The 144,179-nt window shown below is 44.8% G+C and overlaps 1 protein-coding gene across 1 annotated transcript; it reads right to left on the bottom strand.

The window, feature by feature from the left end:
• Nucleotides 1-39,481: 39,481 nt before the first annotated feature.
• LOC120928959 (vomeronasal type-2 receptor 26-like) lies at nucleotides 39,482-87,597 on the bottom strand. Its single transcript, XM_040340140.1, has 5 exons — nucleotides 87,534-87,597; nucleotides 85,426-85,685; nucleotides 66,062-66,295; nucleotides 54,135-54,258; nucleotides 39,482-40,518 (listed from the first exon to the last, which is right to left on the bottom strand). The coding sequence occupies exons 1-5, from the start codon at nucleotides 87,595-87,597 to the stop codon at nucleotides 39,626-39,628; spliced, it is 1,575 nt and encodes a 524-aa protein (XP_040196074.1). The 3' UTR covers nucleotides 39,482-39,625.
• Nucleotides 87,598-144,179: the final 56,582 nt, after the last annotated feature.

The raw sequence follows: 144,179 nt of genomic DNA, 5'->3' as shown, positions 1-144,179 counted from the left end.
CACTGATGTGATGGAGAAACTGTGGAGGGGGCAGGGGGGGGGCCTGAGCACAAAACATCACCCCATGAAGGTTCCGGACTAGTATGGGATGCCAAGAGCGGGTGACGTCATCAGAGTGCGACTCAACTCACAGGCTGTGAAAGAAGTTTTGCTAATACGTGAATGAGACAGCATGTGAAATATGATAAACAGAGGCTGGGGCCAATAACAATAATACTTAGCTTGAGCCCATATATGTGGGGCCGGAAAAACAAATCGTGCTATCGCCGGAGGAGAAGATGCGTCGATACACACCAGATAGGGGGGGCCGCCTGCCTGACTCCTGTATGAGACCACCGCCCACCGCAGAGAGTGGAGCGAACCCCCAAACCTTAAGGAGGGAGGAAGCGACTCCCGCTCTGCTGCATGCTGATGGAAGAGACCTCCCACGATGCAGCCATCAGCCGCGAGAGCGTGCGACTCCTGGAGCACCTGTCTCAGCTCTGACGTCACACCCGGAAGTAGCGTGTGGGGAGCTCTCCAGCCCGTAGATGCCCGATACAGACCCGATGGAGGTGGCCGCCCGCCTGTGGGGCCACCCGACTGACTCCTGAACCCTGTAAATAAAAGGTAAATACGGAGTCCCCTCATGGAGCCTTGCGTCCTTCTGACAGAGACGAAAAACCAGAAGTGACGTCAGACGGGTCGTACTGGAAGTGACAGGCATAGCACACAAGAAAATCGTCGCCCAGAAGGAGGAAGGAGGGCGGGTTTAAATACCTCCTGACTCCTCCTACAAATACAGGCTGACCTGCGGTCAGCCTTTCACATGTGGATAAGTATAAAGCAGGGTTAGGTTATAAAAAAATATCCCAAGCTTTGAACATCTCACAGAGCTCTGTTCAATCCATCATCTGAAAATACATGGGTCCAGATTCACAGACAGCGGCGCACATTTATGCCGCAGTAGCGTTTCTCCTTTACGCTATGCCGACACAGCATGGAATTCACAAAGCACTTCCTCCCAAAACTGTGCTGGGTTTTCTAGGCGTAGGTGGAAGTGGGCGTGACCCCATGCAAATGATGGGCCGAGCGCCAGGCAGATACGTATAACGAACGGCGCATGCGCCATCCCGTGGACGTATCTCAGTGCGCATGCTCACAATCACGTCGGAACAACTGCCTAAGATACGCCTAGTCATATTCACATCCAACGTAAATTACGTAAAATACGTGGGCTTGAGTTCCCTGGTGCAGAGCTTTCCATGTCTGCTGCTGAGTTACACATGCTTTATGGGGCTTAACTTTACGCCAGATGTACAACTTACGCGCACTGCGTCAGGCGCATGTACGATCGTGAATCGGTGTATCTCCCTCATTTGCATATTTGAATAGAAAATCCATGGGAGAGCCACATGCATCCAGCGTAAATATGCGCCCACTCTACGCCGGCGTAGGCAAGTTACGTCGGTGGAATGAAGCCTGTTTTTAGGCGTATCTTAGTTTTGTGGGCCCGGCGCACAGATACGACAGCGCATATTTGCACGTACGCGGCGTATCTTGAGATACGTCGGCGCAAGTGCTTTGTGAATCCGGGCTAAAGAGTATGGCACAACTGCAAACCTACCAAGACATGGCTGTCCACCTAAACTGACAGGCCGGGCAAGAAGAGCATTCATCAGAGAAGCAGCCAAGCCAAGAGGCCCATGGGGGAGCTGCAGAGATCCACAGCTCAGGTGGGAGAATCTGTCCACAGGACAACTATAATGCTGCGTACACACGATCGGTTTGTCTGATGAAAACGGTCTGATGGACCATTTCCATCAGACTAACCGATCGTGTGTGGGCCCCATCGGTTTTTTAGATTATAATTCTTTTTTTATTTTAAAACAAATCAGTACAACACATATATATATATAAAAAAAAAATACATAACAGAACATTATTACAAAACAACAGTCACAGTCCATCTTATTATTATACATCCCCTTTAACCTTGTTGTCAAAATCAAACATATATCTCCTTCTTACGTATCTCTCCCCTTCCCAAACATCCCTGAGAGAGAAAGAAGAAGAAAGAGAGAAAAAAATAAAATAAAAAAAAACCCACCCTCTCCTCCGACCCTTCTCCATATTCCTGTGGTTTCTCATTAAATCCCACATATACCCAATCCAAGTTCCCGGGCTCCTTCTATACCATTCAGCCATATCCCCCTTAACCTTCCCCCCTGTGGTCCATATAGGACTTCCAGGGAGTCCAAGTTCTTAAATATTTTTCCCTTTTATATTGTGTTGTCAGGACTAACTCTTCTAATTTGCTTATTTCCCTAACTTTACATATCCACATCTCCGCTGTTGGTGGAACTGGTGACTTCCACCTCTTCGTTATACAGGCCTTAGCGGCATCTAATAGATGGCATATAATCATTTCCCTATAGGCTTTTTCTGGTATTTGGTTTAAATGCAGAAGATAGAATTCCGGATCTTCCGGAATCTCATAATCTGAGCAAAACTGTAAAGCACTTTTAATCTCTGCCCAAAAACTCCTTAGCATTGGGCACTCCCAGAATATATGTAGCATCGTTCCTTTGCTTCCCTGGCACCTCCAGCATTTATCTGATACCTCTGCAAACATTTTGCTTAACTTTTCTGGTGTCCTATACCATCTTGTGAAGATCTTATAGTTTGTCTCTTGTATTCTCACACATATTGATGTTTCGTGTGTTCGCCTGTATATGCATTGTCGCTGTTCCGAACTGAAGGACTTCTCCAATTCCCTTTCCCATTCCTGAACGCACCTCAGAGGGCAACCTCCTGATCGTACTAATAACTCATAGCTTATTGAAAGACTATGTAGTAATGTTCCTTGTTCGTTACATATTTTCTCGAATTTCATGAGTGGTCTTTCAAAGCTCTCTGGATTTGGCAAAGTGTTCAGGAAGTGAACTATCTGAAGTGCATTCCAGAATTTCAAACGGAATACATTTCCTATTTCCATCAGTTCCGCTATGGTTACCCATCTTCCCATGTGGATATAACTTGCTACTTGTATACACTCTCTTTTTCTCAACTGCCGGAATGCTCCGTCTTCGTATCCCGATGGGAAGAGGGGGTTACCTATCACTGGGTATAGTGGGGAGGTCCTGGGCTCGATGCCCATCATAGGTAGTGCTGCTGCACAGATCCTCACCGTGTTACCCACTATTGGATTTTTATTCATTTCTTTAGGGAGTGAGGCAAACCACCACGGTGCTCTTTCTAGAGGTGTTTTGAATGGCGCCTGTTCGATTTGTACCCATAGCTTCGTATCTGAATGCCTATTCCAGTCTATTAGCCTGTTCAGATGTGTTGCGTAATAATATTTCCTTATATCTGGGACTCCCAGTCCTCCCTGCTGCTTAGTGCTCATTAGTTGTTTCCTATGTATCCGGGGGTTCTTATGTGCCCATATGAACTTAAAGATCACTCTCTGACACTGTTTAAAATACTTTGATGGAATATGTATTGGTAATGTTTGTAATAAATACAAGATTTTCGGGAGTATGTTCATCTTAATAATATTGCAGCGTCCTAGCCAGCTATGAAAACCCTGGTTCCACTTATCCAATAAGATCTTTACTTTCTGTAAGAGGGGTGGGAAGTTCAGCTCAAAGATCTTCTCCACCTTCCCTGCTAATTGTATACCAAGGTATGTCAGAGCATTGTCAGTCCATTTAAACTTAAATTTTTGTTTTAGATAGTTTATCGCTATATGTGGGACGTTTACCCCCATCGCTTCCGATTTATTAAAATTGATACGTAGGTTCGATAAAGATCCGTATCTCTCAAATTCCTTCATTAATTCTGGAATTGTATCCAACGGGTTTGTAAGACTGAACAACATATCATCTGCATAGGCTGTAATTTTACAGTGGTTCTTCCCTATTTGTATGCCTGAAATATTAGAGTTTGCTCGTAGCGTACACAAAAAGGGCTCTAGTGACAGGGCAAATAGAAGTGGAGACAGAGGGCAGCCCTGTCTTGTCCCATTTGAGATTGTGAGGGGCTTGGACAGAATTCCGTTGGCCCGTACCTGGGCTGTTAAGCCTGAATACATGGAGAATATCCACTGTATTATTTTGTTCCCAAAGCCGCCGTATTTTAGGACTGCCCTCATGTAACTCCACCTCACCCTGTCAAAGGCCTTCTCTGCGTCCGTATTGAGAAATACGCATTGCGTCTGTGTTGAGTTGGCTAACTGCACCAGGTTAATTGCCTTGATTGTGTTGTCTCGTGCTTCCCTGGGACAAATCCCACCTGGCCCAGGTTTATTAAGTCTGGGATATGTTGTTGTATCCTGTTTGCTAAGACCTTGGCAAAAATCTTCACGTCCGAATTTAATAACGAAATTGGTCGGTAGCTTCCACAGAGGGCTGGGTCTTTCCCCTCTTTTGGTATCACCGAGATATATGCTAGCAGGGTATCTTTGGCTAAACTGGCCGATGTCCCTAAGGCATTAAATAGTTTAACCATATATCCTGATATCGAGGGAAACAGAATTTTATAATATTGACCTGTAAAACCATCGGGTCCTGGGGCGTTCCCCCTTTTCATTATGCTTACTGCTACTTTAATTTCCTCCTTGGTTATAACGTCATCTAATTTCTGTCTATCCTCTTCTTATAGTCTTGGTATTGCAGATTCTGTTAGATACAAATCAATTTGTTCTCTAGTCGGGGGCTTGCTCTGTATATTGTAAAGAGAGTTATAGTATTCCTGGAACTCCTTCGTTATATCATTTGGTTTTGTAACCCTGTGTTTCTTGGGTGAGTTAATATGTGGAATATAGTTACTCAGCTTCTGTTCTCTTAGTAGCCTCGCCAGTCTTTTCCCACACTTATTCCCTGACTCGTATTCAGCCTTTTTGCATCTCTGCATTGCCGCTTTTACTTTATAGTACAGGAGATCTGTGATTTCAGTTCTTTTACTAGCTAGTTCTTTCTCTACATTTGTTGACCATGTTTGCTTATGTTTGCCTTCCAAGATGGCTAGCTCCTTTAATAGCCTGTTTAACTTTTCAGTACGTTTCCTTTTGATCCTAGATCCATGTTTAATTAACACACCTCTAATAATCACCTTGTGTGCTTCCCATATAATTCCAGGGTCGCACTCTGGTGTGTCATTAGAATTGAAATAAAACCTCAATTCTTTAATTACATCTTCTAGGACCTCCTTATCTTCCAACAGGCTTTCATTTAGTCTCCACTGGTTTGGTCTGGACTGTCTTAAATCTTTTAACTCAAATACCAGGAAGATCGGGGCATGGTCCGACCATGTAATTGATCCAATTTTAGTCGACTGTACAGAGTGTAATTGGGCATGTGGAATGAGGAAAAGATCTATCCGGGAGTATATTTTATGTGGAGCAGAGTAGAACGTGTAGTCTCTTTCTTTATTGTGTAGCAGCCTCCATATATCAATCAGTTGACTTTTATACAGAGTTTGCATAATATGATTTCTCACACTGAAAGATGTGGATGACTTTCCCGATGAGGTATCCTCTTTGGGATCTAAGGGAATATTCAGGTCTCCTCCCATAATCAAATGTCCTTCTGTGAATTCTAATAGGCGTTTAATTGTTTTGTCTAGGAAGGTTCCTTGATGTTCGTTTGGGACATACACTGTGGCAAATGTTACCCCTATTCCTCCTATTTTACCCTTCACGAATAAATATCTCCCTTTCGGATCTCTCATGGAGTCTACATATGTCCATTGGATTCTCCCTGCTATCAGAATAGACACCCCCCTTGACTTTGCCTCTTGATTTGTCGCATGGTATGCTATTGGGTATTTCCTATTCTTTAATGTCGGAGTTTTGTCTTCTCTAAAATGTGTTTCCTGTATATACGCAACGTCAATACCTAATCGTTGTAGGTCATGCAGGAGGATTCTCCTTTTTTCGGGTAAGTTCAACCCCTTTGCATTTATTGATAGTACATTTAATTTCTCCATCTATCTTCCTATATTCCCTGTATCAGTTTAGAGCATAAACCTAGAGGGCAGACAATTAACGAGGGGGGGGGGGTGGGATTGGTAAAAGTGGGTGAAAAGAACATAACAGAAAAAAAAACAAAAAAAATAAAATAAAAAAAAGGGACAAAAAAAAAAAGAGAAAAAAAAAAAAAAAAGGAGATATTCTCCTTTCCTAATATTAGCTATCCTGCTAATAAAGAGTGGAAGCACTCACCGTATTAACGGTATTTGAGCGTCAACCTATGTTTGGGGGGCGTGCTCCATAGGTGGCCTTCCGTTGTGCCAGTCTCTTTCCTCCCTTTCCTTCTCCTTTCTTTTTAAATGTAATGCTTACACAAAAAAGATATGAGAGAGTATCCCACTTATAGGGACACCTTCAGTAGAATAGGGTAGAGAGAGAGAAATACAGGGAGCACAAACAAACAAACAAAAAAAAAAAAACACGAGCTCTAAGCTCCGGGTCTCCCCATGATTCCCATATTTTCCTTCCAATTCTCCCAAAAAAAAAAAATTGAAGAAAAGAGAAAATTCCCTTTGCCCCCTGGCTTCTCACGTTCCTTCATTCTGTCAATTGTGGGGGGCCAAGTGTGACTCCTATCACCAAGTCCTTTTCCCTTCTCTTCTGCTCGTTCCCCCTCTCCATAAGAGAAAGGGAAGGAGAACCCATCGGTTTTTTATCCATCGGTTAAAAACCTAGGAACTTGTTTTAAAATGATCTGATGGTTAACTAACCGATAGGAAAAAAACAATCGTCTGTAGGCACGTCCATCGGTTAAAAACCCACGCATGCTCAGACAAAATTAGGGGACGGGAGCGCTCGTTCTGGTAAAACTAGCGTTCGTTATGGAGATAGCACATCCATCACGCTGTAACAGACAGAAAAGCGCAAAACTTATTTTACTAACACGAAATCAGCTAAAGCAGCCCCAAGGGTGGCGCCATTGGATTTGACCTTCCCCTTTATAGTGCCATCGTACGTAGTTTACGTGACCGCATTCTGACACGATCGTTTTTTTAACCGATGGTGTGTAGGCACGACTGATCATCAGTCAGCTTCATCGGGTAACTGATGAAATCCATCGGTCCGTTTTCACCAGATGGACCGATCGTGTGTACAGGGCATTAGTCGTGCTCTCCACAAATCTTCCCTTCATGGAAGAGTGGCAAGAAGAAAGCCATTGTTGAAAGAAAGCTATAAGAAGTGCCATTTGCAGTTTGCAAGAAGCCATGTCGGGGACACAGCAAACATGAGGAAGTCAAAAGTCTGGTCAAATGAGACCAAAGTTGAACCTTTTGGCCTAAAACCAAAACGCTATGTGTGGCAAAAAAACTAACACTGCACATCACCCTGAACGCACCATCGCCACCGTGAAACATGGTGGTGGCAGCATCGTGTTGTGGGGATGCTTTTCTTCAGCAGGGACAGGGAAGCTGGTCAGAGTTGATGGGAAGTTGGATGGAGCCAAATACAGGACAATCTTAGAAGAAAACCTGTTCGAGTCTGGAAAAGACTTGAGACCTGGGGGGAGATTCACCTTCCAGCAGGACAACGACCCTAAAAATACAGGCAGAGCTACAATGGAATGGTTTAGATGAAAGCATATTCATGTGTTAGAATGGCCCAGTCACAGTCCAGACCTAAATCTAATAGAGAATCTGTGGCAAGACTTGAAAAATTGCTGATCACAGACGCTCTCCATCCAATCTGACAGAGCTTGAGATATTTTGCAAAGAAGAATGGGCAGAAATGTCCCTCTCTAGATGTGCAAAGCTGGTAGAGACATCCCCAAAAAGACTTGCAGCTGTAATTGCAGTGAAAGGTGGTGCTACGAAGTATTGACTCCGGGGGGCACCATACAAATGTACCCCCCACACTTTTCACATATTTTATTTGTAAAAAATGTTGTAAACCATTTATCATTTTCCTTCCACTTCACAATTATGTGACACTTTGTGTTGGTCTATCACATAAAATCCTAATAAAATACATTTACATTCTGGGTTGTAACATGACAATATGTGGAACATTTCAAGGGGTATTAATACTTTTTAAAAGCACTGTATGTGTATACAGGATGGATCAGAGATTACGACATGTAACATGAAATGAGATTGAAAAGCACACTACAAAGTAAAGACTGCTGTCATGGATAAACAAATGATTCCGGGAATAACTGAAGGAACATGAGAAACAAAGCATACTATTCTAAAAACAAAAGAGAACAGCGCTGAATGCCCAAAATATTATGTATAAAGTGAATAGCAGCTGTCACAATACCCTATGACAAGGCATACATACAAATAAACACACAAGTACAGCGCTTAATAAATTACATGCATACAATATGAGTGTAATATAGTGCAAAATAATGTCCATACTAAAAATGCAAACAAAAAAGCAAGCATTTAACACTTTCCCCCAAAACTTTCTCCCCCTCTAGAGGATTTTTTTGTTAAATGTTTTAACACGTTAAAATTTGAATTTTTGGTTAAAAAATTACCAAAAACACTTTAAACATAATGGGCCAGATTCAGAAAGTATGGCTTAAGTTTCGGCGGGCGTAGCGCATCTCATATACGCTACGCCGCCGTAACTTAGAGAGGCGAGTACCGTATTCACAAAGAACTTGCACCCTAAGTTACGGTGGCGTTGCGTAAATGGGCCGGCGTAAGCCCCGGGTAAATTCAAAGTAGGCTGGTAGGGGGCGTGTTATATGGAACTGAATCGTGACCCCACGTAAATGACGTGCCTAACCAACGGCGCATGCGTGCGCATGCTCAGTATCACGTCAAATTTTCTCCCTAAGTTAGGCCGGCTCAATGCTTAGTCGACGTGAATGTAACCTACGCCCATCCCCATTCACATACGACTTACGCAAACAATGTAAAATACGACGCTGTTCCGACGTTTCCGACGTCCATACCTTAACATTACTTAACCCTGCTTTAAGAGAGGTAAAGTTACGCCGGACCGATGCCTTACGTAAACGGCGTAGTTAAATCCGACAGGCGCAAGTACGTTTCTGAATCTGGTGTATCTACCTCATTTGCATATTCAATGCGGAAATATACAGAAGCGCTCCTAGCCGCCAGCGTAAATATGCACCCAAGATACGATGGCGTAGGAGACTTACGTCAGTCGTATCTTGGCCGAATTCAAGCGCAACTGATTCTAAGAATCAGTCGCATAGATACGACGGCGCTCATTTGGACATACGACGGCGTATCTGGAGATACGCCGTTGTATGTCCTTTCTGAATCCGGGCCAATATATTTTCCAAAAGCAGAGGACTTGTAGAACAAACATCAGTGTATTCTGACAGTGGAGGGTCCCACGATCACAATATAATGTCTCAGTGGGGAAGATTCCTCCATCTACCTGGCTGGGGAAAAAAAAAATCATTCATTGACAGTAGTAAAGTGATCACTTTACAGCAAAAAAAAAAGTAACACATCAGAGAAGTGTTGGGTGATGAAGGTTATGAGGAGAAGTGTTGGAGTGTTGAAGGTTAGGAGAAGTGTTGGGTGTTGAAGGTTAGGAGGAGAGTGTTGAGTAATGAAGGTTAGGAGGAGACGTTTTGGGTGATGAAGGTTAAGGAGGAGAAGTGTTAGGTGATGAAGGTTAGGAGAAGTGTTGGGTGATGAAGGTTAGGAGAAGTGTTGGGTGATGAAGGTTAGGAGGAGAAGTGTTTTGGTGTTGAAGGTTAGGAGGAGAAGTGTTGTGTGATGAAGGTTAGGAGGAGAAGTTTTGGGTGATGAAGGTTAGGAGGAGAAGTGTTGGGTGATGAAGGTTAGGAGAAGTGTTGGGTGTTGAAGGTTAGGAGGAGAAAAGTTGGGTGATGAAGGTTAGGAGTGGAAGTGTTGGGTGATGAAGGTTAGGAGAAGTGTTGGGTGATGAAGGTTAGGAGGAGAAGTGATGGGGATGAAGGTTAGGAGGAGAAGTGTTGGGTGATGAAGGTTAGGAGGAGAAGTGTTGGGTGATGAAGGTTAGGAGGAGAAGTTTTGGAGTGTTGAAGGTTAGGAGGAGAAGTTTTGGAGTGTTGAAGGTTAGGAGGAGAAGTGTTGGGTGCTGAAGGTTAGGAGGAAAAATGTTGGAGTGTTGAAGGGTAGGAGGAGAAGTGTTGGGGGATGAAGGTTAGGAGGAGAAGTTTTGGAGTGTTAAAGGTTAGGAGGAGAAGTTTTGGAGTGTTAAAGGTTAGGAGGAGAAGTTTTGGAGTGTTGAAGGTTAGGAGGAGAAGTTTTGGAGTGTTGAAGGTTAGGAGGAGAAGTGTTGGGGGATGAAGGTTAGGAGGAGAAGTGTTGGGTGCTGAAGGTTAGGAGGAGAAGTTTTGGAGTGTTGAAGGTTAGGAGGAGAAGTTTTGGAGTGTTGAAGGTTAGGAGGAGAAGTGTTGGGGGATGAAGGTTAGAAGGAAAAGTGTTGGGGATGAAGGTTATGAGGAGAAGTGTTGGGGGATGAAGGTTAGGAGGAGAAGTGTTGGGGGATGAAGGTTAGGAGGAAAAGTGTTGGGTGATGAAGCTTAGGAGGAAAAGTGTTGGGGGATGAAGGTTAGGAGGAGAAGTGTTGGGGGATGAAGGTTAGGAGGAAAAGTGTTGGGTGATGAAGCTTAGGAGTAAAAGTGTTGGAGTGTTGAAGGTTAGGAGGAGAAGTGTTGGGTGATGAAGGTTAGGAGGAGAAGTTTTGGAGTGTTGAAGATTAGGAGGAGAAGTTTTGAAGTGTTAAAGGTTAGGAGGAGAAGTGTTGGGGGATGAAGGTTAGGAGGAAAAGTGTTGGGGATGAAGGTTAGGAGGAGAAGTGTTGGGGGATGAAGGTTAGGAGGAAAAGTGTTGGGTGATGAAGCTTAGGAGGAAAAGTGTTGGGGGATGAAGGTTAGGAGGAGAAGTGTTGGGGGATGAAGGTTAGGAGGAAAAGTGTTGGGTGATGAAGGTTAGGAGTAAAAGTGTTGGAGTGTTGAAGGTTAGGAGGAGAAGTGTTGGGTGATGAAGGTTAGGAGGAGAAGTTTTGGAGTGTTGAAGATTAGGAGGAGAAGTTTTGGAGTGTTAAAGGTTAGGAGGAGAAGTTTTAGAGTGTTGAAGGTTAGGAGGAGAAGTTTTGGAGTATTGAAGGTTAGGAGGAGAAGTGTTGGGGGATGAAGGTTAGGAGGAGAAGTGTTGGGTGCTGAAGGTTAGGAGGAGAAGTTTTGGAGTGTTGAAGGTTAGGAGGAGAAATTTTGGAGTGTTGAAGGTTAGGAGGAGAAGTGTTGGGTGCTGAAGGTTAGGAGGAGAAGTTTTGGAGTGTTGAAGGTTAGGAGGAGAAGTGTTGGGGGTTGAAGGTTAGGAGGAAAAGTGTTGGGGATGAAGGTTAGGAGGAGAAGTTTTGGGGGATGAAGGTTAGGAGGAGAAGTGTTGGGGGATGAAGGTTAGGAGGAAAAGTGTTGGGTGATGAAGCTTAGGAGGAAAAGTGTTAGGTGATGAAGGTTAGGAGGAAACGTGTTGGAGTGTTGAAGGTTAGGAGGAGAAGTGTTGGGTGATGAAGGTTAGGAGGAGAAGTGTTGAAGGTTAGGAGGAGAAGTGTTGGGTGATGAAGGTTAGGAGGAGAAGTTTTGGGGTGTTGAAGGTTAGGAGGAGAAGTGTTGGGTGATGAAGGTTAGGAGGAGAAGTTTTGGAGTGTTGAAGGTTAGGAGGAGAAGTTTTGGAGTGTTGAAGGTGAGGAGGAGAAGTGTTGGGTGATGAAGGTTAGGAGGAGAAGTGTTGGGTGATGAAGGTTAGGAGGAGGAGTTTTGGAGTGTTGAAGATTTGGAGGAGAAGTGTAATAAACAACAAAATGATTGGAAGAAATACATGTGATGGAAATATTATGAGAATGTATAGAATGAATATAAAATGTATATACTGTACATTGTCTACTCATTTACAGTGAGGGGAAAAAAGTATTTGATCGGCAGCTGATTTTGATCAGTCAATAATTTCACTCATTAAAATGCAAATCAATTTATAACATTTTTGAATGATTTTTTTCTGGATATTTTTGTTGTTATTCTGTCTCTTAGGCCCCATACACACGAGAGGATTTATCCGCAGATACGGTCCAGCGGACCGTATCCGCGGATAAATCCTCTCAAAGATTTCAGAGGATTTCTATGCGATGGCGTGTACACACCATCGCATTGAAATCCGCGCTGAAATCCTCTGCCGATGACGTGTCGCGCCGTCGCCGCTATTATGACGCGGCGACGGGCGCGACGCTGTCATATAAGGAATTCCACGCATGCGTCAAATCATTACGACGCGTGCGGGGAATCCCTTTGGACGGATGGATCCGGTAAGTCTGTACAGACGAGCGGATCCATCCGTTGGAATGGATTCCAGCAGATGGATTTGTTGAGCATGTCAGCAAATATCCATCTGCTGGAAATCCATCCCAGGGGAGATTTATCTGCGGATAAATATCCCACGGAGTGTACACACCATAGAATCTATCCGCTGAAACCCGTTTGCACGGATTTATCTGCGGATAGATTCTATGGTGTGTATGGGGCCTCACTGTCTATGATTTAACTCATTAAAATGCAAATCAATTTTTAACATTTTTTAATATACGTTTTTCTGAATATTGTTGTTATTCTGTCTCTTAGTGTTAAATTAAACCGACCATTAAAATAATAGACTGACCATTTCTTTGTCAGTGGGAAAACGTACAAAATCAGCCGGCGATCAAATACTTTTTTCCCCTCACTCTAAATGAGTAGACAATATATATACATGTTATATTCATTCTATACATTCTTATAATATTTCCATCACATGTATTTGTTCCAGTCATTTTGTAAAGTCCTATTTGTTGTTCTTTGTCATCCTGATCACTTTTGCTCTCTTCCTAGAAAGTAAGTTACATACCTGTATGTCTTTTTTTCAGCAGAATACAGATGTTCTTGTTTTGTCCTCACAGTGATCACTCCTCCAATAATCAAATCTCCATCCTGAAAATATTGGAATTCATCAAATACATCAGTAAAATGAAGGGCAGAAGCCGGACTCTGCATTCCCGATCTCCAGAGGGTCATACATTGCAGGATCACGCAGAGCTGGATAATGAAGGCATATGATACAGCCATCGCTCTGATCACTGGGTTCTTCTTTAATTAGAGTCTATAAGTCTTCATTGTGACACAGACCTCTGCAGCATGTGTGTCACAATACAATGAGATGGCTTCTCTCTCCTCCTTTTTATACAGTTCAGTACCATACATCTCTCATCGTTCTCAATATACTCACATCATCTTCTATCTACTTTTAGATATTTGTGCAGATAGTTTATTTGTGAGTGGTTACGTTTAATCCTCTATTATTCATTGTATTTTAGCAACTCTAAACCAGGACACAGAATTTCTTTAAAATAAACTCTATTCAGCAAGGATCGGTGCTGAATATTCTGTATGAGAATAAATCATTCAATCAAAATACACAGATAGTATCAGATAATATCATAATGATTCTTCTACTTACAATATCAATGCATATAACTGTTCTATGAGACTGTTTTATTATATTAAAGTGACCCTGTAAACTAAGCAAGGCCTGTAAAAGAAGCACATTGTTACTTACCTTTTTGTTGGCCTTCAAATGTGTGAATATCTGCTTCTCCATGTCATCTGTATTTTTACTCATAATAAAGCAATGGCTTTGTGTTTTTTTCTTTTCCTAAAGTCATTCTACTTGGGCTCTCTCTAGAATGGTGGGATTAGATCCACCGGAATTTTCCCCTTGTATTCAAAAAGTGTGACACATCTCCCTTGAAACTTCCTACTATAGTTCCTGCTGTTGCCGGCATTCTAACACTTCTCCTAACCATCAACGCTCCAACACTTCTCCTAACCATCAACGCTCCAACACTTCTCCTCCTAACCTTCATCACCCAACACTTCTCCTCCTAACCTTCAACACTCCAACACTTCTCCTCCTAACCTTCATCACCCAACACTTCTCCTCCAAACCTTCAGCACTCCAACACTTCTCCTAACCATCAACACTCCAACACTTCTCCTAACCATCAACGCTCCAACACTTCTCCTAACCATCAACGTTTCAACACTTCTCCTCCTAACCTTCAACACTCCAACACTTCTCCTAACTTTCATCACCCAACACTTCTCCTCCTAACCTTCAACACTCCAACACTTCTCCTCCTAACCTTCAGCACTCCAACACTTCTCCTAACCATAAACGTTTCAACACTTCTCCTCCTAACCTTCAACACTCCAACACTTCTCCTAACCTTCATCACCCAACACTTCTCCTCCTAACCTTCAGCACTCCAACACTTCTCCTCCTAACCATCAATGCTCCAACACTTCTCCTAACCATCAACGCTCCAACACTTCTCCTCCTAACCTTCAACACTCCAACACTTCTCCTCCTAACCTTCATCACCCAACACTTCTCCTAACCTTCAGCACTCCAACACGTCTTCTCCTAACCTTCAACACTCCAACACTTTTCCTCCTAGCCTTCATCACCCCAACACTTCTCCTCCCAGCCTTCATCACCCCAACACTTCTCCTAACCTTCAGCACTCCAACACTTCTCCTCCTACCCTCCAGCACTCCAACACTTCTCCTCCTAACCTTCATCACTCCAACACTTCTCCTATCCTTCAGCACTCCAACACTTCTCCTCCTACCCTTCAACACTTCTCCTCCTAGCCTTTATCACCCAACACTTCTCCGCCTATCCTTCAACACTCCAACACTTCTCCTCCCAACCTTCAATACTCCAACACTTCTCCCCCTAGCCTTCATCACCCAACACTTCTCCTCCTATCCTTCAACACTCCAACACTTCTCCAAACTTTCAACACTCCAACACTTCTCCTCCTAACCTTCATCACCCAACACTTCTCCTCCTAACCTTCATCACCCAGCGCTTCTCCTCCTAACCTTCATCGCCCAACATTTCTCCTCCTAAACTTCTTTACCCAACACTTCTCCTCCTAAACTTCATCACCTAACACTTCTCCTCCTAACCCTTAGCACTTCTCTTCCTAACGTTCTGCACCCTCTGGAATGGTGGGAGTAGATCCACCACAATGTTCCCCTTGTATTGAAAAGGGGTGACACATCTCCCTTGAAACTTCCCACTATAGTTTCTGCTTTTGCCAGCATTCCAACACTTATCCTCCTAATCTTCAACACTCCAACACTTCTCCTCCTAACCTTCAACACTCCAACACTTCTCCTCCTAACCTTCAACATTCCAACATTTCTCCTCCTAGCCTTCATCCCCCAACATTTCTCCTCCTATCCTTCAACACTCCAACACTTCTCCGCCTAACCTTCAACACTCCAACACTTCTCCTAACCTTCATCACCCAACACTTCTCCTCCTAACCTTCAGCACTCCAACACTTCTCCTCCTAACCATCAATGCTCCAACACTTCTCCTAACCATCAACGCTCCAACACTTCTCCTCCTAACCTTCAACACTCCAACACTTCTCCTCCTAACCTTCATCACCCAACACTTCTCCTAACCTTCAGCACTCCAACACGTCTTCTCCTAACCTTCAACACTCCAACACTTTTCCTCCTAGCCTTCATCACCCCAACACTTCTCCTCCCAGCCTTCATCACCCCAACACTTCTCCTAACCTTCAGCACTCCAACACTTCTCCTCCTTCCCTCCAGCACTCCAACACTTCTCCTCCTAACCTTCATCACTCCAACACTTCTCCTATCCTTCAGCACTCCAACACTTCTCCTCCTACCCTTCAACACTTCTCCTCCTAGCCTTTATCACCCAACACTTCTCCTCCTATCCTTCAACACTCCAACACTTCTCCAAACTTTCAACACTCCAACACTTCTCCTCCTAACCTTCATCACCCAACACTTCTCCTCCTAGCCTTCATCACCCAGCGCTTCTCCTCCTAACCTTCATCGCCCAACATTTCTCCTCCTAAACTTCTTTACCCAACACTTCTCCTCCTAAACTTCATCACCTAACACTTCTCCTCCTAACCCTTAGCACTTCTCTTCCTAACGTTCTGCACCCTCTGGAATGGTGGGAGTAGATCCACCACAATGTTCCCCTTGTATTGAAAAGGGGTGACACATCTCCCTTGAAACTTCCCACTATAGTTTCTGCTTTTGCCAGCATTCCAACACTTATCCTCCTAATCTTCAACACTCCAACACTTCTCCTCCTAACCTTCAACACTCCAACACTTCTCCTCCTAACCTTCAACATTTCAACACTTCTCCTCCTAGCCTTCATCCCCCAACACTTCTCCTCCTATCCTTCAACACTCCAACACTTCTCCGCCTAACCTTCAACACTCCAACACTTCTCCTAACCTTCATCACCCAACACTTCTCCTCCTAACCTTCAGCACTCCAACACTTCTCCTCCTAACCATCAATGCTCCAACACTTCTCCTAACCATCAACGCTCCAACACTTCTCCTCCTAACCTTCAACACTCCAACACTTCTCCTCCTAACCTTCATCACCCAACACTTCTCCTAACCTTCAGCACTCCAACACGTCTTCTCCTAACCTTCAACACTCCAACACTTTTCCTCCTAGCCTTCATCACCCCAACACTTCTCCTCCCAGCCTTCATCACCCCAACACTTCTCCTAACCTTCAGCACTCCAACACTTCTCCTCCTACCCTCCAGCACTCCAACACTTCTCCTCCTAACCTTCATCACTCCAACACTTCTCCTATCCTTCAGCACTCCAACACTTCTCCTCCTACCCTTCAACACTTCTCCTCCTAGCCTTTATCACCCAACACTTCTCCGCCTATCCTTCAACACTCCAACACTTCTCCTCCCAACCTTCAATACTCCAACACTTCTCCCCCTAGCCTTCATCACCCAACACTTCTCCTCCTATCCTTCAACACTCCAACACTTCTCCAAACTTTCAACACTCCAACACTTCTCCTCCTAACCTTCATCACCCAACACTTCTCCTCCTAACCTTCATCACCCAGCGCTTCTCCTCCTAACCTTCATCGCCCAACATTTCTCCTCCTAAACTTCTTTACCCAACACTTCTCCTCCTAAACTTCATCACCTAACACTTCTCCTCCTAACCCTTAGCACTTCTCTTCCTAACGTTCTGCACCCTCTGGAATGGTGGGAGTAGATCCACCACAATGTTCCCCTTGTATTGAAAAGGGGTGACACATCTCCCTTGAAACTTCCCACTATAGTTTCTGCTTTTGCCAGCATTCCAACACTTATCCTCCTAATCTTCAACACTCCAACACTTCTCCTCCTAACCTTCAACACTCCAACACTTCTCCTCCTAACCTTCAACATTCCAACACTTCTCCTCCTAGCCTTCATCCCCCAACACTTCTCCTCCTATCCTTCAACACTCCAACACTTCTCCGCCTAACCTTCATCACCCAACACTTGTCCTCCAAACCTTCATCACCCAACAATTTTCCTCCTAACCTTCATCACCCAACATTTCTCCTCCTAACCTTCTCTTCCTAACTTTCAGCACCCCAACATTCCTACTACCTTATGGCCTTCTACATACTGATAAAGGACAAGGAATGTTGGCCTTCCATACATACATTATTTGATGTATTGGAATAGGTAGGAACACAAGGAATTGTCTGCAGTCAGCTTTAGCTGCACACTGTGGCCAGTATACAGTACACTGACTTAATATACTTTCCCAAGTGAAAGAACCCCTTCATTATTTAAACACAAACCACACATATAGAACCCAGGATAACATGAGTAACATGAAATGCTGAGTCTGGTGTGGTGGTACTGGGAGTCTGGTTAGGGCAAACCAGACTGGGGTTTTCATTCACCCTGTGCCTCTAATACACACAGGGTAACTTACACATAAGAGGGGCCTGAGGAACTGGAAAATGGGTTGCCAGAGCTCTCTAAGGTAAGCTGGGTTCCATGAGTCCCCCATGAAAAGTTACTCCCCATCACAGAAGGTGTAAAGGAGAATCCTAAAAATTCCCAAAGAAAGGTCACTCCACTGAATGTGATAGAGTGGGGGTTAACAGTTGGGGGGCTTACCGAACAATTATGACCTCATTTAAGGTGGTCAGTATGGGCCTTAGTATTATGTTGGGGCATCAGTTGTAGCTGCCTTTCTAATGTGGAAATGAATGGACCCTCTATACCAGTGATGGCGAACCTTGGCACCCCAGGTGTTTTGGAACTACATTTCCCATGATGCTCGTGGACTCTGCAGTATAGTTGAGCATCGTGGGAAATGTAGTTTCAAAACATCTGGGGTGCCACTGCTCTATACACTCCTGTCAGCTGCAAGAGAATAGCCGTCTCCAGCCTAATCTCAAGCACAGTCCGCTGGTATTACTCGTCACATTTAAGGTATAGATGGAATAAAACAATAGACCATAGAGTAATCCCGTATTTAACCGAATATTTAATAGAAAGTCTTAAGGCCCATACACACGGTCGGACTTTTTGCCTACAAACTTCAAAATGAGCAAGTTTTCAAAATAGTCCGACCGTGTGTACGCTCCATCGGACAAACTTTTTCGGGTTTCATCGGACAAAAGTTTCGGTCTGCAAACGGACAAACTTTACATCAACAAGAGTCCGATGGTGCCTAGTCTGATCGTGTGTACAGCAAGCAATCAGACTTTTGTACAAAGTACAAACTTGCATGCTCAGAAGCAAAGACCAGCTTGAAGCATTCTGTCTGGTGAAACTAGCGTTCGTATTTGAAAAAGCACATTCGTGACGCGGCAAGTTCTGAAATCAAGAAAAGCAGCGCACATTCTCTTCTTCTTTATAATGTGATAATACTAAAAGCTGCTTTGCTGGTGATACTGATGGAGTCAAAACAAATGTCTTTACTTTGGATTAGTGTATTTTGGTTATATGAATCAGACATATTTCTATATTTTTTTGTGGGTCAAGTTAGCACAACCCCATTGTGCAACATGTCTGCTTGACGAACGGACGTAAAATTGCACGAAACTGAAAATCGCGAATGCACACAGACGAAACCTCTACTAACTCTCGATTAGCAAAAGGAGCCCAAAGGGTGACGCCGGGGAATTGAACTTCCTCTTTTAAACTCTCGTCAGTATGTTGAAAGGTCACTATGTTCGTGTTTGTTGCCGAAAAAGTCTGAGCGTGTGTATGCTATGGGTGTGACCGGACAACTCCCTTCGGACAAAAATCCAAGGGGAAGTTTGTTTGATGTCCGATCGTGTGTACAGGCTTTACACTTACAAGTAGATGTAAACAGTTCCAGTTGCCAATACCCAAAATGGTTGTGATGGGCCACGCATTCAGACTGATTTCTGTTGGAAATATTTTTGTGGAACTTTTAAGGTCTTTCAATATACTTTCAAAGATAAGGCTTATGTTGTCATGTCATAGTATGACAAAAAACCTTTGTAAATAAAATCTAATACATACACCATTGTTCAACACATCTTTTCACCATACTTAACCCTTTCATGACTAAGCCAATTTCTGACATTTGGTGTTTACAAGTTAATTTTATTTTTTGCTTGAAAATTACTTAGAACAGCCAAACATTATATATATATATTTTTAGCAGAGAATCTAGAGAATAAAATGGCGATTGTTGCAATATTTAATGTCACACAGTATTTGTGCAGCGGTGCTTTAAACACAACTTTTGGGGAAAAATACACTTTCATGAATTTAAAAAATATGACAAAGTAAAGTTAGCCCAATTTTTTTTTATAATGTGAAAGATGAATTTACGCCAAGTAAATAGATACCAAACATGTCACGCATTATAATTGCACGCACTAGTGGAATGGAGACAAACTACGATACCTAAAAATCTGAATAGGCGACTCTTTAATTTTTTTTACGGTTACCAGGTTAGAGTTACAGAGAAGGTCTATGGCTAGAATTATTTCTCTCGCTCTGACGATCGTGGCGATACATCACATGTGTGATTTGAAAACCGTTTACATATGCGGGCGCAACTTCCGTATGCGTTTTCTTTGCCGCGTGAGCTCGCAGGGACAGGGGAGCTTTAAAAAACAAAAACATCTTATTTATTTTATTTATTTTTGTAATATAAAATTGTGTTTTAACAAAAAAAAATGATCACTTTTATTGCTTTCACAAGCAATGTAAACATCCCTTGTGACAGTAATAGGTGGTGACAGGTACACTTTATGGAGGGATCAGGGGTCTAAAAGACCCCCGATTCCTCCTTTGCACTTCAAAGAATTCAGATTTCTGAAAACGGTGATTCTGAATACTGTGTATCTTTTTAAAACTGGTGCTATTGGCAGCCGAGTAACCCGGAAGTGACGTCATGACGTTGCTTCCGTGTTTACTTAGTTTCAGTCTCTCGCTAAGCACTGGGGGCAACGGATCGTGCATTGGGTCTCCCGGAGGGATGGGAGGCCCGATAAGAGTGGCAGAGGTGGCGGAAGGGGGGGGATGTCACCTCCCGCTCCTCCAGGATAACAATCGATCGGTTGTTATCCCTGGAAAGCCAATCGCCGGCTCTACAAAATGATACCGGGATGATGCCTGCAGCTGCGGGCATTATTCCGGTATAACCCCCGAAAGCCGAGGTCGCATATGTGCGTAAGCTTGATGAGAAAGGGGTAAAAATTCGTAAATTTGGTATTGTTTGATTCCAGACAAATTAAATAAGTTACATATATAAAGGTCAATCCCTGCACTAACAATGAACAATACACCTTCTAACACTAGGATGATGGAAACTAACACCATCAAGTGCTAACAATGCACAAGTGCAATATTAAAGGGGTCGTAAAGGATTTTTTCCCCCCTAAATTGCTTCCTTTGCCTTAGTGCAGTCCTCCTTCACTTACCTCATCTTTCGAATTTTGCTTTTAAATGTCCTTATTTCTTCTGAGAAATTCTCACTTCCTGTACTTCTGTCTGTAACTCCACACAGTAATGCAAGGCTTTCTCCCTGGTGTGGAGAAAGCCTCTTGAGGGGGCAGGGGGCGAGCAAGAGTGTCAGCATGCCCACTAACACACATCTCCTTTCTCTATCTGCAAAGTAGAGAGCGTCCTGACTCTCCTGCTCTCCCCCTCCCCCTCAAGAGGCTTTCTCCACACCAGGGAGAAAGCCTCGCATTACTGTGTGGAGTTACAGACAGAAGAACAGGAAGTGAGGATTTCTCAGAAGAAATAAGGACATTTAAAAGCAAAATGGAAGGATGAGGTAAGTGAAGGAGGACTGCACTAAGGTAAAGGAAGCTATGTATTTCCTTTATAACCCCTTTAATTTCCCAAAAATTATACAAAACTAATGTAACAGGTGCCCGGCCGCTACAGTTACTGCTGAATCATTAGGTTCATATTGAAATGTGATTGAAAAAGCTAGTAGAGTTGGCGCCTGCCTAGCAAATCCTTATAGTGTGAGTGTAAACATGAAAATGCTTTCCAAGTGCGTGCTCTGAAATAACCATAAATATGTAAAAATTAATGAATATAAATTAGCAATAATGAGAGATTAAATTAAAGGGGTTGTAAAGACAAAAAAAATGTCCTCTTAAATTAAAGTCTGACAGTAGCTGATAAAGTAAAAAGTAATGTTTTGCATTATAACTAGTTTGATACCTGTTGAAATCGAGCTGTTTTATTCACCTCCAGCACTCCTGAATCGTTATTCTCACTGACTTCCTGGTTTGCGGTGCGCATTCATTCTTGCTACATCATGGCCTAATGGGAACTACAGTTCCCATTAGGCTTAGCCTCCATGCCTGTGAGGGATAAGAGAGCATCTTCACGTAGGGCTGTAGTCATAGGGAGGGGGTGAGCACATTCTGCTTTCCACCATGCAAAACGGCTCAGATGCTGGTGGAAAGCAAGAAGAGGAGAGACAGGAAATGGCATTTTTAAACCTGGATTACTGTACAGTAGGTCAAAAGGAAAAACGAGGTAAGTGATATTTAAATGCTCTAGCTTACAGCAATCAATTGATCTAATAAAAAATGAACCTTTAGTGATCCTTTACATACAAAAGTGCACATGAATGAAGGTATGAGTAAAAATGGAATTCTAGTGAAGGATATATCTGTATAAAATTATTAATACAATGTAGATTAAAATGCAGGAATAAAAAATAAAAATAGAGTAAATAGAGGAAAGGTAAATGTATATATGTTGCAATGGGAATGATTAATTGTTTTATTCCCTGTTAATAAATCCCTGGGAGATGGATTGAAGGAAATATAGGAGCCCTATTAGAAATTGGTCAGGAAGCAATTTAAGTCCAAATCTATGTTCATACCCGAAGGTTGCAGGGTATGAAGCTCAAAGATCCGGCGACTGTATCAGTCTTCGGTCTGCAAAACTTTACCAAAGATGGCCGCCGTCCATAGACATCCATGCAAACAGGGCTTCGGTCTCATAAATCACATGGAAAATGGCGGCCGTAGCGCAGGATGCAATGTTAGGATAAATAGGAAGTGAGAGTGACGGTCTGGGCGCTCCAGATGACGTCGGATGACGAACCCGTTCGAGCAAACAGACGGCTGTCACTACACACTTCCGAAAAACTGTCTTTTATATCGCTTGTTTAATCTGCCTAAATTGTGAGTACCTAGTTTTATCAATAAAGGCAAAATGTTTTTTAAATGGTATTACACTTTTGGGATTCCTCTCTTTTGTATATGAGCTAACATTGGAAACCTCAGCAGCAACCCAGGGGGACGAGAAAGTGCCAGAGTTCCCGCACAGGGCATACACTGTGAAAGCGTTTAACCCCAAGAGGGGTGGAGGATCTGGTGAGTGCGGGCCACATAAGAGCACCGCAGGAGGGGTCACTGTGTGGAACATCAACAGCATTGAATTTGGCATTAAGCACTTTTTACTATGCAACATCCAGCACTCCTTTAAAGGGAACACAGTTGCACATGGACTGTTTTTACTCATAGCATCATTTACATGCACTTTTGTATTTAATCTCTCATTACTTACTCTTTATTTTTATTGCTCATTTATATTCATAAATTTTTCCATATTTATGGTTATTTCAGAGCACGCATTTGGAAAGGATTTTCTTGTTTACACTCACACTATGAGGATTTGCTAGGCAGGCGCCAACTCTACTAGCTTTTTCAATTACATTCATTATCCCACCTAGGTGGGATAAATATGTAGAGGCAGCCACCTAAACAATTCCCTTTTAACTAGGGATGCACCGATATATCGGTGGCCAAAACATATCGGCCGAAAACAGCTGTTTTGGGGACATGCCGAAACAGCTTTAAAATTGCCGATAGGACTAGTGGCTGCAGAGCGGTAAAACACACACTGAAACTGTCTCCGCTCTGCTCGCACACAGCCCTGCCCGCTCCTAACCACGCTGTGATAAACAGAATGCCGTTCTAATGCTGAGATGTGCTCTGTCTATCACAGCGTGGGGTTAGGAGGAGGCGGGGCTGTGTGCGAGCAGCGTGGAGACGGGAGGCGGTGATTTGCTTTTCTTTCCAGCAGCCTTTCTGACCTCCCCGTCCCCTCCACATACCTCCCTCCGGCTGACTATATCTTCGGGACTCTGTCCCCCCCCCCCCCCTCCTCCTCCCTCCGGCTGACTATATCTTCGGGACTCTGTCCCCCCTCCTCCTTCCCCCCGGCTGCCTTGTCTGGCTTATGTTCCTGACGCCAATCCACTCCTGAGGTGACAGGGTTAATAAAGAGAACCTGTCACCTTCAATTGTGTAAAAAAAAAAAGAAATAATAATTAAATGAATAAAATAAGTAATTAAAAAGTAAAGAATAAGAAAAATAATATTAAAAATAAGAAAATTATACAAAAAAAAAGTAAAAAGACAAGCTTTCAAAAAAAAAAATGATAAAGTAATAACAAAAAAAAAGAAACAAGAGGTGGCAATTGGGGGCACAGTGAGGCGGCATTTGGGGGCACAGTGAGGCGGCAATTGGGGGCACAGTGAGGTGGCAATTGGGGGCACAGTGAGTGTATGTTTTAGCATACAATTGTTTAAAAAGAAAAGTAATTTTCGGTTTCGGCCTGACATTTTTTTTATTTCGGTTTCGTTTTGGTTCGTTTTGGTTCTGAAATTTCCATTTCGGTGCACCTCTACTTTTAACCTATTCACCCATTTTATATTTGAACTATACATACAGGGTTTTTTCTATCTCTGTTTCTATATATATATATATTTTTCGCTGGACATATATTTACATTTCTGGTTCTGTTGCGAGGATTCATCCAACTACTTTTATATGGAATGTAAACATTGCTCTGGTCCATAGGTGGTGTACAAGTGTGAGAGCTGAAGTGTTTAAAAAGATAAAAGCAAGATATTTGGCCCTGTAGGAAAATTCCACAAAAAAAACATCTATATATTAGAATATTTTGCCCTATAGATGCATTGCATGAGAAAAACACCCATATACTGTATATTACATAACCTTTCTTCACAAGTCCATTATTTATAGTATTTATTGTAGTCATTATTATTATTTATATTTTATTGAATAGTACATTTTATCTTTAATTATTATATGCAGGTTCTTAATATTTTACAGGTTAATAACAATTACATTATTTTGTATATTTGTATGTGAATGTTACATCAAATATATACTGAATATCTAGCAAAAGAAACTACTACACGCTATAACTTTTATTTCTTTCGGCATTGCTGATACTGCAAAGCAGTCCTTATGTTAAACATTATTTGATATCTTCTCCAGAGAACAGAGTTTATTCTATTGGATGAAAGTTTAGACTTTTGTAATTCTTTGTATATTTTAATATCACTGTTGTGTTGGATTCCCCTGATAGGTGATATTCTGGAGGATGGTTACCATGTGATGACAATGTTTCCAGCATTGTAGAGAATAGTAAAGCCGGTGACGTCATTCTCCATTATTAGAGTGATTGTAAACCTTCTGTGTGCCGTTCTCCCGGGACTTCTGACACCTGAGCTGAGCGCTGAATAGAGACACCACATGACCGGCACATGATTACAGTGGTGGGACCGATCCATTCACAATAGAACAAAAGAACAATTAAGTCATCAAAGAACAACAAACCTGATATTTTATTGGATGAAAGTTTCTGCCGGATTCCCCCAGGAAACAAACGCTGAATTTACCGATCACCATCTGCTTTCCAATACAGACTGTCATCATACAAGTCTTACTATGTCTCTTTCACTTTAACTATTCATTTAGTTTTGATGACTAGTAATAGGATAGAAATGAATAAATAAAATAATAGTAAAAGCAATGTTATTATTATTTTATAACTAGCATTATGCAAAGTATTGATACAATTGTACAGCGATGTTTAATATATAAATTGCAACCCTAGTTTGCTATTAATGTTTACCATCCAATTATCCAATCCTGTAAGGTGCGGTACATAATTCAGATCAACACTTCACTTAAGATGAATTAATTACAAAAATAAATACATTAATAAATAAAATAATGTGACTGGCTTTCTGTGTAGTAAATTGTGCATGTAATAAGCTAAATGACATGTCAGAAAAAAATCCTGTACACTGATACAAATTTGAATTAGGCGGGCTTGCGCCGGCCGATTTACGCTACGCCGCCGCAACTTACGGAGCAAGTGCTTTGAGAATACAGCACTTGCCCGTCTAAGTTGCGGAGGCGTAACGTAAAGCGGATACGTTACGCCCGCACAAAATTACGCCGCTGGACGAGAATCTGGCCCGTGGTGTCCATGACTCTCTGACTCCCAGCAATTCTCAATTTTTTCCAACATCAGTGAAGTCTATGGGAGGTAAATGTTGAAATTAAATTCTTGCTATTTTTTTAAGGCTAATGCCGCGTACACACGACCGTTTTTCGGGGTCTAAAAAATGAAGTTTTTTTTTAACGTCATTAAAAACGATCGTGTGTGGCAGAGCATTTTTCACGATCTAAAAAATGGGCAAATTTGTTTTCAAACATGCTCTATTTTTTCACAATGTTTTCAACGTTGTCGTTTTTAAGGTTGTAAAAAAATGGTCGTGTGTGGGATTTAACGACGTGAAAAAAAAAACGTGCATGCTTAGAAGCAAGTTATGAGACGGGAGCGCTCGTTCTGGTAAAACTACCATTCGTAATGGAGTAAGCACATTCATCACGCTGTAACAGACAGAATAGCGCAAATCGTCTTTTACTAACACGGAATCAGCTACAGCAGCCCCAAGGGTGGCGCCATCTGAATGGAACTTCCCCTTTATAGTGCCGTCGTACATGTTCTACGTCACCGCGCTTTGCTAGAGCATTTTTTTTTCATGATCATGTGTAGGTAAGGCCGTTTTAATGATTGGGTTGAAAAAAACTTTGGCCCAGATTCAGGTAGAATCGCGCAATATTTGCGTGGGCAAAGAGCAAACATTTTTCTCTGCGCCCACGCAAATATTGCGCTTTGCCCGCGATTCACGGAGCAGTTGCTCCGTAAATTGCGCGGGCGATATGCTAAATAGCCCTGCGTAAGGGCGTCTAATGTAAATGATCCCGCCGGGGGCGGGATTAATTTAAATTAGGCGCGCTCCCGCGCCGAGTGAACAGCGCATGCTCCGTCGGGAAACTTTCCCGACGTGCATTGCGGCAAATGACGTCGCAAGGACGTCATTTGCTTCTAAGTGAACGTGAATGGCGTCCAGCGCCATTCACGGTTCACTTACGTAAACGACGTAAAATTTGAACGTCGCGAGCGGGAAGCGCAGCTATACTTTAGCATTGGTTGCGCCTGCTATTAGCAGGAGCAGCCTTATGCTAAAGTGGCCGTACGGAAACTCCGTACCTTGCGTGCGCAGGGCCCGCGCAACTTTTGTGAATCGGTGGTAGTATGCAATTTGCATACTATACGCCGATCACAAAGGCCGCGCCCCCTAGCGGCCAACGCAAGAATGCAGCCTGGGATGTGAAGGCATAAGGAGGCTTATGTCTGTCACATCATAGGCTGCAGTCGGTGTAACGAGGTTCCTGAATCAGGAGCGGAGCAAGTAAGCCCTTGCGCCGCGCAACCTATGGTTGCGCGGGCGCAAGTGCTTCTTGAATCTGGGCATTTGTTTTTTCTAGACTCTTAAAAAGGTAATTTTTTAGAACATGAAAAACGGTCATGTGTACGCAGAATTAAAGACAGGCTATTGTCAAAAAGATCTCCATTAACCACTTAAGGACCGCCTCCTGCACATTAACGTCGGCAGAATGGCACGGCTGGGCACAAGCACATACATGTACGTCCTGTACTAGTACCCAGCCCTGGGTCGCGGGCGTGGGTCGTGGACCCGCGGCCCCGATCGCCGCTGGAGTCCTGCGATCGGTCCCCGGAGCTGAGGAACGGGGAGAGCTGTGTGTAAACACATCTTCCCTGTTCTTCACTTTGGCAGCGTCATCGATCGTGTGATCCCTTTTATAGAGATACACAATCGATGACGTCACACCTACAGCCACACCCCCCTACAGTTGTAAACACACATGAGGTCACACATAACCCCATCACCGCCCCCTTGTGGTTAACTCCCAAACTGCAATTGTCATTTTCACAGTAAACAATGCATTTTAAATGCATTTTTTGCTGTGAAAATGACAATGGTCCCAAAAATGTGTCAACATTGTCCGAAGTGTCCGCCATATTGTCGCAGTCACGAAAAAAATCACTGATCACCACCATTAGTAGTAAAAAAAATAAATAAATAAAAATGCAATAAAACTATCCCCAATTTTGTAAACACTATAAATTTTGCGCAAACCAACCGATAAATGCTTATTGCGATTTTTTTTACCAAAAATAGGTAGAAGAATACGTATCAGCCTAAACTGAGGGAAAAAATATGTTTTTATATATTTTTGGGGGATATTTATTATAGCAAAAAGTAAAAAATATTGCATTTTTTTTCAAAATTGTCGCTCTATTTTTATTAATAGCGCAAAAAATAAAAACCGCAGAGGTGATCAAATACCACCAAAAGAAAGCTCTATTTGTGGGAAAAAAAGGACGCCAATTTTGTTTGGGAGCCACGCCATATGACCTTGCAATTGTCTGTTAAAGCGACGCAGTGCCGAATCGCAAAACCTGGCCGGGTCCTTTACCTGCCTAAAGGTCCGGGTCTTAAGTGGTTAAGGTACATGTACCCACAATGCCTACCACTGCCAGTGCCACCAAGGATGCCTATCAGTGCCATCTACCAGTGCTGCATACCAGTGCCCATCAGTGCCACCTAACAGTGCCCAGAAGTGCCGCCTATCAGTGCCACGTATCAGTGCCCATCAGTGCAGCCCATCAGTGTCGGCTATCAATGCCCATCAGTGCCGCCTATCAGTGCCCATGAGTGCCACCTATCAGTGCCCAGAAGTGCCGCCTATCAGTGCCACGTATCAGTGCCCATAAGTGCAGCCTTTCAGTGCCCATCAGTGTCGCCTATCAATGCCCATCAGTGCCACCTATCAGTGCCCATCAGTGCCACCTATCAGTGCCCATCAGTGCCACCTATCAATGGCAATCATCAGTGCCACCTAATTGGTGCCGCCTCATCAGTGCTTGTCAGTGCCACCTTATTAGTGCCCATCAGTTAAAGAGAAAACGTACTTTTTTACAAAATTTTTTTAACAGAAACAAACAAAAAAAGTTTTTTTTTCATTTGTTTACCAACAAAAATAAAAACCGCAGAGGTGATGAAATACCACCAAAAGAAAGCTCTATTGTGGGAACAAAATGATAAAAATTATGTTTGGGTACAGTGTAGCACAGGGCTCAAAATTTCAAGTCCTGAGCTACTAGCCAGGCCTCAAGAGTTACTCGCCACCAGTTGCCCCACCTAATTCATACACTGCCCTGCGCCTAATTGCACCTGTAAACACGCCCTTTGTAGATTATCTCATGGAATGACAGAGGGCCAGATTCACAAAGCACTTACGCCGACGTATCTAGAGATGCGGGGCGTAATTAAAAAATGTGCCGCGCGTATCTTTGCACCGTATCCTCAAAACGAAATACGCCTGAAAACCAGATTTTTCCGTCCAACGTAAAACGATTACACCGGCGCATCTTGAAGCGCAAAATACGCTAGACACACCATTGGTTTTCTATGCTAATATGCAAATGAGGGAGATAGGGCGATCCACAAAAGTACACTTGTGCGGCGTAGATTACGCCCTGTGCGCATCTGCTAGTTTCATGGCGGAATATTACACCTTATAAAAGCTGCCCTAACTATACACCAGCCGTGTAAATGTCAGCTAAAGCAACACCGTTAGGGAAGAGCTGAGCACACACACTTGCAGGACAACAATCTGTATGCCAACATGCCAGGGGCATCCATGCTCATAGCTATATTAGTGACTTTAGTAACCGAGGGTACCCCCTCTTCTGAGGGAACAGCAGCCAGGAGACGCCTCGCAGAATGCATCTTTGCACAGTAAACACACACATTAATCATGGCACAATGAGAATGCATGCATGCACACCCACTGTGGTCCCTAGCACAGACACATCACATCCTCATCGAATTGGATTAGACCCAAGTACCCCCCACGGTACTAGGGAGCAGCAACGACACGCCACGGCTCCAATTATGTCACTGTGCATTCATACACCATTCACATGGACCTGGGATCACTTCTCCCTGGTCCTGGGGATCTCTACTCCACCAAAACTGAGGGTGACACCCTTTTTTCATCAGGAATGTCACCCCCACATTCATACATCATTCACACACATAAACCAAATCATAATCACAGTATAATTAAAAAAATAATAAAAATAACAAATAAAAAGTGCAACCAAAATTAACGGCGGCGGCGTGAGCTACGCCTGGGCTGGCCACGGGCACGGCCACGGCCAACCAGGGGAGACTCATGGGGGAGGGAGCAGGGGAAGGAGGAGCCTCCCCTGGTGACTGTCCTCCTTCTGGCCTGCCCTCCAAGGCCACGTCTATCCTGGTCAGACCCACAGTGAGGGCAGTCGTATTGGCCTGGACAGCCTGGGTGTTTGCGTGGACAACCTGGGTCAGGGCACTCACCTCCAGGGACACGCCTGCTGTGGCGGTCTGCAGGTCACAAATGCATGTTATGACCGCCAAGGAGTTTGTGCCCACATCATTGACCGAGTCCTTAATTGAGCCCAGGCTGTCCTCCATCTGGGCCAAAGTCCGGGTGACCTGACCCAGATTTTGGGTCTGCCGGGCCTGGTCCCTCCGCAGATTGGCAGGCAGAACCTCGGCCACCCCCCTGGTCTTCTGGGTAGCCTTCCTTCCTGCAGCTGAGGCTTGTGGTCTGGGAGGAGGGGAGAGAGAGACCCTTATGGGGGGAGCCCTGTTGAGGGAGGAGTGGGAGGGGCTACCCCTGATGGAGGCCTGACTGCTGCCAGCCACAGGGGTAGCCTCAGGGGTAGCCTCAGGGGAAACCACATCCAAAGTCAAAAGGATTTCCCTGGCAAGGTCCATCCGATCATTCCCATCCTCCCCCCCTCATCCTCCCCCCCCCTCAACCTCCTCAGATTCGTGCGCACATGCGCAGTACGGCTGGCCCTTCATTTGCATGGGGTCACGGCTCATTTCAATGGAGCACGCCCACTTCCTTCCCACTTGCAATAACCCTCTCTTACGCCTTAGGCCCCATACTCACGAGCAAACATGTCTGCTGAAACTGGCCCGCAGGCCAGTTTCAGCAGACATGTTTGGTCGTGTGTGGGCGCGAGCGGGCCGAATTCCAGCAAACATTTGCCCGCCGGGCCTTTTCCCAGCAGACAAATATTCCTGGACTTGTTTTAAAACAGTCCGCTGGAATTCTGCCCGCTCGGACATGTACGGTCGTCAGTACAGACCTACCGTACATGTCCAGGCGCCCGCCGTCCCTCGCATGCGTCGAATGACTTCGACGCATGCGTGGAAGCATTTTAAAGGCGGGCCGCCCACGTCGCCGCGTCATTGTCGCGGCGACACCGCGTCATCGACGCGGCGACACCGCGGACACGCCCCGCGTATTGTTTACGCGCGGACTTCTGTACGATGGTGTGTACAACCATCGTACAGAAGCCCTCTGGCAGACATGTATGGTGGAAACGGTCCGAGGGACCGCTTTCACCATACATGTTTGTCCGTGTGTACCCGGCCTAAGTATTTACATTACGCGGGCGCACATTTGGGCGCAAATGCTCTGTGGATACGGCACTTACGTCACAAAATTGAGCTGCCTTAACTTAACTGACATACGTTAGGACAAACTAAATTTGCGCCGCTCTACGTGAATCTGGCCCATAGTTTTTTGCAGAATCAAGTTACAAAATTAAATATTACCAACAACAACTTTAACAAAATGGGACAGGGCACTGGGGGCAGACCAGAGGGACAGGGCACTGGGGGCAGACCAGAGGGACAGGGCACTGGGGGCAGACCAGAGGGACAGGGCACTAGAACTGGGTCTCTTCCCCATTCTCTTGCTGTCTCCTCTGTAACTCCCATCCATCCTCTCTCTCTCCCATTCATCTCATCATCAGGAGCCTGTGTGTGCGGCTCCACGCTTGCATGTCCCCACTTCCCCCTTTTATTCAGGCTGGCAGAGAGGAGAGGAGCTGCGGGAGGGAGTACAATCCAGCGCTGAGATCCACACAACTGCACAGCCATTGACACCATAGCACAGCGCACACTGACAGGGCACAGCACACATTGAGACCAGCCTGTTCACAGTGCTCATGCTAAACTGTTGGACACTTACATAGAGCACAAGGAGAAGAAAACTGCACAAACTAGAAGGCTGCCGCTCTCATGTCAGGGCAACTTTCAGTGAGCGCTGCACCGGAGTGGTAATTTTTGCAATCCTCCACCTCACTCATTACTTTCTGCTCTCCAGCAACATTGGTCGGGGCCCGGGGGAGGCTCAGAGAGGTCATACTGTTAGGTCCCATGGCTTAATGAGAATTGTAAGGAGAGCACCTGTGTACTGCTCTGCCTGTGCGCGGCTCAACAGACTACTTTTCCCGAGCATGCACCTTTCCTCTTCGGCCGCCAATCTCATCGGGACTCTAAGGCCCCGTACACACGATAGAATCTATCCGCAGATAAATCCCATCGAATGGGTTTCTGCGGATAGATTCTATGGTGTGTACACTCCGGCGGATATTTATCCGCGGATATTTCCGAATTCCAGCAGATAAATATTTGTCGACATGCACAGAATATCTATCTGCTGGAATCGGATCCCACGGATGGATCCGCTCGTCTGTACAGACTCACCGGATCCATCCGTCCAAAGGGATTCCCCGCACGCGTCGTAATGATTTGACGCATGCGTGGAATTCCTTATATGACAGCGTCGCGCCCGTCGCCGCGTCATAATAGCGGCGACGGCGCGACACGTCATCGCCAGAGGATTTCAGCGCGGATTTCAATGCAATGGTGTGTACACGCCATCGCATAGAAATCTGCTGAAATCCTCGAGAGGATTTATCCGTGGATACGGTCCGCTGGACCGTATCTGCGGATAAATCCTCTCGTGTGTATGGGGCCTAAGTGTAGGCACAGATTGGAGGGAGATTGGTCATGCAGCCCTGTCATCACTCGCCCCCAGCTTAAATCCACTCGCCAAATGCTAGTAGGTGAGTGGAAATTTTGAGGGCTGGTGTAGCATGACCGTGCAATTGTCATTTAAACAGCGACAGCGCTGAAAGCTGAAAATTTGCTTGGGCAGGAAGGGGGGTAAGTGCCCGGTATTGAAGTGGTTAAAGGGAATTTGATCAGTTTGCACATTCTTTGGCACTTTTATTGTGGTAGGAGTTTATAAATGTTACAATGTTTCACACTTTATTATTTGCACATTTAATATGTTTTGTGTAATAGTTATTAAATTTATTTGAGTAATTTTGATTTATAATGTATAATAATGTGGGGATTTATTTATATATATTTTTTGTTTTTATGTAGAGCTGTTTTTAGTGTGCATGATTTGAATACTTAACCCCTTAGCACCGATGCCTCCTGGCCCTTTATGACGCGGCGTGGCTTGAGACCTTCTGACCACCGTGATTGGCTGTCACAGCGGTCATGTGGTCTGAAAACTCTTGATCGGGAGCTTTCGGTGAGGTGACGGTAACTGTGCCAGGAGCATGCAGTGCATGCGTTCTTGGCGCAGGTGTATTGCCAGCAAATATGCAGCCCCTCTGCGCTAAGGACCAGGTGCAGAGAGGACACATATTTGCGTACGGCCGGCGCCAAGGGGTTAAAGGAAGAGACTGGGGTGTTACTTATCTTTTAGCTTTTTCTTTGACACATCTGTCTAAAAGATCTTGGAGATGGAAGAAATAGCATATTATGGGGCCCTTATGAGTAAGAACATTAATTTCAAAACATATGAAAGTGATATTTAAGGCAAAAAGAAAAATAACAAACATGCCATGCTCCTGGCCACTTACTGCTTTCGGGTGCCCCCAGAGCAAGCAGGTTGCAATTGGGGCACCCAAGTAGACACATTCCCAAGCCTCTGGTCTGCATGTCTATTCAGACACGGAGCCGTGGCTCATCCCTGCCCCTCTCTCTCCTCATTATCTTACTGACCGTGATCGACAGCAGCGGGAGCCTTTAGAACCACTTCAAGCTAACATAATTCTAATATTTGATGTCTTGTTCAGAATAAAACCTCTGATTGATCAATGAGCACCTGGAACCTGTTTTTACCTTTGGAAGTTTTAATATCAGGATCTAGTAAGGTTGGGGTATGAGTGATGTCTTGTGGAAACAGTTTTCAAAGAAATTTATACAGGAGATTTTTTTTATTAGGTCCTATAAATAAAATACCCTTTAACCACTTAAGCCCCAGACCATTTGGCTGGCCAAAGACCGGGCCACTTTTTGCGATTCGGCACTGCGTCACTTTAATTGACAATTGCGCGTGGCCAACAAACAAAATTGGCGTCCTTTTTTCCCCACAAATAGAGCTTTCTTTTGGTGGTATTTGATCACCTCTGCGGTTTTTATTTTTTGCCCTATAAACAAAAAAAAGAGCGAGAATTTTGTAAAAATTCTATATTTTTTACTTTTTGCTATAATAAATATCCTCCTCAAAAAACGATTAAAAAAAATGCAAAAAGTGTTTATTGATTGGTTTGCGCAAAAGTTATAGGGCCGGATTCAGAAAGGACTTACGATGACGTATCTCCAGATATGCCGTCGTAAGTCCAAATGTGCGCCGTCATATCTATACGCGTATTCTGGAAATCAGATACGCCTGAATTTTGCCAAGATACGACCAACGTAAGTCTCCTACGCTGTCGTATCTTGGGTGCATATTTACGCTGGCCGCAAGGGGCGCTTCCGTAGATTTAATATGCAAATATCAAATATGCATATATCAAATATGCAAATGACCAAGATACGCCGAATCACGAACGTACTTGCGCCCGTCGCATTAAGCTATGCCGTTTACGTAAGGCGCACGTCCGGCGTAAAGTTACCCCTGCTATATGAGGCGCAAGTAATGCAAAGGTATAGACGTCGGAAACGTCGGAACAGCCGTCGTATTTTACGTTGTTTACGTAAGTCGTACGTGAATGAGGCTGGGCGTAGGTTACTATCACGTCGCATGAATGGACCGGGCGTATCTTAGGGAGTAAATCCGACGTGATTCTGAGCATGTGCACGCATGCGCCGTTCGGCCATGCATTTACATGGGGTCACGCTTCATTATAATACAACACGCCCACTGCCTTGCTACTTTGAATTACGCGGGCTTACGCCGGCCCATTTATGTTACGCCGGCGTACATATGGGAGCAAGTGCTTTGTAAATACTGTACTTGCCTCTCAATGTTACGACGGCATAGCGCATATGAGATGCGCTACGCCTATCTAAAGATGCGCCGATCTCTCTGAATCTGGATCATAGCGTCTATAAAATAGGGGACAGTTTTATGGAATTTTTATTAATATTTTCTTTTACTAGAAATGGCGGCGATCTTTACCCGGACTGCAACATTATTGCTGACACATAAGACACTTGTGATGCTATTTTGGGACCATTCACATTTATACAGCGATGAGTGCTATAAAAATGCACTGTTTACTGTGTAAATGTGACTGTCAGGGAAGGGGTTAACCTCTAGGGGACAGGAAGGGGTTAAGTGTGTCCTAGGGAGTGATTTTAACTGTTAGGGGGCATGGCTACGAGTGATATGCCACTGATCACTAGGGACGAGCTTCGAGTTCGAGTCAAACTCATGTTCGATGCGAACATTGGCTGTTCGCCTGTTCGGCGAACAGCGAACAATTCGCGGCAAATTCGAAAAGCCGCGGAACACCCTGTAAAAGTCTATGGGAGGATTCTAAAGTGATAATTTTAAAGGCTTATATGCAAGTTATTGTCATAAAAAAGTGTTTGGGGACATCTATCAATGCCCAAATTTTATTTTATTTTTTCCGGGAGCAGTGATTTTTATAATGCTTAAAGTGAAACAATAAAAGTGAAATATTCCTTTAAATTTCATACCTGGGGGGGGGTGTATAGTATGCCTGTAAAGTAGCGCGTGTTTCCCGTGATTAGAACTGTTCTTGCACAAACTGTAATTTCTGAAGGAAAAAAAAGTAATTTAAAAGTACTTGTGGCTATAATGAATTGTCGGCTCCTGGCAATTCAGAGAAAAGTCATTGAAAGTCATTGATTAAAAAAATAAAAATGCGTGGGGGTCCCCCCAAATTAAATTACCAGGCCCTTCAGGTCAGGTATAGATATTAAGGGGAACCCTGCATCAAATAAAAAAAAATGATGTGGGGTTCCCCACAAATATCCATACCAGACCCTTCAGGTTTGGTATGGATTTTAAGGGGAACTCTGCACCAAATAAAAAAAAAATGGCGTGGAGTTCCCCCCAAAAATCCATACGAGACTCTTTATCCGAGCATGCAACCTGGCAGGCCGCAGGAAAAGAGGGGGGACGAGAGAGCCCCTCCTCCTGAACCGTACCAGGCCACATGCCTTCAACATGGGGAGGATGTTTTGGGGGTCTGTGACCCCTCAAAGCACCATGTCCCCATGTTGATGGGGACAAGGGCCTTATCCCCACAACCCTTGCCCGGTGGTTGTGGGGGTCTGCGGGGGGCTTATCAGAATCTGGAAGACCTTTTTAACAAAGGGGACCCTCAGATCCCCGCCCCCTATGTGAATTGGTAATGGGGTACATAGTACCCCTACCATTTCACAAAGAAAGTGTAAAAAATTGTAAAAAAACACACAGACACCGTTGGGATAAGTCCTTTATTAAAAAAAAAAGATTCCAGCGGTGGTAATCCACTCTCGGTCTCCACTCCAACACTGTCAGTACCCTGCGATGAATGCTCTCCTCTCCGGGGTCCTACAATGGATGATCTCCTCTCCATCCAGGTCCAGCGCAGTGCATCCTGTCTCCACCAGGGACACCCCGGCAATATCGTCGCCACAGCCTGACAAGTCTTATGTAGCTGAGGACGGGACCACCCGTCACGTGACCCCATCCCCTTCTGACGCAAGGGGAAATCCGGGCTTACCCAGTGAAGTGACAGGTGACCCCGCCCCCTCTGATGCAACGGGAAACCTGCATTACATAAGAGGGGGCGGGGTCACCCATCACATCACATAAGACCTGTCAGGCAGCCGCAATGTTATTCCTGGGGTGTCTCCGGTGGAGACAGGATGCTGTTACTCGCTGCACTGAACATCTCATCGCTGGAGCCTGGACCTGGAGAGGAGACCATCCCTCGCTGGAGCCTGGAGATCATCATCACAGGATACCGACAGCGTTGGAGTGGAGACCGAGACTGGATTACCACCACTGGAATCTTTTTTTTTATTTATTTCTTATTTTTATAATTTTTTACACTTTCTTTGTGAGATGGTAGGGGTACAATGTACCCCATAACCAATTCACATAGGGGGGGGCGGGATCTGAGACCCCCACAACCACTGGGCAAGGGTTGTGGGGATGAGGCCCTTGTCCCCATCAACATGGGGACATGGTGCTTTGAGGGGTCACAGACCCCCAAAGAATCCCCCCCATGTTGAGGGCATGTGGCCTGGTACGGTTCAGGAGGGGGGGCGCTCTCTCGTCTCCCCCTCTTTTCCTGTGGCCTGCCAGTTTGCATGCTCGGATAAAGGGTCTGGTATGGATTTTTTGGGGGAACTCCACACCATTTTTTTTTTAAATTGGTGTGGAGTTCCCCTTAAAACCCATACCAGACCTGAAGGGTCTGTTATAGACATATGGGGGGAACCCCCACGTAATTTTTTTTAAATTTGACCCAGGGTTTCCCTAAATATCTATACCAGACCCGAAGGGCCTGGTAATTAAATTTGGGGAGACCCCCACGCATTTTTTTTTATTAATGTCTTTCAATAACTTTTCTCTGTATTGCCGGGAGCGGACAATTCATTATAGCCGCGAGTACTTTTAAATGACTTTTTTTCCTTCAGAAATGACATTTTGTGCAGGGACAGTTTTAAGCATGGGAAACAAGCGCTACTTTACAGGCATACTATACACACCCTAGGTAGAAAATTTAAAGGAATATTTCACTTTTATTGTTTCACTTTAAGCATTATTAAAATCACTGCTCCCGAAAAAACTGCTGTTTTTAAAACTTTTTTTGCATTGATACATGTCCCCTGGGGCAAGACCCGGGTCCCCAAACACCTTTTATGACAATAACTTGCATATAAGCCTTTAAAATTAGCACTTTAGATTTTTCATGTTCGAGTCCCATAGACCTTAACGGTGTTTGAATGTTCGATCTAATTTATTACCTGTTCACATGTTCTGATACGAACCAAACTGGGGGGGTTTTCAGCTAATCCCTACTGATCACTGCTCCCGATGAGAGGGAGCAGACATCAGTGACATGTCACTAGGCAGAACGGGGAGATGCTGTGTTTACACTGGTATCTCCCCCTTCTTCAGCTCTGTGACCCGATCGTGGGACACCGGCGGACATCGAGTCCCGCGGCACAGTCACGGAGCTCGCAGAGGTGCGCGCACGCCCTGATGGCAGCAAATTCAAACTGACATAAATATATGTTGATTTGCCTGTTGGTGCCATTCTGCCAACCTAAATGTACAGGACCCGGTCCTTAACCGGGTAAAATGAAGTCGACTTACGCCTTAAAATGTGAACTTACATGTTCTCATCAACTTTAAATAATATTACATATTAATGAATGAATTTAGAATACACCAACAAAATGTGTTTAATAATTTAGACAGAATCATCTACATACAATATAATTAAAGTCACCCTAAAATAATTACATTCCAATCAGCTTATAAAAGATCTTTCTGGAAGGTGGTGAGTGAAATATTCCCTCTCTCGAATAGTGATTGGTGTCTCTGGTATCTGACAGTTTAGGATGTTTTGGATACTTAGGAGAGATAAGTATTAAGGCCCAGATTCTCAAAGGAGATATGACGGCGTATCTCCAGATACACCGTCGTATCTCTGAGGCCTTGTACACACGACCGAACATGTCCGCTGAAACTGGTTTCCGCGGACATGTCCGACCGTGTGTAGGGTCTAGCGGACATTTTCCGGCCGAGCGGACAGGTTTCCAGAGGACAAAAGTTTTTTTAGCATGCTAAGAAACTTGTCCGCTGGAAAGCTGTCCGTCGGACATGTCCGGTGGTTAGTATGACTCATCGGACATGTCCGCTGGTTATGACGTATAACCAGCGGCCCGAAATCCCACGCATGCGTCGAATTGATTCGACGCATGCGTGGAAACATTGAACTTCCGCGTCAGAGAACGTCGGTGTCGTATACGTCACTGCGTTCTCTGTCCGCGGGGATTTTGGTCTGATGGTGTGTACACACATCAGACCAAAACCTCCCAGCAGACATGTCCGATGAAATCGGTCCACGGTCAGGCTGTGTGTACAAGGCCTGAGTCTGAGCCGTCGTATCTATGCGCCTGATTCTTAGAATCAGTTACGCATAGATTTGTATTAGATCCGACCGGCGTAAGTCTCTTACACCGTCGGATCTTAACTGCATATTTACGCTGCCCACGTGTACGCTGATTTACGCCTAGAAATATGTAAATCAGCTAGATACGCGAATTCACGAACGTACGCCCGGCCGACGCAGTAAAGATACGCCATTTACGTTAGGCTTTTCCCAGCATAAAGTTACCCCTGCTATATGAGGCGTAGATGCGGCGTACCAATGTATGGACGTCGTTCCCGCGTCTAATTTTGTAAATTTTACGTTGTTTGCGCAAGTCGTTCGCGAATAGGGCTGGGCGTCATTTACGTTCACGTCGAAAGCAATGGCTTCTTGCGGGTTAATTTGGAGCATGCGCACTGGGATACTTTCATGGACGGCGCATGCGCTGTTCGTAAAAAGCGTCATTTACGTGGGGTCACATAAAATTTACATAACACACGCCCACATCTACGACATTTGAATTAGGCGGGCTTACGCCGGCCTATTTACGCTACGCCGCCGCAACTTTCGTTTGAGAATACGGCACTTGCCTGTAAAAGTTGCGGAGGCGTAACCTAAATAGGATACGTTACGCCCGCACAAAGATACGCCGCTGTACGTGAATCTGGGCCTAAATGTCCAAATTTAACAGTGTTCATTCTCAATACACTAGCAAAGTATGAAAAATAACAATACTAGAGATAATGGTATAACTATTGGTAACCCAGTGTTGCTCCATACATATTAGCGGATAACTATTTTTTTATTCAGGTCAGGTCTGAACAGAATTATGTAACATTTTGGGAAAAATATACAGCCAAGAAGTCCAATACTTGAGGTTATTATTGCAAAAACCTCCACAGCCACCATGTATTTCCCTCTGGTGCTCAGATAGGCCGGGATCATGGCAATCCAGACACTGCAGAACACCAGCATGCTGAAGGTGATGTACTTGGCCTCATTAAAACTGTCTGGTAATGTCCTGGCTAAAAAGGCGATAATGAAACTCACAGCTGCCAGAAGCCCCATATATCCCAGGACAGAGTAGAAGCCGATAACTGAACCCTCATTACACTGAATGATGATCTTCCCCTGATAAGAGTGAGTGTCTCGATCCTGGAATGGTGGAGAAATGGACAACCAAGTGACACAGATTATGACTTGAACCAGTGAGAACACAGCAAATATATAATTGGGCAGCTTGGCTCCCATCCATTTCCTCCAGGGACTCCCAGGTTTGGTGGCTTTAAAAGCAATACACACCATGATACTTTTGGCAAGTAGAGAAGAGACGGCAACTGAAAAGATGACACCAAAAGAGGTGACACGCAGCATGCAGGTCACATCTACTGGATGGCCGAGGAACAAGAAGACACAGAGGAAGCTCAGCATGATGGAGACCAGGAGAAGATAGCTCAGGTCCCGGTTATTGGCTTTAACAATGGGGGTGTCCCGGTAATGTATAAATATCCCCAATATTAAACCAGTCAGAACACAACAGAGGATGGAGAGAGATGAAAATACTGCAACAATGGGATCATCAGTGTAGGAGAGAAATTCCATCACTCTTGGAACACAACGATCCTTCTTCTCATTTGGCCATTCTTCATCAGGACATTTCATGCAGTTTTCACTGTCTGTAAGAACAATACAAAGACAATGAACATCGGGGTCAGAGCTTCTGAGAAAAATTATCTTGTGTTGCATCACAGCTAAGAACAGAATTTCCATCAAAGCTGTCAGAGAAAGAAATTTTAATAAATACAATATAAATATAAATATTATATAAACTTAACAGCTTGCCGGACGTATCACTTACTTGTTTGGTGGCAAGGCGGTTCTGCTGTGCTGAATAACGTACTAGATATGTAATCTGAGCTCCCAAGAAGGGATCACAGATCACATACTTCAAAATTTCAGTTGCTTCTAACATCTGATTATGGGAACAGAAACCACAATTACTGTTAGAATTTAGTTTCTTCAATAAAATATGTCCATCCTGCCTCTTTGAGTTTTTTTTAATTGCTACAGACAAAAGCAAACATTTATTTGACCCCCATTGATAACTAGAACAATGAATGAACATTTACGCCCCGAGTCTCAGTGATTTTTGTTTTGTGTTCGATTCCTTATTTGCATAAATTAGTTTAGTTAAATTTGTTGAATCCGTTTTCGGAATTAGTTTTGTTTATTTGTATTCAAATCAATTTTAATATTTAAAATTAAAATAGTTTTAAAATTTAAAAATTAGAATTTGAAACGTATTTGAATTCCAATAGTTTTAAAATTTGAATAGTTTTCCATTTTTCAAAGAGAATAAAATAGAATAGAAAATAAAGGAATAGGGGGGGCGCATGCGCGGGGTCTAGCAGCACGGACATGCCGCGCTAGAGCTCCGCTCCGTGAGGGGATAATACCGCGGACATTAACAGAAAAACAGAGCCGCAAACGACCGGGACTAAGAGGACATCACCCCAGGAGGTGAGGGGACAATTTATTTGAAAAATGGTGTTGGGGGGCGCCAGGACCAAGGCTAAAACAAGCCCCAGCAGCGCAGCCCAGCACACTAAGGGCTCAGGCAAAAAAGCGCCAAACACCTCAGCCACCTCAGATCTCCACACAGCAGGGAATGGCAAAAAACATACAGCCAAGCTGATGAAGCCAGCTGTTTCCCAGAGACCATTAAGCTCAGACAGTGAAAATTAGGAACTTTCTGACACCTCACAGGCTGCTGCATCAAGCGCAGCTGTCCCCTCAGAGCTTATTCAGCAATTTGAGAGGATGCTGAACAAAGCACTAAAGCGCACCTCAGATCAAATAACCTCAAGCCTCACCAAAGAAATAAGGGACCTGGGTAGCCGCACAGAGACCCTGGAGGCAAAGATGGATGAAATAGAAATTTATGCGCAAGACTGCCAATCCGAAATAGACACACTCAAGGAGGAGAACCTGGTACTTCAAAACAAATTAGAAGATTTTGAGAACCGCGCAAGGAGATCAAACTTAAGGTTTAGGGGAATCCCTGAGACAGTCCTAGATCTTCCAGGCACAACATTGGCAATATGCCAGGAACTATTGCCGGGAATGGCAGTGGAGAGGCTGGAATTTGACAGAGTCCACAGGGCACTAGCCCCAAAGAAAGCGGAGGGACCTCCCAGGGACATTATAGTAAAATTCCATTATTATAGGACAAAAGAGCAAGTCCTTGAAGCAGCCAGGGAGAAGAGTAGCCTAACCTTCCAGGGGCACAACTACCAGATTTTCGCCGATATTTCACAGCTGACAATCACCAAACGGCGTGCAATGAAACCTCTCTTGATAGAACTTCAACAACACCAAATCAAATACCAATGGGGATTTCCATTTTCTCTACGGTTCACGTATCAGGGTTCCAAAATGGTATGCAGATCACCTGATCAGTTGAATCAAGCCCTAATTGATTTCAAGCTTATTGACCGTTCCACCGCTAACAATTCCTCCCGCAGAAGATCAGCATCGGCATCTTCCCACAATGAACCTATTCAACCTGAGAAAAACAACGGAATTCAGCATACCAACAAACAAGGCAGATTTGTGCCCCAACCCCAAGACCATGAGGACACCATGGACTGACCATCTTCCAGAAGTATTTCTACATTTACTTCTCCTCCTAACCACAAAGGTTCCTTTTAGGAAGAGACAATCAATTTGCTTGGACTGGAAGTCTGGCGATTTTTGATCTTTGATTTTAATTCCTATTTCTATCTTTTACTCTTTTCCATTATAGCTTCTCTTCCTCCCTCCCTTCATTTTTTTTCTCTTCTCCCCCCCCCCTCGCCTTCGGGCGGGGGGGGGGGAATACAACAGTGCCAGCCTTTTGCTCTTTGGGGCCTTCCTAGTCCACTATTATCATATCAATCTTCCTCTCCCCCAGTACCCTATAAGCTCACTTTCTACCTCTCATTTTTACCACCCAAATTCACACTGCCTCTTCTTACCACCCCTTGTTACCTCCACACAAGGAATGTCCAGTTCATTAGCATGCTCCTACATGCAAAACCCACACCACTATACAGTATATCATATATATCCCCAGTATGATCTGTGATACACACCTCCCTTGCAGGTATCATATAAGGGTGGCTGGAACACTATAGATGTGTATCAAGATAGTGCACAATCCCAAACATCTTAGATGTCCAGCCTAGTATCGGGTATCAGGCACCATTCAACACATTGCTATAACCGCACTGCCATACCCCCTCCCAGCTTATTGATTTTGGTAGCTTAAATTCAGGACTCCAGCGAACCTGACGCTAGCAACCATAGAGGAAAACTCCCTCAACACCCCAAGACAATTCTATATCTTATGATACCACCACCGTCAGCATTATATGTAGGATATTATACACAACATTCTTGCTACTTGTACTATAATAACCCCCCCCCCTCCTACCACTGGCTTGCACAAAAGAGTGCAAGACAATAACAATGCCCTGTTCAAAATTTAGTTATAACCAGACAAAGTAAATAACACCTCATGTGGTGTTTAGCTGATTACACTAAAAGCGGTCCATCACCGCACGGAAACTACATGCGCCCCACTATGATCTCCTCGGGTCCCCGCAGTATTAAGCGGGAAATCGACGGGATCCCTTTTCCCCCTGGCAGGAGAATTTCTCCCCTGCCATGGGTATACAAATTGTACTTTATTAGTTCAATGTTGATTGTTCATTTGCTAACTTGTTTTGTGTTTCTCCCCCTTTTCAAGGTCGCTTATTCCGGACCCCCCCCCTCCCCTCTTTTTCCCAAGTCTGCAGGGACTGGGCTGGCCAGCTGCTCCATGAATCATTATGGTAAAACAGGCAGAAAGGTAAAGCTACCATGGCACCATTGAATTTATTGTCTCTAAATGTACAGGGCCTAAATGTACCACAGAAACGAACCAAGGCTTTTAGGACATTTCAAGCCAAAAGGGCCCACATTGTTTGCCTCCAGGAAACCCACTTCACCACTAACTCAACGCCTAAATATTTCAGCCCCTCTTACCCACAAGTCTATACAGCATCTGCCTCAGTCAAAAAAAGTGGAACCCTAATTGCATTCCATCGCACCACACCCTTCACGCTAATATCTGAAATAAAAGATCCAGAAGGTAGATACCTTATTTTAACAGGCCAAATAATGGATTCTGAAATCACGGTAGTATCTTATTACGCCCCTAATCTCAATCCATTACCCTTTTTGTCTCATCTCTTCCATATAATTTATTTGCACAAAAAGGGAACTCTCTTCATTTGCGGAGATTCCAACCAAGTCCTTCTCCCATTCTTAGATAAAACCCCCTACACACCACCTAAACATCAGGCCAAATGGACCCTCCCCAATCTACTATCCAAATACAACTTGATAGACACATGGAGAGAAGCCAACCCCACGAAGCAAAATTATACATATTTTTCAAACCCACACCAATCATTCAGTCAAATAGATCATATTTTTGTGACTATTGGTATGGCTCCGGAAATACTACACTCATAACAGAGCTAGGCACAAATTCTATAAACACGCGAACAAACCAGGAGCATACTTAGCCAGGGCGCTAAACTCACTCAATAAGACTTTTAAGCCTATAAAACTAAAAATAGCTAACAATGTGGTTTCTAGCAATCCACTCAAAATTGTGCAAAAATTTAGTTCACATCTAAAAACACTGTATGCGGAAACCAATACATTCAACGAAACGGAAGCAGACTCCTTCTTCTCACAAATTAATCTCCCACATCTGAGCCAATCACAAAAATTACAATTAGAAGAGCCAATCACGCAAGAAGATGTATCCTCTGCCATTCAGGAACTCAAAGTAAACAAAAGGCCTGATGGGTTCTCAGCACAATATTTCAAAAGTTTTAGTGAAATACTCTCTCCTAGACTGGCAGAGGCCTTCAATAATCTACTAGAACAAAAAACTTTCAGACCAGAATCACTTCTAGCAACGATTTGTATGATCCCCAAACCGCATTCAGACGACACACTTTGCACTAATCATCGACCGATCTCCATGCTAAACACGGACATAAAACTACTAGGCAAAATATTAGTTACCCGCCTCAACAAACTCATTGGCAGCCTGATCCACCGGGACCAGGTAGGCTTTATGCCCTCCAGACAAGCAGGTGACAATGTTCGCAGAGCATGTCTGCTAGCGCATATAGCAAAACAAAGGGGCATTCCGGCGTGTTTCCTTTCTCTGGACATCAAACAAGCTTTTGACTCTATCTCCTGGTCGTATTTACGCTACACCCTTCAGAAATGGGGCTTTGGCCCAAATTTTATCAAATGGATTATGGAACTTTACAATAAACCTAAAGCTTATGTTAAATACGCAGGTTATAAGTCGGACACCTTTGATGTCGGAAGAGGGACACGGCAGGGATGCCCATTGTCCCCACTTTTATTTGCCCTACTCATAGAGCCGCTTGCCCAAAAAATCAGATCGGATCCCACTATTTTAGGCATCGAGATAGGAGGCTATAAACACAAGTTATGTTTGTTTGTGGATGACATCCTTTTATTTATTGCTTCCCCACAAGTAACATGCCCAAATCTCATCCCATTGCTCAATAGATTTGCAACATTTTCAGGTCTAGTTATAAACCCTAAAAAATGCTTAGCAATGAACATATCCCTCTCAAGAATAGAATTAAACGCTGCCAAAATAGGTCTCCCATTCGGATGGAACGATAAAAGCATCCCATACCTAGGAACCCACTTAACGGCTGATACTTCTGACCTATTCTCACACAACTACCCTCACCTCCTTAAACAAATAACAACTTTATTAAACTCCTGGTCTCAACTCCCACTGTCCTGGCTTGGAAGAATCAATGCAGTTAAGATGACGATACTCCCAAAGTTACTATATCTCTTCAGAGTACTCCCTGTCCCATTAACGACATACTTTCTGAGAATTACACAGAAAAGAATATCGACCCTTATCTGGGGTTCCTCTAGGCCTAGAATAAAAGCGCAAATTCTGCACCTCCCCAAAACACATGGAGGGTTAGGGTACCCGAACTTTGCAAACTATTACAGAGCAGCGCAAATCTCGACCCTTGCCAAATATCACGCAAAAAAGGAAACACCACTCTGGGTAGCGATAGAGGTGGCTGAATGTGACCCCGTCCCACTGGCTAACTTACTATAGATCTCCCCAAGCTACGCAAAAATGTCTGCAACCCCATTACTAAACATTCTCTCTCATTATGGGACAGATTCAAAACAAAATTCCTACTGCAGTCCCCCCTTAATCCATTGCTGTCATTTTACAAAAACCCAGCATTCTATCCAGCATGGATCTTCCCAAACACGTTCAAGGAATGGGTAAAAAGAGACTGTATATATGTTTATAAATTTCTAGACTCATCAGGCATCATGCCCTTCCCGTCAGTGTGCAAAAAATATGGTATTCCCCAATCAGAACTGTTCAGGTATCTCCAAATTAAAAACGTGGAATCACTCATGACCCCCTTGGCACTGAAGAACCTGATGTCTCCTTTTGAGAGAATTTGCAAGGAAAATCCGCTTGAACGTGGTACAATATCGATTATATATTTGCAGACAATAACTCAAACTAATATTGCTAAACTTCCATATGTCCAGAAATGGGAAGCTGACCTAAACCTCGAACTTAATGCCTCTGACTGGAACCAAATATGGCAAAACACTAAGTCAGCCTCCTCCAATATAACAGCATTGGAAACGAACTATAAGGTATTAACTAGATGGTACCTGGTACCTGACAGAATAGCCAAATATGTACCGAGCTACTCTGGACAATGCTATAGAGGTTGCACTACTGCGGGTACATATTTTCATACATGGTGGACGTGTCCAAAAGCACAGTTGTTCTGGAAAAAGATTTTCGAGGCAGCGAGTATCTTGACCGAATTGAAAATCCCTCCAGACCCTAAATTGGCCCTACTAAATTTAAAACCTGTCAATTTATCACGCACTCAATTCAAATTACTAATACATATTTTCACTGCTGCCAAACAGACCATTGCAAAAGCCTGGAAAACCCCAAACCTTTCAGTGAGAGAAGCAAAGAGCAGAATGAGTACTGCAATGACACATGCCAAAATGGAAGCGTTGGATTCAGACACGATCACCAATTTTGAAAAAATATGGCACCCGTGGTTACAATACACTGCGTCAGGAAATTTTAATGGTGGAGTGTTGATGCCATGGTAGCTTGCCTAATGAACAATATCTTTGCACAATGTACACATTGACAAAAGAGCCATACCCATCCCTGCAGACCTTTTTATTTTATCCCTCTCCCCCTTCCCCTTCCCCCTCCCCCGGTCAGATAGTGTATAAGATAAAATCACCTAATATTTTACAATCAACACAGAAATGTTAGCATACTCTAGTAACTCATAGTTTATATGTTTAAGGTTGTATTAAACAGAAACATGCAGTCTCTGATACACTGTCAATTTGAAAACGAAGCAACTTAGATAGAATGTTTCCTTTGCTTATCAAAACACTCAACCTTCTCCAGTTGTTGCCTGAGGAATAAGGTTACGTTCTTCATTATTTCACTTTATTTAGATCAATAGAGTTGTTACAACTTGTCGAGATGGCAGAATGACAACCTTTTGTTTATTGTACCAAATGTATGCTACATGTACAATTTATTTTTGCAATCACTAAATAAAGAAAATTTGACAAGGAAAATAAAGGAATAGAATAGAACAAATATATAATAAAATAAAAAAGAATATAACAGGAAATAAAAGAATAGAATACAATGGAAAAAATAAGGTGCATGGTGTAGCCATGGGCACATATTGTGCACCATCTTACGCTAACCTCTATTTAGGAGGGTGGGAGAGAGAGGTCTTCTGTAGCTACTAGCGATCAATATGTGCCCTGGCTCCCCTGCATCCTGTGCTGGTTCATTTATCAATGATCTGCTGGTGATCTGGACTGGCACAGAAAGGGATTTGCACAAATTTTTGAATCAACTGAATGTTTACAGCTATAATCTCAAATTTACATATACAGTTAATACAGTAGAAAGCTCCTTCCTTGATCTTAATATTTCAATCGATTCAGATGGTTACATACAATCTGACCTTTATCGCAAACCTAGTGCCGGCAACACCCTACTTCACGACAGCAGCTCACACCCAGACTCTCTGATACGGAGCATTCCATATGCTCAGTATCTTCGTCACTGGAGAAACTGTACTTCGCACTTAGATAAAAAAAAAAAGGCAGACTCTTTGCGTGAAAGACTACTTGCCCGGGGAAACTCACGTAGCCTCTTGAGACACTCTTTCAACAAGGCATGGAAGAAAACTAGGGGGGTTATACTTTATAACACTCCTTGTAAACATAAACATCAAACTGTGGGTTTGGTCACCAGGTTTTCCACCCATGAACGACATTTACAAACACCCATTGCCAAAAACTGGCATTTCCTCACAGAGGACTACACTATCTCGAAATATGTTAGACCCACCCCCGAACTCATTTTCAGATGAGTAGCCACATCGAGGGAACAAATTACCTCTAGTCACTACGTACCACATAGGGACAACAGATCCTTACCACGAGGGACATACCAATGTGGGAATTGTCCACGATGTCAATGGTTTTGAGAGGCATAAGACTGAATGGCCAATGGCATAGATCTAAAACTGCTCCACCTCCCGTCTTCTACCACACTGCTGGATGGCTTTGATGTGAATAGGTGGCTGTGTGATTGGGAGTATGGTGCTATGAGGGACTCTATGATCGGGGGGACTGTGTGATTGGGAGCTCTGCGATAAGAGGACTTGGTGATTGGGATGACCTGATATGATGAGAGGACTCTGGCATATAATGGGGACTTAGACACATAGGGAGAACTCAAATGTGTAGCTTTGACTCTATACATGATGACTCTATAGCTGACATGATAGAGGATCTTTGATGTGAAGAGGGACTTTTGATGGGGAATTAATTAATCAAGGTAGCTGAGTGCATCATCAAAGATTCAGGTTTACCATTGATATGCAACATTTACATTTTTTATACTGTATTATTAACTGGGTACCTCTGAATTTTGCATACTTTTAAAGGGTGTCTGGAAAAATGTTGAGAAACACTAGTCTGAATATATTTTCCTGGTGCTACCCCATTGTCCGCCTACAAGTGGACACTATGTATAGGTTCCATAAATGTTAACTACATATTCCTCCCCTTTCTTTAATTTAGGTAGATATCTTTGGGTTGGTCACCACACTTATACAGTAAATAAGTATATGATCTTATTATTAATATAATAAATATAATATAACATCATTTTATTTCCTCCCCCACATGCCCCTTCCCCTGACTTCTCTCTCAAGATCAATGGCACAACTTCCGGTTCCGGGCCTGAATGGAGTAGCTGCCTTTCTAAGCTCCCACAGCGTAACCTGAAAATCTGGCCTGTAAAACCTGCCTGACACATCCTTATCATTAGCAGCCTCTCCAGGTCTCCCTGCACGCCCTGCACGCCCATGGATCAGTGTGTGGTCTCGGCCTTGCCGGATCCCTCAGCAGACACACCGGACATTGAGGTAAGCAGTAGCGCGGCCTCCCCTCCTCTCAGCAGACCTCCTCACCACCCCACGAGGGGGACCACAATACAGAGCGCATAGCACAGGCTGTGGTAGCTCTCCTAACGCCCATTATAGCTGCCTTGGTGGAAAAGGCAGTAAACGCAGGGATGAAAAAGATCAAGGCCCTATTGGGGGAACACGCCACCAAACTGAATGAGATGGAACACCACCTATCAAACATGGAAAAAGAGCTACACCAGGCACAAGCCACTGAGCAGGCCCAAGACAAGACAAACCAATATATTTTACAAAAACTGGACGATTTGGAGAATAGGTCCAGAAAGAGCAATCTGTGATTCGTAGGCATCCCAGAATTCCTACAAACATCAGCACTTGCACAACTCTGTGCAAGGTGCATTTCGGAAACCCTAGGCCTCCCAAGCCCTTGCGCAGTGGAGCGGGCCCACTGCATTGGAGCCTTTAACACCGACCGCAAATCTTCCCGACCGATCATCGCCAAGTACTTGAATTACTCTGACAAAGCCTCTATACTACAGAAGTTCAGACAAACCAGGTCTCTCCAAATCGATGGAATGAGGGTCCTGATATTTGCAAGTTACTCCATTGAAGTATCCAAAAAAAGAAGGCCTTTCAACACCCTATCCCAAACAGTACCGACAGTTCCTCACCATAAACTTAAACAAAACAATCATACAATAACAGCCCAAACCTCCCAAATCGACTCCCCCACTAGGAAAATGATTTCCTGGAACATTAAAGGGCTCATATCACCCACTAAGTGTCTAAAAATCCCTTGGCACCTCAAAAGACTCAATGCTGACATTGCCCTACTCCAGGAAACCCACCTATCTACCCCTTGATTTCCATTGCATGTAAAAGCTCTGGGTGGGCACAGTCCTAGGCTCTAATGCCATTGGATGTAAAGCAATGGGTTCTAATTTTGATACACAAAAGCCTCACCTGCACGGTGTTGTTGAAGTCACCTCAAACGACATATACTGTATGCTCCCAATAGCCCAGGTAAACAATTCTTTGGAGAATTGTCAACCTGGCTACTCCATGTCCCACATCCCACATATAGTTGGAGGTGACTTCAACAACACTTTACACTCAACAGACAACAGATCCTCCCCCAAATGCCTCCGTAATGTATCTGATCCTAGCGATCTAACACACTTCACATCCAATATGGACTCCCTTTGGCACCTTCTACACCCAGCTGACAAAGAATTCACCTTCTATTCAAACCCACACAATGTTTTCACCAGAATAGACTACCTCTTCTGCTCAGACAACTTGGTCCCTATGCTATCCGGTGCGGACATCCACGACATTGTCATCTCCGACCATGCCCCCGTCCCGGCGACGGTAGACAACCCAGACCTACACCCAAACCCTAAGCTTTGGTGTTTTCCATCCTACCTCCAAAACAATTATGACTTCCAACAGTACATAGAGAAAGCATGGACAAAATTTTCATTGGCTAATGAGCCACATTCCGACAACCCAAACCTTTTCTGGGAAGCCAGCAAAGCCTTCCTTAGAGGTCAGATCATATCCTATGCAGCTTCTTTCAAAATAAACACCCTGGCAAACTATAAGACGACCAGTGCTAGACTGCACCAGGCACAACACTCACTATACACCGCAAACTCGCCTAACAATAGGAAGGGATTGCAGGCAGCCAAGAGGGCTTTTGACACTTGGGCAGACACTCTTCAACTGACAAAAAGGACACATATGGATGCCACCCTCCACAAATTTGGCAACAAAGCAGACAAATTGCTAGTAAGGCTTTGCAAGGGCACATTCCGACCGACTCACATCCCTTCCCTTTCCTTCCCTCGGGCTACAGTCACTCATTGCAATAAGACAGAGTCATACTGCAATACTACTCCTCATTATATGCCCCAGACCCCATAGACAGGATGACAGCGCAATCCTTCCTTGATAAAAAATACATACCTATGGTCACCACTTCCCAACTTGAGGCCCTCAACGCACCCATCTCTTTCCAAAATACCATATGCAACCTAGCTCCCTCTAAAGCCCTAGGCCCTAACGGGTTCACAGGTGAATTCTATAAAACCCTACAAACAATAATTAAACCCACCCTTCACAAGGTTTACTGCGGCATATGGTCTGGCGGCCCTTACCTACCCACGGGAACCAAGCCATCATTAAACTACTATCAAAAAAGTAAAGACCCGGGCTCCTCTTGACCCATATCACTACTAAACCTAGACTTCAAAATCCTCTCCAAAATCATTGCCACTAGACTAGCCGCCATAATTCCCTCTCTGATTCACCCCGCCCACTCAGGTTTTGTGATAGGAAGAACAGCCACTCTAAACATCCAAAAAGTTATGATGGCCCTAGAACATGCTAAATGCAATCCGGGAGGGGACTAAGCCATCATCACCCTGGACATGGAGAAAGCTTTCAATAACGTCAGCTTCGACTGGCTTTCCATGGCCATGTCAAAAATGAGGTTCACTGGCCCCTTTACTCACCTTATTGATGCCATGTACACCGCCCTTTCAGATGAATTCCGCCTCCAGAAGGGTACAAGACAAGGATGCCCCCTATCCCTGCTCCTTTTTAACATCGCACTAGAACCCCTGTCCAGGTAACTATTCCAAAAGGACCCTCTATACGGTATCAATATTGGCAAGCATGAACTCCACACATCTTTTCCAGATGGCAAACGTTCATGGACTCGGCATTATCTCCAGAGGATGGGATAACTATGAAAAATACTCATTCTCCTACTTTGGGGCCCTCCCCTACCGATCAACCCACAACCGTGGTCCTTAAACATTTCAAAACGTCTGGTAGGACCCTCACCTCTTCATCACCATCACCCCTTCAACCAACATCGTGACTGAGAGCACCCCGCTCATTACTTTAGCCAAAGCCTTGGTGCCTCCATCCCTCTCTTCGGCACAGTATGAACTTGGTGCACACTTGGTGCACACCTTTTGGGCATAGGGTGACTGAGAAATATTAATTATTATTATTAATATTAATTATAAATTACATGAGATGGGACATTACTGATAATATATGTATTGCGGGAGATCTGGACATATTACAGGTGATTTCATTCTGACCCACACCAGGTCAATATACTCTTAAGATATTCCATTGTCCATTGTGTGATGCTAATACTGTGTTGTGTCTATTGTACTGATTGAGTCTGTAAGGGTCAGATGTCTAGCTTTGAGGTGTTTATTGAAGCTGGCTCCTGAAAGACATTCCATTGCGTGATGCTAATGACACTGTTGGTGTGAGAAGCCTATTGATGATCAGGTGTGAATATGCTATTGATGATAGATATGTGTTGTGAGTTAGCAGTCTAAAGGTCAGACGTCTGACTTAAGGAATGTGTATTATGAAGTAGGTGAGAACAGCTTGGCGGAGCCATGCTGTCTGGATAATGTTTAGTAATTAGCCCATCTGAAGGTGTATTGTGTTATACGTGGGTGGAGAGTTTCTTTGTCCCTGTGATTAACTTTAACATGCTGTACTGTATATAAGAAAGCTAAGATACCATTAAAAGCGTTCATACATTTTGAAACAAAACCATCTAAGGTTTTTCCGACTGAAAATCGTGTGTATAAGAGAAACTTTGTTGGGAGGGGAGGGAAGCTACATTTCAACTTTAAAAGATATCTTACATGTAGTATATGGACTTTACTGAAAGTTCTAAATGTCACTGCTAGGATCTTAACATAAGAGCCCAGTAAACTGTCTGTAGTTAGTTTGAACACTATGGCCCAGATTCACAAAGCACTTGCGCCGACGTATCTCGAGGTACCCAACGTAAGTGCAAATATGCGCAGTCGTATCTGTGCGCCGGGCCCACAAAACTAAGATACGCCTAAAAACAGGCTTCATTCCACCAACGTAACTTGCCTACGCCGGCGTAGAGTGGGCGCATATTTACGCTGGACGCATGTGGCGCTCACATTGATTTTCTATTCAAATATGTAAATGAGGGAGATACGCCGATTCACGATCGTACTTGTGCCCGACGCAGGCTACGACTGGTGCGCGTAAGTTGTATGTACGGCGTAAAGTTATGCCCCATAAAGGAGGTGTAACTCAGCAGCATCCATGCAAAGGGCTGCACCAGGGAACCCAAGCTGGCCTATTTTACGTAGTTTACAATGGATGTGAATATGGCTGGACGTAGGTTACGCTCACGTCGTAGGCAGTGATCTGGCGTATCTTGGGCAGTTGTTCCGACGTGATTCTGAGCATGCGCAGAACGATGCGCCCACGTCCCGGCGCATGCGCAGTTGGTGATACGTATCTGTCTGGCGCCTAGGAAACCCAGCGCAGTTTTGGGAGGAAGTGCTTTGTGAATTCCATGCTCGCATCTCTGCGCTGCGTCGGCGTAGCGTAAAGGAGATACGCTATGGCGGTATAAATGTGTGCCAGTGTCTGTGAATCCAGGCCTATCTCTATATACATGAGGTTTTACCCCAATAGTCCAAAAACTTGTAGGCTAGAAGTAATATTACACCATCCCACATTATTTTCTGCACCACTAGAATGCAATATACTCTGCTTTTGCACATCTTTGAATTTCAGTGTAAAGTTAAAAAACATTAACAAATATAACTGTAGAACTATAAAATAAGGTATACCAGTCTTATTGGATATCTGCCCTTCTGAACATGGGACACAGTCATAGCAGCAAGAGTGGATTGAAGTTCCTGGCTTTTTTCTGTATCCGGGCAAACAAGAGTCCACACACTTAGATTCCAGCTTCTAAAGAAGGTGAAAAAAATAAGTAAGTTTCCTTGTGTGTAAGAACATTAGTGATGAGCTGAACACCCTCCGGTTCAGTTCGCACCAGAACATGCAAACAGGCAAAAAATGTATTCGAACGCGCGAACACGGTTTAAGTCTATGGGACACGAACATGAAAAATCAAAAGTGCTAATTTTAAAGGTTAATATGCAAGTTATTGTCATAAAAAGTGTTTGGGGACCTGGGTCCTGCCCCAGGGGACATGTTTCAATGCAAAAAAAAGTTTTAAAAACGTAGGTTTTTTCGGGAGCAGTGATTTTAATAATGCTTAAAGTGAAACAATAAAAGTGAAATATTCCTTTACATTTCATACCTGGGGGGTGTGCATAGAATGCCTGTAAAATAGTGCATGTTTCCCGTGCTTAGAACTGTCCCTGCACAAAATGTAATTTATAAAGGAAAAAAATACATTTTAAACTTAAACTTGCGGCTATTCATTAATTGTTGGGTCCCGGCAATACAGATCAAAGTCATTGAAAAAATTGGCAAAAATAAAATAAAAAAGCGTGGGGGTCCCCCCAAATTCCATATCAGGCCCTTCAGGTCTGGTGTGGATATTAAGGGGAACCGTGAGCCATTTAAAGAATAAATGGCTCGGGGGTTCCCCCCAAAAATCCATACCAGACCCTTAACCATTTTCCCTCCCACATTATACACCAGGGATATGCAATTAGCGGACCTCCATGCTTCTGACTCTGGTGTCATGCTTGTGGCTGTCAGAGTCTTGCTATGCCTCATGGGAATTGTAGTTCTGCAACAGCTGGAGGTCCGCTAATTGCATATCCCCATTATACACTATCCTACCCATGTTATTTTATATAATTTTTCTATTTTTTTTGATGTGATTATACACGAGGTCATGGATGGCTAGGTTTTGTAGTGGTGGCAGGGAGAACAGGATTCAGATTTCTTTTGTGCTGTTTTTGCATTATTGATTGTTTTGTTACATTCGACCAGACTAGTTTAGTATATGGCACAAAGTTTTTTTTTTTTTTTTATCTAACATTCGTGTTGGAGGAAGCAAGTCCGCATATGGGAAATTTCGGCTTGCAATTTATAGTGCCTTTGTATTCTGGCCACTCAGTCTGCAGCAGGATAAGTGAGACTCCCTTACAAACACCACCATTTAGTAAGTCTTCCCCTAACATTCCCCCTCCCACATCACATACCACCCATCTACTGTTATTCATTTACACATGAGATTATGGCTAGGTCTTGAAGTGGGAATAGGGGGAATGGCATTCAGACTCCGTTTGTGCGGTTTTTGTATTATTGATCTTTTGCCTAAGGCCCCGTACTCACGACCAAACATGTCTGCTGAAACTGGTCCGCAGACCAGTTTCAGCAGACATGTTTGGCCGTGTGTTGGCCCGAGCGGACCATTTTGGGACGGATCAGACAGGTTTCCAGCGGACAACTGTTTCCCGGACTTGTTTTAAAACAGTCCGCTGGAAACCTGTCCGCCCGGACATGTACGGTCGTCTGTACAGACCTACCGTACATGTCCTGCCGCCCGCATCCCTCGCATGCGTCGAATGACTTCGACGCATGCGTGGAAGCATTTTTAAGGCGGCCCGCCCACGTCGCCGCGTCATTGTCGCGGCGACACCGCGTCATCGACGCGGCGACACCGCGGACACGCCCCGCGTAATGTTTACGCACGGGCTTCTGTTCGATGGTGTGTATAGCCATCGAACAGAAGTCCCCGGGCAGTCCCCGGCCAGACATGTCCGATGGAAACGGTCTGCAGACCGTTTTCATCGGACATGTCCTGCCGTGAGTACTCGGCCTTATTGGAACAGATTGGTTCAGTATATGGCACATATTCCATGTCATTGTTTAACATCCTTGTTGGAGGAAGTGAGATTGCAATTGGAAACCTTAGAATGTCATTATGTTCCTTATGAGGTGTAAGACTTATAACATCCAGCTTTGGTCAACTACAGCATTTCTCCATATTTCATTGGTACAATCCAAGATGGCAGCACTTTTTGAAACACTGTGAATGTCAAAGCATTTTTTACCTTTTATTCTTCCATTTTTTATTTCTATTCTTTATTTTATTTTTAGATGCACCTTCGGACTGCGTCTATGGTTTTTCTGCACATGATCCTGTGCTGTTTGCATGATTTAATTTAAATAGAAAATGGAAGATGGAAGACAATGGGGTCTTAGAAGAGTTCTGCCCTTGACGCATACCATAATGTCATCTCTGGTTTGTCCATTATATTCCATGCTACATTAGTATGTGTCTCTTTGAGCATTTTTTGCATAATATTATGAGGATATATAGACGCTTCAAAATGGCATCCAAACCAGAACGACGTGGTACAGCGTATAGTATCATAATCATATATATATATATTATTTTTATACAATACTATATTTTTATATATGTGTGATTTACATAAAATACTTTTGTTTTTGTTTTTTTTAATGAGCTCTATACTTGATATCATTCACCAATGATCATTTAGACCATGATATGAGCCTATTACATCCACTTTAAGCAATATATGTTCATTTCAAATCATTTTATATCACAGTACACAAAGATTGTGTGTGAATTTTGTGACATTTTATACAGTATGTCCGTGTGTGTTTATACACATACCGATAAACAATTTTTTCCTTTTTTCACATTCAATCATCTACTTATTTATCATTGTTGTATTGTTTAATACTTTATTAATTCATGGTATACACATATCACTTTTTTCACCATATTGGTTATGATATATATTTGTTTCACACATGGACACAGATGATCTTTTTTTGTCATCTTTTATCACTGGTATAAGATTTTTTATTTAATCCCATACACGATAGCAGCCCATGTGTGACGCATCAGGGTTCATCAAAGTGTTCCATTGACTAACGATCACCTGTGGGTTAATTGGTGAAATACCCCATTCACCTTTTCTTCCCTCCTCTTTTTAAACACAGTTTTTGTCATTGTTCACCAGCTATGAGTAAGCATCACATGATGTGACTGTATTGCTTTGGTTGTTTTTGGATTTTATTTGTACAGATAAAGACATCGTTTTAAGGAGTGCGGCAGTCCAGGACCTTCTTCTATCCAATGTAGCTGTGCATAGCCAGCACCCTTTTGGTTCAGTGGGACTGAAGCAAAGCCAAGGGATCAGCAGTTTTTAAAATGGTATTATTTCTCAGACCCTTATCCAAGCACGCAACCTGGCAGGCCGCAGTAAAAGAGGGTGAGACGAGGGAGTGCCTCCCCTCCTGAACAGTACCTGGCCACATGCCCTCAACATGGGGAGGATGTCCCCATGTTGATGGGGACAAGGGCCTCATCCCCACAACCCTTGCCCGGTGGTTGTGGGGGTCTGAGGGCGAGGGGTTTATCAGAATCTGGTAGCTCCTTTAACAAAGGGGACACCTAGATTCCAGCCCCCTATGTGAATTGGTAAAGGGGGTTCATTGTACCTCTACCATTTCACAAAAGAAAGTGTCAAAAATGTTAAAAACCACACAGACACAGTTGGGATAAGTCCTTTATTTAAAAAAACATTCCAGCGTTATAATCCATTCCCAATTTCCAACGGTGATCCATTCTCCAGTAACACTGCAGTCTCCACTCATTCTCCAGTGAGGAACGAAACCCCCATGCGGCTGGGGGATACCCTATGATGTGGGCAGGTGACCCTGTGACCCCGCCCCTCTTACGCTTAATGGGGGTTTCGTTTCTCGCTTGAGAATGAGGGAGACTGCAGCGTTGCTGGAGAATGGATCATCGTTGGACATCGAGAGACAGAATTACATCGTTGGAAATTCATTTTTATTTTAAAATAAAGGACTTAGGTCTGTGTGTTTTTTTTATAATTTTTTACACTTTCTTTGTGAAATGGTAGGGGTACAATGTACCCTGTTACCAATTTACATAGGGGGGCTGGGATCTGGGGGTCCTCTTTGTTAAAGGTGGCTTCCAGATTTCGATAAGCCCCTTGCCCGCAGACCCCCACAACCACCGGGCAAGGGTTGTGGGGATGAGGCACTTGTCCCCATCAACATGAGGACATCCTCCCCATGTTAAGGGCATGTGGCCTGATAAGGTTCAGGAGGGGGGGCACTCTCTTGTCCCCCCTCTTTTCTTGCGGCCTGCCAGGTTGCATGCTGGTACAGATTTTTGGGGGAACCCAACACCAATTTTTTTTAAATGGCGCGGGGTTCCTCTTAGACCTGAAGGGCATGATATGGAATTTGGGGGGGACCCCACACTTTTTGGGGGGTATATTCATACCAGACCCAAAGGGCCTGGTAATGGACTGGGGGGGACCCCTGTCGTTTTTTTCAATGACTTTGATCTGTATTGCCGGGACCCGACAATTCATGAATAGCCGCAAGTAGTTTTAAATTATTTTTTTCATTTAGAAATTACATTTTGTGCAGGGACAGTTCTAAACATGGGAAACATGCACTACTTTACAGGCATACTATACACACCACCCAGGTACGAAATTTAAAGGAATATTTCACTTTTATTGTTCCACTTTAAGCATTATTAAAATCACTGCTCTCGAAAAAAACGGCCGTTTTTAAAACTTCTTTTTGCATTGATACATGTCCCCTGGGGCAGGACCCGGCCCCCAAACACTTTTTATGGCAATAACTTGCATATTAGCCTTTAAAATTAACACTTTTGATTTCTCCTATAGACTTTTAACGGTGTTCCGCGGCTTTTTGAATTTGTTTAAATTGTTCGCTGACAACACTAAGCCAGTGTCTCGCACTGGAGGAGTATTCATGGCAGGCTGACAATGCTGCTGCTAATATTAAGTCAGTTGTTTTGCATTGATCTCCGGGTAAGAAACTGTAAAGAATTTTCAAAGAATTGCTTAAAGTGGTTCTAAAGTCAGATTTTTTTTATCGCAATACATTATATGCATTAAGATAAAAAACATTCTGCATGCAGTCACCCCCCTCAGCCCCTCTATAACTTAACTGAGCCCCATCTCGTGAACCCCTGGGGGTTGTAGTCCGGCGTACAGTGTGGTATAGCCTAGATAGTTCGGAAGGCGCGCCGGGGGGGGGGGGGTTGAGGGGAGTTTGTAATTGTATTTTCTCTTTCTTTTCTTTTTTTTTTTACTTCCTCCCTGGGGGGGAGGGCACCAGAGAAGGGATTTATGTTGTTGAAAGAAGGGGAAGATTTCAATGTTATATATAGTTGATATTATTGTTTTTTTTTTCTTTTTTTTATTATTATTGTACTTAATGTGGAGAATTGTATACATGTTTCTGCAATGATGGAACGATAATGTGAAGTGGCAACATGTAAACCACAAAAATGGTGGAGGGTATAAAGAGAGAGGGGGGGAGAGGAGGTGGTAAGTTAAGAGTAGGGGTAGGCTAGGGATTTTTGTAGAAGGTAACACTAAATAAAAATTTGAACAGACACGGTAATGGCAAGTTTGAAGGAAAAAAAAAGAAAAAGGAAAAGAGAGAAGATTTTTTTTTTTGGGTATTAAATATCACATTATAGGGCGCCATCAGCTCCCTTCTTAATCATATTTCGGGAGTGCATTATATAAGTACACAGGGAAGGGTGGGGGGACAGGGGATTAACGTTTTTTTTTTTCTATTTTTTTGTGGGTATTAAGTACCGTATTTATCGGCGTATACTGCGCACTTTTTTGCCCTGAAAATCAGGGCAAAATCGTGGGTGTGCGATATACGCCGATACCCGCTTCCCGCGCTGTGTTTGAACCACTGCGCCGACATATACCGAGCGCAGTACACTCGGGTATAGTCGGGGCAGGCTCGGCTCTTCTCGCGGTCACGTCCTGTGCGTCCTGTACGTCCTTTACGCGAGAGGAGCCGAGCCTGCCCGACTATACCAGAGTGTACTGCGCTCGGCGCAGTGGTTCGAACACAGCATGGGAAGCGGGGATCGAGCGGGGAGGACACCACGATGGTCTCAGAAGGACGCCGGACCGGACGAGGCCGCCGATGGATGACGGGCAGGACGCGATGGACGACGATGAGGGGCATCCAAACTGTAAGTATTTTTTTTTTTTTAAGGAATTTAACTTCAAGTTCGGGGGTGCGCGCTATACGCCAGGGGGGCATTATAGCAATAACGCGATGAGATAAATACGGTATCTCATTATAAGGTGCTATTAGCTCCTTTCTTAACTATATTTCATGAGTGTATTACACGAGTACACGGAGAGGTTTAATTGGTGGGAAGGGTGGGGGGACAGGGGCTAGGGGATCAAAGGGGTGTTTTTTTTCCTTCTCTTTATCCCTCCCTCCCTGGGGGGTATACATAATTAGGCACCAATAAGTTCCTTTCTTAGATGTATTTTGAATAATAAGTCACACAAAAAGTGGAAGTGGGAAAGGGAAAGGGATAGTAGGGGGGTTATATATATATATATTTATATATATATACATTTTCTTTTGTATCCTCTCCTCTACCTCATTTTTAAATTTTTTGTTTGTTGTTATATTCTTGTTGTTGTTGTGCAATTCTCCCAGGGTGGGGGGTTTTAATTTATGTATGTGTATTTTTATATGCTTTACCTTTCTAAATTGAGCTGTGGGTTGGGCATCCCGAATTTCTCATCCTACTACTACAGTATGCAGCACAACTCGCACAACTGACAAGTTATTGCTATTGAATCGATCGACTGTGACCCCATTTCTGTGGCTAACATGCTGTGGCTCCAATCAAAAGATAGGGCTCACCTCTCGAACCCCATTACTAAACACTCCCTAACCATCTGGGACAAATTTAGGGCCACCCGTAATTTTCAATCGCCCCACAACCCCCTACTTTCCTTCAGAAATACAGCCTTTTACCCAGCTTGGGAATCCCCTATGGCATTCACAGCCTGGTCTAGCGAAAATCTATTTAGACTCCGTAAGTTGGTCTTTAATAATGCTATCCGACCGTTCCCTACCTTATGCCAGATTTTTGGACTCCCTAGATCTGAACTCTTTCGCTACCTGCAAAATCTCATCCCTCATATCCATCTTTATTTAATACCAAAACAGCTGTTTTTTCTTTAATTACTTTCAACTTTTTTCACCTATGAGTATTATTAATAGACTGATTATAGTCTCTATCAACATCCCTCGCATTTTTTTCCACATTTTTATGAATTCATTTTTTTGTAAGCATTCTCAGAGTCACAGTATGTGCCATTTTTTACTTCCTGGTCTCTTTCAAAATGGTGCCAGTACTGTTTAATGTTTTTGATCTATAAGAAAATGGCGCCAGACCGGAAGTAGCATTTTAGACTACTAAAATATGGCGCCCCCAAGCCCTGTTTGTCCCCATTAACTGGATTTCTGACATCCTGTGAGGGTTACATATAAAAGGTGGTTGTTTTGCTGGTAATGTAATGCTCCTGATTATGCGTGTGTCGCAAAGCATACCTGAGGTCCATCCGCCATTATGTCTCAGGCTGGGGCTACCTGATATAAGTTGTTTACTACCGGCATTTTCCCTGAATATACAGTACATATGCAGATGTTATAAACGACTGTGATATGCTTGGGGGTCGAGACACAATTCTTCAAGTAGTCTGATGGCATCAGATGTAAGAGGTGTGACGCAGTAGCATATGTCATAGCACTTTAATTTGTGGACGACTGTGTGTTTTTATAGTTTTATATACTTTTTAATATCTTGTTGCAAATAAATACTACACAGACTTTTTCTCTCTGGCATTTGTTATTCACTGTCTGGATAGATGTCCATGTAAAAAATTGGAAGAACATCCTTACCCCAATCTGTTGCCTAGTACACACGTGCGGTTTTTCCGTTGGATAAAAATCTTATGGTTTTCCCAACAGAATTCCTCTCAGGCTGCCTAGCATACACACGCTCAGACCAAAAGTCCGCCCGTCCAAAGCATGGTGACGTACAACGCGTACAACGGCACTATAAAGGGGAAAAAAGCGACATGTTTGCTCAGAAGGGAGGTCTATCCCGTGACCTTGCTCCACTCATCCAAAAGGATGTCCCCTAGTTCCGTTAGGAATGGGGAAAAATAGAACACTCTCTCTAAGGCTACATCTCCACTATTGCAACCCCAAAGTGGTACGATTTAGAGTGCTACCTTGATACGATTCTGTAATATAAGGAGAGGTGCTCATATATCCAATAACTGTAGTATTGGCCACATCCCTGGGCAACATATGACAAAGAAGAATATACCCCCTTGGTGGGACTTTGCAAGCCAAACACAGTATTAGTATAAAATGGTCTTTATTGTGAAAAGATAAACATGTTGGCACTTGATGCAAGCACACAATGCACACCTAGGTGCAAATAGAAGCAACACAAGTGCAATTTAGCAAACGAGTACCACCAAAGACAATAAGTGTGCCAAGATTGGCAACAAATAACAAAACAAAAGACAAAACATGAAAGCACTCTCCTAGTGGGCGATGTGGATATGCCCGGCGCGTTTCTGGTTGACAAACCGTCATCAGGGGCCACGGGAACAGAGTAGTGCAGGTTTTAATTCTGTTTATAATAAAATGATAGAGAACACATCATAAGACACTATACATGCAAAACAGGCACTAGGTTAAAAACATGTTCACGGAATGTAGCATATAGCAAACGGGTAACGTACCAAACCACGTAGTGGACTAGGTGTGTATCCCCCTAGAGTAGTCCAAGCTCAGTCCAAAAGTTATATAAGGGTGGGGTAGCGTCCGAACAGCCCTCACTGCCTAGTTGTAAAATTGAGAATAATGTAGTAACTGTACTGGTCATGCGTTCAATAACTCAGGCCAGCATGAAATTTTTAAACATGGGTGTGCAGAGCATCACCAGCCCAGTCCTCGGCTAATGGTCTACACAAGGAGGAAAAAGGGAAGGGTTGGAAAAAAAGAAAAGAAACAGCAAGAGGGGATAGGACAAAAGGTAGTGAGGTGGTGAAAAAGGGGTTCAAAAAAGGGGGGCAGGTGTGGCCCATACGTGGAATGACGGAAGCATTGAAGGTGCTAATATACGATAAGCTATGAAGGTAGAGTAAACCTGACCATAAGTACGCAAACAGGGGGGAAAAACGAACATAATTACCAGAGGAGCGGAAGTTAGAAGTTAGATACGATTCTGGGTGCAGCCTTGAACCAACTTTACAATCTCTGGATCCAAGCTTCATCAAAAGTCGTACCAAAGTAGTGCAAGAACCTACCCAGAGTCGCTGCAACTTTAAGTCGCATAAATCAGAAAGAGGTACAATTGAATTCAATGGTGTCCAAAGTTGCATGACAAGTCACACTAGAGGAAACTTCCTCTTGCTTTGCAGGAGACTCTACAGGTTTTATTCATGTACATTCACCTTCATTGCCTTAACCAAAAGGTGTTACAAAGGTAAAGACTCATCTCCCTCTGCCTCCAAGTGGGAGAACACATTGCAATGGCTTGTTGAACGTTTCTTGTGGCTTGCATCCCATTCTTTAAGGGATTCTGTGCCATGTGCCTCACCAAAGATTCCATTTGCTGGAAATCAATACCTCTTTTCCAAACCGCCTGGGCTTAGCATAGCTCACACAGAGACTTGTCCTATGGAACCAGAGTCAGGCAACCCCAGCAGGCTCACTCCTGGAGCGGCTGACATAACGGTGCAGGAGGATTCATAGCTTCTGCTATGAAAGCTGGCCCTTGATGCTGACCTATGCCAAATACATCTGAAAGAGGAATGTTTTGACCTATAGAGGTCTTTATCATCTTGTGCCATGTATTATCATTCTAACTTAGGACTCCCAAAAGCAAAAAAATAGGATATAAAGGAAATGGTTAAAGCACAAAAAAGAGTACCCAGGTCAGCAAGGAAAGGAAAGGGTTAAAACCACCCTCTCATACCTGCTACATAAGGGCTGGCCACATGAGGGGGGGGGCAATGATACATCCACAGGGGCAGATCCACGAAGAAGTTACGACGGCGTATCTATTGATACGCCGCATAATTTCTATTTTGCTCCGGCGCCTGATACGCCTGAAGCTGGGCTAGATCCGACTGGCGTACGTCTTAGTACGCCGTCGGATCTAAGGTGCATATTTACGCTGGCCACTAGGTGGCGCTTCTGTCGAATTCCGCGTTGAGTATGCAAATTAGCTAGATACGCAAATCCACAAACGTACGTCCGGCCGGCGCATTTTTTTATGTAGTTTTTCGGCGTAAAGGTACCCCTGCTATATGAGGCGTACTCAATGTTAAGTATGGACGTCGTTCCCGCGTCGAATTTTGAAAATTTTACGTTGTTTGCGTAAGTCGTTCGCGAATAGGGCTTTGCGTAGAATGACGTTCACGTCTTAAGCATTGGCTTGTTGCGGGTTCATTTCGAGCATGCGCACTGGGATACCCCCACGGACGGCGCATGTGCCATTCAGAAAAAACGTCATTTACATCGGGTCAAGTAAAATTAATATAAAACACGCCCACATCTTTAACATTTGAATTCCGTGCCCATACGCCGGCAGATTTACGATACGCCGCCATAACTTTAGAGGCAAGTGCTTTGTGAATACAGCACTTGCCTCTCAATGTTGCGGCGGCGTAGCGTTAATACGATACGCTATGCCTGCCGAAAATTACGATCCGCTATGTGGATCTGGCCCACAGTGTGTAACTTCCCAGACAGACAACCTGTGCAGGTGATCAAATCATAGCAGAAACACATAGAGGCAGCATACCAGAGTGTTAATCCAGATACCTGTGATGACTGAACACAGCATTTAGGGAGACTGCTGCAAGCTGCCCACAGAGAAATACCAATATCAGCAGTCACCCAGGGACACCTGGCCGGAAGAGAAAGCATCGGCTTTGAACGTCAATGCACTCCATCTGGCATAGACTGGTAGATTTTAGAGCCAGGGAAGAAAAAACAGACAAACAGAAAAACACACAAACCGCTGCCATGGAATATGTAATATAAAAGTATACATCACCGCACGCGGCATGAACACCAATCTGCAATTTAATCCTGCTTCCACGATCAAACCGGACCAGGTAGGCTGATCACACCGTACTTGGGGCATATAGGGCCACCTGCTAATAGCTGGGCTATCTAGCCAGGCATCAGATCTTCCAGTGCCCCTTCCATTTGCCCACTTCATACCATGCTAAAAGCCAAGGCCTATTGGAGTATCACGATCTGTCTTTCCCAATGGTCGCCATTGGCCGGTCTTGATCACAGAGAGGAAAAAAACGTAGGTAGTCGAATAACCAAACCGGTCCTTAGGAGAAGAACAAAAAAGGAATGCGGACTCTGGCTCAGAGAAAAGATTTATGGCAATGGGTCCTATAGGGGAGGAGTGGAGGAGTGGAGGTGGGGTTAACCCATATGTAGGCTGCCATGGAGTCGGTCAGGAAAAATATTTTTGTAACTGAATAGTGCCAGCCTTGCCCTATTTATTCTTTTTCATTTTGAACAGATATAGCACAAATATTTCAATAGTATATTTAAGACAGCAAACAGGAGGAATAAGAGTAATGTATACATACACTTGAAATCATTTGAGGGAACGGAGTCATTCCCCATAGAGGACCCCATAATCCATGAGTTTGAGTAAGAAATGATCCTTAAAAATATTTTACTTTATTGTTTAATTTCTATATTTATACTTATATATGAAGGGCAGATAAGGCTAATATAATGTTTGAAGCAATAAGGTGATGCTCAGAAATGTCATTGCTTGACTATCATTTTTACATTACAATTGTACAATGGGTGGCCAATGTCATGAGAAGTGAGTGCCCCATGTGCTCCTCCTCACCGTATTGTTGTCTTCATTCCATGTTATATTGTTGGAGTTAATATGAAGTTGGTCTTCTTCTTTAGCCCATGGTGTGTACAAACCAACATCAGTATTATGTACCGTAAACAGGCGGAAAGACTTCACCGTATTTATTATTTTGTAGTGGAAAGGAAATTCACCATTTTCATCAAAGAAGGTCATTCTGTCTGCCGTCGTATATGGATTTTTTATTTGTTTCACATATTTATGCAACTGGAGGATAGAAAAACCTCAAACAAGTTAAAGCTGAAGTTTAATTTGTTTAAATTTTACTTTTCCTTGTTTCTCCATCTCCCTTTGTCAACCCTTTTTTTCTAAATAAAATCTTTATTTTTATATTATATGTCTCATATTAAATTCAATAGTGTTTATTGATTTTCAATAAAATACAAAGATAACATCTACTGTATATCCAACTCAAAACAGTGTATACTCGTATGGGACAATGCTTGTTTAACAGTAGCATTAAAGGGGTTGTAAAGGTACTACATTTTTTCCCAAATAGCTTCCTTTACCTCAGTGCAGTCCTCCTTCATGTATCTCATCCATCCATTTTGCTGTAAGGCCTTGTACACACGGGCAAACATGTACGATGAAAAGGGTCCGCTGGACCGCTTTCAGCGTACATGTCTGCCCGGGGATTTCTGTATGATGGCTGTACACACCATCATACAGAAATCCGTGCGTACTCGATACGCGGTGACGAGGCCGCGACGATGACGCGGCGACGTGCACGGCCCTGCCAGTTCAATGCTTCCACGCATGCGTCAAAGTCATTCGACGCATGCGAGGGATGGCGGCCGCTCGGACATGTACGGTAGGTCTGTACAGATGACCGAACATGTCCGACGGACAGGATTCCAGCGGGCTGTTTCTAAACAAGTTTGGAAATATTTGCCCGCTGGAAAAAGGCCCGGCGGGCAAATGTATGCTGGAATCCTGTCCGCTCGGCTGTACAGACGACCGAACATGTCTGCTGAAACTGGTCCGCGGACCAGTTTCAGCAGACATGTTCGGTCGTCTGTACGGGGCCTTAAATGTCCTTATTTCTTCTGAGAAATCCTCACTTCCTGTTCTTCTGTCTGTAACTCCACACAGTAATGCAAGGCTTTCTTCCTGGTGTAGAGTGTCATGCTCGCCCCCTCTCTTGGACTACAGGAAAGTCAGGACGCTCTCTACGTTGCAGGTGTTAGTGGGTGTCCTGACTTTCCTGTAGTCCAAGGGAGGGGGTGAGCACAACACTTCACACCAGGGAGAAAGCCTTGCATTACTGTGCGGAGTTACAGACAGAAGAACAGGAAGTGAGGATTTCTCAGAAGAAATAAGGACATTTAAAAGCAAAATGGAAGGATGAGGTAAGTGAAGGAGGACTGCACTAAGGTAAAGGAAGCTATTTAGGAAAAACATTTGTACCTTTACAATCCTTTTAACCACTTGACCACTGGGCACTTAAACCCCCTTCCTAACCAGATACATTTTCAGCTTTCGGTGCTCTCACAATTTGAATGACAATTACTCATACAACATTGTACCCATATGAAATTTTTGTAAACATCCCTTGTAATAGGAATATAGCATGACATAGCATAGCATCACTCTTTACAGTGAGATGTGAAGCCTGAAATAAAAACAAAAAAAATTATCCTGGCTTTGATCGTAGCGGTGAGTTTGTAAAACCCCTGGAGGGTGGCAGGAGGGGGTGGGGACATATTGCAGAGTTTTGAAGGGTATTGGAGTATTGCAGGGTATTGCGGAGTATTGCAGGGTATTGCGGAGTATTGCAAGGTATTGCTGAGTATTGCAGGGTATTGCGGAGTATTGAGGTATTGCGGGGTATTGCGCAGGGTATTGCAGAGTATAGCGCAGGGTATTGCAGATTATTGCGCCGGGTATTGCAGAGTATTGCGCAGGAAATTGCAGAGTATTGCGCTGGGTATTGCAGAGTATTGCGCAGGGTATTGTAGAATATTGCGCAGGGTATTGCAGAGTATTGCGCAGGGTATTGCAGAGTATTGGGCAGGGATGGATGGCTGGATCTGTGACTGCAACTGTCACAGATCCAGCCCACAGCACTGCTGCTGCCTCCGCTCTCCCCCCTGTCCTCTAACTGTACCGATCGGTACAGAGAGGGGAGGGAGGAACCGGCGTCATCACATGGCGCCGGTTTGTTTACAAGTGATCGCTCCGTCATTTGACGGAGCAATCAAGTGGTAAACGGCTGCTATCAGCGGGATTTACCGCGATCTAGAAGACCCAGCGCTCACAGATGATTCCGGGAGTGCGCCCCAGGGACGTCCTCCCAGAGTAACTCGACCGCGCTGTAGACATATTTTGTCTATAGCGCGGTCGGCAAGAGGTTAAGCAAATACAAGAAATCTCTCACCAGACATCTCATAACCGCAGCAAAGTATCTTATACCTTTACATTGGAGATCCACTCATACCCTGACGGTCAAGGACTGGCTGGACAGAGTCCAAAACATGTACAAAATGGAAGAAATTCTAGCGATGAAAAAAGAAAATGGTACCAGTCTTATTGAAATGTGGCAACCCTGGCTTATATTCACTTACATGTCTGAATATCAATAATTTTTCTAAATTACTGTTACATTAGTATCTTAATGAACCACCAATCTGGTAAACACAAAACAATCCCTGCTCTTAACGTGGTTTGATCTTTTACTTAGAAAGCAATTGATATTCCCCCTGTTCTAATTAATACTAATCTTAAGTATTCCCTATTAAAGCGGAGGTTCACCCATACCTTACACATTTTCCCCTTCGCTTTATGCTCGTTTTGTCTAGGGGAATCGGCTATTTGTATTAAAATATGATCCGTACTTACCCGTTTTCGAGATGCATCTTCTTCCGCCACTTCCGGGTATGGGCTGCGGGAATGGGCGTTCCTTCTTGATTGACAGTCTTCCGAGAGGCTTCCGACGGTCGCATCCATCGCGTCACGATTTTCCGAAAGAAGCCGAACGTCGGTGCGCAGGCGCAGTATAGAGCCGCACCGACGTTCGGCTTCTTTTGGCTACGAGTGACGCGATGGATGCGACCGTCGGAAGCCTCTCGGAAGACTGTCAATCAAGAAGGAACGCCCGCTCCCGAAGACCCATACCCGGAAGCGACGGAAGAAGATGCATCTCGAAAACGGGTAAGTACGGATCATATTTTAATACAAATAGCCGATTCCCCTAGACCGAACGAGCAGGAAGCTAAGGGAAAAGCTCTTTTTTTACTATTCCCTTTTATATATGACTGAAAATTACAAATCACATTTATTAACTGTATACTTCTAAAGCTAACTTGTTCTTTATTCTACTGTTAACTGTCATCTATTTTGTGTTCAATTTCAATATCATACATTGTCAACTGTATGCAATGTTTTCCTTTAATAAAAATTTTGATTGTGAAAAAAAAAAAAAAAAACGTTTCATTCATATAATAAAATCTAACAAAACCCAGTGGTGTGTAAATACCACCAAAATAAAGCTCTATTTGTGTGAAAAAAAATATATATATAAATTTTGTTTGGGTACAGTGTTGCATGACCACGCAATTGCCAGTTAAAATAACACAGTTCAAAATATGGAGCGTTCAAGTGCTTAATTATAAATGTAGAAGTAGTGCTGCGCTGTGCATAAATAGGTGATAAAGTGCAAATGTGCTCACTTCCGGTGCCCTGCGTTCCCGCACGTGTTCGTTACAGTCACAAAACTTCATCAGGGGATCATGCTTCCCCTGATGAAGTTAGGTGACTGTAACAAACACGTGCGGGAACGCAGGGCACCGGAAGTGATATTGGACGAGTTTGCGACTTGTTTTTGATATGCCTGTCTGATATTTCAGATTGTGAGTACCTGGTTTTATTATTGCTGCTGATTCCAATAAATGTTTTAAATACTACACTATCGAGCATCCCTCTTTACATCCCACCATGCCCCAATATGAGGCTATCTGATACAGATACACCAGGGACACTTAAAGGGGACTTTGATGCCAAAGTAAAGATACATACCAGCAGAGCCTGAGACATCAGGAGCCACCAGGAGATTGAAAGACACACTCATACGCTGTTACCTTACAGCGGTAAGGTAAGGGGACACCTATACGCTAAGTTGCACAGAGAACCAGCAACCACCTATCGGTAGCACTCCATACCAGACATTGACTACTAGCACCAGCACATTCACCCTGATCACTGTGCACAGGCAATGCTGTTCCACAGGAGTGCTGGCAGACAGTGAGCACACTGCAGGGGAAGCATGATAATGTTAACCACCAGGTATGTTATAATTACACTTTTTAGTGGTAAAAAAACAGGCAAGGCATTGTTTACTCATAAGAAGTTGAAAAGTGAACCATTTTCTTGACTTACCATTCCTGCCACAGGATACTGCTGGAAAAACACAGCCAGATCCAATCTTCACCCATCACGGTGGGCCATGTTATGACAGACCGTCAAGGACCGGGTCCCCCTTGTATACTGGGGTCCACACCCTTGGACCCGTACAGCACCCTGCCAGGACAACCTTTGGTTTTGGTATGCGACCAAGGTGCTGGATCCCAGGGTCCAGTCCTCAACAGAGGAGCATTACAGGCAAGTGACCTCATTTTCTACAAGGCTCGGGGACCTTCCATTTTAGCCAATGCTTTCTTGGCATCTCAAATGGATCTGACTGCATAGCCTTTGATCCTGCATAAGGATTTCCGCAATGGGGCTTCTTCTTTAGGATAGCACTTCATCAACCGTGACCAGGGGCGGACTGACAACTCATGGGGCCCTGGGGCAATAGGAGATTATGGGGCCCCCGGGGAATAGGAGATTATGGGGTCCCCAGGCAATAGGAGATTATGGGGCCCCCAGGCAATAGAATATAGGGCTACACAGTATACACACACAGTATACATACACACAGAATACACATACACACACTAAAAAGGTACTGGAGAGGCAGGGCAGCTATAATCTTGGGATTAAAAAAAAAAACACAGATGTGTACATACTGTCCCTGGTTTTACTGAGGCTGGCAACCCTGATGGGGCCCCCTAGTGGCATGGGGCCCTCCGGCAGTGCCCGAGTCTCCGAATGGTCAGTCTGCCCCTGACCGTGATCAACACCTTCAGAAACTGGCAAAAAAAAACTGAGGTATTTCCTGTATGGGAGGGGTTATATAGAGGGGGACTTCCTGTCTTGGGTTGCCAGTGTTTATTCACCGGTGGCGTATAAGAGGACAGTATGGGACTGGTCTGAACTATGTGGCATGTTCACCAATGCCAGGGGCCTGGCAGACAAGATGGGTGAACTAGAGATACTGTTGTACGAGGAGGATTTAGATTTTGTAGGAATTTCAGAGACCCAGTTCAATAGCTCTCATTATTGGCTGGTGGACAGGGAGGGTAAAAAAGGGGGTGGGGTATGCCTGTATATCAAAAATGATATACAAGTGAATGTGAGGGATGACATCACTAATGGAGCAAGGGAAGAGGTGGAATATTTATGGATAGGGTTACAAAGCTGGGAGTATGGTATAGGCCCCCTAACCTGAGGGAGAAGGGTGAGATGGACCTTCCGCCGCTTGATCATTCTTATAGGCGGCTGGAGGGGACATCCCCCCCTCCCGCCGCCATCCGGTGCTTCTCCGGGCTCTCCCGTGCCATCGGGGGCCCGGAGAAAGACTTGGCTGGCGTTCATTGGGAAAGCATAGAGATGACTGGTGACCAGATGGTCACCAGTCATCTCTATGACCGTCAGAGGTCCGGGCGCGACGTTATGACGTCACGCCCGGTACACTGAAGTAAACAAAGCCGCAATCGCGGCTGTTGGCATTAGATCTGTGAATTTTTTTCACCGATCTAATACTTGTAAGCCTGGAAGAGAGATGTGGGGTCTTATTGACCCCACATCTCTCCATAAAGAGGACCTGTCACCAGGGCCGGACTGGCCTACCGGGATACCGGGAAAATTCCCAGTAGGCCGCCTGCTCTCCGTCAAATTAACCTGCTCAGCTGTGGGCCCCGCCGGGTTAAAAATCAGCGGCGGGCCGGCCGCCGGCGGGTTGCGGCCGCCATGCTCGCCGCTTCACTCTCCTTTCCGCGCCGCTGTGTGAAGTGTGTGGACTGGAGCGTGTTTGAGGGAGGGGAGGAGCCGAGCAGGAGAACCGAACGTCCCATCGTCCCGTGCGGCGCCAGCACCGCCCACTATGTTTCTCCACGTGTGAAGGCAGAGCCGCAGAGGAGAAGAAGTGAACGGCGCCGGCCACCCTTGGAGCAGGGGCAGAAAAGGTAGGTGCGGGGGGGTTGACCATGCAATGGTGAGAGAGATTATACAGTCCAGATTACAATTTGCAGGGGCAGCAAAGGTGACAGAGAGAGGGGGTTGCATGGTGCACGGTGCACCCCCTTTCTCTGTCACCTTTGCTGCCCCTGCAAATTGTAATCTGGACTGTATAATGTCTCTCTACCCAGTCCCCTGTCACCCAGCCCTCTGTCACCCAGTCCCCTGTCACCCAGTCCTCTGTCACCCAGCCCTCTGTCACCCAGTCCCCTGTCACCCATTCCCCTTGCACCCAGCCCTCTGTCACCCAGACCTCTGTCACCCAGTCCTCTGTCACCCAGCCCTCTGTCACCCAGTCCCCTGCTGTCACCCAGTCCTCTGTCACCCAGCCCTCTGTCACCCAGCCCTCTGTCACTCAGCCTGCTGTCACCCAGCCCTCTGTCACCCAGCCCTCTGTCACCCAGTCCCCTGCTGTCACCCAGTCCTCTGTCACCCAGCCCTCTGTCACCCAGTCCCCTGTTACCCAGTCCCCTGCTGTCACCCAGCCCTCTGTCACCCAGTCCCCTGTTGTCACCCAGTCCTCTGTCACCCAGCCCTCTGTCACCCAGTCCCCTGTTACCCAGTCCCCTGCTGTCACCCAGTCCCCTGTCACCCAGTCCCCTGTCACCCAGTCCTCTGTCACCCAGTCCCCTGTTACCCAGTACCCTGGTACCCTGCTGTCACCCAGTCCTCTGTCACCCAGTCCCTTGTTACCCAGTCCCCTGTTACCCAGTACCCTGCTGTCACCCAGTCCTCTGTCACCCAGTCCTCTGTCACCCAGTCCTCTGTCACCCAGTCCCCTGCTGTCACCCAGTCCTCTGTCACCCAGCCCTCTGTCACCCAGTCCCCTGTTACCCAGTCCTCTGCTGTCACCCAGCCCTCTGTCACCCAGTCCCCTGCTGTCACCCAGTCCTCTGTCACCCAGCCCTCTGTCACCCAGCCCTCTGTCACCCAGCCTGCTGTCACCCAGCCCTCTGTCACCCAGCCCTCTGTCACCCAGTCCCCTGTTACCCAGTCCCCTGCTGTCACCCAGCCCTCTGTCACCCAGTCCCCTGCTGTCACTCAGTCCCCTGCTGTCACCCAGCCCTCTGTCACCCAGCCCTCTGTCACCCAGCCCTCTGTCACCCAGTCCCCTGCTGTCATCCAGTCCTCTGTCACCCAGTCCCCTGCTGTCACCAAGTCCCCTGCTGTCACCCAGTCCCCTGCTGTCACCCAGTCCTCTGTCACCCAGCCTGCTGTCACCCAGTCCCCTGTCACCCAGTCCCCTGTCACCCAGTCCTCTGTCACCCAGACCCCTGTTACCCAGTCCCCTGCTGTCACCCAGTCCTCTGTCACCCAGTCCCCTGTCACCGAGTACTCTGTCACCCAGTCCCCTGTTACCCAGTACCCTGCTGTCACCCAGTCCTCTGTCACCCAGTCCCCTGCTGTCACCCAGTCCTCTGTCACCCAGCCCTCTGTCACCCAGTCCCCTGTTACCCAGTCCCCTGCTGTCACCCAGTCCCCTGGTGTCACCCAGTCCTCTGTTACCCAGTCCTCTGTCACCCAGTCCTCTGTCACCCAGTCTTCTGTCAACCAGTCGCCCAGTCCTCTGTAACCCAGTCCCCTGCTGTCGCCAAGTCCTCTGTCACCCAGTCCCCTTGCTGTCGCCCAGTCCTCTGCTGTCAGCCAGTCCCCCTGCTGTCGCCCAGTCCCACTGCTGTCTCCCAGTCCAAGTGACAAGTGACACGCTGAATCTGGTGACGGGATGGGTGGCAAGTGACACACTAAATCTGGTGGCAAGTGACATGCTGAATCTGGTGACAAGTGGCAAGTGACATTTCCAAGTGTCTCCGATGCTCTCTGGCGCCCCCAACTCTGGCAACATGCGGTATTGCATGCAATTGAAGTCAATGCGGAACAAATTATTTTCGTTTCCATTAACTTCAATGGGGAAACTCACTTTGATATGTGAGCACTTTATATTACGAGCATTCTCCTGGAACGGATTATGCTTGTAATCCGAGGTTCCACTGTGTAACATATATATATATATCTCCCTAGCCCTATGTGCTTTCATATCTGTCTTATCTTTATATAATACGCTCTTTAAATGTTTATTTAAAATGTATGGTTTTCTCTTTTATGAACAAAAAATAATTACGTTATGATGTTGGGCTGGTATAATAATGCTATGGGGCTGGTATGAAATGTTTTCCAGGGCTGGTTTTTACTCCCAGTCCGGCCCTGTAAGCACGCCTATATGCTTCATTGGGAAAAGGTGCTGGGAGAAAAAAAAACAGAGGCGACGTGGCAGACAATCTGGTCTCAGGCGGCAAAAAGCTCCTACTGTACTCTCTACACGAAAGTTCTTTATTTTTGGTACCTGACACCGGATGTGCTTCATGCTATTAATCCCTCCTGCACGGATAGGTGCCGACACTGCCAGGGTGACAAGGGCACCCTCTACCATATTTACTGGCGCTTCCCCAATATTGTACCTTTTTGGATGGAGACACAGAACCTGTACCTATTTGGGGTACAGGTTCCTTTGACTCCAAAACTATTTTTACTAGGTGTTTCACCCCTACGGATTCCCAAACTATACAAAAATGTGCTTAGACACATTCTTACAGCCACTCAATGCCTGATCGCCCTCCACTGGAAACAGCACTCCTTACCCTCCCAAGAAGATCTGTACGCTAGAATAAAAGATGTAGAACTCATGGAAAAAAGTAACAGCAAGACTACAAGATAAGCTGGAAATGCATTATGAGGTCTGGGAGGAGTGGCACTGCCGGGAGGACCCATCTTGAGCAGGGGGTCGAGCCCCTACCCTACACTTGCCTTCCATTCCCCCCTTCTTACCACTTTCTCAGTTTTTCTTCATTTTTCTCTTTCTAATTTCTCTATCTCGCCCTTTCTATTACCTTTTTCTTTTTTTCTTTTTCTGGCCTAGTAGTGGCCTGTGGCAGTTTTTATTTACTGATTGCTAATTTGTGCAGTTTGTCAGGTATGGCTATCTATTGTTAACAGTGTTGTGTACTGATACCATGTACTGTATGTACTGGCTATACTGTTGTTCTAGCAATTCATGTGCACTACTACGTTCAGTTTATGTTTACTTGCTGATTGATATGACCAATAAAAAAAAACAAAAAAAAAAACATTACTGCCTTATTTCAGGAACTTCTGCCTACACTGCCAGCAGAACGTTTAGAAATGGATAGAATTCATTGCACTTTTGCACCCAAAAAGGCAGAGGGTCCACCATTTTTACCGTACAAAGGAGAACCTTCTAGCAGCAGCAAGGGAAAGAAATTACTTATTCTTCCAGGGACATAAATACCAACCTTTTGCTGATCTTTCTCAACCTACCATTACAAAACACAAGCAATGAAACCCAAACTTCAGATACTACAAAATCACCACATAAATTACCAATGGGGTTTCCCTTTTTTCTATCCGATTTGCATATCAAGGCTCTAAATTAATCTGGAGATCAGAGGAAGAACTACAGCATACCCTACAAAATCTACATTTGGTGGAACCTGGCCCAGTACATCACGCAGAAGAGCTGCAATATCTTTGTCAAAAAATCCTTCCATTTTACGACGGCGCATCTACTGATACGCCGGTGTAACTCTCTCTGAATCTGGCTAAAAATGTTTGGGGGTTCTAAATAATTTTCAAGAAAAAAAATATGATTTTTTACATGTAGCAAAAGGAGTGCCATAATACTGTAGGCCTGGGCTGGAAGTGGTTAAAAGAGTTGAAAAGAAGATCCAAGATGACAACAGTATCCAGAATGTGATCTTCTGGTCTATCATAGAGGCTTTTATTCTCCAGGTCTGACTGTTCCACTTCCAGGATAGACCCTCCAAAACATAAACATTTTACACATTGAAGACTCGTACACACGGGCCAGAATCTCGTCAGGAAAAAAACGTAGTTTTTTCTGACAAGATTCTTGGCAAGAATCTCTTGCCGCCCGAGTGTACAGACGAGAACGTGGTGACATCATCGCGTACGACGAGCATGAGCTTGTCACATTCGCTGCCGTCGCTGCTATCTTGCTGCACCCTACCTATGCCTAGGAAGCTACCATGCATGCACCAAAGTCATTTCGAGCATGCGTGGGTTTCCATGGCTACAGGTAAGTATACACACTCTCGGGTTTTGTCGGCAGGAAAACACTGCTAAGAATCACGACGAGAAAATAGAGAGCAGGTTCTCTATTTTTCTCGTCGAGATTTTAGGCAGTTTTCTTGACGAGAAACCTGAAAGCCTCGTACACACGCTTGGTATACTCGACAAGAAAGCTCTACCAGCAGTTTTCTTGCTGGTTCTTGCCGAGTAAACCGAGCGTGTGTACGAGGCTTGAAGCATACCCTTATGCCACGTACACACGATCATTTTTCAGCATGTCATTTAAAATGATCGTGTGTGTGGGCTTCACATCATTTTCCGGGTTCTGAAAAACGACAATTTTTTTTTACGAGCATGCTGCATTTTTTAACGACGCTTTAAACAATGTTGTTTTTCGAGTTGTAAAAAATGATCGTGTGTGGGCTAAAACGACGTTAAAAACCTGCGCATGCTCAGAAGCAAGTTATGAGATGGGAGCGCTCGTTCTGGTAAAACTAGCGTTCGTAATGGAGTAAGCACATTCATCACGCTGTAATAAAAAACATAAAACAAAACATGATAATCAAGCGCACTCCCTGTGGATGTCTAGAGATCACAACAAACTATTTTGAATTGGGATAGGGATGGGGACTAGGGATAATGACAAGGAAAAGTAAAAATAAAAATTGTCCCAAAACACAGTACTATAAAGGAGATATCATAGTCCATCAAATGTCCATAGCACTATATCACTATAGCCTTGCTTTAGATGGCTGCCAGCTGACAGATGAAGTGTAATCTGTAAAAAGCAAAAAAAGACAAAATGCAGCGCCTTCTAAGCGTAGCAAGCTTGTTTAATTAGAGTAAAATGTTCAAAAGCTTATAAAAAGCCTACTCACAAACATCAGTAGGTACAGGCAGAAATATAGAGATCATCCGCGTATGTGTCCCGGGGACCGTTCGATGTCCTGGTGCAGGCAGCGTGGGGATGTCACTCTCTGTGCAGCAGCGGCGGCAGGAACCGAGGCGCTCTCGGAACTTACAGGCTGAAGTCTCAGCCTGAGGAAGAGACTTGAAAGTTTCGAACGCGTGCACCTCCCGCAGTCCGCAGTGGAAACCTGACTTCAGCCTGTAAGTTCCGAGAGCGCCTCGGTTCCTGCCGCCGCTGCTGCACAGAGAGTGACATCCCCACGCTGCCTGCACCAGGACATCGAACGGTCCCCGGGACACATACGCGGATGATCTCTATATTTCTGCCTGTACCTACTGATGTTTGTGAGTAGGCTTTTTATAAGCTTTTGAACATTTTACTCTAATTAAACAAGCTTGCTACGCTTAGAAGGCGCTGCATTTTGTCTTTTTTTGCATTCATCGCGCTGTAACAGACAGAAAAGCGCAAATCGTCTTTTACTAACACAAAATCAGCTAAAGCAGCCCCAAGGGTGGCGCCATCCGCATGGAACTTCCCATTTATAGTGACGTTGTACGTGTTGTACGTCACCGCGCTTTGCTAGAGCAAAATGATCGTGTGTACGCGGCATTAGGAATTTGCACAAGCCACACATCGTTAATTACAAGAGACATCCATTCCTTTTAGGATGCCGCCTACAATTTTCAACCCACCTCCTTAAATTTTTCAGCGCCGGGTGGTTCTGACAGGGCAACCCACAGCTTGAATTTCAGCCTATTCCTGCTCTAGCTCTCTTCTACTAAAACTATATGTTTGGTTGGTGTCCCTCATTGGAGCTACTATTTAGAAATCGGTCAGAGTGGGACCTGCACTTGGTGACATATGATGCAAATTATCAAATTTTCCCGTACAGACATGAGAGCATAAAGTTTGGCAGAGGAAAGTCTCAGAACCAATTCCCTTTACAGCCTGGAGATATCAAATGCCAAAAGCTGCAAAGACGTATATTTCCTTACCCCATGTCCCCTCCTCTGACTTTTCATTTTGAGATAAAAAACACAATGAATGAATGACTTGTATAGCGCAACGCATACAAACTGAATCGCCTCTGGGCGCTTTTTCCAGCCAGTATCTACTTGGCTGGTGCGGTCATTTTTACCCTGGAGGATCATGACACGCTAGGGACACACAGTCATACACACATATACATATATACTGGGCCAATTTGGACGAGATCCAATTTACCTACCAGCATGTCTTTGGACCTTTCCCTCAAGTCAGCATGCTAGGTGTGGTCCTGGACTCTGAACTCTCCCTTTGACCATGCATCCAATCACTGTCCAAATATTGCTGCCTCAACTTCCCTAACATCTTCAGAATACACCCCTTCTTACAGTATCTGACTGCGATATTGTATAATATCGCAGTCAGGCAGCGGCAATATTGGCCGCCCACGACCCCCGTCGTGGGAGCCAGCGCCGAGCTCTGTCGCTCCTCCCGCTCGCCGCCCCCAATGGATTCCTATAGATGCGCTGCATCTCATGGGGGCGCCGAGCGCGAGAAGCACAGCCTCGCATCGCCGGTTTCCAGTGTGATCTGATCTCGCTGGAAATAAGGCCCAGATTCACAAAGCACTTACGCCGACGTATAACAAGTTACGCCGACGTAAGTGCAAATGTGCGCCGTCGTATCTGTGCGCCAGACCCACAAACTAATATGTGCCTAAAAACAGGGTACACCCCGCCGACGTATCCTGCTTACGCCGGCGTAGAGTGGGCGTACATTTAGGCTGGGAGCATGGTGCCGCTCCCATTGATTAGGCATTCAAACATGCAAATTAGGGAAATACGACGATTCACGAACGTGCGCGTAAGCTGTATGTCCGGCGTAAAGTTATTCCCCATAAACAAGGTGCAACCCAGCAACATACATGCTCAGGTCTGCACCAGGAAACACAAGGCGGCGTATTTTGCGTTGGATGTGTGTCTGGCTGGGCGTACGTTATGTTCACGGCGTACACAGTGATCCGGCGTAGCATAGGCAGTTTTGCCGGCGTGGTTGTGAGCAGGCGCATAGGGCTGCGTTCAAGTCGCGGCGCATGCCCAGTTTGTAATACGTACCTGTCTGGCGCTCGGCCCATCATTTGCATGGGCTCACGCCCACTTCCACCTACGCTGGCGTACGCCTTCGAAACCCATTCCACGCTGGTGCAGCGTTAGGAGCACTGGCTTGCTAAATGCAATGCTTGCCTCTCTGCGTTGCGTTGGCGTAGTGTATAGTGTTTACTCTACGGCGGCGTAATGTGCACCTTGCTTTCTGTGAATCTGGGCCTAAATCAGTGGCAGGTACTGTACCAATGTCACCACCAAGATACAAATTCACTTGTTATCCCTCACCTCGACTATAGCAACCTCCCCCTCATAGTCCGACCTCTACAAAAGTCATCCCATCTATAGTGCTGCTACTAGACTCATCTACCTTACCAACAGATCAATAACCACCAACCCTCTTTACCAATTCTTTTACTTGCGTGCACTCATCCAATGAATACAATTCAAAATGGCTTTACCTGCTTAAATCTGTTAATATTAAAACTGTGATTAAACTTGTTGAAAATATGTATAGCTTCAGCCATAGCTTCTACTGCAATATACACTCGTAGAGAATCTTTTCTAAGCCCCTTTTTGTAAATTAATGAAACAAAGCTTCTTAATACACTGTGACTAAAAGTAGGGACGTTTTGGAAATAAATGTTTTTTCCATTTTGAGTCGATGTTATATTATAAAATGTAATGATCAGATTATCCATCAGCAGCCCAATTTGTGAATGTCTTGCCAATAAATTGTCATCAGACTGACTTTCACCTCTAAGAATTGGTGGATCAGAAAACACTACAGACAAAATTGTTATAAAACGTATGAAACGAGTTAACATCATGATTTCATTTGAATTCCAGCTCGAGGGATGGATAAGCATATTATTTCTATTGTTATGAGAGTATTTATAAAGGAATATCAGAACAGTGTTTGTGAAGGAACCACAAAGTATTAAAACTTTACAATTTAGTTTACTAAGTGTGTCTATCCACTGATCCACTGCAGCGGAACTTTCAGCCATTCTTTTTTCAAAAGCCACACAAATCTCTTGGGAAGCCAAATGTCTCTTCAGAATTTGCGCTTCATTCTCTCCGCCATCATTGTCTGAGAAAAGTATTCCGACCCAATTCCAGCCCAAATATTTCACTAGTTTGGCAATTGCTAAATATTGGACGTAATCATTCTGAACGGTCCTGAAAACATGCGGGTAAAGGCATCTGTAACTTAACGAGTCATCGGTGGCTCCATAGCTGATCTGAAAAGATCAGATTATTTACTATAATGTGACTATATTTTCTGAATACATTCATATCTATATGCCACTGAAATTATCATTAGATACTGTGCTGTACAAATATTTAAAAAAGCTATTTATCTTTCAAATTAAATCAGCTAAACATATTGCAGGATCATTAAAACAAAGATGTTCAAAGTCTTATGCCGCGTGAATACGGTCGTTTTTTGGCATGAAAAAAAACGTAATTTTTCCATCTTCATCATTAAAAACTATGTTGCCCACACACCATCGTTTTAAAAAAAATGATGAACAAAGTGGGGTGACGTACAACACGTACGACGGCACTCTGAAGGGGAAGTTCTATTCGCCTTTGGGCTGCTTTTAGCTGATTCCGTGTTAGTAAAAGACGATTCACGCTTTTTTGTCTGTTACAGCGTGATGAATGTGCTTACTCCATTATGAATGGTAGTTTTATCAGAACGAGCGCTCCCGTCTGATAACTCGCTTCTGGGCATGCGCAGGTTTAAAACGTTGTTTTAGCCCACACACGATCATTTTTTACAACCCAAAAAACGACATTTTAAAAAACTTTTTGAGAAGCCGAAAAACGATGTGAAGCCCACACGCGATGATTTTAAATGACGTTTTTAAAAATGTCATTTTTTTTCATGACGAAAAACGACCGTGTGTACGCAGAATTAAGCCATGAACACACGGCCCTGATTCTCGTCAGGAAAAAAACATCGTTTTTCCTGACGAGATTCCTGCCAAGAATCTCTTGCCGGCTGAGTGTACAGACACGCCATTCAAAAGAACCGCTGTTCTTTTGAATAGCACGAACGCGGTTACATCATCGACTACGACGAGCATGCGCTCATCACATTCGATGCCGTTGCTGGCATCTTGTTTCTCCCTACCTATGCCTTGGAAGCTACCGCACATGCGTCAAAGTCATTTCGAGGAATGCACGGGTTTCCATGGAGAGGTAAGTGTGACAGACTCACCCGGGACAGAGGCCTTTGGAGGGGACTGAATGCTAGCCTCTTGCATTGCGATCATGGGTCCTGGCATTTGGGGGAACGGTGCTCTTTGTGAGCTGTATGCCTGGGGACCCTGTATATGCCATTAGAGTGACTGATTCATACTGTTAGGACATACAGTGTAAGGAGATGCTAATGCCCTCACCTCCAGCCATCTGTCTGTTCTCTGTGCTAATTGACCTTGCTATTGTGTGAAGATGTCCTGTGTTTACACTTATGATAATGTGTTTTGTATAGCAGGTGAGCGAGGAGACGTGATGTCTACCCTGAAAGGTCATATCTATGAGTCACCTAGTCTGGGTAAATGATTAGTTAATTAGCTCATGTTAATTTATGTTCTGGTTACCTCCTCTTTAAACTGTATATAAGATTGTATTCTTGGTTCTATTAAACACTCCATGTTCAGCAGACAAAAAAGTCTTGTCTCGTTGTGTGCTTGTGAGCAGCTGGAAAATCTGATATCTATATCCAGACTGATAGGAAGCGGTATATGATGGAAGCACTCAAGCGGAGTGTGGGACATTCCGTTACAGTAAGTATACAGACGCTTGCGTTTCTCATGAGAAAAACACTGCCGAAAATCTCACGACGAGAAAATAGAGAGCAGGTTCTCTATTTTTCTCATCTAGAATCTGGGCAGTTTTCTTGACGAGAAACCTGAAAGCCTCGTACACACACACGGTTTACTCGGCAAGAAAGCTCTGCCAGCAGTTTTCTTGCTGGTTCTTGCCAAGGAAACCGTGCGTGTGTACGAGGCTTAAGGCCCCATTCACACCTATGCAAATTGGTTGCGGCTTACACCAATGACATTTTAAAATACATTGATTTTAATGAAGCTGGTTCACATATGTGCGATGCATTCAAACTGCGCATTGCCCAAAAAACTGGTGCGTTTTCTAGGCATTGTGGTGCGAATTGTCTGCACATTATCTTCTATGGGAACGCAACTGATTCGCAGATGTGTTCCGTTCTGAACTGGAATTCTCTCCCTGCTCACTACACTTCCCCCCTCCTCCTCCCCTCTCCCAGGTCAGCAAATCCGCAGCTACAACGCAGATGAACCGCTGAACAGCTCTGTTTTATCTTTGCATAGAAAAAAGAGCTAGAATTTGCACCGCACAAGTGTGAACCCAGCCTTAGACTGGCCATACACCTATAGAATATCTGCAGATTTTCTATGGTCAGATGGAAAAAGTGGAACAGATTCCTCCATCTACGCTGAACTGTGTAGATTGAAGAATCTCCCACTGGCCCAAGCTTCCATATCTACCATATCTTGCTAGTCGGCCCCTCTGGCTCTCACAATACATGAACATTCTGGTTGCGTGCAGGCATTGTTGAGGTTGAGAGACAGCAGGGCAGACTAGCAAGATACTGAAGCTTGGCCCAGTGGGAGATTCCTCCATCCACACAGTTTAGCGTACATGTAGAAATCTGTTGCACTTTTTCCATCTAACCATAGAAAATCTGCAGATAATCTATAGGTGCATGGCCAGCTTTACATTCTTTCCAGTTGCCCCAGTGACAAAGTCTTCTAGGAAGAAACGTATGTCGGGCGGTAGTAGTAGCAGTGATGCCAGATACTGTTTGGTATTCTAAAAGCCTGTTTTGATGTTTCATTTGTAAGTGCATTTCTTTTAAATAAAAACATAGGCCCGGATTCACATACATCGGCACATATTTATGCGGGCGTAGCGTATCTAATATACGCTACGCCGACGCAGCGCACAGAGGCAAGCACTGGATTCACAAAGCACTCGCTCCCACCCGCTCTTAAAGATACGCTGGGTTTCCTCAGCGTAAGCCAGCGTAGGTGGAAGTGAGCGTGAGCCATGCTAATGAGGCGTGACCCCATGCAAATGATGGGCCAAGCGCCATAGAAGTACACACACAGCTCCCGGTCCTGACAGGGGGAGAAATGCTGATACAATGTACAATGTATGAACAGAATACATACAATGTATGAACAGAAGATCAGTCATTTCCCCTAGCACTGATCGCTATAAAAATGCCAAAGGTCCTAAAAATGTGTCAAAAGTGTCCGAAGTGTCCGCCATAATGTCGCAGTACCGAAAAAAAAAAACGCTGATCGCCGCCATTACTAGTAAAAAAAAAATATTAATAAAAATGCCATAAAAATACCCCCTATTTTGTAAACGCTATAACTTTTGCGCAAACCAATCAATAAACGCTTATTGCGATTTTTTTTTACGAAAAATATGTAGAAGAATACGTATCCACCTAAACTGAGGGAAAAAAATGTTTTTTTTTATATATTTTTGGGGGATATTTATTATAGCAAAAAGTAAAAAATATAATTTTTTTTCAAACTTGACGCTTTTTTTTTGTTTATAGCGCAAAAACTAAAAACCGCAGAGGTGATCAAATACCACCAAAAGAAAGCTCTATTTGTGGGGAAAAAGGGACGCCAATTTTGTTTGGGAGCCCTGTCACACGACCACGCAATTGTCAGTTAAAGCAACGCAAAAAGCGATCTGGTCTTTGGGCAGCAATATGGTCTGGGGGTTAAGTGGTTAAAAACAATATTTCAATTTTTTTTTTTGGCATTGATACATGTCCCCCAGGGCAGTACCCAGGCCCTCATACCCTTTTGATGGCCAATAACTTTCATATAAGCCTTCAAATTGGAACTTTTAATTTATCATGTACCGGTCCCCTAGACGTTAATAGAGTTTGTGGCTCGGGTCAGGACTTTTTCACTGTTTGGGAGTTCTGGTGTGAACCGAACCCGGGGGGTGTTCGGCCCATCATCGCTAGTAATGACAGAAGGAGCCACTGTAAGTCAAATACTCCTACCCACCACGTCAAACAGTGCTGTTGGTAAAGTAGGCAAATGGGAGAATACAGAGGCTGGGTAAAAGTGTAAGATTAGCAGTGGCTCCTCCTATCCCATAGCCCAGCACTCATCACTCTAATTGGCAGCCGCTCCCGAAAGTGTTCTTCAGTCTCTGCCCCAGCCATCCAAGCCACAGGAGAAGAGGGGACCAAGCAGTCACATGACCATAGATACAAGACCTAAAACAATAATAATTGCATTGTATTTTAATGATGGACAGTGGGGCAAAATCCTTAGTGATAGTTCCAGGTGTGTTTTCATTTGTTTGACTGACTTTGCATCTATAAACACTAACTGTAACGACCGTTTTTCATGACGAGAAAAATGCTTTTTTTTGTTAATTGGTTGTTAAAAACGGTCATGTGTAGGCTCCAGAGCAAGTTTCTTGACGAGAAAAATGGCCAATAAAAAATTAGAACCTGCTTTAACGAGGGGGAAAAAAACGTGCATGCTCAGAAGCAAGTTATGAGATGGGGAAATCAGCAAAAGCAGCCCAAAGAGTGGCGCCATTCGAATGGAACTTACCCTTTATAGTGCCGTCGTACGTGTTGTACGTCACCGCGCTTTGCTCGATCATTTTTTTTCCACGAACGTCTGTATGCAAGGCAGGCTTGAGAGGAATCACGACAAATCACGTTGAGAAAAACATCGTTTTTTTTTCATGACATGAATAACGGTCATGTGTACGTGGCATTAGAGTTGATATACACTTTAACTTTCACAGACTGGCATGTTTCTGTAAAATGCATATTTCTGTTAGAATTGAGTATTTTCACTCACCTGTGTGTATCTGTACAGTCCAAGGATTTGGGCGATTGGGATTGTAGTGGATGAATGTTGATCTCCAATAACACCGGCCAGCTTGCCTTCTCCTTTACAGGAATAATTAGGAATTTTCCCATTGGGTCCAGATAAGATCTGCAGAACACTCTGTACAGCCTTCCTGGGTTCCAACCATGAGTCATATAGATGGAAGCCAAGAGTGATATTGGGTAAGATGTCTGGATCCTGGTTAATATTATCAATTGCGGAAAGGAAAGCTAGGAGGTTTCCGTAATAATTGAAAGATGGGCTACAAAAGTTTTTTTTCTGTTATTTTAAAACAGTAAATCAACGATTTCTATATATCTGTAAAATATCTTTTAAATATTCATACATGTGATCAGCTTAACATTAAATACTGAGGGAAAGACTTTTAGGCAATGCTTCCTGGGGGAACATATAAAACAGTAGAAACAATGTTGAAGTAATGATAAGTTTTACACAGCGTGGGCCAGATTCACGTACCTCGGCGCATCATTAGGCGGGCGTAGCGCAACGCAGATACACTACACTGTCGAAACTTAGAGAGGCAAGCAGCCTATTCAGCAAGAAAATGCGCGCTGCGATGCGCCATCGTAACTTAATTTAGACGGCGTAACCCGACGTAATTCAAAGTGGGAAGGAGGTGGGCGTGATCCATTTAAATGAAGCGTGACCCCATGCAAATTAAGGTCCGAACGAACGGCGCATGCGCCGTCACGTGATCGCATGCCCCGCGTCCCACTGCGCATGCGCCCCAATTCGCCTATCGTATTCCCCCACGATAACCCAGCCCACCGTTTCCGCCCAGGGCATAAATCCGCCCAGACATGCGCCAGTCAAGTGCAAAAGTACACCTGCTGGTTTTGGTCGTTTGGTGTGGCTACTTTTGCCTTGTTCTTATCCAAAAAGATGTCTGAAGCTGCGTCTAAAGATAGGAGGGATAAAAACTTTAGTAATGAGGAGAAGGCGGTCATTATTGATGCCATGACAAAATATAATAAGTTCCTCCACGGCAAGGAAAGTGGCTCGACCAGCAAGGTCCGTAAGGATCAAATATTGGCACAGATTGCAGCGGAGGTGAGTGCCCTTGGCTATGCCAACCGGACCCCAGACAAGATAGCCAAGAAGATCAACGACCTTCGGCGTCTTGTGAAGGAGAAGGTGGCCAAGATCAAGAAACACAGAAGGGGCACCGGAGGTGGACCAGCCCTGAAGATAAGACTGACACCTGATGAGCAGGTCATTGCCAGGTGCCTGGAGAAGGAGCAGGTGGAGGGCCTGGAGGGCTTCGAGTCAGTTGATCAGCCCTTGAGGACAGGTGAGTGTGTTTTATCTTTTATCTGGTGTCTAGCATGTGGGGGGGGAGTGAATATGTGACAAGTGTGTGGGTCCACCAACATGTGAATGTTTTGTGTCATCCACAGATGTGCATGATGAAGCGGGCCCATCCTCGGCTGCTGGGCAACCAACCCCATCCCAGGATACCAGTGTCCACACCTCTCCATTAGAGGAAGTGGAGGAGGGGGGGCGTGTCCGGACGTACAACAGGGAGGACGTGTGGATGCTGAGCTCCACACAGGCAGATTAGATCCACTGCCATCCTAGCCCCGTTTCAGTTTTTTTGGATCCCATCTCTGCTGCAACTACTTTGGAGCACCTTCTGCTCCTACTCCAGCAACTTTTTGACATTTTCTGGGCAAAACATACCCCTGCAGTGAGGTCCGTTCCCTGCCGTCGCCGCCGCCATCTTGCGGCCTGTTCACCCCAAGCGCTCCGTTCCTACCTCCTGATCCGGACATCGGAGAGGTTCCTCCACGCACCCTACTGGCTGCTACACCCCCGGAGGATTCGGTCTGCCCACATTGGTGTGGATGCACTCCTGGGGACCCTGACGCGGATTGCGGAGCTCCGCGGCGCCATTTTGCGGCCTACAGTCCGGACCCGTTTACATCTCTGGGACACAGTGAGTACCAGGGCCCCGGCCCCCCAACCCTCCAGATTGCCTTACCGAGCTGTGCCCGACTGAGGGGTCCCGATCGCGGCTCGAGAGGGGAGTACTAGGCCTACACAGACACTGAGCTCACTTCTCTGGCCCTCGATCTCAGGAAAGTCCGCGGCTTCGGCCTTCTGCTGGAAGTCCGCGGCCATCTTGCTGCCCCAGGTACTCACAGCTTCTCACATCAATCCAAATACTTCACCTTCTTTGCCTTAATCAAGCTCATTGTCTCGCTGGACCCATTTCTATGTTATTACTTGATTCATTTGCAGAAATACTGACACTTATCCCACTTATTATGTAGTCTGCTGCTTAAATGAGCTCAGGGATCCATCTGCACACCGAGACCCCCGCAATGCTATCCTAACTACAGATTCGGGGGTAAGCATCTTCCTTCATTCCATTTCTTTGACACCCCATGGGCAAAGTTGGCCAGCAGCAACGATACTATAAACCTTTGTTTGGGCACTGTACGGGATCAAACATGGAACGTTTTGTCACTAGGTCTCAACCTGCGACCTCTAGTCATACCACAGATCCCTTTGCCACAATGGATCCAACCCTGGCCTCGGAACCTGTTCACAATTCTCAGCTGTTCCCCACCCAGGGCCCTGACTCCGATTCCCCTTCCCCGCATGAAGTCCTCACCCCGGATATTCTAGATGCTAAGCTTGATGCCAAACTGCAACTATTGCTCCGGCAGATTACAAGTAACGTTTCGGCTGAGGTGAGCAAGCTGGCTTCAGAACTCAGAGGAGAGATTAATCAAATTGGAGAACGTACAGACACCCTTGAAAACAAATTTGATGAGATGATCAACTATGTAAAAGCCATGGAGGAGGAAAACCACAATCTCCGCCTTTCAGTCTCCCAGCTACAACTGCAACAGGAGGACCTGGAGAACAGGGAAAGACGGCAGAACCTGCGCTTCAGGGGTATCCCGGAAACAGTGAGTGACTCTGAATTACGTCCATACCTCCTGGGTCTTTTCAATGTTACGGCCCCCACTGTGGTGGACATAGACTGGCGCCTAGATAGGGCCCACCGATCTCTGGGCCCTAAACCTCCGGCTGGAGCTAGGCCTAGAGATGTCATAGTGAGGTTTCATTACTTTGAAAGCAAAGAGGCGTTGACCCTGGCTACACGCAACAAGTCCCAAATTACATTTAAAGGGGCAAAACTGCAGATTTTCAGTGATCTATCTCCCATTACCCTTGCTAAGCGTAGATCGCTGCGCCCAATCACATCACATCTTCAACATCATAAGGTCCCATATTATTGGGGTTTCCCCTTTCGCCTCGTTGTATCCAAAGATGGAGTCCAGCATACCCTGCGTGACCTGCAGGAGGGTGAAGCGTTTTTGAAAAGTCTTGGCCTACCTCCTCTTCCGGAAGACGACTTGAATCCTCCCTTCGCCTCAGTACGTCCTCTACCCAACACTCCTAATCGCATCTGGACCCCCGTGAGAGGAAGATCTAGGAAACATCTCTCTACTCCACAACGTCCACGTTTCTCAAATCAACCCCCTTGAACTCTCCTGACCCCCCCTTTTTGGTTTTTTTTTCCCTTGATTTTCCCTTGTGGATCCATACATGGGTGCTTCGTGTACCCTACATTTTGGTCTCTTTGTTTTTAAGAGAAACTAGTTTTTTCTGGCCTTCTTTTATTTTTCAAGATATTGTATCCACCCTGCTCCTGGTTTGGGGTGGATCTTTTCCCAACCCATGGGATAAGTTCTAACTATTGGTTTTGTTTCTCTTCAGGTTGTTATATTCATGTTGTCGGTCATCCATGTCTCTACATTGACCTTCACTAGTTATGGATCACTGACTTCTCCACGCATTTTGGTAGCTACCTAGTTCATAAGATGTGCAGATGACCCTTCCCTGTCTCCTTACCCGGAGTCTCCTGATGGAAGTCCGTTTACGTCCCTGCCTGACCCTGGGCTTTGCCCAGGGCCTCCTGAGTGATATTTACAACTCAGGTTTACAAAGTTTAATATTTTTTTTCTTTTTTCTGACTTTTTTCTTTTCAATATTTTTATTTATATTATTTTCGTTTTCTGTGTCCACATTTGTAGATCAACTCTGTAGGTTGAATTTGCATTGTTTTTGTTTTATTGATTCACTGAAGTTCCTTAGCAGGAAATACTTATTACCTTGCAGGTCTCGGGGGAACGCCCTTTCTAGAAATGTCTATGTATTTCACTATGCCTTTTATTATGTTCATGCCCTTTATTTTGTGCTAATGCCTGTTTTCATTATATTCACGCAAGCCTGTTTATTTAGACTACTTCCATGGCCTTAAGGATTTTGTCATATAATGTGAAAGGTTTAGGTTCTGTCCACAAGCGCTGGATGGCCCTGAAGGACTTCAGGGCCTCTGGCGCAGATGTGATAATGATCCAGGAGACCCACTTCCGTGAGGGAGGTTCGTTTAAATTTGCTTCCAAATTTTTCCCCACCTCTTTTCTTGCCTCTGATTCCACGGGCAGGGCAGGCGTGGCTATCCTGGTGAAAAGGTCATGTCCTATTAAGGTAAAGAGCTCGTATGCAGATCCTCACGGAAGATTCCTCATTTTGGACTGTGAGTTTCTGACTACATCGTTCACCCTAGTCAATCTCTATGCCCCTAACACTGGCCAGATAGCCTTCCTCAACAAACTTTTTGATTCCCCCCAATATCGTGCTCAACCATTTATGATTGTGGGTGGGGATTTCAATTTGGTTATGTCTCCCACCAGAGATAGACAAACTCTTCTCAATGTCTCTCCGTCTAAAAAAGTCACGTCCCAGGCTAATGCTTTCCGTAGGTGTGTTAGGTCTCACCAACTTTTTGACTCATGGAGGATCAAACACCCACTTTCCAAACAGTTTACCTTTTACTCTCCAGCTCATAGAATGTATTCTCGTCTTGACCATTTTCTTATTTCGGCCCCGACTATTCCCTGTGTGGTCGGGTCTGATATTTCACCCATCACATGGTCTGATCATGCTCCCATAGTGTTGGATCTCATGCTTTCCCAGGCCCACGCCAAATCCTGTCATTGGCGTCTTAATGATCATTTGTTACAAACTGAAGTTTCACGTTCAATTTTAGCCAAGGGCTTGGAGGAGTTTTTCCAACTCAATGTGGGGTCAGTTTCTGATGTTTCTACACTGTGGGAGGCGCACAAGGCCGTATTTCGTGGCATTTGCATAGCTGAAAGCTCTCGTCTTAAAAAAGATCGTAATGGCCTTCTTCAGTCCTTGACGTCTGCTCTGGTTCTCGCTGAGGGGAGGCTGTTGTGCGCGCCCACGGTGGCGAAATTACGTAAAGTTACCTCCCTTAGGGAGCAAATCAAGTCTTTGAAAATGGGTAGGGCGGCTAGGTCCTTGCTTTGGTCAAAACAGAAATTTTATGAGTTCTCGAACAAACCACATAAAATGTTAGTCAACAAACTACACCCACGCCCATTTCATTCCTTCCCTGACTTTCTCCTCCAACCAGATGGATCTAGAACACATTGCCCCCGCGAGATGTCAGATATTTTTGGCAAATTCTAGTAAGTTGTACAATTGTCTGACTCCGGAGCATCAATTTACTTTTACCCAAGATAAGTTTGAGTCCTTTTTCTCTAACATTCCCATGACGAACGGGACTCGGCAGGGGTGCCCCCTATCCCCATTGCTTTTCATTTTATGCTTGGAGCCCCTTGCTGAGTCTATTCGATCCCATCCGGACATTTGTGGGGTGGTGATGCGACAGGGGGAATATAAATTGTCGCTTTTTGCGGACGACATTCTGCTCACTATTACCAACCCGCTGATTTCTCTCCCTTCTCTACATAAATTATTATCTTCCTTTGGTGCCATTATAAGGTTAACACTTCCAAAACCGAAGCGCTCCCCATACATATCCCGCCCGCATTGCTGTCTCAACTTAAGGGATCATATCCCTACAGGTGGTGTACTGAGTCCCTTAAATACCTGGGTATTCTCCTTACTCCCTCCTATTCATCTCTTTATTCTGTTAATTTTCCCTCCTTGGTTTTAGACATTAATAAATCTCTGCTGACCTGGACAAAATATCCTCTCTCCCTTCTTGGTAGAATTAACGTTTTGAAAATGTCCGTCCTACCCAGATTGCTTTACCACTTTGAAACGCTACCGGTCGCTATACCTTCTCCCCAGCTGAAAGCGCTTCGACGGAGTTTCTTAAGGTTTATATGGGGCGGCGGGGCTCATCGTATAGCAAGCTCGGTGGTATTTGCTCCCACATGTAGGGGTGGTCTGGGAGCCCCGGATATTGTTAAATATTACTATGCCTCACACTTGAGAGCGGTTGTCTCTTGGTCCTCTCTACATGCTCCAAATCAATGGGCCGCCATTGAAAAGGGGGTGCTGTATCCGGCCCACCCTTGCTCATTGATCTGGGGCGCCCCTTTATCCCTAGATCCTATTTTTAAGCGTCAATGCACGGCCCCAATGGTTTTCACTTTAGCTATCTGGCATAAATGTCTCAAAAGCCACTCCCTTGCCTCACCCTGCCCTCCATTGGCAAATGTTTTGTTTAACCCAGTTATACCTGATAGCATCTCATTGGGTAGGATATCTCCGTGGCTCGACGTACCTTTATTTCAACTCCGAAATTTAGTTCATCCTGTCACACGGAGATTGTATAGCTTTGATATTTTACGCAAAAAATTCAATATACCCAACCACGTTTTTTACTTTTACCTGCAGGTGAGACATTTCTTTCAATCCAAATCTTCTAACCTGACTCTCGATAAACCGACGGCTTTTGAATTTTTATGCGCCCAGGGCCCCCATCAATTACACCTAATATCTTCTATTCACCGTATCCTCCATGGGTCAATCCCTCTTTCTGAAACCACACACCTTTACATGAGAAAGTGGTCCCACCTATTGGGTAAGCCTATTACGGTCCAAACCTGGGACAAGATTTGGTCTTCTACCTTTAAATCCTCTAAATGTGTGATCCATCGGGAAATGTCTATTAAAATTCTCATGTTTTGGTATAAAACTCCTGATGTAATTCACACATACGTTCCCTCAGTTCTACCACATTGTTGGCGTTGTGGAAATGATGTTGGCTCTTTGTTTCATATTTTTTGGAGATGTTCCCTGGTTCAACCCTTTTGGCGGGAGGTGAGGGTGCTGGTACAGGAGGTGATAGAAGTTTCTCTCCCATTTGATCCATCGAACTTTCTTTTGGGCCTCCCATTCCCAGGTCTAACCAAAAAAGCTAACCGCTTGGCCGCCTACATTTTATTGGCCGCCAAGAGGCTCATACCGTTGTGTTGGTTATCTAGTGCCCCGCCTCCATGGCCCAGATTTCTCCACCTGGTGGCTGAAATTCGGAGGATGGAATATTTGACGGCCTCTGTTAACGACTCCATACCACAATTTGAAAAAGTCTGGGAACCTTGGGATCTCTCGAGATACGGGACCCCTGTGTCACTGCCCTCACCTTAGTATATGCATCCCCCGTGTGTTTTTTTTTTTTTCTTTTCTTCTCTGTTTGTACCTCTAATGTATTCCTGAGAGTTGTTTTATACGATCCTGTAGCTTCATGCAGATCATTTCTGTGCTCTGCGTTCCTGGACACTATGTATATGTCATTTACTTTCATGTTCTTTTTTTTTTTTTTCTCTCTTTGTACAATTCTGTATCATCATTGTGTTGAACGTTTCAATACTTTGATACTGTGATGTCTTACTTGTTTTATTATAACCCAATAAAAATACAATAAAAAAAAAAAAAAAAAGAGGAAGTGGAGGAGGAGCACGGGCACCTGGATGATGGCATATATCTGGGGGATGAGACCACCGTCGCTGGACCCTCCCATACCTCCATAGGGGATACCCCCCCAAGGGACTCCAACTTCATGGGAACCCCCCCCCCAAGGCCCTCAAATGTGGGATCCCCCCAAGGGCCTCCACCCTTTTGGGAAGCCCCCTAAGGGCCTCCGACCTTTTGGGAAGCCCATCCTCCCTAAGGGAAGTGCCCTCAGGGGCCTCCCCATACTGTTCACAAGCCTCACCTGCACCCAGGAAGGCAACTAGGAAGACGAGGGGTGACGCATTAGAAGCCACTTTGGCTATGGACCTGGCCAGGCAGACCCATCATGTGGGTTCTGTGGCATGTGATATGCGCCGGGTGGCAGCCAGCCTGGCCTCCATGCAGCAGACCCAGGCTGCTTTCACTGCCGCCATGACCGAAAATGTGCAGGAGGTCAGTGCCAACAGCACTGCGTTGGTGACCTGCGTTAGGGACCTGGATGACACAAATTCAGGCCTTGTGGCAGAGGTCAGGAGCCTGGGAGTGGCCATACAGGCCAATACAGCAGCCATTGAGGCGGTGGGGAATCAGACCACTGCGGTCCTCACCCGCATAGCCCTGGCTTTAGAGGGTATCCAGGCAGCCAGGGAGAGACCGGGGGATGTTCCTCCTCCAAATGACCCACCCCCCCCACCCGCGGCTGCCCCCAGGCAACAAAGGGGAAGGAGCCTTGGCACTAGGCGTAGTCCACGTCGGGCCAGATGAGTGCCAGTTAGATTATTTTCTTTTTATACTCAATATGAATTTTTTTTATTAACTGATACTCATGAAATGAGTCTGCTTAATTTGTTATGATACTCATGATATGAGTGATATTATGCTATTATGATACTCGATTGGAGTTGTATTTATTTTATTATTATTCTGGATATTTTTTTTTTTTATTATTTTCATAAAAAGATACAGCAACATAATTGGAGCCTTGACGTGGCGTTGCTGCTCCCAAGTACCGCACGGTGAACTTCGGTCTAATCCAATTTATTGTGGTTTAGGGGGGGGGGTGTTAGGGACCACAGTGGTGTGCATGCGTGCATTCTCATCTCATTGTGACATGTTTCATGTGCGTGTTGCACGTGAAAATAAGCCTTCCACGAGGCATCTCCTGACTGCTATTCCCTCAGCAGATGGGGGACCCTCGTTTGGGGGGGAATTTCTGGTTCGGGGCTCAGGTCATGACGGAGTTCAACCTGCAGGCCCCTTCTCATGGCGAAATTGTGCAGAATGCAACATGCACCGATAATCTGGCACACAAAGTCTGGGGCATACAACAGTGTACCCCCAGACCTATCAAGGCATCGGAACCGTGACTTCAGGAGGCCAAACGTGCGCTCCACCACTCCCCGGGTACGTATATGTGCCTCGTTGTAGCTTCTTTCTCCTGGTGTTTGTGGGTTACGGAATGGGGTCATCAGGTGGGGTCCCAGGGCATATCCAGAGTCACCTGGAAGGGAAAAGACAGGAGGATGTTAGTCATGCATGTGCCCCTCGTGATGTCTGCATCATGGGGGGGACAGTCATACCTGACTCCCATGTCACTCACCAACCAGCCAGCTGTCCCCATACACGTTCTCTTCAAATTGTCCTGGGATGTCGCTTTGCCGGTAGATAAAGCTGTCATGGGTGGCCCCAGGGTGTTTAGCACAGACGTGCCATATGAGGCCTTGAGCATCGGTTATTACTTGTACATTAATGGAATGCCAATTCTTCCTGTTACGGTACATATGCTCAGCGTCACGGGGGGGCTGGAGTGCCACGTGAGAACAATCAATGGCCCCCACAGTGCGTGGAAATCTGGCTATTTTATAGAAATCAGTTCTTGCCTTCGCCTGCTGGACCTCCTGGGTGGGTCTCACAATGTGGTGGGACATCCGTCTCAGGATAGCGGGTACAACTTGGTGCACGCACCTACTCATTGTGGATTGGGACATCCCAGCCAAATTTCCACTGGTTCTTTGAAATGATCCACTGGCTAAAAAATGCAGGGTTGCCATGACCTTGAGCAGTGGCGGCACTGCTTGTGAGGTCATCCTGCAGGGATCGTACTATTTCCATGATGGCTTCAGTGTCAAATCTCAACAAGCAAAACACCTCCGATTCAACCATGCCAAAGAGGTCCATGCGATCTCGGGGTACCCTCTCCTGTGCCCTCCTCCTCCTCCTGCGTGCTTGTAGACGCCGTAGTACTATGACCACGGCTGCTCCTGACATGTTGGCACACAGATGTGTTGTCCTGCAAGTGTTGTTGCTCAGCTCCTCTGTCACGCTGCTGCTGTTGCTGCTCTCCAGCTGACCTGTGCAAGTCCGTTGCAAAGTTACCCCTGCTTTTATGAAGGGTAACTTTAGATCGGGCGAGCAGCTTACGCGCACCGCGCGTAGCCTACGACGGACAATCGTACGCATGTGAATCGGCATTTCTCCCTCATTTGCATAATTGAATAGCAAATCAATGGGAAAGAAGGATACGCCTAGCCTAAATATGCGCCTAAGTTTCGCCGGCGGAGGACAGTTGCGTTGGACGGGTGAAGCCTAATTTCACGTGTATGTGCTTCTGTGGGTACGGTGCATCGATACGACGGCGCACATCTACACTTACGCCGCGTATCTCGAGATACACCGTCGTATCTCTTTGTGAATCTGGCCCCATATCTGTAAATAAAAGTCTCACTACTAGGTGTTTAAACCAATCATGTGGCCTTTTTAGATACAGAACACGCCTACTTTTGGACTGTTTTGGTATATTTTGCACATCGATTGATGTAAATGGAGGAATCTCGTTCCATGTATGCTCAAAATTAGAAGTGGATAGATGCAGGATGGTAGATTGCTGGGCATACCACACACTTTTTCTGCCAGAAATGTCTTCACTTTAAATGGTTATTTTCTGGATTGCTTTTAAAGCAGTGGGAGGGGACACCAACCTGCCACAGTTCAAGACTTTCTAGGACTCTCCTGTCCCATCAGGGAACCCGAGGATGCAACATGCTTTTCTGCCAGCTGACCATAGATTTGATCGGAGACCAGAATTAGCCACTAGATTACTTTTACAAGCAGTGGGAGGGGACAGCCCCCTTCCGCTGACTTTTACGTTCCTCTCAAGCTATCTCATCCCACTGGGGAGCCTGTGAATGCAGCCGGGAACCAATCTCTCTACGGGCTAAGAATGCAGGGACAATAAACATTTTATTGACTTCCCTGATAGGACAGGAGAGTCCTAGGTTTTGCCTGATGTAAACAGTGCCATTTTTAGAGTGGGGAAGCATATGATCACACCAATCCTTTAAGGGCAGAGGAGAGATTTGGGGTCTAATAGACCCCTGATTTATCAGTAAAGACTACCTGTCACTGCCTATTGATATCACAGGGGATGTTTACATTTCATGTGATGACAATAAAAGTGATTAAAAAAAAATGAAAGGGGTGGTTTAAAAAATAAATAAATAATAATAATGTTTTAAAAAAGTGCCTCTATTCCCCCGTACTCGTGTGCAAAGGTGAACGCTTGCACCAGTTCTGTGTCAGTATGTAAACAGTGATTGCATTATGCATGTGAGTTATCACCGTGAATGGCTGGTCAACGGCAGTCATTTTAGCACTAGACCTTCTGTGTAAATCTAAAAGGGTAATCTGTAAAAACTTTTAAAGTATTGTCTATGGATATTAAAAGTTTATGTAGTTTAACATGCACAATTTTAAAGTGTGACATGTTTGGTATCTACAGTATTTACGCGACTGACCATCATCTTTTAAATTTTACTAAACAATTGGATATTATCATGTGTTTGTGTGCATTTAAAAAGTGGTTAGAATTGTGGGTGATGTGTGGCAGAAGCTTCTAATGTTGGGCATACAATGCCAGGACAGTTCATCCCTTTTTTGGAAAGTTGATACCCCAAGGTTTTTGGTGAGAGGCATGTTGAGTCTATGAAAGACTTTATTTCTTGACAGACGTTTTTGGAAAATGGCGATTTTTTTTTGTGTTGCACAAAGTTGTCAATTTAATGACAGATTTCTCAAACATACCATGGGTATATGTGGAATTACACCCCAAAACACATTACGCTACTTCTCTCGAGTATGGGGATCCCACATGTGAGTGACTTTTTGGTAGCCAAGCCATGTACATGAGCCCAAAATCCAATGACCACCTTTATGCCGCGTGCAGACGGTCATTTTTCGGCATGAAATAAAATGACATTTTTAAAAACGTCATTTAAAATGATGGTATGTGGGCTTTACATCGTTTTCCACCTTCTGAAAAACGACAAAAAAAAAATTCGAACATGCTTACATTTTTTATGTCATTTTTGAAAGTGTCGTTTTTTGTGTTGTAAAAAATGATCATGTGTGGGCTAAAACAACGTTTTAAACCTGCGCATGCCCAGAAGCAAGTTATAAAAAGGGAGCGCTCGTTCAGGTAAAACTACCATTCATAATGAAGTAAGCACATTCATCACGCTGTAACAGACAAAAAAGCGCAAATCGTCTTTTACTAACAAGTAACCAGCTAAAAGCAGCCCAAAGGCGAATAGAACTACCTCTTTAGAGTGCCGTCGTACGTGTTGTACGTCACCGCGCTTTGTTTATCATTTTTCTAAAACGATGGTGTGTGGGCAACGTTGTTTTTTATGATGAAGTTGGAAAAACTTCATTTTTTTTCATGATGAAAAATGTCATTTTCTTTCATGACAAAAAGTGATCGTGTGTACGGGGCATTAGGTTTTCAAAGAATCTCATGGTAAACAAAAATTGTCAAAAAAGGCTTCAAGTGGTTAGAATAGTGGGTGATGTGTGGCAGAAGCTTCTAATTGTGGGCATACAATGGCAGGACAGTTCAAACACCCCCAAAATTATAATTTTTTTGGAAAGTTGATACCCCAAGATTTTTGCTGAGAGGCATGTTGATGTCTATGGAAGACTGTTTCTTAACACACGTTTTCGGAAAAAAAAATTTTTTTGAGGCACAAATTTGTACAATTAATGACATATTTCTCAAACACACCATGGGTATATGTGGAAATACACCTCTAAACACATTCTGTTACATCTCCTGAGTATGGGGATACCACATGTGAGTGATTTGTTTGGTAGCCTAGCCACGTACAGTAGCCCAAAATCTAATGACCACCTTTAGGCTTTCAAAGGGTGTTGTTTTCTCATTTTACTTCCTGAATATTTATCCCTGTTTAGGAGGTTCTGAAATATCAGGATAGTACGAAGCACCCCCCAAAAGTGAGGGAATTACAGTCCAGGGGTGTATCATAAAATCAGTGGGCTTGTATGCAAGATCAAAAGTGGGCCCCAGGGATCAAGAGGGATAAAAATGTGGGCATGGTTTAAATTGTGCTAAAAATTGGGCATGGCTTAAAGCGGGTTTGGTTAAATAGAGTCTGAAATGACTTTCATAGTACAGAATGTGGTAATGTTACATAGGGAATGTACAGTGTAGGGCAATGGGTAGTATGTGCTGATGAGGGGTGTGGAGTGTATGTTGGTTGGTAGTATGTGCAGGAGAGGAGTGCGGAGTGTATGGCAGTGGGTAGTATGCACAGGAGAGGAGTGTGGTGTGTATGACGGTTGGTAGTATGTCCGGGAGAAGAGTGCAGAATGTATGGCAGTGGGTAGTATGTGCAGGAGAAGAGTGCAGAGTGTATGGTGGTGGGTAGTATGTGCAGGTAAGTAGGTGGGCAGGGGAATAGAAGCAAGGCAGCATCACAGGAGGGGGGCAGTGGGACAAGAGGGAGCAGCGCCACAGGAGGTGGGCAGAGGGACAGGAGGAGGCAGCATCACAATCGGGAGGCAGTGTCACAGGAGGAGGGCAGTGGGACAGGAGGTGGGAAGTGGGACAGGAGGTGGGCAGCATCAGAGGAGGTGGAAAGTGGGACAGAAGAGGGGCATGGTCACCTGAGGGGGGCAGTATAACAGGAGGGGGCAGTGGGACAGGAGGTGGGCAGCATCACATGAGGTGTACAGTGGAACAGTAGGTGAGCATGGTCACAAGAGGGGGCAGTGTCACAAGAGGGGGGAAGCTGGGACAGCATTGGCATCCACAGCAGAGAGCCATCAATGAGTATCTGTGCCAATATAGCAGCAGGACAGGGTCAGGGGAGCTTGTTTTTTCCCCACGCCAGTGGGCCATGATCGAGGATGCATGCACTGTCCTGTCACCATTTGAGGAGGCCACAAGGATGGTGAGCAGTGACAGTGCATGCATCAGTGACACTGTCCCTGTTATTCACCTGTTGGAGCACATGCTGCGTGGAATAATGGACAGGGCCCTTGAGGCAGAACAGAGGGAGGAAGAGGAGGACTTCCTTACCGCTCAAGGCCCCCTTTGTCCAGACAGTGTTTCTGCTTGCCCGCCTATCACACAGGAAGAAGACGAGGAGGAGGGGAGGAGGATTGTGTCAGCATGGAGGTGGAGCCTAGCACTCAGCATCAGCAGCAGTCTTCAAGGGATCAATTACAGTCCCAAGGAACCCATGGACTTGTACGTGGCTAGGATGAGGTAGCTGTGGATCATGTTGTCCTCAGTGACCCAGAGGACTCCGCACCGAATGCCTCAGCAAACCTATGTTGTATGGCCTCCCTGATCCTGCAAAGCCTGCAGAAGGATCCTCGTATTCATGCTATCAAGGAGAGGGATCATTACTGGCTGGCAACTCTCCTTGATCCACGTTACAAGAATAAGGTTGCGGACCTTATCTTGCCGGCGCAGAGGGAGCAGAAGATGAAACATCTTCGGGAGGCCTTGCAGAAAGGTGTGTGCAACGCGTTCCCAGAGACTGGGGGGTTACAAAATCTTGGTCCTGGACAACGAGTTGCTGAGGCTTCGGTCAGTCGCAGAAGGAGCGGTGGAGAAGGTGGCCGTCTGACCGATGCGTTAAGACAATTTTTTAGTCAGCAGCCCCAAGGTATGACCGGCTCCAGCAACCATCGCCAGCGTCTGTTTTACATGGTGCGGGAATACCTAGGGGCAAGATCAGACTTGGACACCTTTCCCATCGAAAATCCTTTGGCTTACTGGGTCTTGAGGATGGATCACTGGCCAGAGCTTGCACAGTACGCAATTGAGCTACTGGCTTGTCCTGCATCCAGCGTTCTTTCAGAACGCACATTTAGTGCTGCTGGAGGCTTTCCACCGACTCGGTCGATCGACTGACCTTCATAACAAGGAATCAGGCTTGGATCACCACCAGCTACCAAGCACCTGATGCTGATGTAACTGAATAATTTTTTTTGAAATGTCAGATCCTTTCAAGACTGCCTATGCTGATGCTGAGTCACTATCCTTTTCCTCCTCAATGATCATGCTAATAGCTTGTGAGAACATTTTTGATTCTGGGCACCGCCATCATTGACTAAGGCCCAATTTTTCTGTTCCTGTTTAACAGGGCGTGTAATTACAATTTTTGATGCAATACTTTGCAGCAGGCTCATTCCTGCGCTCCAACTAGAGTATCTTTGAGGGGTTGCAGTGTTGTGGCACCAGCACCAGTGCCTAAGGCCCAATTTTTCTGCCCCTGTTGAACAGCGGCATATAATTACAATTCTTGATCTAATATTTCACAGCAGGGCCCATTCCTGTGCCCACCAAGAGTAACTGTGAGGGCTTACAGAGTTGTGGCACCAGCACCACCACCACCACCAACAAAGGTCCAATTTTTCTGACTCTGTTCAACAGGGGCATGTAATTACAATTCTTGATCTAATATTTCACAGCAGGGCCCATTCCTGTGCCCACCAAGAGTAACTGTGAGGGCTTACAGAGTTGTGGCACCAGCGCCAGCACCAAAGGCCCAATTTTTCTACCACTGTTCAACAATGGAATGTAATTACAATTCTTGATATAATAGTTCACACAGCAGGGCGTTCCAGCGCCAACACCAACACCTAGGGCCCAAATTTATGCAGAGTATATACGGCAGGCCCCTACTTTCAAACATCCAACTTACAAATGACTACTACTTGCAAACGGAAGGAGACAAGGAAGTGAGAGGAAATCTACCCCTAGGAAGGGAAATTCTCTTCTATAAGAGGTGTCTCCTGTCCACTGATGCTTTATCAACAATCCTTGTTTCGCTAAAAAAGCCACATTTTCAAAACATCATTTGTCATTGGGACAGAAAGTGAATTGCAATCTTCTGAACACATGCACACAGACAGCAAAACAAATGTTTACAGGGGTGATAACCCTTTTCAGAGGCGGTGCTAGGGGGGTGCGGGGGGTGCGGTCCGCACCGGGTGACACCCACTGGAGGGGTGACACCATCCCGATTTAAAAAAAAATATGTTTTTTAGCTGACATTTGGGGGGGGGGGCCCGCGACTGCAGCGATGAGCGCCGCAGAATCGGAGCGCCGAGCGCCGTGGTACAAGAGGAGGGGGGGTTGCGGGGTGACACCGCAGCACCATCCACCCCCTCCTCTCACAGCCACGGGCTGTTAGCGGTGCTCGGCAGTCGGCACACAGGCACAGCCCCCTCTTCTCTGTTTGTGTGTACAGAGGGGGAGGGGCCGAGGGGACCTTCTTTCCATGTGCCGTGGCGCTGCCTGCGATGATCTGAGGTACTGAATGGGAAGGGGGGTGTTTGCACCTGGGGGGATTTCACTGAAGGGGGGGGTGTTTGCACTGAGGGGGGGTTGTACTAAGGGGGTGTTTGCACTGAGGGGGTTTTCACTAAGAGGGGTTTTCACTAAGGGGGGTTGTACTAAGGGGGGGTTTGTACTGGGGGTGTTTGCACTGGGGGGTTGCACCGAGGGGGTTTGCACTGAGGGGGGATTTGCACTGAGGGGGGTTGCACTAAGGGGGGGTGTCTGCACTGAGGGGGTGTCTGCACTGAAGGGGGTCTGTGTAACATGCAGTGGTCCAGAGGTGCAGGTGGCTGTGTAATGTAAAAGGGGTGCAGTGATGCAGGGTGCTGTGTAATGTAAAAGGGTCCAGAGGTGCATGGGGCTATGAGATGTAAAGGGGGCCAGTGATGCAGGGTGCTGTGTAATGTAAAGGGGTCCAGTGATGCAGGGTGCTGTGTAATGTAAAGGGGTCCAGAGGTGCAGGGTGCTGTGTAATGTAAAAGGGTCCAGAGGTGCAGGGTGCTGTGTAATGTAAAGGGGTGCAGAGGGCTGTGTAGTGTAAAAGGGTCCAGAGGTGCAGGGGGCTATGTGATGTAAAGGGGTGCAGAGGTGCAGGCGGCTGTGTAATGTAAAAGGGGTGCAGTGATGCAGGGTGCTGTGTAATGTAAAATGGTCCAGAGATGCAGGGTGCTATGAGATGTAAAGGGGTCCAGTGATGCAGGGTGCTGTGTAATGTAAAGGGGTCCAGTGATGCAGGGTGCTGTGTAATGTAAAGGGGTCCAGAGGTGCAGGGTGCTGTGTAATGTAAAGGGGTCCAGAGGTGCAGGGGGCTATGTGATGTAAAGGGGTCCAGTGGTGCAGGGGCTGTGTAATGTAAAGAGGTGCAGGGTGCTGTGTAATGTAAAGGGGCCCAGAGGTGCAGGGTGCTGTGTAATGTAAAAGGGTCCAGAGGTGAAGGGGGCTTTGAGATGTAAAGGGGTCCAGTGATGCAGGGTGCTGTGTAATTTTAAAGTGGTCCAGTGATGCAGGGTACTGTGTAATGTAAAGAGGTCCAGAGGTGCAGGGTGCTGTGTAATGTAAAGGGGTCCAGTGATGCAGGGTGCTGTGTAATGTAAAGGGGTCCAGAGGTGCAGGGGGCTATGTGATGTAAAGGAGTTCAGTGGTGCAGGGGGCTGTGTAATGTAAAAGGGTCCAGAGGTGCAGGGGGCTATGAGATGTAAAGGGGTCCAGTGATGCAGGCTGCTGTGTAATGTAAAGGGATGCAGGGTACTGTGTAATGTAAAGGGGTCCAGAGGTGCAGGGGGCTATGTGATGTAAAGGGGTCCAGTGGTGCAGAGGGCTGTGTAATGTAAAGGGGCCCAGAGGTGCAGGGTGCTGTGTAATGTATTTTACCGCACCAGGTGACACCAACCCTAGTGACGCCACTGACCCTTTTCTATGTTTTCAGAATAGCTTAAAAATTGATTTTATGGCTGGAGCTACACTTTAAAGAAGTACCAGTTCAAAATTACAAACAGATTCTACTTAACAACAAACCTACAGTCCTTGTCTTGTGTGCACCGCCTGTATAATGCTGTTCAAAGTATATAGGGCCAAAGGGGCTTGTAATGACCTGGGGGGAGTGGGGGGAAACCCATGCTATTTTTCTCAATGATTTTCATCCATATTGCAGGGACCAGACATTACATTAAAGCCGCAAGCAGATTTAAATAACTTTTTTCTTATAGTAATATCATTTTGTGCAGGGACAGTTCTAAAGACGTGCCACCTCACAGGCATACTATAGACACCCAGCAGGTACGATATTTAAAGGAATTTTTCATTTGTTTTCACTTTAAGCATCATTAAAATCACTGCTCCAGAAAAATCTACCGTTTTTAAAACGTTTTTTTTTCATTGATACATGTTCCCTTGGGCAAGACCCGGGTTCTCAAACCCGTTTTCCGACAATAACTTGCATATTAGGCTTTAAAATTAGCACTTTTGAATTCGAACGTTCGAGTCCCATTGATGTCAATGGGGTTCTAAATTTTTCGCGCAAACGTTCCGTCCGTTCAAAGGTTCTGGTGCGAACCGAATGGGTGGGTGTTCGGCTCATCCCTAGTATCAATCCACACGCACCGAACTCGTATCACCCTCGGTTCTTCATCTATGTTAAACCTGGTGATCCTGCTGTGGCAGTCCTTGATCAGGTAATCTCAATTGTGCCCCTTCATTGTCACCCTGTCTGTCACACATGTCCCATATTAAGACTACAAGTGTCTATGCAAACACACATTTTACAGGCTTTATAGCTTAGATAAATGGTTCCCGATCCTCACAAAGAAGACTCAAGATCCTGCGAGGTTTTGCCTGTAAGCGGCCTCCGGGCGCTGGACCCTGCAAAGTGGAATCCTGAACACTATAGCCCTAAGGCATTCCTTCAGGGTGCTGTACAGGTCCAAGGGAGTGGACCCTAAACATGAAAAGGTTACCCAGTCCTTGAAGGTCCTCAAGTGACAGGAACTCGCCATGATGGGTGAAGATTGGGCTCTAAGTTTCTAAGCTGCCCCACGCCTGGATGGGCAAGTAAAACCCATTATATATATATATATATATATATATATATATATATATATATATATATATATTGTGGGTTGTCCCAGTGATTGTAACAATCAGTCAAGCTATTTAGAGGCTGGACACCTGTGTGCAGTGACCATACGGGGGAGTTTTTGGGCTAGCTGTGGGTATCCGCAAAGGGTACCTTGTTGCTTGTGTCTGCTGTTTCTTTTTTTTTTTATCAAAACTTGTTTATTAATAAATTGCTCATATGATACTACATACAATTACTGCAGTAAGTAAAGAAGAACACTACATACAGACTATATTGTTTCAGGAATCTATAACATCTGTGCAAATATAAAATATCAGTACCCCCCCCAACCCAAAACACCAACCAGCACGTGTGACTCATTATAACATAGCAGTATTAGACATTTCTTCAACCAATGGATAAACCAGAGTCTAGTGCATAACCTTCGAACTTGACTAAACCTGTGTTTCCTACCTCTCTCTCTCTCTCTCTCTCTCCCCTAACATCAACAAGCACTCTCTACAGAAGGAGCCTGTCTATTATGAGCTGTGGTGGGGCAAGGCTAGGGTCATCCAGCCATGGCTGCCAGATGAGGTAAAAAAAAATTCACAGCCTTCCTGCGGCTGTGTAAAACGATGTCCGTCGCTGATTGCATTCCACGCTGGAACGCATTCCGCAACTGCGCACTGACGTCATTGCTCGGCGCCGCATGCGTCAGAATCACGTCGTAAATGCTCCATAAGATACGTTGAATCACTGCCTACGACGTGACGTAACCTACGCCCAGCCCTATTCACGTACTACTACGTAAACTACGTAAAATACGACTGCTGTTCCCTGGTCCATACCTTAACATGACTTTCCCCTGCTTTATGAGGCTTAACTTTACGCCGGACGTACGACTTACGTAAACAGCGTATATTAATGCGCCGGGCGCAAGTACGTTCGTGAATCGGCGTATCTCACTCATTTGCATATGGGAATCGAATTTTCCATATGCCTCCAGCGTTAATATGCGCCCAAGATACGCCGGCGTAGGCAAGTTACGTCGGTCGTAGGAAGCCTATTTTTAGGCGTATCTCAGATTGTGGGCACGGTGCACAGATACAACGGCGCATAGTTAGACTTACGCGGTGTATCTCGAGATACGTCAGGCGTAAGTGCTTTGTGAATCCGGGCCTATATGTATATTACACGCCTTAGTCTATATCTTAAAAGGACATAGTTCCTTAACCACTTCCATACCAGGTACTTACGCAGCTTCCCGCCCAAGCCAATTTTCAGCTTTCAGCACTGTCGCACTTTGAATGGCAATTGCGCGGTCATGCTACACTGTACCCAAACAAAATTGGCGTCCTTTTTTCCCCACAAATAGAGCTTTCTTTTGGTGGTATTCGATCACCTCTGCGATTTTTTTTTTTTGCGCAACAACTAAAAAAAGGCTGAAAATTTGGAAAAAAAAATATGTTTTTATTTTTTTCTGTTAATTTTTTTGTAAATAAGTTTTCTCTTTCAATTACGGGCACTGATATGGCGGCACTAATGGGCACCGATGAGATGGCACTGATGGACATCGATGAGGTAGTACTGACGGGCACAGATGAGGTGGCACTGATTGGCGGCGCTGGTATGCGACACTGATGGGCACACATAGGCGGCACTGATGGGCACACATAGGCGGCACTGATGGGCACACATAGGCAGCACTGATGGGCACACATAGGCGGCACTGATGGGCACTCATGGGCGGCACTGGGCACTCATAGGCGGCACAGATGGGCACTCATGGGCGGCACTGATGGATACTTATGGGTGGCACAGATGGGCACTGATAGGTGGGCACTGGGCATGGATGGGCACTGTGGGGTGGCACTGATGGACACTGGGGTGGCACTGATGGACACTGGGGTGGCGCTGATGGACACTGGGGTGGCAGCACTGATTTTTGCTAGGTTGCCAGTCAGTGCCCATTTGTGGGCACTGACTGGCATCTTTTTTTTTCTTTATGCTTTTTTTTTTTTTTTTTTTTCTGTCATTTTTTTTTTTCTGTCATTTTTTTTTTTTTGCCCACCCTGGTGCTCCAGGGTGGGCATCCCTGGTGGTCCAGTGTGGCGATCCGAGGGGGGGCTGCGCTGATAAACAATCAGCGCTAACCCCCCCTGTCAGGAGAGCCGCCGATCGGCTATCCTCTACTCGCGTCTGTCAGACGCGAGTGAGGAAGAGCCATCGACGGCTCTTCCTGTTTACATCGTGATCAGCCGTGGTTGGACACGGCTGATCACGTGGTAAAGAGTCTCCGCCGGAGGCTCTTTACCGAGATCGGAGATGCAGGGTGTCGGACTGACACCCCGCATCACCGATCGCCGCGATGCGCGCCCCCACGGGCGCGCGCGGCATGAAATCCTGCAGGACGTTCTAGAACGTCCTGTCAGGATTTCATAACCACTTCCCGGACGTAAATCGGCCATAGGCCGGGCGGGAAGTGGTTAAAGCACTCATATAATTGGCAAGTGCTTCTCTCCAAAATGTATTACCCTAACACAGTACCTTCTTAAGCTATGTGCATGACATCTGTTAATTGTTGACAGGGGCAGAGGGGCAGAGGGGCAACTGTAGTACTTAGGCCATGAATAAGCACTAAGTGTGAAACGCATGGGCTGTTTATGATTCCTTCTGTGTATTTGCCGTGTTTGCTTATGTTCCTTCAATAAAGACAACTCAAGAGTTCTTTGGTGTGCGGCCGTCCATCTGTCTTTTGCTACTTTCCATGCTAAAACTAGGATCAGAATGGAAGAGCCTCAGCAGACCAAGCCTGTCACAGCTCACTGCCTGTTCTCTCCCCCCCCCCCCCCACCATATAACTCATCAGTGCTGGATGCCTTGCCTGCCTCAGATCAGCCACTATCTGAGAACACTATGAAAAGTATGCTGCTTTCACTGAGGCCAACTTTATATAATGACTTATCCACTGCTGTTTCCACACTATCTTCTACTGTATATAAGAATGATCAAGCCATTACTCATATAGAATCAAAAATGGGAGACCTACTCTCTGGACACGATGAGTTAGTTGATGGTTTTGCAGACCATGAGGACTTCCTGATCCTTTCACTAACATCACTCTTTATACTGACTTTATACTGCACTTTCAAGTGTACTTTGCACTTGTAGTTTGCACTTGTAGTGCAAAGTGGATTTCCCTTTCGTAAATATCCCCCAATGTCTCAGTGGGGAGGATTCCTCCATCTACCTGGCTGAGTAAGAAAAAAAATAAACATCTGTGGACAGATTTAAAGTGATCACTTTTAAAACAACAAAAAGTAATGCCGCATACACACCATCACTTTATGTGATGAAAAAAACGACATTTTCTGTGAAGTAAAAAACAACGTTTTTGAAACTTCAATTTTCAAAGACGAAGTTGCCTACACACCATCGTTTTTCTCACAATGTTCTAGCAAAGCGAGGTTACGTTCCACCACGTTTTTCCATTGAAGCTCGCTTCATAAGTAGCTTCTGGGCATGCGCGGATGAAAAAACGTCGTTTTAAACGACGTTTTTGCTACACACGGTCAATTTCTGTGAAGTAAAAGTTGACGTTTTGAAAAACAACACATAAAATTGAAGCATGCTTCAATTTTTTTTGGTCGTTTTTTAGAAGACATAAAACAACGTTTTCCCCCACACACAGTCAATTAAAGTGACGTTTTTAAAAACGTCATTTTTTTTCATCACATAAAACGACTGTGTGTACGCGGCATTAGAGATCGCTCCATTCAGACAAACAGAACGGATGGATCCCCCCCACTTTTCAGCTTTAAAGAACTCCCTGACACTGTTATAGTTTGACACAAGTTTTGTCACTGTCACCAACCCCTGTCACTGTCACCCACCCCCTGTCACTGTCACCTACACCCTGTCACTTTCTGGACAGCTTGGTTTACATGTAAATGAAAAGACATTTTATATACATTCTATAAATTCTTATAATAATTCCATCACATGTATTTCTTCCAATCATTTTGTAAAGTCCTGTTTTTTCTTTGTCGCCCTGATCACTTTGTTTCTCTTCCTAGCAAGTAAGTTGCATACCTGTACTTCTTTTCTTCAGGTGATTCTGGATCATTTTCTTTTGCCCTCACAGTGATCACTCCTCCGATGATCAAATCTCCATTTTGAAAATATTGGAATTCATCAAATACATCAGTTAAATGAAGGGCACAACCTGGACTCTGCATTCCTGATCTCCAGAGTGTCATACAATGCAGGATCACACAGAACTGGAAGATGAAGGTATATAATATGACCATAGCTCTGATCATTGGGTTCTTCTTTAGTTAAACCCTTTATTTCTCCATTGTAAGATAGACCTCTGCAGCATGTGTATCACAAAGACAATACAATAAGATGGCTTCTCTCTCCCTCTTTTTATACAGTTCAGTACCATACATCTCTCATTGTTCTCAATATGCTCACATCATCTTCTATCTTCTTTTAGTTGTTTGTGCAGGTAGTTTATTTGTAAGAGGTTAAGTTTAATCCTCTATTATTCATATTAATTTAACAACTCTAAACCAAGACACATAATTTTAACATAAACTCAATTCAAGGATCAATGATCAATATTCTGTATGCCAAATAAATCATACAAATTAAATACACTGGTAGTACCAGATAATATCATAATGATTTTTCTACTTACAATATCAATGCACATAACTGTTCTATATGACTGTTTTATTGTCTTAAATTTACCCTGTAAACTAAGCTTGGCCTGTAAAAGAAGCAAGATCGCAGTGCATTGACGGCTGCTGATTGGCCAAAGCATGCACCTGACCTACATACTTTGAACAATCACAGCACACTCTGCTGTGAGAGCCATGATTGGCCAAAGGCAGGGTGCCTTTGGCCAATCATGGCTCAGGAGGCTAACTCCACGCCCCACACTATGTAGAGCTTCTTGCATAGCGGCCGTACATAGTGTAATGAATGAGAGCAGCAAAATTACATTTCTAAAGGAAGAATTTCATTTAAAACTGCTCACAGCTGTAATGTATTGCCGGACCCTGGCAATATACATAAAAATCATTGAAAACAATTGTGTGAGTTCCCCCCAGTCCATTACCAGGCCCTTCAGGTCTGGTATGGATATTAAAGGGTACCCCACACCAAAATAAAAAAAATTGGCTTGGCAGTCCCCCCTAAAATCCATACCAGGTCCTTCAGGTCTGGTATGGATTTTAAGGGCAACCCTGTGCTACAATTTAAAAAAAACATGGCGTAGGGGTCCCCCAAAAATCTCCTGCATTTCCCTGCTCCATCCTGTTACTCCGGGGACCCCAAGGCCCGCAGGGGGTTCCTTAGCCAGTACACAATTAATTTTGAACTCCAGTCCCAAAACTTCCTGTCTGATCGAGCGAAGGTAGCCTATATTGTATCCCTTCTGTCTGGCGAGGCGTTAGCCTGGGCTGCCTCTCTGTGGGAACTGAATGATCCAGTGGTTTCTAGCCTGTCTGACTTCTTGAAACTTTTTTGGAATATCTTTGAGGAACCGGGTCGTGTCTCTTCAGCGCCCAGCACCATTTTATATCTCCGTCAAGAGTCCACCTCTGTGGGACAGTACGCTCTTCATTTTTGTACTTTTCTGAGCTGAGCTGGAATAATGATGCCTTAGTTGAAACTTTTTACATGGCCTCTCTGACAGAGTGCAAGATGAATTAGCGGGAAGAACCATGGGGATGACACCATCCTTGCTAATCTGGACGGTGTTATCTCCTTGTGTAACCAGATCGATATTCGTTTTCTGGAGAGGACCCTGTAAAAAAAGACGCCAGTACTCCCCAGTCTTTAGGCAGCCTGAGCCCCCCTCTCTTCGACCTGAGGAGCTCCTCCTGCCAGCTGAGGAACCTATGCAGCTGGGCTGGACCAGGCTATCTCCTGAGGAACACGCTACGCACAGAACTCTGGGCCTGTGCCTCTATTGTGGGGCCAAAGGTCATTTTCGTGACACTTCCTCTCTTCGTCCGGAAAAACGATTGCGTATAACGCATCTGGAAGGTGGAGTATTGGACCCCGAAATATCACCTTCACCTTCTTGTCTTCTTCTTTCTGTATTCCTTCATGTTGGCCCTTCTTCTAATTCAGTCTCTGCATATCTGGATTCAGGCAATTTTATGGACTGGGGAACTGCATCTTCCATGAGAATTACCCTTTTGCCCTTCACCACGCCATTGATGGTCTTGGCGATTGATGGCACTGTTCTCCCAGGGAGCCCTTCCAGACCCTCCCTGTTAAAATGTCAATAGGTACACTCCACCAGGAGTGGATATCCTTCCTTATCTTACCTAAGGCTTCAACTCCTATCATTTTGGGTCTTCCTTGGTTACGGCTCTGTTCTCCACTGCTGGACAGACCCTGTCGTGGGGTTCCTCCCATTCCTTGTCCTGCCTACACAAGGTTGCCCTAAAAGAGAAACTTCCTGTTGCCACCATCCAAGTATATGTTGCTCTTCCTACTGCATATACGATTTCTGGGATGTTTTTTGCAATAGTCGGGCTGATGCACTCTCTAGGTCATGTGGCACTCTGGGGGAGGAGCCCACCTGTGAACCTGAGCCAATCATTCACTCAAGTTTGCATAACAATTTACCTTTGTCTGTCCCTAAACACTCTTGGACGCACAGCCAGGCTAACTTGTCCGCAAGTTCCACAGTCGATACCCCTTGCAATGCGATTCAGGTAGTCGTTACCTTCTAACCAACCTGACCTCAGGGATCCACTGACCTCTGCCCAGTCTGATGGTCCTGTGCTAGATGTCCAGCTCATTATCGGGTGAGGGGGAGGCCTCGTAAGAGGGGGGTACTGTCATGGTTATGCAGTAATGATTGTCGGTCAGCTTACCTCTCCATGTGCTCAGATTAAGAGGCCAGCCACTCTCACTTGGCTGCTTAAGTAATCTCTCCTTTAAAGCATGGCTCCACCCCAGGCCTATCAGGGAACTCTATATTAACCTGTGCACTGCAAGCCAGCTGTGTTGATCAATATTGTGTGTTTTGGCTTCTGTGTGCTTATTGCCCTGTGTCCCACATCTGATCCTGTTTACCGACTTTCTGCTTCATATCCCGACCTTTGGCGTGTTCTTCGACTATCCTTATCTGCTTGTTGCCCTGACCTTTTGGCTAATCTCCTGACTATCATTGTTGTTCCAGGCTTCTTGTCAGGGTTGAGTTCACCTGCTGGTGGCACTGGGATTCACTTTGCAAATGGCTGCAGTTTCAGTGTCCACCAGCAGGTGTCTCCCAGAAGCCAGCAGGTTGTTATCAGCCACAACTGGCTCCAGCTGCCAGGTGGATATTTAAGGCTGCTCCTCCGTTCCCCCCAGGGCATCACGATTCTGGCCCCTTCCTTGCTGCCTGTGCCTGATCCAGTCTGTACCTCTCTGTCTTGTTCCTGCCTCCCCCTGCCTTGGTTCTATTCAGCATTGAGCGATTCATATATTTAATTTTCTAAACTCCCTCACATTTCCTGAAATATTTATACACAAACAAGGATGGCAATTTCTCCAAAAAGGTCCACCCTCAGTTAAAGGTACCTCCCTATTTTACAATATTCTACAAAATAAGCTTGTATTCCATAAATCCACTCCATACTTAAAATGGGAAACAGACCTCGGGCAAACCTTCACTAACCACCAATGGTGGTCAGCCTTCAAAGCTATATATCAAGCCTCTAAGTGTACTAACCACTGAGAGTTGTCGCAAAAGATAGCTTTAAGATGGTACCTCACCCCATACAGACTCTCTAAATATACCCCTACACAATCTCCACTATGCTGCAAAGGATGCGGTATGGTGTGCTAGCGTAAGCATATTTTCTGGTTGTGCAGGCACTTAACTAGCTTTTGAAACAAAGTATTCTGCACAATCTCTGAAATTCCTGGGATCATCACCTCACCCTTTCCAGCTTTAGCAATTCTTAACATAGACATAGAACTCTTCCCGCCTGAAAGCAAAATAATCGTTACCCACATTCTATTAGCTGCCAAGATATTAATAACCAGAAGATGGAGGTCCAACCTGGCACCCAACATGTCTGAAGTGGTTGATATAGTGAAACAAAACTACGCATTTGAAAGCCTACTGGCACACAGACATGGGAACAAACATCTCTTTGATCATCATTGGAGTCTGTGGAATTAATGTATGATATGCTAACTAATGTATGATACTGTTTTCACTTTTCTGAAATTTGTCTACCACACCTAGATAGACCACACCTAGACACCGACAACATCTCCCTATTGTCCTAACCCTTTCCCCTTTTTCCCCTTTCCCCACCCCACTTAACTTGGTTACTGTTGCCTTATTGTTGCATTTATTCTTTTTATTGTTTACTTTTCTAATACCTCAATCAATCAAAATTTTGATGAGCACATGGTTGTCTACTATGTTTTGGTTTGTTCCTCAAATTTCTATCATCAGTCTTTGAAAATACAGACGATGTATGAGTATACATGTACAAATTTGTGTAACATATAACATCTACAGTATCTGTGCATAATGAAAATGACTGGTAATTTCTAGACAATTTATGTTCAGTGTACCCATTTGGGTACCATTTGTCTACCTGATTGTTGTTTGTATGATATTTTTGTATATCTTCCCAACAAAAACGAATGAAACAAAAATCCATACCAGGCACTTCAGGTCTGGTATGGATTTTAAGGCAAACTCTGCGCCCAAAAAAAATAATCTCCCCAAAATCCATACCAGACCCTTATCAGAGCATGCAACCTGGCAGGCCGCAGGAAAAGGAGGGGTCAAGAGAGTGTCCCCCCTCCTGAACTGTACCAGGTCACATGCCTTCAACATGGGGTGGGTGCTTTGGGGTCCCTTCAAAACACCTTGTCCCCATGTTGATCGGGACCAGGGCCTCTTCCCCACAAACAAGGGGGCCCACAGATCCTGCCCCCCATGTGAATGGGTATCGGGTACATTGTACCCCTACTCATTCACCCAAAAAAGTGTAAAAAAAGTAAAAAATGATAGGAGACAGTTTTGGACAATTCCTTCATTAAATAAAAAAAAGTGTCCCGCGATGGCCATCCATCTTCAATCACAGCGCCAATGGTCCTGATCAAAAAAATGGGAGGGGCAGAGCTAGCCAGAGACTAATATGGACACTCACTAGCAGAACTCCGGTACCAGCGGGATATCAGTGGCACATAGCAACCCTTCTAGGCGGTCAGGTTACACCTCAACAAGGCGGTCCGTCACCGCAGCACCCGGAGAACAGTAAGCAACAGTACAGAGGCGCAAGAAAGAGGGGAACTGGCCTACAAAGCTGGCGGTCTTCTTCACCATGGGCCTAGACAAGATGGTGTCAGCTCATCCTCCACACCGCTATCTGGAGCTCAGCAGCGCCCTGTGTAGAAAGGGAAAACACAAAAAAGGAACAGCTCTCCTAAAAACACACATTCTCCACTAGCCACACCATCCTAAGGAAGCCTGGAGAAGGCGAGATTCAGGATGAATGCTGCGGATGCTGATACTGAGGTGATCTCTCTCCTAGAATCAGGGGATGATACTAGGGAGCTGCCAGACTCCATTGATATGTCCCCTACTAACAATCAGCCGGTTTTGGATACAGTGCTGAAGGAGATGCTAGTATCTCTAAGAAGTTCTCTCCATTCAGATATAATATCCTGTGTACACAAGTTCAGCACAGAACTAAGATCTGTTTCAGATAGAGTCTCCCACATAGAAAATAAGATGGGGGAATACGCATCCACAGTCAATGATCTGGTAGATTCCAATGAGAATAAAGAGGATGACTTAGAGGAAATTAAAGCTAAAATGGCTGACATAGAGGACTAACTCTAAAGGACTTAACCTTTTAGCCAAGCGGAGGTCTCTCTGGAAGGAAGCCCTACAAAAGTGTGACGTACTGTGCATCCAAGAGACACATTTCCAAAACCAATCACCTCCAAAATGTACACATCCTAAGGTCACCATTGATCCACAGGGCCAATATATAATTTTGGTATGCAATATCAATGCCAGACAGACCAGATTCCTCCACAGGACTATAAAAAAGATACGATCCATGCAACAAGGGTTGCTGGTGATGTGTGGGGACTTTAACATCACTCCAGACCCATCCCTGCACTCTGCTTCAACTCCAAATCGTTCTCCACCAACTCTAAAAAATTTAAGAACCAACAAACTATATGACTCCTGGCGATGCCTCAATGCCAATGAGAGGGACTATACATTCGTCTTGATTAGCCATAGGTCTTTTTTTTTATTTAGATAATCATTATTTGTTTTTTCCATCCAGTATCAAAACAGATTACAGCAACGTGAGAATTTTATATAACATCATACAGTGCTTAAAACAAGCCTTACTTTACCTACCCTCACCCACCCTCCCACCCCGATCTCCCACCCCCATCTCCCATCTTCCCTCCCTCACACCACGCCATAATTTATTTATTCATCTATTGCTAGTAATTGCAAGACCACAGAAGAAAAGAAAATAGAAAAGCACCACTGGAGGTAACAATAAAGAGAGAAGAGGGAGAAAGAAAAAAAGGAAAAAAAAGGAGAAAAAGAGAAGAGAAATAAATAAAAAGAAAGTGCATAAATAGTACAAGAAATTATACTGCTTCTCGGATCCCATATAGATGAGGAGAGCGAAGGCAGGGGGGGCTGGTGGGGAGCGGGGGAAAAATTCCCTTCCGCTCGGTGCCGTCCCCCTACAGAGGCCACATTTGAGAGAATGTGGAGGCCTTTGCTGGATGAGATATCCAGCAAAGGCCTCCACATTCTCTCAAATTTCCCAAAATTGCCCTACCTGATGAATGCCACTCTCTTGCTCCAAACCATTGAGTTAATAGTCTCAGCCCAACTTTCCACTGTCGGGGGGTTTGTGCCTGCCATTTCCAAGCAATTAGCTTTCGCGCTTGACATAAAGATCTCAGCACTACTTCAATAGTGCTGGTCGGGACTCTGCTTTCCTCCATGCTTCCTATTAAACAAGTCTTCGCCACTGGTTCTAGTGTAGTCCCGAAGATTTTATTTACCCTGTTTTTTATCTTCTCCCAATATCTAAATAACTTCGGGCACTTCCAAACCATGTGTATAAAATCTCCTGTCGCCTTACACCTGGGAAATTCGTCATTTTGTCTCCACCCGAGTTTAAATGTTTTTCTAGGAGTATGATACACTCTATGTATTAAAAACAGGTGGGATATTTTCTGCTTGGGAGAGATTGAGACCAGTGCTCCTCGTTCTAGGATCTTGTCCCATTGTTCAATGATTATTAGGGATGAGCTTTGCATTCGGTTCGATAGAGAAGGCAGGTGATTGAGTTAGCTTTAGTCAGTGCATTTAGTATATATATATTTATATATATATATATATATATATATATATATATATATATATATAAATATATATATATATATTGTGGCAAAGTCGCGTTTTTGGCAGAAATAGCGATAAATGCAGCGTAGCAAAGTCACAAAATAGCAATAAATACGGCTTTATTGCATCCAAAAATAATACAAACAAAAAGGCCTACTCCAACTTAGCAAGGGTAACTAAACAGTAGTGCCCCTCACTACGTCTTAATGGGGCGGCTATTCCGGCCTCCAGTATAAACAAACAAAACGACAGTTCGATATAAACAATTGGTTCTGACAGACCTTATTCCTCAGATATACAGACAGCCTCCAGTCTGTCCATCCAGCGCAGCCTGGATCTCACTCTGAGCTCTCACTCTCCCCATTCTCTATCAGGTGTAGGCTAATTAATAGGGAGAGAGAGGAGGTTTACCTGTTGGGCCAGGCTTAACCCTTTCCAAGACAGGGAAAGCTGACCTTTCCAACCTCTCACTGACATACATAGAATCAAGTACCCTGTCACATATCCTCCCCCCAGCTTAACACCTGTGTGGGAAGCGGCCACCTCTGCAAACCCATGTACTTGGGACAGAGCACCTGCATTACTGTGGAGGAGACCTGCCCTATGTCGTACCACAAAAGAAAAGGGCTGTAGGGACAAAAACCACCTCGTGACCTGAGCGTTCTTGTCCCTGTTGGTGTGCATCCATTTTAAAGGAGCATGGTCTGTGACCAGAGTAAACCGTCTGCCCAACAAGTAGTAACGGAGTGTTTCTACTGCCCACTTAATCGCCAAACACTCTTTTTCGACTGTGGCATAGCGCTGTTCTCGAGGTAATAACAGGGTGTTCCTCACCCTCCACATATTGGGTCAAAACTGCACCCAAACCCACCTCTGAGGCATCGGTCTGGAGAAAGAACTCCTTCCTAAAGTCGGGAGCCACAAGCACAGGTTGGGCACAAAACGCTGCCCGAAGACCAGCAAAGGCTTCCTCAGCCGTGCTGTTCCACTTTACTGTGTCCGGACTTCTGGCTTTAACAAGGTCAGTGAGCGGAGCAGCCCTTGTAGCAAAGTGAGGAATAAACCTCCAATAGTAGCCTACGATCCCCAAAAAGGCTCTGACTTGTTTTTTCCTCAACGTGTCTGGGCCAGCTCTGTATAGCTCCTATCTTGTTCATTTGCGGTTTAACAAGTCCCCTGCCAACCAGGTAACCCAAGTATCTAGCCTCAGCTAGACCCAAGGCACATTTAGAGGGGTTAGCTGTCAGTCCCGCTCTTGTAAAAGTGTCCAAGACTGCCTGCACTTTGTCCAGATGGCTTTGCCAGTCCAGGCTATGAATGATCACATCATCCAAGTATGCGGTTGCATATTCGGTGTGGGGAATGAGCAACTTATCCATTAGCCTTTGGAAAGTGGCTGGAGCTCCATGGAGGCCAAAAGGCATGATCCTGTACTGGGACAGGCCATCAGGAGTGGCAAAGGTTGTCTTCTCTCGGGCGTGCTTTGTCAATGGGATCTGCCAATAACCCTTTGTCAGGTCCAAAGTGGTGAAGAACCTATCTTTGGCTAATTGCTTTACCAGTTCATCCACCCTAGGCATGGGGTAGGCGTCAAACTTAGACACCTCGTTTAACTTCCTGAAGTCATTACAGAACCTGATGGACCCATCAGGTTTAGGCACTAGAACAATGGGGCTGGACCACTGGCTGTGAGACTCCTCTATCACTCCAAGCTCAAGCATTTTCTTGACTTCCGCCCTTACAGCTTCCCTCTTGGACTCCGGAATGCAGTAAGACTTCACTCTTACGACAACCCCTGGTTCTGTAATAATATCATGGATAATCTCTCGGGTTTGTCCAGGGTTGGGGGAGAAGACATCACTATTCCTCTCAAAGAAGCCTCTAGCTTCCTCTATTTGCTCAGGTGTCAGCTCTGGAGAGATTGTCACTGAAGAACTAGGTGCCTGTGGAACAGGCGGGGTGTCACCCACTGTGGCCATGCAGTCCTCTCTAGCCCTCCATGGCTTAAGGAGGTTTATGTGGAACACGGCCTCCTTCTTCCGGCGTCCTGGCTGACTAATTTTATAATTTACTGGGCTCACTTTTTCTAAGACCTCATAGGGTCCCTGCCACTGTGCTAGAAGTTTGCTTTCTGCGGTGGGTACTAGAACCATTACTCTGCCCCCCCTCTCAAACTGTCTCATGAGGGCCCTCTGGTCATAGTAAGACTTCTGCCTATTCTGTGCCTGCTCCATATGCGGGGGCGCACAAGAGGAGCAATCTGAGCCATACGCCCCCCGCATATCTTCAACATAATGAAGCACATTGGTCCCAGTTACTCCCTGTTCTTCCCAGGTTTCCAGTATACCCCTGGGATGCCTACCATATAAAAGCTCAAATGGGGAGAAGCCTGTAGAACTTTGGGGAATCTCTTGAACTGCAAACAACAGGTAAGGAAGTAACAAGTCCCAATCCTTCCCATCCCTGCTAACAACTTTTCTCAACATCCCTTTTAGGGTCCGGTTAAACCTTTCTACCAACCTGTCTGTCTGAGGGTGATACACTGACGTTCTCAGAGTCTGTACCTTAAATAGCTGACATAGCTCTTTCATAATACGGGAGACAAACTGTGTGTCCCCTGGTCCGTGAGCAACGTCTTGTGAATCCCCACCCATGTAAACATCTGAACCAACTCTTTCGCAATACTTTTAGCATTAGCCTTGCATAGTGGAATGGCTTCCGGGTATCTGGTGGCATAGTCGAGAATAACAAGGACGTACTGGTGCCCTCGAGCTGTTTTCTCTAAGGGACCCACTAAGTCCATGCCAATCCTCTCAAAAGGAACGTCGACTATGGGGAGAGGTATGAGTGGGGCTCTCAACTTCGGTTTTGGAGATGCCAGTTGGCATTCTGGGCAAGAAGCACAATACCTTTTAACCCCCTCATATACCCCAGGCCAAAAGAACCTCCTGAGCACTCGTTCTTGGGTTTTCTCCACCCCTAAGTGTCCCCCCAGAAGATGAGAGTGAGAGTAATCCAGGACTTTTCAGGTGTATGATGAAGGCACAACCAGTTGTTCGAGTTCTTGTCCCTCCTCAGAGGTTACTCTGTAAAGGAGATCGTTTTTGAGGATAAAGTAGGTATAGGCCTTTTCTGTCGCCCCTTCCACTGGTACCCCATTAACCTCTACTACGTTACTCCTGGCTTCCTGCAACAGGGGATCATCTGCCTGGTCTCGGCCAAAGCCACTACCCGAAATATCTAGGATACCTATACCCTCCTCATCACTTTCACTGGTTGCCTCTGGGCCGGGTACCGGGTGGCCAATCTCTGCCTCCTCTTTTGTCTGTTGTGGGGCCCCGCCTCTCCTAGACTGCTCCCCACGCTGATTTAACAGGACTTCATTGACAGCCCTATTAAATCTTAGCTTGCTCTCCCTGCGTTCCCGTCTTGTTTTACCTCTTTTTGGATTAGAGATATACAAGTCAGGATGAGTAAAGGGAAAAACTTCATGGACCCCTGTATTTCTCCGCTCCGCTTCCGGTTCCCCTTGTTCTCCCATAACAGGGGGCTGTAAAAGAGCGTGGAAATTAGGGAAATTCCTTCCTATTATCAAAGGATATGGTAGACAAGGAACTACCACTGCTACGATCCTTACCAAACTGCCCTGTACTAACACCTCTATGTTGGCAGTAGGATACCGCACAGTAGACCCATGAATACACAATACCCCCATGGTTCTATGCTTCTGAACCCGCCCAGGTCTTACTAATTTACTGGTCACCAGAGTCAGGCCACTGCCAGAGTCCACCAGGGCCACTGTCTCTTGTTTATCCAGTAGGACGGGTACAGGTATGTTCCCCTTCCACCAGGCCTGCTAAACAAACAAGTCCACAAAAGTCTGAGGAACATTCCCCACTGCATTGGCTCAGGAAGGTTGGGGCATCTCGCCCTGATATGTCCTTTTGTGCCACACTCAAAACAAGTTATGGAGTTTCTCCTAGGGTGGTCCTCGTTCCCAGGGTTTTGACTTCTAGCATCTGTTTTGGAAAAACGGGCTCCTGATCCGAAGTCTGCTTCTAATCCACTCTTCCGGTTTCCCGGTCTCTGTATTTTTCCACTCGACCTAGTGAGAGATCGGTCCAAATCTTTGGCAGACAGATACCGCTCCACTTGTGCGATCATGCTATCACAGTCCAAGGGGTTTCCCTGAGGGACCCACTCCCGGAGGCCAGTTGGAAGCTCTCTCACGTAACGGTCAAGCACAAGCGTTTCTATGATCTGTGCAGGGGTTTGAGTATCTGGTTTGAACCACTTCCGAGCCAGATGAATTAAGTCAAACATCTGTGATCTTGGAGCTTTTCCTTCCTTGAACCTCCAGTTGTAGAAACACTGGGCCCTCACTGTGGCAGTCACCCCTAAGCGGGCCGGGATCTCTGCTTTCAGTTTGAATAGTCTGCAGCTGCCTCCTCATCCAGGTCAAAAAAGGCTTTCTGTGCTTCTCCCAGGAGAAAGGGTGCAATGATTCCAGCCCATTGTTCTGAAGGCCAGCCTTCTCAGCTGGCGGTCCTTTCAAACGCCAGCAGATAGGTTTCCACATCATCATCTGGGGTCATTTTCTGCAGACATCTACTTGTATGTATTTGGCTTACCCCCCCTGCTGGTGGGTTAGGAGATCTTTGGGCAGTCATCTGTTCCAGGGCTACTTTGAGAACCGCATGATCTGCCTTGTGTGCTTCAGTTAAAACTTCAACCTGCAAAGCCAGGAGCCTGTTGGCCTCTTGTTGTGCTGCAGCTGAGACAGCTACCTGTCTATTAATCTCTTGTTGCGCTGAAGCTACCTGTCTATTAGTCTCTTGTTGTGCTGCAGCTGAGGCAGCGGCCTGTCTATTAGTCTATTGCTGCACAGAGGCAGCTTGTATCAGTGCTTTTACAATATCTTCCATTTTCTGGGTCCTGTACCTTTAAGGCCATTGTAACTGTAAATTGGCCGGTACAACAACAAACATCCCACTTCTGACACCACTTGTGGCAAAGTCGCTTGTTTTTTGGCAGAAATAGCAATAAATGCAGCGTAGCAAAGTCACAAAATAGCAATAAATACGGCTTAACAGAATGAGCCCACAGTACAGCCAATCTGAAATAGAGACCCTACTTGAACATTGGAATTGAAAGTTTTGAAAATTGAGTCATTAGTACTCTGATAACCCTCTAAATTTCAATAGCACCGGTACTTGGAAGTAACCAGGCGCTACATTGGAGTAAACACAGGTAACAGTTACATGTGTTGTGGAGAGCAGTAGAAGTATACCTACGATCCCAGCAGAATAACAGTAAGGCCTCGTACACACGACTGAGAATCTCGTCGTAAAAGAAACATCGTTTTCCTCGACGAGTTTCTTGTCAGGCTTGTCGAGAATCTTGTCACGCTTTCTTTGCGTACACACTGTCAAGACAAAATCTCGTCGTTCTCAAACGCGGTGACATACAAGACGTACAACGGCACTATAAAGGGGAATTTCTATTCCATTGGCGCCACCCTTGGGGCTGCTTTTGCTAATCTTGTGTTGCCGCGTGTTAGTATAAGTTTGGTGAGAGACGATTCACGCTTTTCAGTCTGTTACAGCGTGACGAATGTGCTATCTCCATTACGAACGCTACTTTTACCGAAGGTGCGCTCCCGTCTCATACTTTATTCTGAGCATGCGCGTGTTTCTACTTTCAAAGATTTTTATTGTTTTACAAAATAAAGAAAAAATGAATTTACAAACAGAGGGCATATAAGATACACCAATGCCAAAAAAATAAAAATACAGCGGCATAAATAATATCAATCCAATAGTAACAAAAATGTAGACTCAAGACGTGCAAACTTCTTCCTGCCTCGTAAGCCATTTATCTGAACATAAAATATAGACATGTAAACCACGGTGTAAAACATTATGAAATAGGCGTGCCCAAAATTGAAATGAGTATAAACAGGAGAGGAACCTGGTATAGGAGTGCATATTGAGTTAGGAAAGCAATTCTCAAAGATGGACAACGTCCGGCATAGCGGCAGCGAGTTCCGGCACCCCAAAAGGGCGCATACTGTGCCGAAACAAGCTGCACAAAACACCACACATCGCCATCCAAACTGAAAACATTCAAATATATAATCATGTCCTGTAAGCCACAGAGAAATTCTGAGTTTTCTAAACTGGGACTATATCAATACTATTGGATAATCTTCCCTAAACAGAGAAGTTTGTGAAATGTACACATATAACACGATATATCTCACATCCCCAGCTGAAAATCGGAAACAGAAAACTTAAAGGAAAGCGTGTAGATGGACGCGATCCAACGAAAGAGATGAAAAAGGGGTCAGAGAAAGGAAAAACAGAGAGATCAAGGAAGACAGGAGAGAGAAGATAAGTAGTGAGTCAGCCTGCAGAAACCATCCTCGTAGAGTAGCCACTGAAAGTAAGTGAAATAGAGATCCAAATATATTCAGTATATGTTAAGCTGGAATACCTGGACGCAAGGAAATACCTACATGGTGAGCCCATGGTTCCCATATAGATTCGAATTTGTCCCTGGAGTCAAGCAAAATACTAGAAAGTTTTTCCTGGGTCATAATCCAGGAAATTTTGCGCTTGGCTGCCAGGAAAGACACCTTGGGTTGTTTACAGGCTTTAGCTAACGTGGATTTATCCCCTAACAGGATAAAGTGGATCAAGCTTTGTGAAAGTTTTGGGATCTTGGGATCGTGAGTGTTGAGGAGAGCTACGTCCGGGGATCTATAAATATAGCTTCCGTGGAAGGGTACATGAGTGACAACTTGGCAGGGGTAAGATACCATCTAGATAGGACTTTATGATTGGCTTCTATTAGGGCGACATTCAGGATGCCTTTATATGCTCTCGAAAAGGCTCTAGACCATGAGTCCAGATCCCAATCCAACTGCAAATCATTTTCCCAAGCTGACATATAGGGGGTCTTACAATCTTGGTGAGCTAAACACTGATATATGATAGACATACCACCCCTCTGCTCCTCCGCCCTGCTGCTCCACGATTCATATGCCGTGAAGTGCGGCGGTAGAGGTTTCTCCTTCCATACTTTATGGAGGAAATGTTGAATCTGACCATATCTAAAGAGTTCTGAATTCGGGAGCTTAAGTTGCCGCTTACAGTGATTGAGAGTCAAGGGTCCGGAGGCTGAAAAAAAATGTCCGATTCGGTACAGTCCTTTGTTCAACCACCACTTAAAAGAATTGATGTCCAAATCTGGGATGAAGTCCGGATTATTAAAAATGTGGGCAAGTGGTTTACAACTCGAGGTTAGTGTTGGAATAGATCTCAACCTATCCCAAAGCAAAAGGGAATGCGATAAGACAGGGGAGAGAATAGCGTGTCTATCCTTAGAGGGAGTCCATAATAAAAAGTCCAATGTGTATGACGGGACAGCATGTCTTTCTATCCAAATCCAGTCTGGTTTCTCATATTTAGAGTAAACCGCCGATAGCTGCGCCAACCGCGCCGCTTGGTAGTACCAGACTAGATTCGGTAGACCCAAACCCCCATATTTCTTGGGCCTAAGGAGCGTATTACTGGGTAACCTATGTCCTGACCCGTTGTGACCAAATACCACCAAAAGAAAGCTTGATTTGTGTGAAAAAAAGGACAACAATTTCAAATGGGTACAATGTTGTATGACTGAGTAATTGTCATTCAAATTGTGAGAGCACAGAATGCTCAAAATTGGTCTGGTGAGGAAGGGGGTTTAAGTGCCCAGTGGTCAAGAGGTTAATGACCTCCGCAATTTCCTCTAACGAAAAGTCAGCTTCCAAGATATCTTTATGAGTGGAAGAAAGCTCAGGAATAGGAAGATCTTGAAGGAAGTTTGATATCCCCTGGTCTCCATCTACCTGTGATGAACTATATAGTTTGGAGTAAAACCCTTGGAAAGTTTTGAGAATTTTATTGGGGTTAGCTGTGAGATTTTAGTTCTCATCCCTAATCTTAGGAAAGGCAATAGTTCTAATTCGAGGGGTCAATTTAGAAGCTAACATGGAACCTATTTTATCCTTCTGGTGGTAGAATCTAGCCCCACTCCAGCGTATGTCCTTTTCAGCCTTAGCAGTCAGCAGCAAATTAAGCTCTAACCTAGTGGAATCTATTTCATTTGGCAAATCCTTGGTGGGGGACTTCTTATGTTGGGATTTCAGAGCTACATATCTATTTTCTAGTGTCCTAATATCAAGTAGCCTTTCCTTTTTAAAACGCGAGGCCAAGCTAATTATTTTCCCTCTAATAGCCACTTTATGGGCCGCCCAGAGAACTTCAGGGGAAACCTCCTCTACATTATTTAGGGTGAAGTATTCCTTCAGAGAGTTTTCTATCTCCTTAGATATAGCGGGGTCGCTTAATAGGGATTCATTGAGACGCCAATAAGTCCCTGAAGGTTTAGAAAGATAATTCAGTACTGATAAGCAAACGATAGCGTGATCCGACCAAGAGGTGTCAGTAATAGCTGCTCTGGTAGAAGAGGGAATACGATTTGGAGGGACTAGAATGTGGTCAATTCTAGCGTAAAGCTTATGAGGGGCAGAATAATGGGTGTAATCCTTTTTAGCCGGGTTCAGCTCCCTCCAGATATCTATCAGTCCCTGCTTATCCACTTCCAGACCTGCTCATGTATATATACGTCCAAATTTTAAAGATGGATATCTCGGTAACGGCAGCAGCTGCTGCCACAACCGAGGTATCCATCTTTAGCATGAGCGGTCCTGTACACGATAATGGCGGTCTCCACTGCGGATTCGCCGCAAGATCGGCGTTATCGGTGGCGGGAGCGGGGCCCCCCCCGCTCCCACGCTCTCCCGCGCCCTCCGCCGCTTACTGTAGCCGTCGGTAGCGGCGGAGGCGATCGGGACCGTTCGGCAGCTGACTGGGGACAGGACTGAAGGAAAAATCTCCTTCGCCCGTCCCCATAGCTCTGCTGGGCGGAAGTGAGGTCAAAACGTCAGTCCCGCCCAGCCTCTTAAAGAAACATTTTTTTTTTTTTGTCATTTGAAAAAAATACATTTTCAATTTTTTTTTTTTTTTTTTTTTTGCATTTTAGTCTAAATATGAGATCTGATGTCTTTTTGACCCCAGATCTCATATTTAAGAGGACCTGTCATGCTTTGTTCTATTACAAGTGATCAAATTTTTTTTTTTCAGTCTAAAAAGTAATAAAAGAAATAAAAATAAATAAGAAAACAAAAACATTTTTTTTTTAAAGCGCCCCCTGTCCCGACGAGCTTGCGCGCAGAAGCGAACGCATACGCGAGTAGCGCCCGCATATGAAAACGGTGTTCAAATCACACAAGTGAGGTATCGCCGCGATCGTTAGAGCGAGAGCAATAATTCTAGCCTTAGGCCTACTCTGTAGCTCAAAAAATGCAACCTAAAGAATTTTTCAAACGTCGCCTATCGAGATTTTTAAGGGTAAAATTTTGACGCCATGCCACGAGCGGGCGCAATTTTTAAGCGTGACATGTTGGGTATCATTTTACTCGGCGTAACATTATCTTTCACAATATATAAACAATTGGGCCAAATTTATTGTTGTCTTATTTTTTAATTCAAAAAAGTGTTTTTTTTTCCCAAAAAAAGTGCACTTGTAAGACCGCTGCGCAAATACAGTGTGACAAAAAGTATTGCAATGATCACTATTTTGTTCTCTAGGGTGTTAGAAAAAATATATATATATATAATGTTTGGGGGTTTTAAGTAATTTTCTAGCAGAAAAAAATGTTTTAGTCTTGCAAACACCAAATCTGAAAAACACATAAGGTCTGGAAGTGGTTATAGAGAGTACGGGCAATATTTAGACTGGCTCTAGTGGGGCGCGTCAAATGTGATTTAAGAGGTTTAGATCTATCTAGTCCTTGATCGAAGGCGACATTGGAATCACGGCCAAAAATAGCCTTGCCCTCAATAAGAGGAAGCAGGGTCTTAAGTAGATCCTGAAAGAAAGTAGCTTGACCTTTGTTTGGTGCATAATAAGAGACAAAGGAGTATAAAACACCCTCAATCGAGCCCTTAACAAGAATATACCTGCCCTCTGGGTCTCTATGCGTGGCGGTATGGCTAAATGAGAATAGAACAGCCACTCCCCGTGTCTTCTTTTCTGCATTTGCTAAAAAGAAGGTGGGATAGTGCGAGTGTAAGAACTTTGGACTGTACCGAGCCGGAAAATGAGTCTCCTGAAGCATGACTACATCAAATTTGGATGAGCGGTAATGATCAAAGGCTATCCTCCTTTTCCTGGGGGAATTTAGTCCCTGCGTGTTGTGGGTAGCAACCTTAAGCTCCCTATTCAAACTGTGTGGATCAGACATCTTTGCAGAGGGGTGAGAATCCACTATGATATTTAAGACTCAGGCCCCGTACACACGACAGAGTTTCTCGGCAGAATTCACCGAGAAACTCGGTCAAAACCCGGATTCTGCCGAGAAACTCTGTCGTCTGTACAGTTTTGGCTCGATGGAGCCGCCGAGGAGCTCGACGAGAAAATAGAGAACATGTTCTCTATTTTCTCGTTGTTCAATGGGAGAAGGCGGCCCGCCGAGCTCCTCGGCGGCTTCATCCCAAAACTCGACGAGGAACTCGACGTGCCAAGCACGTCGAGTTCCTCTGTCGTGTGTACGGGGCCTTACCCTTCGGTGTCTTCTCTTAACAGGAGCCATAGGCAGGGGATGAGAAGCGATAGACCAGGCCCGGCTTCTCAGGATAAGGAGGGACCGCAAGCTGACTCGAGAAAAAGAGAAAGGTGAGAAAAAGAGAGAAGAGGAGAGAAAAAATAAAACAATAGCTAAATAAAACATAATATAAAGTATATACTTCAAAGTATAATCCAAGTTTCTGGTGAGGAAAAATCCAGCCAGAAACCTAAAGAACAACAGTCGTGGACCTCTAAACGAGGACCGACTTCCCATCCCGCCGAAGCGTAACCGCCTGTGTGGGATGGGCGGAGGTGCATGGGTGTCATCCCAGCCCCAAGCAAAATATAAAAAACATTAAGAAAAAGGCACATATAAGGTATATCTGTCAATGGGGACCAAAAAAAAAGAAAAAGAAAAAAAAAATTGGTAACAATCAAACAAAAAAAAACAGAAAAAATAATCCGCTCAAGGAGAGATAGGGACAATAAGAATTTGTCTATCAGTAAAGACCCCCATGCCCTATATTTGCATACTTAGAACTAAGTGGGCATTGGGAGGACCGGTAGGGACGCCTTTAAAGGGTACCACAAAGTCCACCCGGTAGGATAGAGGCTACAACTGATCCTAGGACAAATAAACCTGACCAAAAAAAGGGACAAACATCAGCCTAACATAAACAAAAACAAGAAAAACTCATGCGCGTGTTTCTAAGCATACACACAAACGTGTTTCTCTTGGTAAACAACTTTTTTTCTCGTCGAGCTCCACGACAAATTTCTCGACGAAAAACATACACACGACAATTTTCCTCTGCAAAAAAGCTCTGCCACCAATTTTCTTGATGGATTTTGTCGAGGAAAACAGTTGTGTGTACGAGGCCTAAGTGTTGAAGAAACAACAATTCCACAGGTAACCAAACTAGAGTCTTGTAACACAGCCCCAGAAGTTCAAAACTCACTAAACTTGTGTACACTGCTGGTGAGAGCATCTGATAGAAGAGCTGAAACCATGGTGTGGTATGCTAGCAGTGTGAGAAGGCCTTCAGTCTCTGATTTAAGCCTCACAGTGCAGAATAGTCGAGGTGTAAGACCTCATCTGAAATATGCAGTTTTGGGCACCAGTTCTCAAAATGGATATCGGGGAACTGGAGAAAGTGCAGAGAAGGGCAACCAAACTGATAATGGAGGAGCTCAGCTATGAGGAAAGATGTGACTAAGGAAGGATATGATCACCATGTACAAATATGTAAGGGGTCCATATAGTGAACTTGGTGTTGAGTTATTCAACACAAAAGACAAGGGGGCACTCTTTACGTCTAGAGCAAAAAAGATTTAATCTACAAAGAGATCGCTCGTCACTCTGCTGCCCCCCACCATCCTCGGTGAGGGAACCAGGAAATGAATCACTCCGGCTTCACTGCCCGGATTTCCTACAGCGCATGTGCGAGTCGCGCTACGCCTGCCGATTGGCTCCCACTGTGTACTGGGAGCCGAGTGTTCCCAGAACACAATGGGGAGGTGACGTCATGCCCGCAGTCTGCCCGAGACTGTGTGTCCGGAAGTGGGTGCAAATACATGTCTTTAGACAGGTATCTGCACCCCACTCCCCCCTGAAAGGTGTCAAATGTGACACCAGAGGGGGGGAGGGTTCCGATCAGCGCGAGTTCCACTTTAGGGTGGAGCTCCGCTTTAAGGAGACATATCAAACAGTACTTGGTATACTAAGTGACTGTTTTTCTCCTCCATAAGGTTGCATATCAGTCATTTTTTGGATTACTCAAAGTTCAAGCCAGTGCAATTATTTTGCACAAAAGGTCATTCCCTGCCCTGTTTCAGCATGTAGAATACCATAAGGCAGCAGGAGAAAAATAGTGGAATATGAAGTGGAGGAGTGTTGGGGTGCTAAAGGTTGGTAGGAGTGTTGGAGCACTGGCAACAGCAAGAAATATAGTGAGACATTTCAAGGGAGATGTGTCACCCTTTCTCAATACGAGTGGAAAATTCTGATCTACTCCCACCATTCTAGAGGGAGCCCAAGTAGAAGAATAGCTGTAGGAAAAAGAAAAACAGAGGCCCAGATTCACAGAGAGCACGGTGCACATTACACCGCCGTAGAGTAACCCATTTACGCTACGCCGATGCAGCGCAGAGAGGCAAGCATGGAATTCAGAAAGCCAGTGCTCCCAATGCTGCTCCAGCGTGGCGTGGGTATCAAAGGCGCAGGCCGGCGTAGGTGGAAGTGGGCGTGATCCATGCAAATGAGGCTTGACCCCATGCAAATGATGGGCCGAGCGCCAGACAAGTACTTATAACAAACTGCGCATGCGCTGTAACGTGGACGTATCCCCATGTGCCTGCTCACAACCACGTCGGAACAGCTGCCTAAGATACGCCGGATCACTGCGTACGCCGTGAAAGTAACCTACGCCCAGCCAGACACACGTCCAACGTAAAATGCGCCGGCTTGTGTTCCTTGGTGCAGACCTTTGCATGTGTGCTGCCGGGTTGCATCTCCTTTATAGGGAATAACTTTAAGCCGGACGTACAACTTACGCGCACCTCTCGTAGCCTGGGTCGGGCGCACGCAGGTTTGTGAATCGCCATATTTCCCTCATTTGCATATTTGAATAGCTAAACAATGGGACCGCCACCATGCGTCCAGCCTAAATGTGCGCCCACTCTACGCCGGCGTAAGCAAGATACATCGGCAGGGTGAAGCCTATTTTTAGGAGCATCTCTGTTTGTGGGTCTTGCGCACAGATACAACGGCGCACATTTGCACTTACGTCGGTGTAACTTGATATACGTCGGCGTAAGTGCTTTGTGAATCTGGGCCACAGTCTTTACTATTTCGTGAGTGTAAATACAGAAGACATGGAGAAGTAGGTATTCACACGCTTGAACATGTTTGAAGGCAATGGCCAACACAAAGGTAAGTAACAATGTGCTTCTTTTACAGGTCGTGCTTAGTTCACAGGGTCACTTTAACATAAGAAAACAGTCATATAGAAAGAACAGTTATGTGCATTGTTATTGTAAGTGGAGGAATCATTATAATATTATCTGGTACTGTCTGTGTATTTCAATTGTATGAATAATTTGGCATACAGAATATTTAGAATTGATCCTTGCTGAATAGAGTTGATGTTAAAGATATTTCTTAAAATAATATGAATAATAGAGTTCTAAACTTAACCACTCACAAATAAACTACCTGCACAAACAAATAAAAGTAGATAGAAGATGATGTGAGTATATTGAGAACAAAGAGAGATGTATGGTACTGAACTGTATAAAAGGAGGGGAGAGAAGCCAGCTCCTTGTATTGTGATACACATGCTGTAGAGGTCTGTGTCACAATGAAGAATTATAGACTTTAATTAAAGAAGAACCCAGTGATCAGAGCGATGGGTGCATCATATGCCTACATTATTCAGCTCTGTGTGATCCTGCAATGTATGACCCTCTGGAGATCGGGAATGCAGAGTCCAGGCTGTGCCCTTCATTTTACTGATGTATTTGATGGATTCCAATATTTTCAGGATGGAGATTTGATCATTGGAGGAGTCCTCACTGTGAGGTCCAAAGAAGATGATCTTAATTTACCTGAAGAAAAGATATACAGGTATGTAACTTCCTTGCTATCAGGGGTGGCCCCAAACAATTTTTGGGGGTGCTATGTGGTGCTGAATGTGTTAGTGGGGCATCTAATGCGGCGCACTACGCACGCAACCCGTCGCGCTCATGTGGGCATGGCCAAATAAGTGGGTGTGTCCAGAGGCAGTTGTGGCCAAAAAGTGAGTGTTTTTACATGATCCCTCCCATTGTATAGATCAGGCATGTCCAAAGTCTGGCCCGCGGGCTAATTGCGGCCCCCCTGGTGATTTAATACGGCCCCCCTGGGGATTTGGATATATATATTGTTTGTGGCCCCCAGGGCCACAAAAGATATATACTGTATTTATCGGCACTACCTCTGAGGGGACAGGGAGGGGGCGGGACAAGTTCCATCAGATTACATGAAGAGAATCTCCTGTTTACTCAGCGGCGTCTGTAATAGGATGTCCAGTCTCCTGGGATGCCATTGAATGACTGTTCTGTCTATCATAGGAGGCGGGACTTAGTATAAAAGAGGTTACTAGAGTAAACAAAGATTCTCCTGTTTTGTAAGGTTGCACTGATGGCAAAGGTAAGGCTGCATTAATGGCACATGTGAGGCTGCATTCATGGTACATGTGAGGCTGCATTCATGGCAATGGTGAGGCTGTGCGTGTTATTCGCCAATAAATACGGTATATAGAAATAACACACCCAAGCTCATCCTTAGTTCTAAGCAGTGTATCCATATAACACGCCCAAGCTCATCTCTTCACACACAGCCACAAAGGCAAGAGAATTCTTGTTGGGCAGTGTATTAGTGCTCGGACGAACACGCGTAGACCGAATTTTAAAGGTTCAAAGATTGTCAGGCAAAATGGTCGGCCCTCACGCATGTTCACTTCATCAAATCTGGCCCTCTTTGAAAAAAGTTTGGACACCCCTGGTAGATGAAACAGGGCCTTGGGGCACACTAAAGAGATTGTTGGAGTAAAATAAGCCCAAATTGGATCAGCAATGATATGCTCCAGAAAGTGTCGGGGTCAGCAATAACCCCAGCAAGTGTAAAGGCCAGAACAGCATAATAATTAACCCCTGGCATGGAACAAAATAAACACCCAGCCTGGCACAATAATTAGCCACAAGCACAGAACAAAAATTAACCCCACACGGCACAATAATGAAACATCAGCATGGCAAAATAATATACCTCCAGCACTGTACAACAATTAACCTCCAACAATGCACAACAATTAACCCCTTAGCATGGCACAATTATTAAATCCCAGCATGGCACAATAACTCCAAGCACAGCAATAAACCCCCAGGTTTGTGCATTATTAACCCCCCATAACTACACAATATTTACCCCAACATTAAATATTTAATTAACCCCATATTTTAATAATATAGAAGTCAGTGTGCCCCCCTTCAGTGTGTAGTGGGGCAGTGAGCATTATCTTGTAGTATGGAAAATCTACTGATGGAGAACATTTTTACTGACATCCTGAATTATGACAGAAACTCCTATTATAAACTCAGACAATCAATATTTAAGTAGTATAAACCATATATAAACAATAATGATAACCAGATAACCATAAACTGCTGGTTTTACAATGGATAATTCCAAACAGATCGACAGAATGTGAGCATTACTAGGATGATAAAAGACCTGGGGCACCCTGGGTTGAAACAACAAAACAAGTTCTGCAGTGTGTGCAGCACACCGCGGTGGTCAGTATGCATGACCAGATTTTGGCTAAAAGTGGGAGGGGATTAAAAGGGGATCAATAAACAGAATCTTCACCTAGTCGCTATATATACACTGCACACTGTGACAGAACGAGTCTCTGTCCCTATGACATTGTAGGTAAAAGGGACACAGGGTTTGCATATCTGCGGACCGCAAGACTACAGAGTGTAGAGTTTAAATGGAGAAAACTGCTCTGTCAGTTTTCTCCAGGTTTTGCTAGTTTAGAATGGGCCATTGTAGTTTGGAGATCCCTCAGAGACTTGAGTGGGACAGGATCTCCAGCCCTGTGTCTGGGTCTTATGAATAGCCAGCAGGTTGTGTTCCCAGGTACACACAGCCCAGATAATGAGGGACTGGTCAGGACAGTGAGTGGAGGAAGGTGGAGTGTGTGCAGCTTGTCACTGCTGTGGTATGAAGACAGTCCTGTTTGGGGAAAGCTGTCTGCCTGTGTGAGACTACATCCTTGGTGAGAGGGGACTTTGTGCCTGACGGACTGGGAGGCTGGTAGAGCTGAGGTGACTAGCAAGTCCAAGGAGGCTGAAGGAAGTCCAGAAGTCTGGGAGACAGTGAGCTAACCCAAGGGCTGGAGAATCCTGTTGAGGCCAGGAGTAGGCCGGTTTAGCAGGTAACTGCAAGGCAACGTAAGCCTAGGAGCCAGGAGGCTTGGCATTTTCTGTTATGTGAACTTTACTGGAGAAGAACCCCTGTGTGGAAAACCCTGTATGTGAACTTTTATTTTGTTCCTTTTAATAAAAATGGGCTGCCATGCCCTCAAACCTGATAACTGACTGCTGTGGACTCGCTGAAAAAAATGCATTTACCACTTGAGCTAAACACCCCCAATGTCTACAACACATATATAATGGTCCTAGTACCCACAAAATATTCTTAACTACTGTACCACAACTGACAGCCTCACAGACACAAATAAACCTCAGGACAAAGGATAATTTAAAAATATAAATAAACATCTCCATTGCATATGCTTTCGCGCACACAAAAATGACTGACTGACAGAGCTGACCTTAAAGAAAAACTTCATTAAAACCAATGAACACCTTGGTCAGGACTATGTAATGTACAACATAAAGCACAGAGTGTAGGGTTCAGGAGTAAGTAACATAAAACAAGAGTACAGCAGTGGGGATGAACCTTCTGCTCACATCATAGTCCCCAGCATTTCCCTATACACCAGGGTTTCAAGAGTCCCTCTTTACATCAGAGCTCCACCTTACATCAGAGTTTCCCTTTAAATCAGAGTCTTTAGGGTTCCCATTTACGCCAGAGTCTGCAGCATTCCCTCTTACGCTGAAAGGGAGAATGTTGCAGACTCTGGTGTAAAGGGAAACTCTGATGTACATGGGAACACTGCAGACCATGATGTAAGGAGAAATGCTGCAGACTCTGGTGTAAAGGGGAACTCTGATGTAAGCTGGCCTCTGGTCACCAGAGCCTTACATCACAGTCTGCAGAGATCCCCCTTACATCATGTCAGAGGAAACACTGCAAATGGTCTCATCCCCTCCTTCCTCGATACAGACTCCCCCTCCTCGGTACAGGACCCCCCTCCTCGGTACAGGACCCCCCTCCTTGTTACAGACCCCCCTCCTCCTATACATAAAAAAATCATTGAAAAAAACTGCTTCCCCCCCCCCCCCCAGTCCATACTAGGCCCAGGTCTGGTATGAATATTGATAAAGTGGTGAAAATTCTGCGCCAAATACAAATAAACTAACTTGAAAAATAAGTAAAAAAGCTGCTCCTCATAGAACAATATAAATTGTGAAATTGAAAAATGAAAGGTAGAGGGCGCTAAACCACCCAAGGTGATTGTGATAAATTGATTACCACACAACGTATGTGCAGAACTAATTAAATAATTAACAAATTAAATGTGAACAATGATTTCATATAGATACAAGAGATATGATTCAATATTATATCAGAATTGTCCCCTGCAAACGTGCATAGATGAGCAGATTCCTCTGCAGTGACAATCAAGCAAAATTCACTGTGCAGAAAAACAAAAAGAAATCATTTGAGTCCCAATAGCATGCGCTGAAAGCCAGAACAAATCTTGAGATTGCTGTGATCTTCCTAGCGTAGAAAAGTAGAGAATACCACCACCATACTCTTCAGTTCAAAAAATTATTCCACCCGAGGTGCTTTAAATATAAAATGCTCTTACCAGAGCCTATTGACCACTTTAATTAAAAAGATAGTCGCATAGGCCAGTGTAGGATTGTGCCTACACACACATGGATATGGATAAATTGGATCCTAGTTCCAGACGTTCCAGATAGGGAAGATATGCAAAGAAAAAAAGCCAGTAGGCACAAATAGCGTGATACCGTTTTAATCTTAAAAACAATAAAAACATGGACAGCCAAATGGCCTCTTACTTTAAAAGTGCCTACTGGTATGAATATTAAGAAGAATTCCACCCCAATTTTTTTTAATGCCATGGGCGTCCCCCCAAAAAATGGGGCCGTAGATATTAATGGTGGCAGAACACGGTAACCCCTCACAGTTACTCCTGTTGGGTGCAGGAACGGTCCCTGCTGGTAAAAATTATATAACAAATTGTAATTATATGCCCCTGTTAAACAGGGGCAGAAAAACTGGACCTTGGGTTGTGGTGGTGCCACAACACTGTAACCCTTCACAGTTACTCTTGTTGGGCGCAGGAACAAGCCCTGCTGTTAAATATAATTTCAAAAATTGTAATTACATTCCCCTGTTAAACAGGGGCAGACACATTTGGCCTTGGGTGGTGGTGGTGGTGCCCTAAACCAAAAATATTGTTGGAAGCTAGCATCATCATGATTGAGGAGGAATACGATAGGCAGCGTAGGCAGTTTTCAAGGGATCCCAGATCCATGGCAAATTCAATCATTTACATCAGCATCAGGTGCTTGATAGCTGCTGATCCAGGACTGATTATTTTTTATAAATGTGAGCCTATCAACGGAGTCTGTGGACATGCGCACTCTTTGATCTGTTACAAACCCTCCAGTAGCACTGAATGTGCTTTCAGAAAGCATGCTTGATGCAGGACAGGCCAGTAGCTCAATTGCATATTGATAAAGTTCTGGCCAGTGGTCCAACCTTAAGACCCAGTAACCCAGTTGATGCTCTGTTGGAAAGGTTTCCAAGTCTGCTTTTGCCCCTAGACAGACGTTTGAAGGTTCTGGTGCGAACCGAACGGGGGGTGTTCGGCTCATCCCTAGTCCCTACCAGCCCTGGTCTTATGCCACCCCCTTGCTCTAGAATGGCTCATCCCAATTTCCCTCCACCTCACTGTCTCCTTACTATCTGATCCCCCTTGTTTACTCCTTTGCCCCCCTCCCCATTGAGAGAGAGATGGAGGGTGGGGATTTGGGGGGGAGAGGAGAGGGAGGAAAATAGGTATAATAAACTTTCTGATTATCTATTACCACCCCCCTCCCCTTACCATTGCACTTCTCCCCTTTTTTCTTTTTTTCTACCTTTAACCTCCTCCCTCACAACACCACTCACAACACCGCTCATAAAAAGAAGCATGTCATACTTACCTCTTCTGTGCAGTTAGTTTTGCACAGAATGGCCCTGGTCGTCCTCTTCTGGGGTTCCATGGTGGATGCATTAAGGTAAAAAAAACACAAGGGTTTACAACCCCTTAAAGACTGAATTTACTTTCAGTGTCCTCTCTTGGCTATGATTTTGTAACTAAATCTCAGGAATTAGCATTTTTACTGTTTTACTTTGGAGTTAATATCATAAGACAGTTAGGAATAGATGTGTCCAACATTGATCTCATATGTCTATGCCTTGTTCACTAGCTATCAATGTTCATGTATCTTGTTTTTTTAACTCAATAAAATGTTATGAAACAAAAAATAATTATAGTAATTAAACGTACATATTCCCCCGCTGCCTCTAAAACCAAGACCCAGTTAAGACCACTGATCACTCGCTTCTTGGAATATTGAGGACTGAAGATACAGTGGTCAGTCAAGAAAACTTAAAGGGGTTGTAAAGGAATTTGTTTTCCCTAAATAGCTTCCTTTACCTTAGTGCACTCCTTCTTCACTTACCTCATCCTTCCATTTTGCTTTTAAATGCCCTTATTTCTTCTGAGAAATCCTCACTTCCTGTTCTTCTGTCTGTAACTCCACACAGTAATGCAAGGCTTTCTCCCTGGTGTGGAGTGTGGTGAGCTCCCCCTCCCTTGGACTACAGGAGAGTCAGGACGCTCTCTACGTTGCAGATAGAGAAAGGAGCTGTGTGTTAGTGGGCATCCTGACTCTTCTGTAGTCCAAGGGAGGGGGCGAGCATGACACTCCACACCAGGGAGAAAGCCTTGCATTAATGTGTGTAGTTACAGACAGAATGCTTAATTTCCTTTGACACCAGAAGATTTCCATTGGTGTTATCAGCACAGAACTGGTGGAAACCAGTTACACCCAAGTACACCCATCTACTGTCTGGAGAAGTCTGTCCAGAAGTGGTCTTCCAATCTCTGACATAGAAACAAGGCCAAGTGACTCAAATATGCACAGAAACATAGGAACTGAGGTGAAGAAAAATGGCGGCGTGTGCTCTTAACTGATAATTGTAAATTTGCAATATTTAGCTGTAGCAAGAGGCAGTTTGTTGGGAAAGGGCTGGAGTGCAGTACAATAATGAGCAAATGCAGGCAACAATGAAGCATGGTGGAGGTTCCTTGCAAGTGTGGGGCTGAAATTCTGCAAATGGAGTTGGAGATTAAGTCATGATCAATGGTGTCCTCAATGCTGAGAAATACAGTACAGGTAGATACTTATTCATCATGCCATACCATCAGGGAGGCGTGCGATTGGTCCCAAATGTATTCTTCAGGAAAACAATACAGCCAATGGCATTAACCACTTGCCGCCCGCCAATGACAGATTGGCAAAGTGGTTGTAGAATCCTGACCAGACGTCATATGACGTCCTCAGGATTCTGAGCCGCTGCGCGCCCCCGGGGGCGCGCATCGCGGCGATCGTTGTTGCAGGGTGTCAGTCTGACACCCCGCAACAACGATCTCGGTAAAGAGTCTCTCACGGAGGCTCTTCACCACGTGATCAGCCGTGTCCAATCACGGCTGATCACGATGTAAACAGGAAGAGCCGTTGACGGCTCTTCCTCACTCGCGTCTGACAGACGCGAGTAAAGGAGAGCCGATCGGTGGCTCTCCTGACAGAGGGGGTTCGCGCTGATTGTTTATCAGCGCAGCCCCCCCTCCGATCGCCACACTGGACCACCAGGGAAGGGCAACAACAAAAAACAAAGTCTCAAAAAAAAAAAAAAAGTAAAAAAAAAAAAGAAGTAAAAAAAAAAACCACAACCATTAAAAAATAAAAAAAGATGCCAATCAGTGCCCACAAATGGGCACTGACTGGCAACATAGGAAAAATAAGTGCCGCCCCACATTGTCCATCAGTACCACCCCACAGTGTCCATCAGTGCCACCCCACAGTGTCCATCAGTGCCACCCCACAGTGTCCATCAGTGCCACCCCACAGTGCCCATCCATGCCCAGTGCCCACCTATCAGTGCCCATCTGTGCCACCCATAAGTATCCATCAGTGCCACCCATAAGTGCCACCCATGAGTGCCCATCTGTGCCGCCTATGAGTGCCGCCCATGAGTGCCCATCAGTGCCGCCCATGAGTGCCCATCAGTGCCGCCCGTGTGCCCATCAGTGCCGCCTATGTGCCCATCAGTGCCGCCTATGTGCCCATCAGTGCCGCCTATGTGTTTCCATCAGTGCCGCCTATGTGTGCCCATCAGTGCCGCATACCAGCGCCGCCAATCAGTGCCACCTTATCTGTGCCCGTCAGTACTACCTCATCGATGTCCATCAGTGCCATCTCATCAGTGCCGCCATATCAGTGCCCTTAATTGAAAGAGAAAACTTACTTATTTACAAAAAAATTAACAGAAAAAAATTAAACCGTAATTTTTTTTCAAAATGTTTAGTTGTTGCGCAAAAAAATCGCAGAGGTGATCAAATACCACCAAAAGAAAGCTCTATTTGTGGGGAAAAAAGGACGCCAATTTTGTTTGGGTACAGTGTAGCATGACCGCGCAATTGCCATTCAAAGTGCGACAGTGCTGAAAGCTGAAAATTGGCTTGGGCGGGAAGGTGCGTAAGTGCCTGGTATGGAAGTGGTTAAGAACTATGTTCAGTGCAAAATAAGAACAAGGGGCCAGATTCAGGTACAATTACGTTGCTCCACCGCGGCGTAACGTATCTGATTTACGTTACACCGCCGCAGGTTTACAGCGTAAGTGCCTGATTCACAAAGCTCTTACCTGTAAACTTGCGGCGGTGTAACGTAAATCCGCTCGGTGCAAGCCCGCCTAATCAAATGGGGCGGGCACCATTTAAATTAGGCGCGTTCCCGCGCCGAACGTTCTGCGCATGCTCCGTGTTAAAATTTCCCAACATGCTTTGCGCGAAATTACAGCGCCCCGACGTTTTTTTTGAACGGCGACGTTCGTTACGGCGTTTCGTATTCCCGGACGTCATACACAAAAAAAAAAATCGAAATTCGACGCGGGAACGACGGCCATACTTTAACATGGCTGTTCTAAAGATAAGCCATGTTAAAGCAGGTGTAACTTTGCAACGGGAAAAACCGACTAGCGACGACGTACGAGATTGCGACGAACGCACGGATCTTCGTGGATCGCCGTAACTAGTTATTTGCATATTCTACACCGACCGCAATGGAATCGCCACCTAGCGGCCGGCCTAGAATTGCATCCTAAGATCCGACGGTGTAAGTCATTGACACCTGTCGGATCTTAGGGCTATCTATGCGTAACTGATTCTATGAATCAGCCGCATAGTTAGGACGGGCGGATCACAGAAATATCGCTTCTGTGAATCTGGCCCAAGGAGTCCTGGAAGTGATGGTTTGGCCACCCACAGATCCCTGATATCACCATCATGGACTCTGTCTGGGATGACATGAAAAGACAAAGTATTTGAAGCAGCCAACATCCACAGAAGATCTGTGCTTTGTTCTCCAAGATGTTTGGAACAATTTACCTGCCAATTTCTTTCAAATTGATGCTGTTTTGAGGCAAAGGGTGGTCACACCAAGTATTGATTTGATTTAGATACTTTTCTGTTTGTTTACTTTCCAATTTGTTAATTGATAAAAGTAAACTATTTTCACTTCTACTTCTTAAAGCATTCCTTTATTTACAGCAATTTTTTCACACCTACCTAAAACGTTTGCATAGTATAAAATTTCCACCTATCAAATAGCTCTCTCCAAGAAGACAAGTTTTGACCACGAGTCCTCAGGAAAGACATTGTTGAATTAGGAAGAGTTTAGTGAAGGGCAACAAAATTAACTTCTTTGCGCATATACTATTTCCTTACAATAATGTAAACAGAGCTGTGCCGAGAGCACGCGCCGTGAGTGCTCCCGGCACAGTTACCGGTAGGTGACCATATTTGGGAAATTACATTGACTATCTTCTATTTGTGTCAGGTACATTATATAGCTTATGACAGTTCAGAGAGCTGCTATTTGGCTAGTGTTACCATCGGGGTGGCTGCATGCGTCAAGTCATCTGTTTCTTTTCCAGCAATTATGCAGGTGTCAGGTAACATGATGATGGATTTACAATCAGGATTTTTTTTTAAGTCATTATGTATTCTTTTTAATAAAGGACCTGCCAAATGTCTGAATGTCTTTATTTCTTGGTTTCAACTTTTTGTTTTGTGAATGAGTAAGGGTACACATGGGCGGGGGTTATCTACGGACCCCCTTATTATAAAAGAGGACTTTCAGATTTCACTATACGGGGTCCATATAGTGAACCTGGTGTTGAGTTATTCACTTTAAGGTCACCACAGGGGACAAGGGGGTACTCTTTATGTCTAGAGGAAAAAATATGTTTATCTCCAAATAAGGAAAAGGATTCTTCTCAGTAATGCCGGGTACACACGATCGGACATTCCGACATCAAAACTGTGGATTTATTTCCGACGGATTGTTCGCTGAAACTTGTCTTGCATACACACGGTCACACAAATGTTGTCGGAAACTCCGAACGTCAAGAACGCAGTCACGTACAACACTACGACGAGCCAAGAAAAATGAAGTCCAATGATTCTGAGCATGCGTCAAACTGATTCTGAGCATGCATAGGATTTTAGTGCGTCGGAATTGGCTACAGACGTTTGGAATTTCCGTCAAGAACTTTTGTTGTCGGAAAGATTGAGAACCAGCTCTCAAACATTTGTTGTCGGAAATTCCGACAGCAAATGTCTGATGGAGCATACACACAGTCTGATTTTCCGACAACAAGCTCAAATTCCGACCGTGTGTACGCGGCGTAAGAGCTGTGAAAATGTGCAATATACTCACTCCAGAGGTGGTTCTGGCCAGATTAGTAGATTGCTTTAAGAAAAGGCCTGAATTCTTACATAATATAACTGGGTACTAACATTTATAGGTAAAGTTGATCCAGGGAAAATCTGATTGGATGTCGGGGGATCAGGAAATAATTTTTTCCGTTGCTGTAGCAAATTGGATCATGCTCTGCTGGGGTTTTTCGCCTTCCTCTGAATCAACTGTGGGTGAAGGATTGGCTATATGGGATTGTATGATTTATTTTTATTTTTATTGGTTGAACTAGATGGTCTTTTTTCAACCTGACCAACTATGTAACTAAGACCCTCACCAGCAGACCACCAGGCAAGAGATCTAGGGAAGAGGCCCTTGTTTTCATTAACAGGGACAGGTTGCTTTACCAGTGGCTCGCTCCTAGTAAGCTAGCCCTCATGATCAGGACATGTGGCCTTATATGGTTTGGGGGGAGGTACATGGTGATGCCCTCTTCCTTATCCAGCCACACTGTATGCTTGGATTAAAGGGGCTGTAAAGGTAAAAAAAAATCACCTTAATGCATCCTATGCATTAAGGTGAAAAAACATCCGACGGTACTGCCCCCCCCCGAACCCCCGTTTTACTTATCTGACCCCTTTGAAAGTCCAGCGCGCGTCCACGTGATCCTCTTCGGTTCCCAGCCTGGCCGTTGATTGGCTAGGCTGGACGGATTGATAGCAGCGCAGCCGATGGCTGGCGCTGCTGTCAATCATAGCGGATGACGCGGCGTGCTGGGGGGCGGGGCCGAGTGACCGCTGTATCACGGGAGCGCACTCGCAAAAGCTTTCCACCATGCGAGCTCACTCGCATGAAGGTGGAAAGCTTTTGCGAGGAGGAGCCGAGACAGCCGCCGAGGGACCCCAGAAGACAGGGTTAGGGGACACTCTGTGCAAAACGAGCTGCACAGTGGAGGTAATTATAACATGTTTGTTATTTAAAAAAAAAAAAGTTTGCCTTTAGTGTTCCTTTAAGGGTCTGGTTTAGATTTTTAAGAGGACCTTATTCTTTTATTCTTTTTTACGCGGAACCCCTTTAAAATCTGTACCAGAACCAAAGGTCTGGTTTGTATTTTCTGATGGACCTCATGCATTTTTTTTCTTAGATTTTGTGTGAAGTACACCCTTACAATCCATACGAAACTTAAAGGAGAGGTCCACCCTAACACTAAAATCTCTACATCTACAGGTATCCATGATCTTTTGTGAAGCCACTTGGGTTCAGTCCCAAGCTGAGCTGTCAGCGGCGGGTGCAAAAGAGGCAGCCAACAAGGGACACCCCATAGTAACTCTATGGGTGACATCACTTACCATTTATTTCACAGCCTGTCAGCTGTCTCCTCTGCAGAGCTTCTACCACTGGAGACCGAGCCAAACCGGCTTAAGAAAAAGGTTTGTATACTGATATCTTCTTTACAGGGCTAGATAGGTTAGTCTTAGATCTTGAATACCTGTAGATGTAGCGATTTTAGTGTTAGGGAGGACTTCTCTTTTAAAGTGTTTCACTTTAAGCATTGAAAAAAATCACTTCTCCGGGCCCAATTGATTCTCATTTTTTAATTATTTTTGCATTGGTACATGTTTCCCAGGTCAATGCTCACCCCCTTTTTGATACCCCTTTGTCTGTTAGCACAGAAAATGTTAATTTTTTATTTAATTGGTTTCAGTGAAGTTCACCAAACTCCCGCTGAACTGAACCCAAGGTAGTCTGGCTCATCACCAACTGCCATACCTGTGCAGAATATACCAAAACAGATCACAAGTAGGTGTTCTGAATCCAAAAAGGCTACATGATTGGTTTAAACACCTAGTGGTGAGACTTTAATTTGCAGATATGCTGTGTAAAACATAGCATGACCTCAACATTGTTTCTACTGTTTTATATATTCACCCAGGACTCATTGCCTAAAAGTCTTTCCCTCTCTATTTAATGTTAAGCTAATCACATGTATGAATATAAAAAAAAAAAAAAAAGTACAGAAATTATTAACTTACTGTTTTGGAAAAAAAAACTTTTTGTAGCCCCTCTTTCCGGTATTACGTGAGCCTCCTAGCTTTCCTTTCTGCAATTGATAATATTAACCAGGATCCAGACATCTTACCCAATATCACTCTCGGCTTCCATCTATATGACTCATGGCTGGAACCCAAGAAGGGTGTAAAGAGTGTTCTGCAGATCTTATCTGGACCAAATGGGACAATTCCTAATTATTCATGTAAAGGACAAGGCAAGCTGGCTGGTGTTATTGGAGATCAGTATTCATCCACTACAATCCCAATCGCCCAAATCCTCGCACTGTACAGATACACACAGGTGAGTAAACTACTTGTACATTTGTTATACTAGTCTATGCCAACAGAGACAACAATATACATTTTACAAAAACATGCCAGTCTATGTAAGTTAAAGTGTATACAGTTGCAAGAAAATGTATGTGAACCCTTTTGGAATGATATGGATTTCTGCACAAATTGGTCATAAAATGTGATCTGATCTTCATCTAAGTCACAACAATAGTCTTAGATTTTAAATGTATTAATATTTTATGTGATAAATGTTTCTGAATCAATGTTTGAGACATGGTGGTTTGGGGCTTTGCTGAGGTCAGAGAGGTGCCATCTGTCGTGGGCTTCATGTATTTTGGGAGATCTACGTCAGGACAGAGGGTGGAGATGTTACTTAAAAATACATAAGTGGGTGTTACATTTATCACCAACCTTCTTTGGAAGTTAGTCAAATTATGCTTACTTAGCTTTTAAAACAGTATAAGAACACATGTGGGTTGCGTAGTGAGAGAGGGGACCTCAGGGTCACCCGACCCGACGGGGTAAGGGGCTTTATCCAGCAGAGAAGATGTACCATCTAATTCCTGCTTCTGAATTTCCATCCTACCATGATGTTTTACCAGCTGTAACAATGTAAGCATTGACTGTCTAGCTGTCCTTATCTGTGGAAGAATAAACACCGTATAATGAAGGAAACCTGAGTCTGTATTTTGGGAACATACGCCTGAGGGGAAGAGAGTTTTGACATATTGCATGACACGTGTTAGAGGAAAATGTCTGTCTCTTCTCTCTCACCCCTACATTTTTACATTGGCGGATGCCAGCCATGTTGGTCATCTTTTTTCCTAAAGCCTTGAAAAGGGGGAAATGAAGACACAGAGATGTTTGTTCAGGTCTTGAAGAAAAAAAACTATCAAAGAACCTAGAAGCAAAGAGGCGTTTGTGTTCCATCAGACGAGAAAAGGCTCAAAAAAACACTAGGGTGAGATTTTACGCTGTTTTGTTTTCTCACCTGTTAGAACGCTTGTAGCTTACAAGAAGAAGAAGAAAAAAAAAACTTACACGAGGCAAATGGGCCAGCTGTTTGGACAGAATGTTTCAAGATATCATGCAAAATCCAGCGAGGACTTTCTGGTTATGGAGAAAAATCGTAAACATTTGCGTACGTGAAGAGCTGCCAAGAAGATTCTAAAAAAGGTGAGAGTTCTCACAGAAGAAATAGGATCTAAAGCGTCACGTTATTTTTGAATGAAAGTCGGATTTTGATGTTTGAACGGTCCAAGAATACACTATACATTATACATTCCTTTCGCATACACAAAAAAGAGAAAAACATTATTTTTTACGCACGCATGTTTACATTTGTTTACTTGAGGATACCTACAGCTTAACTAAACATTTACATTAACACGAGCCAAAAGGAGAAGGCGAGCCACGAACAAGACAAGATTCTTCAAAGAAAATAAGGACATTATTCTTCCAAGAAAAGCAACAAACGAAGATACAGCAACATGAAAATGCAACAAGAAAAATCACCAAAGACAATAACGAACGAAAGAAACTAAGACAAAGTTAAAAGGACATTGCATCTCTTGT

This window comes from Rana temporaria, chromosome 1 (assembly GCF_905171775.1).
Source record: "Rana temporaria chromosome 1, aRanTem1.1, whole genome shotgun sequence".
Lineage (NCBI taxonomy): Eukaryota > Metazoa > Chordata > Amphibia > Anura > Ranidae > Rana > Rana temporaria.
The sequence above is the reverse complement of the archived record's forward strand: the minus strand, read 5'-3'. Positions and strand labels throughout refer to the sequence as shown.

What these genes read in the sequence shown, in the direction of transcription:
- LOC120928959 (XM_040340140.1), bottom strand. Translation starts at nt 87,597, where the DNA reads ATGGCCGCGGACTTCCAGCAGAAGGCCGAAGCCGCGGACTTTCCTGAG. An exon ending in TGAGATCGAGGGCCAGAGAA is followed by an intron (nt 85,686 to 87,533) that starts GTGAGCTCAGTG and finishes GAAACCTCCTAG; the next exon opens with CTTTCCTTTCCGCAATTGAT. An exon ending in GACTGTACAGATACACACAG is followed by an intron (nt 66,296 to 85,425) that starts GTGAGTGAAAAT and finishes TCTATCCTCCAG; the next exon opens with TTGCATAAATATGTGAAACA.